Genomic DNA, 144,179 nt, shown 5'->3' with positions numbered 1-144,179 from the left:
AATTTACAGAGAACAGGATATTACAGGGCATTTGTATGACAGACAAGAGCAATGCTGAATGCTTCCCACGTTAATGGGACATTAAAAGATTAGTTTGTCTCTATCAGATAAATCCACATGTAAAAAAATTAACTTTATTCAGACTCCACGAAGTTTTCCCTTACAAAGCTTACCCGCTTTCTTTTCAAACAAGTTCACTGCCTGGGCAGGGGAGACAATCTCAGCCTGCTGATCAGGTGCCCTCTGAATCTGCGTTGTCTGCCGTGGCTTGGGCGCAGGAAGTTGTTCCACAGGGGGGTTTGCCAGGGCTGTTGGGTCCTCCTTAAGGGAAGTCTTGATACCTGAAATGGTGCCAAAAATACAACTAACTTGTTGGGGTATGAAGGTGTGATCATCAATTTGTGTGAAAGGGGTTAATAAGGTTACATTACACTATATTGCAGGGTTATAACTTGGTATACCGCAACAGGCATAATTGTATAATTTAACAAGTGTACTCCACACTGGAGGCAACATATTATGATATTAACCAATTCTAATAAAGTATACGCAAAAATAGACAATGCAAACAACAACATGGCAATATAATTGACATGTAAGCTCATTCAATATTTTGCTTTGCATGTTCAAATAATTTTTAAATCAGTTGGAATGTTAAAACCAACCATCAATTTTAGTGAACTATATAGGTAATATACTTAATTATGAAATTTGTGCTAGTACATCATGCATATTGGTAAGCAGTATATTGTGTTATTGGTTAGCTGGATATTTTGTGTGAAGGAATTATTTGAGCATCTTTTTTTAAATGAATGACAAAACTCTCTTTATTCATTGAAACTTATGTCACATTAAATGGGTATATTATTATAAAATCTTCTGAAAAGAATAATTAAAAAAACAAGAGATGTGTTTGTCATAAACACAATGCCCCCTACTGCGCCGCTTTGAAAAAAATGACCTTTGACCTTAAAGGATGACCTTGACCTTTTTACCACTCAAAATATGCAGCTTCATGAGATACACAGACGGACACAGAGACGGATTGACTGGCGGACAGACAGACGGTAAAAACTTTGATCGTTTGGAAAGGCCTTGTCCATATACACATGCATACCAAATATGAAGGTTATATCTCAAGGGACATAGAAGTTATGAGCATTTTTGGAAACCTAAACGCAGAGTTTGAAACCTAAACGCAGACCCAAACTTCAAGGTAAAGGTCACAGGGGTCAAAAATTGTGTGCGTATGGAAAGGCCTTGTCCATATACACATGCATACCAAATATGAAGGTTATATCTCAAGGGACATAGAAGTTATGAGCATTTTTCGAAACCTAAACGCAGATTTTGAAACCTAAAAGCAGACCCATACTTCAAGGTCAAGGTCACAGGGGTCATACAAATTTGCGTATGGAAAGGCCTTGTCTATATACACATGCATACCAAATATGAAGGTTATATCTCAAGGGACATAGAAGTTATGAGCATTTTTCGAAACCTAAACGCATATTTTGAAACCTAAACGCAGACCCTTACTTCAAGGTCCAGGTCACAGGGGTCAGAGGTTTTGTGCGTATGGAAAGGCCTTGTCCATATACACATTGCATACCAAATATGGAGGTTATATCTCAAGGGACATAGAAGTTATGAGCATTTTTCGAAACCTTACGCAGATTTTGAAACCTAAAAACAGACCCTTACTTCAAGGGGAAGGTCACAGGGGTCAACATTTTTGCACGTATGGAAAGGCATTGTCCATATACACATGCATACAAAATATGAAGGTGATATCTGAAGGGACATAGAAGTGAGAAGCATTTTTCGAAACCTAAACGCAGATTTTTAAACCTAAACGCAGACCCTTACTTCAATGTCAAGGTCACAGGGGTCAAAATTTGTGTGCGTATGGAAAGGTCTTGTCCATATACACATGCATACTAAATATGAAGGTTATATCTCAAGGGACATAGAAGTTATGAGCATTTTTCTAAACCTAAGCGCAAAGTGTGACGGAATTTCAGACAGACAGACGGACAGACAGTGCGATCACTATATGCCACCCTACCGGGGGCATAACAAGGCTTGTCACCATAGGTGGACAAATGCCCACTTTTTCCACATTTTTCTAAACCTAAACACAAAGTGTTTTTCCAAATTTTTCGAAACCAAAACGCAATGTGATGGAATTTCAGATGGACAGACAGACGGACAGTGCGATCACTATATGCTCAGCTTTGGGGGCATAACAATATAGATGCTAGTGCGGTCAAACTTGAATGACATATTAAACCGCATGTGAACATGTGCTCCAGGTTATGTTGACAAATTATTTTTGACTTTGTTGTAAAATTGTCATAATTGTCTCTATCATTCAGCCATCATAGAGATAACCCCAATGAAATAAAAAGTAACAAATGTATTTACATGCATTGAAAGGACTCAGAATATACAAATAAGGAATTGGAGCTTTTTTAATAATCGTAAATTTGGTAAAAAGTGTAATTATTATTTAGAGACATATTATCGTGTAAATATGCCATGAATTTTTATTGTTTTGACATGGCAAAAAGATGGGAAAACGGTGGAGTATTTGGACATACAATTCGGTGAAAAAGCAGTGGCAAACAATGAAAACAGAAGTGAGGGTGAAAGAATTTACATTATGAATTGAAATTTTTTGGCATTTGATTGAAAGCTGTTTCTTCCCTTGGATTTAGATTTTTGACCTTTGACCTTGAAGGATGACCTTGACCTTTCAGCACTCAAACTTCGCAGCTCCATGAGATACACATGCATGCCAAATATCAAGTTCCTAAAGTTCTTCAATATCGCAAGAGTTATGGCCAATGTTAAAGTTTTCGGACGGACGCACAGACTGACAGACAGACAGACGGACTGACAGTTCAACTGCTATATGCCACCCTACCGGGGGCATAAAAAGCTATATATATATATATATTAGTTTTCGGTCAAAATTGGATTCAGCCCATATTCCTCCCTTTTCAATCACCTAAAAAAACAGGTTCTTGTGTTAAATTAAAGGTTTGAGTACAATCTGCCAAGCAGTTGTGACGGGGTTGAGTCCAAAACAGTTTAAGAAAGTATATAATAATTTTATTCTATAGTTGAAAATATGACAAAGGACCATAATTCCCCACAAATTGGTCTCAGACAATAACCCTTCCATTACCATCACCTATCCTTCAATGTATGTTCTTTAGCTGTGAAAGTTGAGTGTCAGCATTTTAATAGGAGTTAAGCACCAAACAATTAGGTATAATAAAATCTAACATACAAAAACAAGAATCGTTGAAAACGATTGATGCTCCCCTTTATGTTGATAATAAAGTATAAAAGAGATCGGTCAAATATAGAAGGCGCTATGAGAAACTGCAACCAAAGTGTGACCTTGAGAAAATCTATTATTAGCCTCGGTTACCTTTATCCCAGTGACCTCAAACCTTAAATGAGGTTGTCAATGTTTGCTAAACATATCCCAATATTTATATGTGTTTTGTTCCCAATATATATATATATCCATTTTTGCCTTTTTGCAGACAGAAAATGACATACATGTGTAATATCCATTTTTAAGTCATGAACTTTAAATTTATGGAAGGGTTTCAAATTTCCCTGGTCATAAAATGTGTACAGATTTCCACGATGAAGTTCTTCCAAATGAAAAATTAAAATAAAAATGTCTCAAAATATGCAAAATGAGTAATGCATCAAATTGCCATATTATTTACTAAAACTTGAATTATTCGTTTTTGTCTTCAAATAGATCATCCAAACATTTTGCTTCAGTTAAAAAATAATAATGAACTTTAGCCACTACAGAAAAAGACACTTTTAAAGACCAAAAAAAAAAGGAATACACAGAGTGTAATGTTCTGTAGTGTTGCCCGGGCACGCCACACATTAATCAACCTTACTAAAGAAATGTAAGGTTAATTTATGTCGGGGAGGCAGGTCATGAATCAATCCAGTTTCCTCTTAATGAAAATGTTCTGCCAAAATAATATGACAAATTATGTTTTCCTAGTATGTGTCAGGAACCTTAAATGTGCTGACAACAAAGGAAACTGAGTTGTAATCGAAGATGACTGCTACCGGTTTTCATGATACTGCTACAAGTGTACATGATGCCAACAGTGAACTTTGATCATTGTACAAACCAGAAAAAAACGTGGTAGTAACATATACACATTATTGATTTATCCAGGCCGTTTAAGCGTGGCGCAGCGCCATGCCCCTTTTTTGTAGCGCCCCGCTGCCCCTTTCAAAGCCAATCATCGCCGCGCTGTCCTTTTCAAAGGCCGCCAAACTGCCCGTTCATGAGCACCCGCTGTTTTCCGCCGTGCACGACCTTATTGATAACATCGTAATTGCCTTTTAACCAAGCTTTTAAGCCGACTATTATCAGCGAAGATTCGCGCGGTTGTGAATTCGTCATGCGTGAATAACCATGTGTCAATATCAATCGGTAATTTCAGTGGCTTTGTTACACTTATCTGTCCGTAATGTGTATTCCTCCACGATACAATCGTGCACAGTTACTTTGGAGACTTCATGAAAACCTCGATGTTATTTACGTGGAAATTGTGCATTTCATGCATAATTCAGTTATATCAAAACATTTATTTGTACGCGTAATTAAATTTAAAAAACAACAACACCTGTTGTATCTGTATCGTTATCGTCTTTAAGATAATTAATTATTGAAAGAATTACTGTAACGTAAACTTATTAAACAAAATGCGAATCGCGTATTAGCGGACATACATTGTATACTACGATTTTAAATTGCTATGCGCACCTGTCGCTTACATCATTTTAACAAGATGGCGTACTATACATTAAAAATAAATTGTGACTCAGCAAAAATGGCAGATAACGATCGAAATAACGATGGAATTCATACATTTAGAAAGGGATTGATGAAAAGCCTCTGATAATCGACGATACATAACACGTTTTAGATACCAACAACATATTTATGAGTAATCTTATCAGTGGATGTATGTCACGTACACGAGTGTTTGTAAATTGTTCAGTTTACTCGCAAAGTTAAATCATCTGACAAGATAATCGTTGGAAAATAGGATAAGACAAACATGGTTTCATTTATATGTTAGAGAATCAGATTCATATGCATATATTGCTTAATTATGTTTTTCGTGCTGTACAGTTAACTGAAACAGCATGGAAGTTAGATGGACATTGCAAGGTAAATATATTAATATTTATTAAAGTAAGTTAAATGCATCAATAACCATTAAATGTGCTTGTTTATATATTTATGTTTTTCCCACAACTGCCTCTGATGCGATTACATGTTTCTCCCAAAACCAGGTATTCATGGAACGTTTTTGCCTTTTTTGCCTTAACTGTGCGTTAAAATGCCCTTTTTGAAAGTAATCCGCCATGCCCCTTTGTCCTCCTGGAAAAAAAACTACACATTTATGAGTAATAAATAATATACTAACCTGTACATGTGTAATGCTGTGAAGAAATGAAGTTGAGAAACCACAAACATTCTTGAAGTAAAATACAAATTGAAGGAGCCAATATATTATTAACCTCTGTGACCTTAACCCCAGTGACTGCAAACGGCATGAAAACGTAGAGGTCCATGCAAGGTACCTACATGCCAAATATGTAAGAGATCGGTAAAGTATTGAAGGCGCCATGAGAAACTGTAACAAAAGTGGGATGGAAAATCTATTATTAGCCTCGGTGACCTTGACCCCAGTGACCCCAAACGTCATAAAAAGGTAAAGGACCATGCAAGGTACCTACATGCCAAATATGTAAGAGATCGGTAAAGATTTGAAGGCGCCATGAGAAACTGTAACAAAAGTGGGACGGAAAATATATATTATTAGCCTCGGTTACCTTGACCCCAGTGACCGCAAACGTCATAAAAAGGTAGAGGTCCATGCAAGGTACCTACATGCCAAATATGTAAGAGATTGGTAAAGTATTGAAGGCGCCATGAGAAACTGTAACAAAAGTGGGACGGAAAATATATTATTAGCCTCGGTGACCTTGACCCCAGTGCCCACAAACGTCATGAAAAGGGAAAAGGTAGAGGTCAATTCAAGGTACCTACATGCCAAATATGTAAGAGATCCGTAAAGTATTTAAGGCGCCATGAGAAACTGTAACAAAAGTGGGATGCAAAATCTATTATAAGCCTCGGTGACCTTGACCCAAGTGACCGCAAACGTCATACAATGTAGAGGTCCATGCAAGGTACCTACATGCAAAATATGTTAGAGATCGGTAAAGTATTGAAGGCGCCATGAGAAACTGTAACAAAAGTGGGACGGAAATCTATTATTAGCCTTAGTGACCTTGACCCCAGTGACCGCAAACGTCATGAAAAGGTAGAGGTCCATGCAAGGTACCTACATGCCAAATATGTAAGAGATTGGTAAAGTATTGAAGGCGCCATGAGAAACTGTAACAAAAGTGGGATGGAAAATATATTATTAGCCTCGGTGACCTTGACCCCAGTGACCGCAAACGTCATGAAAAGGTAGAGGTCCATGCAAGGTACCTACATGCCAAATATGTAAGAGATTGGAAAGTATTGAAGGCGCCATGAGAAACTGTAACAAAAGTGGGACGGAAAATATATTATTAGCCTGGGTGACCTTGACCCCAGTTACCGCAAACGTCATGAAAAGGTAGAGGTCCATGCAAGGTACCTACATGCCAAATATGTAAGAGATCGGTAAAGTATTGAAGGCGCCATGAGAAACTATATATATGGGGAGCATAAAAAGGTTTTTAGACCATTATACTTCCAATACAGGCTGCAGTATAATGTCTTGCATACCTACATATTAAGGTTATAAAGTTATGAAAATATTGGCGAAATCCAGTGAGCAATTTTCAGAGAACAGGATTTTACAGGGCATTTGTATGACAGACAAGTGCAATGCTGAATGCCTCCCACATTAAGGGGAAATAAAAAGTTAGATTGTCTCCACAGGAAAAAATTACTTTATTCAGACTCCAGGAAGTTTTCCCTTACCCACTCTCTTTTCAAACAATATCACTGCCTGGGCAGGGGAGACAATCTCTGTGTGCTGGTCAGGTGGCATCTGGATCTGAGTTGTCTGCCCTGGCTTGGGGGCAGGAAGGGGTTCCACAGGGGGGTTTTCCAGGGCAGTTAGGGCCTCCTCATGGGAAGTCTTGATACCTGAAATGGTGCCAAAACATACAACTAACTTTTTGGGGTATGAAGGTGTGATCATCAATTTGTGTGAAAGGGGCTAATAAGGTTACGTTACATTTGATTGCAGGGGCATAACTTGGTATACTGCAACAGGCATTATCGTTGCATAGTCTAAGTTCGTGGATAGCGTAAGTTCGTGGATTGTCAGTTGGGAATAACTATACGCGCTAGATGTTGACATCCTGGAGACGGAAACCGGAATTGTGATTTGCAAACTATCTGTTTACAACTGAGAACAAAATATTTGAATGAAATGCGTTATAAACAGGCAAACAAATCAAATATTGGCCATAAGTGTATTTTACCTGCATTTTCATAATGTAAAAATTTCCTTTGCCAAAAAAATCCGTATCAAAATACATAAAACCTATTTTTGCTCACTTTGTTTATATACAGCGCTCTATTGACACTGTATGTACACAGCCTCGTACTCGATTTTTAAATGCTTTTTAGGCAACGTAAAATAAGAAGTGTTTTACGGTACCTGGTTCCTTATGCCTTTGTATTTAATGTACACATGTGGTTAGCGTGTGGCTATGATATTTATTAGAGAAAAAATATTTCACTATCATAGGTATTTAACTCAAAATGACCCAAAAGCGAGGTGCATCGCTTTGAACAGCCATACCATCATCAGTTGTGCACGAACTCAGTCTTATTCAACGCAGAAATGAATTTACTTTCTGGAAATGCACATATCTTGCCAGATTTCTGCAAATACAAGGAATGCAAGGAAATTTATTTCTGCGTTGCATTTATAAGACTTTGTAAGGATTTATAAGGTTTGTGAAAATCGCTGTACACTTGATGAAGTTATGCCTGTTTTCGGGTGATCTTGAGTTGGCTACCTTATCATATATATATATATATATATATATATATATATATATATATATATATATATATATATATATATATTTGATAGTAATTTTTTTTCAGAAAGTTGATTTTTCGTTATATTTTACTTATTTATCATTCAAAATGATGTCTTCACTAATATCATAGCCACACGCTAACTACCTGTGTTAATTTACAGGCCAATCCAACTCCACTGATACATTAAATATTTCATTAAATAATGTTCTTTATAAATGTTCAATGTTCAGTTACAGTGTGCGAAATTCAGATTTTAAAGTAATAGCCCTAATTCTAATACACATATATAAAAAGTAAAATTTCTTACTAGCCCGACTAAATCAATTTTTAAATTCCCACTAGCCCGAAGGGATTTTTTAGTAGCCAAAACCCTTCGGGCTAGTGCGAATTTCGCACACTGCAGTAACATGTAGTTCTTTATTGTTTTCTTTCATGTATTAAAAAAAGGTTTAGAAAGCACAAATTTCTACATTTGGCCTAATCAGCTGTTCTGGAGTAATGACGTCACATGTGTCATCCACGAACTTACATGATTTCAAAATGGCAGTTCATACTGATGGTTGGTGTTTGTTAACTTGAATTTGGAAGACAAGATCACAATTGAATTTTATTCTTTGTTATTATTCACACAAGTGAGGATTTAATTTATGCTTAATTATATAAATTTGATCAAAATAAAAATATGATTACTTATAAAACTGTTCTATTTATTATATCCACGAACTTACGATAGACCAGGATATTGTATAATTTAACAAGTGTACTCCACACTGGAGGCAACATATTATGATATTAACCAATTCTAATAAATTATACGCAAAAATAGACAATGCAAACAACAACGTGGCAATATAATTCAATAGTTTGCTTAGCATGTTCAAATAATCTTTAAATCAGTTGGATGTTAAAACCAACCATCACTTGTAGTGAACTATATAGGTAATAATTAACTTAGTTATGAAATTTGTGCTAGTACATCATGCATATTGGTAAGCAGTATATCGTGTTCTTGGTTAGCTGGATATTTTGTGTGAAGGAATTGAATGAGCATCTTTTTTTAAATGAATGACAAAACTCTCTTTAATCATTGAAACTTATGTCACATAAAATGGGTATATTATTATAAAATCTTCTGAAAAGAGTATCTCCACCACATAAAAACTAATAAACATTCTGTGTGTAGATCTACTGTACACTTTTGTAGCAAAGACCAAAAATACTAAATAAAATTGAGATGTGTCACAAAACAAACACTAATGCCAGCTTGGAACTACATGCCATTAAATAAAAGATCAGCATCTGCGTTGTTGATCATTTTTGTTAATCTGATCAGGATTCAAACTTAACTGTTCGCTTTGAAACAACAATTTTGACTGATATGAATGTGTGCACATTGCGCTCGATACAAAGTTTCAAACTGGTCGCAATTTCTTTAATTGATTTTATTTCGACAATGTTCATATTTAATAAACTTATTCACAAGTAATAATATGCGAAAGAGAACGTTAGTTTCTTGAATGTCTCTTTTTTTAGAAATGCCATATGCGCTGATTTCCACATTGTAAATAATAATACACAGCACCTAGGGCTCCATGGGTGCCAAGAACACTTAACAATGTTGTGGGGTGACTTAGAGCTGAAGCAAACCAACAGCGAGCGAAAATACCTGGACTTTACTGAGAGGGCAAGGAAGACCAGGAAATGTATAACATATGATTCTAGGAGCTTCAAGGCAAAGCTATTTGAGCAAAAAGGTGTGTAATTTAAAGCTTGAACATTTTTAACATAATCTGAAATTAAGTTATGATTATGATGTGATTATTATTATTTCCACTGACTTTATGTATGAAAATAATTTTCATGGTTGTTATTTTACAACAGAAAAGTTATATTTCATCAAGTTAAATGTGCTCATGACCAAATTAATTAAATATTAGACATAATTTAGTTCTTTTATCATTTTATTGACAATTAAAATCTTGTTTAATATATACATTTTTTCCCAAATAATTTCAAATGACCCGAACTGTCCAATACATATGTATCTACTCTACAAGCGGAAGCGCCCGACTCAATCATTCCCAACAGCAGGTTTTACCTGACCCCTAGCAGATACTGGGACAACACCGAAGATGCTTATTGGTTCCTGCCAACACCAATGGGAAAAAAACAAACTTGGTTTAATAGCCCAAGACGTAAATGAGAAGGCTGGATTTACTAACAAGTACACAAACCACTCAGGAAGGAAGATAACTTCTTTGTTAGATAAAGGTGTCCCACCAACAGAGGGCACATGTCTGGACATGAAAACCTAGCTAGTCTAAATCACTACCATACTCTTAGCTTCGCCAGGCAAGAGAAACTATAGAACATGGTACACAAACCCGTCAAATCATCTACAGTAACAAGCTACGGTACCCGAATGTCTGACGATGAACTTATCGCTGCATCACAGGAGATTGAAAAACGCTTAACAATCCATTAATAATTATGAACAAATTACTGACTAGTGTATCTCATAGTAACGTCCCCACGGAACCAGCAGGAGTACATACACTAGACCTGCCCGTCACGCACAGTCCAGGGGTACTTTGAGCTTGACAAATTTTAGTACCCAGCCAAAGTCCTTGTTTAGTGGGTGTACCTTTAACAGTGCCATGACAATTGTGCTGAAACAGTAGACTAGAGGTGTAGAGAACTTTGTTACATGATGTATTTTTATACAATATATGTAAACACTGAATAGTTAGTTACATCTCCCTTTAAAGCTTGTTTTTTTTTACCTTTGACCTTGAAGGATGACCTTGACCTTTCAGCACTCAAAATGTGCAGCTCCATGAGATACACATGCATGCCAAATATTAAGTTGCTATCTTCAATATTGCAAAAGTTATGGTCAATGTTAAAGTTTTGGACGGACGCACAGACAGACGGACTGACAGTTCAGCTGCTATATGGGGGGCATAAAAAGCTATATATATATTAGTATCCTGTCAAAATTGGGTTCAGTCTGAATTCCTCCCTTTTCAATCACCTACAAAAATCAGGTTCTTGTGTTTAATTATAGGTTTGAGCACTATCTGCCAAGCAGTTGTGACAGGGTTGAGTCCAAAGCTGTTTAAGAAAGTATATATTATATAGTTGAAAATATAACAAAGGACCATAATTCCGCACAAATTGTTCTTCAATCTTCAATATTGCAAAAGTTATGGCCAATGTTAAAGTTTTCCGACGGAATCACAGACTGACAGACGGACTGACAGTTCACCTGCTATATGCCACCCTAGCGGGGGCATAATATGCCAACCTACCGGGGTATCCTTTCATTATAAATTCCCGTCTTGAAACGTTCGGTTGCTTAAGATTCTTTTTTTTAATAGTGCAACATCAGAAACAACTTGACCGAGCCTTTTTAGACAGATATTTTTTTTCATTTAATTTTGTTATACCTTCTATTATGTTCTAAATAAATTATAAAGATCCCCACAAAATTTGAGTAAAAGAACCATTCTGTTTGGCATTTCCTCTTCCCAGCTTATTGTAGTCTGATTGAATTAATATTTCATAAGAATTTATTAAAATATTTGTATTTATTTTTTATTTTGAAGAAAAAAATCGAGATATTTTTTGCTGGCCGATATTCTTTTTTTTAAAGCAAAATAATGAACACATTTTCCTGTACGTCTTAGAAATCAGAATACTTTTTTTTAGTATTTTTCTAAATTGTATAGTTTCTAGGAGTTTTGACTTCCAATTTTACTTTCAATAAATATTAAAAGAAAAGTGACCCTGCTCAGTGACCTTGATACTGGATAACGGGTGTGTGGCAGTAATCAAGTCAAAGGCTAGAGTACAAAGAAAACGGTAGTCATCGGCTGATTGACAGATTATTTTTCAACATTAATTGTTATTATCTACATCATAAAATATGTATGGATTGTTTTTTTTTGTTTTTTTTTATTTATAATTAAATCAATAAAAACAACTAATACAGAAAGGTCGTTTGCTGACACGGTCTAATACTGATTTACATGTTAATAAAAACCATCATACATTTGGAAATTGGAAAACAATATTCAGAAAGCTAATCTTTCAATTTAGTTAAAAGATAATCTGTAAAAAAGCCATTGAGTACACATTACACTGTTAACTTCCTGGTCTAAAGAGATAAAACAATGGCCTGATGAAATAATATGAAGGTTGAAAAGACAAAAGCTCACCTCAATTCATTTTATGCATATTCCATGTCAACACGATGTCTATGGGTACACATGTCAGATGAACTTGCAGCAATCGGATATTCATGTACACATCAAACAAAGTACAAAGACTGACTTAATATACAGCCAAAGCAGTGAGCTTGACATAGTCAACAAGTATCCGTTTTAGAATAAATGAATTAATTACTATATTCCAAATAATCCGATTAATTTCAGTGGAAAATGGTCCAAAACATTACAAATGGCAACAGTAATCACATAATGCATTTCCTACATAACAGGGCGTCGATAACAACTGTCCTGTACGGTACAAATTTTTTTTTGTGTTTATGTTGGTTTGTATTGTGCTGTATTGTGCTGTTTTGTACTGTTTTGGCAATCGGTCACTCGCCTTAAATAAAGGACCAACTAATTGTTTTTAATGAGAATTCAATACTGCTCCAGCAGTTGGAGTTTCACTTCTTTATCTTGTGATATAGTTTCCTCCTATGTCAGAAGCAACATGTACTGTGATTAAATAGTATAGTAAACGGGGATTAAGTATTTAAGACGTTAACACCATCGTTGCTCGAGGGCAAGAAGTGATAATCAGCCCTGGAGTGAATAATCGCCCTCAGGCCTACGGCCTTCGAGGGATTATTCATTCCGGGGGCCGATTATCTCTTCTGGCCCTCGAGCAACGATGGTATTAAAGTCTAATTAACCTATAGGAAAACGTCATACAGATATTGGCTTCCTGCTGTCAACTCCAAAATGCAAGTTTATCGATGTAACGCATGTTTGTTTACAATTGTATTTTCCTTTTATTAAACACAAATATTTGTCTTAATTATTCACACGTTCATTGTACACATGTGGCAGTTTTAAGAAGTTTCTGTAGAATGAACACTCTAGATTCCACTAGAGATTCTGTTGCAGACAAATGAAAGTAAACACATTATATAAGAAATCGTTTACCTTCAAGTTTGGATTTTTCGAAGTTTTCTTGTTGGTCCATTGAGAGTCGATTATATTTATTTTTGTTTTTCAGAATTTACTCATTGCGGATAAAGAAGTCCAGAATAGTAAAACAACAGCCTAGTTTAGGCTGCAAATGAGGCTTCTTCGTTGCCTGTTACTGTGATTGACCTGCCCGAGCCTGTTTTCAGTAATAGTCAGAGTTGTCTGTCTATAGACCATGGCAACAAATTATTCTCTTCTCAATATTGCAAGAGCTCCATAAAAATATTATGAGTCTAAAGTAGCCTATTTGAGAAACTCGAGTTTGCACTGAATTATGACATGAATGTTCATAGGACGAATTTTATGATGACTATGAACAGTCATTTGATGCTCTTCACCAGGAAAATTTCTAACCCGGGTGTTTTTCGGAGCCTGCATGATGGAATGTTTTAATATTTTTGCCCCAATTGATAAGTTTGTGAACTATGAACAAGCAAAATTTGTTAATAGTTCCTTCAGAAATCGTTAGTCTGCTGATAAAATGAATGAGCTTTTGAAAGAAGTTCATCAGCCTGTGAACTGTGAGGCTCTAGTGAAAATCCTGTTTATCAGGGGAGATATGGAGTCTTCTCAGAGCTTCTCTTCAATTTCTGACACAAACCATTATAAAGCTGTAAGTTCTTGTAGCACAAAAAAGTCATGTCCTTAAGCCTTGAAGTCACATTTGAGCACAGAAAGTATGATGTAACATATCTCCGCAAAACAAACTAGACTTACCTGGAAGTTGGCCTTTGGATGGAATTTTAGGTAGTCATATATCAACTGGAGGTATCAAATACTCTTCCTTACCTGGTGAGAACATATAATCCCATTTGATAAGGACAAAACCTTTTTTGTATGACATGTTATCAATCAATCTCATTTGATCCCTCAAGTTCATTTCAGCTATGCATGTGCATTTACATCTCAGAAAATATTGAACCTACCAAACCAACTTGAATTTTGTTTGTAGAGTCTACCACATGCTAGGATAAGAGATATGTATTTAGAGATATTAAAACGCCATGTTATTATATTATAATTAAATTTGATTAATATGTTCAGTTTGACTGAATCAGTGTTTCACTTACTATTCTGCGAGAGAATATTACTGAAAAGTGAGTGCCACTTAGCCACTCAGCTTCTCGCAAAATTTGTCCCATTTTCTCTTATTATCTCCCCCCAAAGGCCGAAGGATATGGAATTGGTGTTGTAAGTCCGTCACAAAACATTATAGGGCTCAGAAACTTTTCAAGATATCAACATGAAACTTCATGGATATCAATAAGGAGAAGTGCCATACACAAGAATCATAACCCGTCACTTTCTTAAATAAGAGTTATTACCCTTTGGTTTTTTTTCTTTTCAGGGCTATATCTCAGATACCATACACGACTTAAACATGAAAATTCATGGGTGTATTGATATCAATGAGGATAAGTGCCATGCTTAAGAACCAATACCCTTTACTTTTTTTAATAAGAGTTATCGCCTTTTGTTGTTTTTGATATTACTTTTCAGGGCTATATCTCAGATGCGCTCCAAGATTTCAACATAAAACTTCGTGGGTGTGTAGAAATCAATGGGAAGAAGTGCCATGCACGAGAACCATAACCTTACACTTTCTTAAATAATAAATATTGCCCTTTGTTGTTTTATTTTCTTAAATAAGAGTTATTGCCCTTTGTGTTTTTTGTATGATGTAACTGTTCAGGGCTATATCACAGATATGATACAAGATTTCAACATGGGTGTTCAGAAATCAATGGGAAGAAGTGCCATGCGCAAGAACCATAACCGTACAATATCTTAAATAAGAGCTATCCCCCTTTGTTGTTTTTGGTATTATGCAATTTTTCAGGGCTAAATCTCAGATATGCCACAAGATTACAAAATGAAACTTCATGGGTGTATAGATATCAATGAGAAGAATTTCAATGCATAAAAACAATGACGCTACACATGATTATTTTTTTAGGATTATACCATATATTTAGGGATTTGTACCCATCCATAAACACAATTTTAAGCTGGGGATATCAATTCAACAAATTTGCTTGTAATTATTTAAAAAAAGGGTGGTTTATTGTTTTTGGCTTGTCTGTCTGTCATTCTATCATTCTGTCTCAACACTTTAACCTTGCTCATAAAATGAAAAGTCTTTGGTCTTAATAAACTTTAATCTCCACATGTGCATGCATCTTATTGACATCTACCATCAAACATGGTTTGAGGTCACTTGGTCAAAGGTCAAGGTCACTGTGACCTTTACTCTCAAAATATAACATTGTTTCTAAAAAGCTGCCATGCGGCTTTAAAGCGCAGTTGTGTTTCACAAACCAGCTCTTGTTTAACATATACATTTTCAACAACAACAAATAAATCCAGTTTTTACAGAATTCTACAAAATGTCCACTGTTTTACGTTGAATACATGTACCACCATTGCCCTTCTTTTTCCAAAAAGGTAAACAATTAACAAAATGGTTATAAAAGTAGACAGGTAATGTTCTACAATTCCAAGGATACAATGAAGTATCTATTCCATCAAGCCATTAGCACTTTCTTACATAAACATAATTAAATGAATTTCTTTAAGACATATAAGTTTTCAGTGAAATTAACATGCATGCATTCAAATATTTAAGTTAGACAGGGGCTTTAACTGGATTACAAGTCATGTCACATTTTTCTACATTCTTACACTTACTTTCTCGAATGACAGATGTACCACACTTCCCGCAAAAGTTGACAGTCTCCCCAACAGTTTCACCACATTTTGTACACTCCATTCTGAAATACCATCACTAAATTTTATATACATTTGTAATACTTACGCGAAGTACAGTTAATCAATTTTTGGTCTGACCAACTCAAGATGATCAGATTTAAAAATAAGAAGTCTAAACATACAGTTTCAAAGTCACAATTCAAGGTCAAAGATCAAATCTAGGAACACTCAACACTTTGTCTAGAATGGATGGATTTTTAAATAACTTGCAAAAGTGAGGAGCTTGATGAGATGGAGTGTTTGTTCATACATATGTTCTGGGGGATATCTCTGTACCGATTGGATGTCAAATCGAGGCATATCCCCAAACCCCACAATTCAGTTCATTTTAATTTAGTTTGTGTACTTCCGGAGAATGGAGAACGCTGTGTTCACGAATTTCTGAAACACATATATCGTCAAAATTGGGCAGAAAAGTAGAGTTTTTGTAAGTTATAAACTGACTGCTGACTGAAGTAAAGGTGGAATGATTGATCGTTTTAGGTGTCCTGCTTTTTGGTCAAATTTCCCGACAATTATTTATGGAATGTCCCGATTTGCTCCTGAAAAATTCTGGCATGTATGCATTGAGAGGGAGCTGCTTTTCTATTTAAATTAACAATTACCCTGACCTCACAAGCCAAAATGCATTTCAAGACACATCATGATGCATGCTTATTATAGACAAAGATTGGTCAATATAAATTTATAAACATATGTCATTATATTTACAAATTTACAAATTAATAATCTTAGTAAATTTACACTGAACTCTAACTGTGATTATCTGAGGTGTTGTAAATTTAAGGAATGGATGCCCTAATAAGTGCTATGGACAAATATGTGTTAGCCTTTAGGGTGAATCTGTTGGTTTCATACAATAATTCAGAAGGTGTTAATAATCCACTAGTTTTCCATGAAAAGAAGCTGAGAAAGAAACAGTTGTTTGGCAAATAGATTTATTAGATATGGTTCAACAAGTCTGCAACAAGTCTGCACCAACTGAGTCCCGGCTTTGAACCAAGAGTTTGTTATTACAAAAGTGTATTGTTACCATGTTCACCTCAAGGAAGAGTTATTCAGTGATCTTGTTTTACCTTTTATTCAAATCAGACATTATAAACAATGGCAAGCCATTCAGCTCTGTATTGCTCTGTAACTCACACAAAGGTTAATGTGATGTGCTACTCTGCTATGTAGTAAAGAGCCATTCAGGGAAGTTATTTTGTCTTAAAAGCCAAATACAAATACAGCGAAGTTATTTATCGTTATCATGATTTAACAAATACCAAAAAAACAGGAAGTTTTCGATGTGTCTATTGCAACGCTTCACAGGATAGAGATCTTGTCACGCATCTGAATAATTCAATCTGAACTAGCATTACACACATAACAAAACGCGCATTCCCTTCACGACCACATGAGATTTTTGCGCAATTTAATTTGAAAAACAGGAAGTTAATATACATTCCTTCAGTGGATTTGTTTTGGAACGAACTCACTTAAATGTTCAGAAAAAAGGTAACAAAGTAGTCAAGAATTACATCCCCTACCAGTGAACCTTGATCAAATGAATATACAGTGCACTATAAAGATATTGTCCTTCACTAAACAAAGACAGTGCTTACAGTGCTCTCGATCAGGAATGAGGAAACATCTGTACTCTTCAAAAAAGCGGGCTAAAAAAATGTTAATTGAGGAGACATGTTTATTTTGGTTGATTATCAATTTTAATTCACAAGAAATCATGTAATAATAATAAATGTATAATTTCACAACTGGCACAACCATGAGTTAAAAATATATATGTGACATTAAGTAAAGGTGGAATGATTGATCGTTTTAAGTGTACTGCTTTTTGGTCAAATTTCCCGACAATTTTGTATGGAATGTCCCGATTCGGACCTGAACAATTCTGGCGTGTATGGTTTGTTGCATGAAACTAGGCTTAAAATAGCCAAATGTACAGCATTGATTGATTTTCAAATAATGCACATGTGAGGGAAATAAGCCAATGTGCTGTGGCTGCATACTGCACCAAGATGTTAACCAACAACTAATGAACTAGTGATCAGGGAAAAAATGTGAAGCGCCTCTGAACACACATACTGTATGAAAATGGCGCTTATAAATGTGGTAAAAAAATAAGGAAAAGTGAATACGGAAAAGTTCCTTTTTCAATCATAAAGGTCACAATTCAAAGTCCAAGTCAAATATAATGAATCAATTATGAACCCATCTCTAATAGAGCTATCACTTTTAATGGAAAAAAAATGAAAATTCAATGTAATAAAAATGTTTTTGTGTTGCCCTCTGACGCAACATGCATATAACAATAATCTTATAGGAAGTCTTCTGCTTAGTGCACACAAAATACAATCTCATATAATTTTACATCTGTGCTTGGTTGTTTCTAAATTATTGAATGCATTTGGAAAATTTATTTATTTACGCCATATTTGTGTATTTATTTCACCTTGCTGTCAAAGATAATGAATCAATTATGAAACCTTCCCTATAGTAGAGGCTGTGGATGGGTATACCCGGACAAAATTGGAACAGATTTGAAACTTATGTTTTCTGAAAGGTTATAGCTTGTAGATTCTGAAATCACAAAGTTCCCGAAAATGTCCATCCGGGAAACCTCAGAATCCAAGATGGCGTCTATTTTGATACTTTGAGCGCTTATAAGATTATTTCATTAAAAGTATAACTCTTTTTGTGCCTCAATCTTTTCGAATAAGGATATAATAGCAAAGTTTTACAATTCTCTTGTGTTCATACTTAAATAACCAATATGGCGTCCAAAATTGCGTCCATTTACCTAAAAAACCTTTTTTTCTAAATTATTTAAACAATTCAAAGTATTTTATTGTGGAAATTGTTGCCTAAATTCACGTTATGTCACAAGAATAACATGTTGGCACTTATCGTTTGTTTTATCAACTTGAAAATCCAATATGGCGTCCAAAATGGCGTCCAACATGTCTACAGTGTGCCTTCAAATGACCTTTTCTTATATTATATACTGTGAAACCATTATTATTCGTCAGACATTAATTTTCGTCTTTTTCGTCCTTCGACCGATGGACGAATTCAAGATCCTAACGAACAATTATGTCCCATATTTGAAACAAATAAGACTGAATTACCGTACACATGAGGCATTTAAATCCAACGTAATCCACGCATATACACAGGGCTCGAGATTAACACTCGCACACTCGCAAAATGCGAGTAAAAACAGATTGCAACGTAAGTTAAAAGCCACTAGTATTTTTTGCAAGTAAAGAAATAGTTAAAAAAAACGAGTTTTATTGCTAAATGCGTTCGACGGCATGAACGCTAAACCGTAGGACAATTTTTTGAACGTCCGAATACCCATATGCGGAAGCGCGCACCTTGTTTGTAGACTGGTATACTTCTAGTACAGATACCCGGATGGTATTGATACAGGAACATAAAACAGTCGACTATTCACACTCAAGTTAAATCCGGTTTTGACACAAAGGGGTGTACATTATACAGTGTACTGACAACTGACATTTCCTGTAAAACGCGAATGCAATACGGTTTGTATCGAATGCGTCGGCTTCGTTTATGTATAATTGTGTTGATTAGCGCTAATTGTTAACAACTTTATTACCCATTGTGTGTATTGTGTTTTTCAGGGGTGTTGCAGATTATACAACCAACACGCTGCGAATCCGGAAGAAAGACAATACTATTAAACGCAATTAAAATATGACGATGTGTGATCAACATCTGACTGAAATATATTCTGCGCTTTTATTACAAATTAATAAAGAACATATTGTTTTGTGTCTGGTTGTTTGGTTTTAACTGCATCTACTTTTTTTGTTCATATACATAAAAACCCGTACCTCTGGTTTTTTTTATAACAAAAACATTTTTTTTTAGATTTAATACTGTTGTTTATCAATAAATGCAGCGTTCCATTCCAGAAAAAAATAATTTGCTTACGCTAATTATAACCCATTATGTTCGCACCTCCTCTAATTGGCGCCGATAAAGGTAAGATTGTTATCAGTTTGACCGTGATTGTAAATGAAAAAGACTAATTGGCAATTGGCTTCGTTGTTCAAAACACTCGTTAACGGTTATTCAGTCGCACATATCAGCTAATCATAACAAAGAACGTGTCAATGACATAACATAATAAGGGACAGTTACTATCACCTGAAATAACAGACTTGTTAATTGGCATATGCCAAACAAGGCCCACCTCCTGCAAGTGACTACCAAGTGTCACCCCTTTTTCCCCAGCACGATTTTTTCGCAACCGCGTATTACATGTATTACAAACATTACAAACAAATCGGGCGCTTTTTTTCAAAACCAGAAATGGACGAATTTAAGTGCTGACGAAATAGTCATTTTTTTGAAAAAGGACGAAATTTCGTGCTGACGAAAATAAATGGTTTCACAGTAATAATTTTCACTCCATTTTGAAGTGGAAATTATCATTACAATATACATAATGTCAAAATTAAAGTTTAAACTTTATTTTGTTAGACTGAATTCAGGTATGTACAACGTTTCAGGTATGTTATTATAGACGTGGGTGGGGTACCGTTATTTTTTACGACATACAATTAAACAATCGTTTATTGCTTGAAATTTATCGTTTTATATATATTTCAAGTACATTTTTATTGAAAATAAACTTACTTATACATGAATCATAAAGAGTCAAGATATAAACAACATTAGTCTATCAGAGATCATTACCCTTTAAAACATATCATAGAATAAAGTATACTTTCTACTCACACACTCCTTTAGTGTTTCAAAAGCAATGAGGTTCAATTTCACCATTTGAATTAGTCTATACATATTTGAAAAAAGAAGAAAAATTTATATTACATATTTATTAAAGTAATTCATTCTAAATGAAGATGATTACAAAATGTGCAAACCATAAAACCCTTATCGTATTCGAAATTGTGGCATAAAGTCATGAATCCAAGTTTCAGTTCCAACACATGGTCCAATTAACCTTTCTTTGAATTAACGACTCTGTCTGAATCCAAGTATAATGTACTTATATAGACACCGTTTAGTCCACTGATATCTCAGAATGATTTGCACATGATCAATCTCAATGTTTGTATACAATACTGCATTTGAGTCAACTTTTTCTGCAGGTGCATATTGGATTGGCAGTCCAGGTTCATCATTTGTTGGCTCAATGCATTTGGTTGAAACTTTGAATAATCTATGGTTCTGTAGCTCTTATCAGGAGGTTCTTAAATTTGAATCAAGTGCAACTGTCATGCAAGGAACAACATTACGAGCACAAATTAATAAATTCGCCCAATACATAGCTGACCATGTAGAACATAATATTTGTACGCTGGATGGGTCAAACGCTTTGCATGGAATGGGAATAATTGCAACCATAACACCAAAAGTTGAAACAAGTAAAATCGTTCCGCGCATCAAGGTAACACGTGAAGATGTTATTGACGTTGGAAAAATAGAAATTCATTTCTACATGGGAAGAGATGATATTCAGAGAGCTGTCAGATTTAAATGACACCTGATGCAGAGTTTTAATTTCTCTTTAAAAGCACTCGGCCACTGAAACTGCAGTTCCCAAGATTGCCTTGAATAATGCAAATGGTACAGAATGGAACACACCGAGGAGAGTCATCTATCATATTTATGTCTATGATTGTTATGAGTGCAAGTGACATGTCTTGTATCTACTCAACGTTGCACTTTGTAGCACTGCAATAAAAATCATTGGATACAACACCAGTCCTTTCAGTCAAAACTCAGGTCTAAAAGAACTTCGAGAGACTATATATGCAGAGAATACAGTAGGTTATATGCTTAATTAAAAAGCTTGTAGACGATGCACTGCAATCTGTGTTGTTTGCAAACATGAAAGGACCACATACCGATCCCCAAGACTAAAACAATAACCCTTCGATTGAGACTGATCTCGGTAATGAAAGAGGGATAAACCCGTTGAAGATGACATATACAAGGTGAAAGACATTATGCAAACAGTTCTGAATGAAATACAAATTCCTGACGCACTAAGTAATAACAGTACAATACACGGCTTTATATGGAAAGATATGAAAATGTTAAGACAAACCACACCAAATTTAAAACTGCTAGACTTTGGTTGCAGTATATGGAGATGGTAGATATACTGAAATTGTTCCTTAAGGTAGAACAAATGGTAAACTGGAGTCTACACCTGAAAGCTATCCAGAAAATTTTGCCCTTTTTCGCGTTGGTTGGTCACAATCTATATTTAAAGTCAGCATATGTAATCTTCAGCAGATGTTAGCTTTACCAGAAACAATCCCATCGTCCATGAAGCATTTTGTGATGGATTTCATGTGCTTCGAAGATGCAATCGCTATTGGAGAGGTCTTTCGACAGATCTAGTGATTGAACAGGTGTTAATGCGAAGCATTAAATCAGTGGCGGGGTCTGACGCGAGGACGCGGTATGACGGAAGCTCAGAGAGCACATTGGTTCATATCTGTTCCTGCAACAGCAGAAATCAATCGTGCAATGCAAGACTTTACAGATCAGAAAGTGGAGACTTGTGTGTTCTTCTGCTTGTGGAGACTGTAAAGGCACGGGCTGCTCTAATAGTGTACTGGTTGAAACTGAAGAACTTGAAGAAGCATATTATATTGTGTGACATATATATGTGATGTTATTTGATTTGGTACTTGTTATTAGAACATTGATTCAGAACAACAGAAGTGTGATATTGAAAAGAAATTATATATTTTCCTTGGAAATGCATGTGTTTTGAAAATTTTGATATTTGTATAATGTAACGTATGTTAGGTGTAATTATGTAACGTATAGTATGTATGAAATTGATTATATAGATTTGAAACTTAACATTCATATTCACTGTATATAAGATATTAACTTAACTATAACTGCATGATCTCCACTAAACGTTATATGGGTTAAAAGCTGAAAGCACGACAGATTGTATTTTGACTTTATCCAGATATCTTGTCTTTTGAAATGCAACCAATGATTTTGACAAGATATAAAGATATGTTTTTGTATATTTAAGTTTTTTCTAATATAGATGAGATCAAGATTTAAATGTTATAAACATGAAGTCTTTAACTGATCATTTATCACACAGTTTTGAGAGAAATTATCAGAAAAAAGTCTTGATTTTTATGTAAGTGGGTGGGGTATTATTATATTTAACGGCAGATTTTTGGAAAAAAAAACAAAAGTACCTGTTGTAGTTTAGGGTAGTTTTTAATGCAGATAAATTGTTATCTGAATATATCACATGTGTCAAAATAAAGGAGACATACTTTAGTCCATGTGTAGTCATTTTATACTAGTTTATATTCTGATAAAATTATTCCCAATATATTTTCTGTTGAAAACCGGTGCCCTTCAACATGACCCGTTTTCATAAAGTTCGGAGCGGCTGCTGTCTTTGATAACCAGAGATTGACCCATCAGAAAAAAACAAGTTTTACTTGTTCTCTACTACAATATTAATATGATATGTTCATCAGATTGCACACCATACTCTTTAAAACGCAACTTCTTTGTGTTAAAACAGGCAATTGCCTTCCAAAATTGATATTGTGACCTTCAATTTGATTTTGACCTTGACCTTGACCTCAAGTATGACACTTAAAAATGATAAATGTGTTGATCTAATGTCAATTAGTTACAGGAGTAGTTATGTTTCCATTCTCAATCATAGTTTTCGAGGTATCAAATTTAAGATTTTCCTCTATTTCTACATAGTTTATGGCGGCCATCTTGGAAGCCATTCTGGCTGTTACCTTGGTAAACAGATATTGCTTTACTTCCAGCAGTGAAACAAGTTTTACTTGTACTCTACTACCGTAAAGGTTATTATATCAGAATGCACCATTTACTCTTGCAAACGTAACTTATTTGTGGTAAAATGGGTAATTTTCTTCAAAATTTGACCTTTGACCTTTAATATGACCTTGACCTTGACCTCAAGTATGTTAAAGACAGGTGATAAAATTTGCAAATCTAATGACATTAAGTTACGAGAGTATTTATATTACTATTACTAATCATACCTTTCAAAAAGTGATATTTCTGATTTTACCCCTGATCTTAACTTATGGCGGTCATCTTGGACGCCATCTTGGATTCTGAGATTTCCCGGATGGGAATTTTCGGGAACTTTGTGAATTCAGAATCTAAAAGCTATAACCTTTCAGAAAATCTAAGTTTCAAATCTGTTATAATTTTTCCGGGTTAAGACTGATTTTGGGTTCTGCATCCTCTACTACTAATAGAGCTATCACTTAAATAGAAAAAAATGGAAATTCAATGTAATAAAAATGTTTTTGTTTTGCCCTCTGACGCTACATGTTTTTACAATAATCTTATAGGTTATAGTCTTCTGCTTAGTGCACACAAAACACCCTCTCATATAATTTTATATCTGCGCTTAGTTGTTTTGTTATAATTGAATGCATTTGGAAAATATATTAATTTAAGACATATTTGTGTATTTATTTCACCTTGCTGTCAAAGATAACACCTGAAAGTGCACACTTAAATAAAATGCTTTTGCTGAAGTGATAGCAGGTTGAAGAGAGGTTGGTAAGGCTTCAAATTTCAATGGTAATGGCTCTTCAAATTTCCATGGTAATGGCGCTTCAAATTTCAATGGTTATGGCGCTTCAAATTTCCATGGTTATGGCGCTTCAAATTTCCATGGTAATGGCGCTTCAAATTTCAATGGTTATGGCACTTCAAATTTCCATGGTTATGGCGCTTCAAATTTCAATGGTTATGGCGATTCAAATTTTAATGGTTATGGTGCTTCAAATTTCAATGCTTATGGCGCTTCAAATTTCCATGGTTATTGCACTTCAAATTTCCATGGTTATGTATCTTAAAATTTTCATGGTTATGACCCTTCAAATGTCCATGGTTATGTATCTTCAAATTTCAATGGTTATGGCGCTTCAAATTTCAATGGTTATGGCGCTTCGAATTTCCATGGTTATGTATCTTCAAATTTCAATGGTTACGGCGCTTCATTTTTCAATGGTTATGGCGCTTCAAATTTCCATGGTTATGTATCTTCAAATTTCCATGGTTATGGCCCTTCAAATTTCTATGGTTATGACTTGGGATAGAACGAATACCAAAATGATATTCGAATATTCATTATTTTTCATTTGAATATATTCAAATATATTGAATATTGGATTTTTAAACCTTCAATTAAAATGTCTGAACTAATGACCGTCCGGAGCAACGTACAATTCCTGATGTCCACAAATACTACTATAAATCATATCTTATATGCAGCTTTGAGAAACTGGATAGAGTAATAATTTGTGAAAAGAGGTCATTATTTATTATGTTCTTCTTTTAAAACAAATACTGTTAATTTTCATAAGATATAAGATTTTTTTTTAAACCCATTCCGGCAATTCTAATTTATTTCAATATTTTCTACTTGATTTGGATTACTTACCATCGATAACATTTATGTTATTTTTTCGTTTTTCTGGAATACAGAACCATGGGGATTTAAGTGGGTAATATTTAAGTACCTGATTTCTGATTAGATAATAATTGATTTAATATATAAATAAAGCAATATAAATTTGGGATGGCTGGACTGATCCGCTTTTTAAGTCTTTGGCCCGGCGTCCCGATATGAGACAATGTTTCCCCACATTCGTAAAAACAACACCAACAAAATGTATTAGCTCTTAAGCATACAATTGCTTTTAGCCAAATGCATTATACATAATTCACAAGTGTTACGACATGGATGATAATTATTATGAAATTGGGTAATAACTATAACAAGAGGCCCATGAGGGCCTGAATCGCTCTACTGCCTGGAATGTTTAACAACATTGGGAAACAGTTTTAACAATTATTGTATATGTCATTTTCATCAATTCAAAATATCAGTTCAATTACGATGATTTATGAAATATTAATTAAAATTATCTGATTTCAGTGCTTGATCACTGTTTGTGTTGCTTAGTATGAGCATATGATTGTTTGGAGTCAAAGGTTGGCCATTATCATGGCATAGTATACTAAAACCATAGATATATTTCTAATTTTTATGACATGCATCAGAGAAGAGAGTGAACCAATTCTGGACCGATTCATATAAAGTTTACAATTTACTTTTCCGAAGGAAATCAAATTGGAAAATATTGCTGCGATAAGGGTTAAGAACATGGTGCTTATAACGAATTACCACACATAAATATGTATTTATAGCATTTTGAAAGGACTTCATTGTTAACTTAGTATACACATTTTGATTGATTGATTGAATTTGTTAATGTGTAAGGACTTCATTATTATTTTGAATGGGCTTTTCTTATTGAATGATAAGGTAGTTGGTTTATCAATGTGTAAGGAACTATTTGTATTTACGAGGACTTTTTTATCGAGGCCTTCATTAATAATTGTTCATTAGAATGGGAATACTTTTATGAGTGACTGAATGGCTTGTTGATTGATTGGATTGCAGTCAACATGCAAGGGAATACTGAAAACACAAACCCTTTCATCCTTGCTAAATGAATATATCTGGTGGTTATAAGGTAGAAATCCGAATTATCAGATGACTTATATTTTATTTAATTTTAAATTAATAATTGCAACCAATTAAACAACCTACTAAAATGCCTCAGACCAATACAAATTCAAGGGGCGATAATTCTGTACTTTTTACTCTGATGTAACCCATTTTCAATAGGGTTCGAGTCCTCATTTATATAAAGACACTGAACAAGTTTGAAAAGAATCGGACGAAAACTGTGGAGTTTATCGCGTAAACAAGAACAAGTGTAACGCACGCACGGACGCACGGACGCACTGACTGACGGACGGTCTGATGTAACCCATTTTATTTAGTGTTTGAGTCCTCATTAATATAAAGACACTGAACAAGTTTGAAAAGAATCGGATGAAAACTGTGGAGTTTATCGCGTAAACAAGAAAAAGTGTAACGCATGAACGGACGGACGGTCTGATGTAAGCCATTTTAAAAAGTGTTCGAGTCCTCATTAATATAAAGACACTGAACAAGTTTGAAAAGAATCAGATGAAACCTGTGGAGTTTATCGCGTAAACAAGAAAAAGTCTAACGCACGCACGGACGCACACACAGACGGACGTTTCGGTCTGATGTAATCTATTTTTAATAGGGTTAGAGTCCTCATTAATATAAAGACACTGAACAAGTTTGAAAAGAATCGGATAAAATTTTTTTTGGAGTTTATCGCGTAAACAAGAAAAAGTGTAGGGACGCACAGACGGATGGACGGTGTGATGTAACCTATTTTCAATAGGGTTTGAGTTCTCATTAATATAACGACACTGAATTAGTTTAAAAAGAATCGGATAAAAACTGTGGAGTTTATCGTATAAACAAGAAAAAGTAAAGGGACGCACGGACGGACGGTCTGATGTAATCCATTTTTAATAGGGTTTGAGTTGTCATAAATATTAAGACACTGAACAAGTTTGAAAAGAATCGGATGAAAACTGTTGAGTTTATCGCGTAAACAAGAAAAAGTGTAGGGACGCACGGACGGACGGACGGACAGTCTGATGTAACCCATTTTAAATAGGGTTTGAGTCCTCATAAATATTAAGACACTGAACAAGTTTGAAAAGAATCGAATGAAAACTATGGAGTTTATCGCGTAAACAAGAAAAAGTGTAGGGACGCACGCACGGACGGAGAGACAGTCTGATGTAACCCATTAACAATAGGGTTTGAGTCCTCATTAACATAAAGACACTGAACAAGTTTGAAAGTATCGGATGAAAACTGTGGAGTTTACCACGTAAACAAGAAAAATTGTAGGGACGCAGGCACGGACGGACGGACGATCAGATGTAACCCATTTTAAATAGGGTTCGAGTCCTCATTAATACAAAGACACTGAACAAGTTTGAAAAGAATCGGATGACAACTGTGGAGTTTATCGCGTAAACAAGAAAAAGTGTAACGCATGAACGGACGTACGGACGGACGGCCAGTAGAGCTAAAAATTATGTTATGGAAGAAGTCAACAAATATTTGACTGATTCATAACATAAGATATGTCCTTCTTACATCAATAATGACAGTTGTTAATAAAATAATGAGACAACAAGTTCCTTGTTCTACATAATTTGTTTCATTTTAACATTGATAGTAACGACATACATTCTGTAAGTTCTATAAATTCACAATAAAATTCGCTATTCAAGCTGGCTAAAACCTCCCTAGTCCCTTGATTGCACCCCATCAACCAACTCCTACTTCTCAAGTGCACCAGTGGTTTTTTGACACTATATCAGCGACTTATCTGCAAATTATTGATTGTACAAAGCATACACACCTTGGAGTATTTATGATAGGGGTCGTTAATTGTTATCGATAGATGTGTACAAGTCAACTACGGCCCAATCAAGACCAACGATATTGTGTATTCTACCAGAAAAAAATCTTCCAAAACACAGAGTTTGTATATCAAACAAATTGAATGCTTATCAATACCATTTGATGAATCACATAAATTTACTTTCATTTTTAGAAAATAGTTTGTACATATTGCATGAATCTAAATTAAGAGTAAATTGACGATTGGTCCCTCTCCTTATACCCTCCCGGTTGCCAATTATCTCGCTCATTGATGGAAACTGTTATCCAAACAAGTACTTATACAGGAAAGCTGTCTGCACATAACCAATATTGCGACTTTGTACATGTACTTATAACTTTTTTTTTTTTGGGGGGGGGGGTATCTTTGCATAAAATAGAATGTTCGAATATGAATTTTGGATTCGAATATTCGGCCGATTTTCAAATATTAGGATATTTGGTCCCATCCCTAGTTATGACCCTTTAAATTTCCTTGGTTATCTGGCTTCAAATTTCCATGGTTATGACGTTTCAAATTTCCATGGTTATGACGATTGCATGAACAAAACTTTCAGGGCTTCAAGAAAGGGTAACCCCAAACATTTTGAAGGTCAGCTTTGTGTCAAAACTGCTGATAAAACCTTTTACTTTGCCAAAATGCATTCATTTTAAGCCTCTTCAATAACCTGTTTGTTCCATGTATAAAATGTACACGATTTATAACAAGGGTAAATAAAAAAATGTAGAGCAAAACAATTAAGTGAGATCTAAAAGATAAAAACACTAACCTTTCACACATTGAGACAGAAAAGTCAGAATTACTGACGTCCTCCATGATTATGACCACTTTTTCCTGCTTAAACCAGTTAAGCTAGTATGATCTACCCCCTGAATTGTTTTCAAGCTCCCTTCCAGTTGTATCGCATTCACACAATTAAAAAAGTTTGTATTTATAATATTGATATAAAAATCTCCCAAAGCAAACTTTGTGTTTTAGATTATGTACGCAGACACATCATTGGTTACTAAGTTCAATTGGTTTATTTGCTGTTAGCTTGCGTTTAATATGTTTAAAATTAGGCCAATATTTTGAGGGTTTTTGTTTGCTTTCAGGTATTACCATTAAATAATTTTCTCAGTGAAGTGATACAATTAGTATTTTCAGAAACGCTTGTGCATGCTCCAAACACAAACAAACTGTCTTTATAATCGATGAATTAAATTATTCTTTTCATTTTAGTTAGTTTTACTTGAACTTGTAAAAATAATAAAATTTAATGTTATTAAATGTATTCCTAGATATCAATAGAGTTATAATTTTCATGTTTTAGCATTAATGGAAGTACAAACATTATTATACGATCATACATCCTGCAGCGTGTGAAAACTTTAACTTGAAGGGCTTTAAAACGCAACACAATATGTGCGACACAAACTGTTGATAAAAAAACACAACTTCTAGCTGAAAATCCAAGTGAAGACTTCAAAAAAAAACATATGTCTTTTATATAACATAATTGCATAATTATTATTAGGTCAGCTGTTTTTGAAGAATACCCGAGGTATTGTTATAGCTCTCTTGTCTTGAGCCATTCGCGTCGTGGTAGTAGTCGTCCGAAAACTTAAACATTGACCATAACTTTTGCAAGGTTGAAGATAGCAACTTGATATTTGGCATGCATGTGTATCTCATAGAGCTGCACATTTTGAGTGGTGAACGGTCAAGGTCATCCTTCAAGGTGAAAGGTCAAACAAACTTTTTTCTATTTTTAGGGGGGGGGGTTCATGTGTATCTCATCAACCTGCACATTATGAGTGGTGAAAAGGTCAAGGTCAATGATGGCCTTCAAGGTCAAAGGTCAAAAAAACTAAATCCAAGCACCCAGAGCCGAGCGTTGGCACCCGCTATACGGTGCTCTTGTAATTAAGTCAGAAATCACTGTCCACTTTGAAACACTTCAAAAAAAGTAAGTTGTACATAACAGATAGTTCAGCAACTTCAGCTGTATTTTTTGCAACAGTGAAAAAAACGTTTAAATATATTTATGAAAATCTTTAATTAAAATGATCTAATTCAAAAATGTAATTTAAAAAATAGGAAACTAATGTGTTTGGCCTGCACAAGTCTGATCGCAATAGTCTGCTATCAGTTTGTTTTCTTGTTTCTAAGTTACTTATGATCGATCTCTTCAAGCCTGTTCAATATTATCAATATCCTACTTTATCAGTTTCAAAATCAATATAAAACATTGATTTTAAATATGTACGTGCATTGTTTGCATGAGTTATGGAATGCATAGATATCTAGGCTTGGTTTAAAGCCATACACCTTAAAATGAAGTACATGTTAAAGCCACACACCTTGAAATGAAGTACATGTTAATCAATACATATAGAGGCAATTTGAAAGTGTGCAAAAAATTTATTTAATCTATAGCCTAGTTAGCAAGTAATTTATTATTTTTTGGTCGGAAATTACCGCTTTTAAAACCGAAAGTAGGATTTCTATATTATACGCCTATTTCGACAAACGTGATTATTTTTAAGTTTTAAAGCGCAAAATAGACGGATTTCTACCTTATAACCACCAGATATATTCTAATTGGCATAGATAAAATTATTTTTATAGCCTAGTTAGCAAGTTATTTATTATTTTTCAAACGGCACCGCTTTTAAAACCGAAAATAGGATTTCTAGATGTATACGTCTATTTCGTCAAACGCGATTATTTTTAAGCTTTAAAGCGCAAAAAAAGATGGATTTCTACTTTGTAACCACCAGATATATTCTAATTGGCATAGATAAAATTACATTTATAGCCTTAGTTAGCAAGTAATTTATTATTTTTCAAACGGTACCGCTTTAAAAACCGAAAGTAGGATTTCTAGACGTATACGTCCATTTCGACAAACGCGATTATTTTTAAGTTTTAAAGCACAAAAACAGGATGTCTACTTTGTAACCACCAGATATATTCTAATTGGCATTGGTAAAATATGTTTCTTTTTATGCCCCCCTTCGAAGAAGAGGGGGTATATTGTTTTGCACATGTCGGTCGGTCTGTCGTTCCGTCCACCAGATGATTTCCAGATGATGACTCAAGAACGCTAAGACCTAGGATTATAAAACTTCATAGGTACATTGATCATGACTTGCAGATGACCCCTATTGTTTTTCAGGTCACTAGGTCAAAGGTCAAGGTCACAGTGACTCAAAATAGAAAAATGGTTTCCAGATGATAACTCAAGAACGCTTATGCCTAGGATCATGAAACTCCATAGGTACATTGATCATGACTCGAAGATGACCCCTATTGATTTTCAGGTCACTAGGTCAAAGGTCAACGTCACAGTGACTCAAAACAGTAAAATGGTTTCCGGATGATAACTCAAGAATATTACGCCTAGGATCATGAAACTTCATAGGTACATTGATCATCACTGACAAATCACCCCTATTGATTTTCAGGTCACTAGGTCAAAGGGTAAGGTCACAGTGACTTGAAACAGTAAAATGGTTTCTGGGTGAAAACTCAAGAACGCTTACGACTAGGATCATCAAACTTCATAGGTACATTGATCATGACTGGCAGATGACCTCTATTGATGTTTAGGTCACTTGGTCAAAGGTCAAGGGCACGGTGACTCGACACAGTAACATGGTTTCCGGATACTACTACTACTACCACCACCACGTCACAGTGACTCGAAATAGAAAAATGGTTTCCGGATGATTACTCAAGAACGCTCACGCCTAGGATCATGAAACTTCATAGGAACATTGATCATGACTCGCAGATGACCCCTATTGATTTTCTGGTGACTCAAAACAGTAAAATGGTTTCCGGATGATAACTCAAGAATATTACGCCTAGGATCATGAAACTTCATATGTACATTGATCATGACTGACAAATGACCCCTATCGATTTTCAGGTCACTAGGTCAAAGTCAAGGTTACAGTGACTTGATACAGTAAAATGGTTTCTGGATGAAAACTCAAGAACGCTTACGACTAGGATCATCAAACTTCATAGGTACATTGATCATGACTGGCAGATGACCTCTATTGATGTTTAGGTCACTAGGTCAAAGGTCAAGGTTCATTGGTTCAAGGTCAAGGTTAATTGATCATGACTGGTAAATGACCCCTATTGATTTTCAGATCAAAGGTCAAGGTCACAGTGACTCGAAACAGTAAAATGGTTTCCGGATGATAACTCAAGAACGCTCACGCCTAGGATCATCAAACTTCATAGGTACATTTATCATGACTGGCAGATGACCCCTATTGATGTTCAGATCAATAGGTCAAAGGTCAAGGTCACGGTGACTCGACACAGTAAAATGGTTTCCGGACACCACCACCACCACCACCACCACCACCACCACCACCCCCACCACCACCACCGCCACCGCCACCGCAGTGCACAGCTTATATCCCACACAGAATTAAGTAATCGCACTTTAAATGATATTCAGAAGTACATCTAACATTCCACACAAATGTACATTCGACATCTCAGCCTAAATTACATGTGGGGTCCCATTGACTGTCCAATGCACAAGTTGATAGGAAGCTTCACTGAATCCTTAGTCAATTCGTAGTACTAGAACTAATAAATCGATCCATACCAGTTACACATTTATATGTGAATGGATATAGCTATATTGCTAGACAAATAAAACAAGAACATGGATTGTTTTTCAGCAGAAATATTCAATATGTCAAGCAGTTTGTATAGGTCCCTACATCAACATACAACTGACAATCTGCGCGACACACGAAGCGACACACGGCATTTTATTATTCAAATGTCGCCCTTTTGTAGGTAGCCCAAAAGGCGATATATCGTGGTAAATGTCGCGTGTCGATTCGTGTGTCGCCAAAAATATAGTGTGTCGCTTCGTGTGTCGTTATTGTCAAAGGACGACACACGAAGCCGAAGCGACACACGATAGTGTGGGCTACACACGATGCGACACGCGACATTTTATTATTCAAATGTCGCCCATTTATTTCGAATGTCGTGTGTCGCGGTCTAATTTCAAACCGCGACACACGGCACACGAAGCGAAACACGAAATTTTGGGCGACACAAGAAGCGACTGTGTTGAAATGTCGCTATAATAATATCGCCTTTAAAGCTAAACGTGATATAGACCTGAAACTTATGATAGGTGAATGGCATAAAGATTCATCCCTGTGTGTCCGTCCGTCCGTCTCCCGTTCGTTCGTTCGTGGTCAAAGCTAATAGTGATATTGAATTGAAACTTGATATCTGAAAGATATCATTGAGAGGTGCCGTGCAAAAGGACCATTAATCTTTTCTAGTTAGTGCCCTTTTTAATTGTATACTTGGTTTGTTCATGATTAATTGAAAACTGTTCGTGATATAGACTTGAAAATTAGAATGGGTGAAGGGCAATAAGAGTCACATCTGTCCGTCCGCGGTGAAGGCTATAAGTGATATTGAATATAAGCTTCATTGGCTTAAATTTTATCATTGAGGAGGATGGCTGCAAAATAACCATTGTCATTTCTTGCATATTTTTTAGTAATTGCCCTTTGTAAATGATATTTGTGTGATAAGTGATATAGACTTTAAACTTCATATGCAAAAAATATCCTTGAGAAGAAGTGCAATGCAAAGGAACCAAGTTTTAATGTTTTGCTTGCCTTTTGTCTGGGGCATAACTTGAAGTTTTAAGTGATATTAACTTGTTAATCCATAGGCTGAAGGAAATCATTGAGAAAAAGTGCTGTATAAAAGAACAATAACACTACCTTGCACACTGTGTAATTGTCCTTTGTAAGTTTTAATACTTGGGTTCTGTCTGTAGCGTTACTTGGAAAGTATTACCCAATTTTGTGATAAGTGTTCATCAGCGCGGCATCCGTGTCCTATGGACACATCTAGTTTAATTTTGAAACTGTCTGAGACAACTTGGTTGAAAAAGTTATATATATGCATACTGGATTGCGTTAAATGTGTTCAGTCACTGGTAATGCTCTAGACGACCTATTTCTAGTCACATATCATCGGAAACTGTTGCTGTCCAATGGAAGTCTGTTTGCTGTTGCGTAACGAGTTGCATCTGAACTTTATATGATACCTATATGATAAAAAACGATAGTGAAATTAATATAGGACTGTAGAAGCGAAGCCGTTTTTGGTCATCAATAACTGATAACAACCACAAAATATTCAATGAAATCACGAACAATTAAGTTTTTAAAACAAATAAAAAACAAACATGTGTAAGGAACAATCTATAACGCTTCACAAAATCTATTTTACCCCTGCATAAGATGCACTTAAATGGTTTTAAATTGTTTGAGAATCAAACCAATTGCCTTTACTTCACAAATACCGGTATTAAATTATTGTTTTTATGCTATTGTGTTCTTAAATGTATAAAAACAGACATGATATGGTCGTTTTATAGTTTGTGGTTTTTAGATTTACGGCTATCGATGACAAAATATCCGTCCACTTGAAAAATCTCTGCAGTGTCATCTCCAAAACAACAGTGAGTACAGAGATAAGTTAAGCACCTATGGATTCGTACTATTGTTGCTTAGAATATGTGCTGCAAGAAACATTCGATTTATTTAATGTTTTTGAAAAGCAAAAACAAAAAACACATACTCGTTCTGTCGTTATAGACACATTTTATTCCGTTGAAGTACCACAACAATGTATCATGTGATCACAGACCCCTGACACTTGTCGTAAATATGCTCTACTTATTATTGAAGTTAATGCACGTTTCTTATCATTAATGCTTTTTTATTCAAAAAATGATTTTACATTTGTAGTAATTAATACTTTACTCTCTTAGCGTCTTCAAATTAAATATGGTTAACACATATCTTTTACCTTATAGTTAATTTCTGTTGATTGGTAAGACATTAGTATAGCATTATTCAGTTATTTTTGTTTTATATTTATATATTTATATTATTTTTGAATTTTTTTCTTTCTATATGCATACACAACCAATCGGTTCAAGTTGATTCTTAACAACCACAATATCGTCTCTCTTCTTCCTGATCTTGCACAAAGATGCTTTAACCTAAACAAGTAGTAACTAATATTTGTTCATTCTTACATTGCGGTGTGTCTCAGAAAGTTGTAACATTGAAATTGTTGCTCTGGTTATTTCTGAACATTAATTAATTGAATCGTAATTCGATTGAACATATGCGTTCTCTATTGTTTCCGTTTATTTTTATTTACGACCATATGAGGTAAATTTCTATTTACACTAATATGCTGTTTGAATATCGCTGTGCAAAGTGTGAGTTTCCAGTACCCACACACTTGTTTACCTTTCATAGGCATTGATCCCAGCTTTATTCAATGACGTTTGCATTTTTTGTGTGTTCTTTTGTAGTGTGCCGTGCTGTTTTGGCAATTGGTCACTTGCCATGTATACAGGACTAAGCATGTTAATTGTTGAGAGTGCGACACATCTTGGGCAGCTGGAGTATTACTTCTTTATATTTAAAGAACAGTTTCTATTTGTATGCATTTCTAGCATTAGGGCGCAGATGTCTCAAGAGCATTTTTATTGTTCGTACTTTTTTTACTAGTATGGTGCATTTGTACAAGGGTATAAACCTTGTGACCATCTGAAGTCTTTTACATTTAATTTTAGTACTTTCAATAAAACTCGTACTGCGCTTTATATTTCATTATTTGTCCACCCTGTTAGCAGTTTAATTGTGGTCAAATTCTTAATTTGAAGTTCTATTTGAAAACCAGTGTACGGTCGACGTATGAACATATTTTCCTTTGCCTATGCTCGTCTAAATAATATATACGTATAATGATTACAATAATAATATTAACTACAGCTCAACAAACGTAGCAGCATCTCAACGCAAAATCTATCCGATGATCTTGTTACTAATTGTAATCGCACAGAATTGTGATGATTGTTTTTGAATCAAATGAAATTCCCCTCAGCATATTCAGTTATGATATTTATTTAACATTTTTTTCTAGCTCTGATTATATTTTGGAGCTCCTATTCAATTATTCAATTACATGTACTCACAATACATGTGCTAAAACGTTTCCAAAAAGTAACTGTGGTCTGTAGTCTTGCGTAAAGCATTTTGTCGCTTTAAATAAATAACTTACAGTTTTTGGAAATGTGCGAAGCTATCAAAATGGCGCTAATAATATTATTTTAGAGTAACAGTACAACAATAACAAGCCTTGTGTAATTATTTTTTAACAGCATCGAACGGATTTTGAGGAAAGAAAGTACAATTCGCTCAGTATTGAGAACAATGAATTGGACTTCTTAAGTGGTGAAACATTTTTCTTAAAAAGCTTCATGAGTAGCTGTTAATGTCACTTTGGTTTTTTCTCGGTTTCCCTTAAAGCCAATGGGACCTTGAGCAAATTTCCTCGAAAGGATGTACATGAATAATACGATAATTATATTGACTCACTAGAACACATGCCATTCAACATTGACGACATAACCGTCGCACTCTTCTGTCTTACAAATTGTTGTTTATTTTCAGTTATGTAAACTGAAATCGGCACATTTTGTTTGTGTTTCTTTGGACGATGTGGGCATTTAAAATCATACTTTCGAGTAACTTCCACTTTATTGCTATAAATTATCACCAATCGAGAACGAAATTATGACACGCATGTTTTGTTTTTATGCTTAATTTTAATTTAAGTAACAGTGCATCATTATTTTATTTCCTGTCAAACAGCGATGTGGAGATTTGCGTAAAAAGCGAAAAGAAGTCTACATTTTCAGTAACTGCATTTGAATTTTAATTATAAACCAATCGATATATCAATCAACTAACCATTAAATGAAACATTAACAAGTATGACACTCACTTGTGTCAAACATAAAAGAAATTCGTCGGACGTTATCGCATTCTTCGTGGAAAACCGGAACATGCCATGGGGTAAAATGTATAAATCTTTATTGTTAAATGGTTTTATCGGAACGCTCGTATGCACACTCGCTAATCACTTAGGCGACCCGGATTTGATTCCTGCTCCTGTCGCATGTTAGCTTTGTTTGTGGGCATCATACCTTACATGTGGATTTTTCTCCGGGTACCCCGCAACGCCCCCACAACACAAGACGACATCAAAATATCTTTCATTTAAAGTTGCTGAAAATCTTTTAAACGTTAGCCCAACTTTCATGAGTCTACACTGAATAGATAGGAGAGCTGGGACTTGCGCTCGGTCCTCACAAAAGCTTAAACAAGTTGTTTGTTTCCACTAACCCTATCCGTCTCTTATTTTTGCAACCGACCCTTTACAATTGTTTTGACGTTTCAAAAAAGCTTGTGTATAGTATAAAACAATTGTCAAATAAAAACGTTAAGCCGACGTACATATCCTTTTTGGCAATATTAGTTGAAACAAACAACTTTTTTACGCGGGGGGGGGGGGGCAAACAAACTTAAAAATACACAAGTACAGACACATCGGAACGTTCATTTTGTAAATTAATTTTTTAGTAGGAATGACATCGAATACCAAAATTGCAAATCGAATAATTACATTTTCATTTAATCGAATATTTTATACTTTAAAACCAGGTGACCTACGTAGCCTATCATCACATTGTTATCTGATACCTAGAAAGTTGTGTTTGGGCATAATTATTAATCATTTGCAATTTTCAATTTATCAAACAAAATGCATATGTAGCTAAATGTAATTCCTAACATTTTTAACAAACGTAACTTCATCCAAAAATCAATGAAAATAAATATTCTGTATTGAATGCTGAAAATTTTAATTACAACTTTCTTATATATAAAGCTGTACTTCAAATCAGTCTTCTCTTAATGCCAGTTATAATAACTTATTATCAGTAATTATGACAACACACGACCCAATCAACGTTTTGTGTATTTCTATGAACTTTAGATTATCAAGCATTTAGCAGTATTTGTGTGTGAATTGTGCATTATTAATTAGAGTGTACATTAGTGGGACACATCTGCATTGAAGTAAATATACACTATCTGTATGTAATGTATGTTCTTGAGTACTATATGCATTCACATAAAAATACGGCGGTACCATACCAATTATTTTGATCACAGTAGAGCATTCAGGCGGCGTGTTTATCTATCAGAATGCATTCGTTTGGAATTCATATTTTTAACTTGAACTTTTCTATTTGTTAATATGTTAATGCGTTTTTGTTGTTGTCCATTTTAATGAAAGAATAGGCATTCAATATTATATATTGTTGTCTGATACACCAATAGATCCCTTTCACGTACAAATTGGATGGAAAATGGAACATTTGTAGAGTTGTTTTTTTATGCCACAACAATAAAGTTACCTGAATTAATGTAGAAAAGAAAAATGAAATGATGAAAAAAATACAAAATATTTCGCAAACATTGAAAAACGTAGAAGTGAACAAAACACTGTACACAAATTAGTAGTCAATGGCAAAGATATAACAAACAGAACTCAAATACTAGAAGAACAACGTGTATTTTTCGAAACCCTCTATAAACGAAAAAATGTTGAAAATAACACCCTTTTAAAAAAAATACACATCACGCTTTAAACCATGAGGAAAAACAACTGTGCGACGGATTGCTTAATGAATATGAATGTGGATTAGCCCTAAAAGAAATGCAAAATAACAAAAGCCCAGGATCTGATGGCATCACAATCGAATTTTATAAAATATTCTGGAATTATATAAAAACACATCTAATTAATTCACTTAACTATTCATTTAACAACGAAAACTTAACTACGCTACAAAAACAAGGTATTATATCACTTATTCCAAAACCTGGAAAAAACTTAGAATCCTTACCAAACTGGCGCCCGATTAGTTTACTAAACAATAATAATAAAATTGCAACTAAAAGTATAGCAAATAGAATTAAAAAGATATTACCATCAATCATTTCAAAATCTCAATCTGGTTTCATAAAAGGACGTTACATTGGTGAAAACGTTCGTCTTATCCAAGAATGCATAAACTATTTCAACAATTCAAATAATCCTGGTCTAATATTCTTTGCAGACTTTGAAAGGGCATTCGATTCGCTTGATCATTCATTTATGTTCTCTTGCTTAGAAAATATGAACTTTGGTGAAAGTCTCATTCAATGGGTCAAACTATTCTATACCGATATTGACAGTATAATCATTAACAATGGCTTCTTTTCAAACAGTTTTAACATCGAACAAGGTTCGACAAGGATGTCCACTCTCATCATCGCTATTTATTATTTGCATCGAGTATTTATCACATCACATCCAATCAAATAAACACATAAAAGGCATAGCACTAGAACCTGACGAAGAAATCAAACAATCCCTTTTTGCTGACGATGCAACTTATTTTTTAAACGACAATTGCGATTCTTTCCATAATCTAATAGAGTCGCTTACCCTTTACGGAATGACATCGGGTCTTAAACTTAACAAAAGTAAATGTACTGTGCTACGAGTAGGTAAATTAAAACAAAGTAATGTTCAATATAAAAAGAAATGAAAATTAATTGGACATCTGATGAAGCCACAACGTTAGGAATTACTTTCACAAATAATGAAAAGGATACAGTTCTTAAAAACATACTACCTAAATTACAGAATTTTAAAAACTGCTTACAATCATGGCATCATCGTAAACTTACACTAATCGGGAAAAAAACACAGTATTGAAAACGTTTGCACTTCCTTAATTAATATATATATTAACAACTCTCCCAAATCCACCAAATGATGTTATTAACGATATAAAATCAGCAATATTTAATTTCATATGGGACGGTAAGCCTGATAAAATAAAAAGAACTCAGTTAATTCAATCTGTAGAAAATGGAGGTATCCAATAAACAAACATTGACTCATTCTTGAATGCAATCAAATGCAGCTGGGTTAAAAGATACCTAGATAATACCAATACGAGTAAATGGAAATTATTCTACCAGAAAATCCTAAAAAAATATGGTGACTCCTTACTCTTAGAATGTTACATCAGCAATACTATCTTACATGAAATTGCAAACGAAAACATATTTCTGTCTGATGTTCTATCAGCGTGGAGTGATGTCACTCATAACTTAGAAACCCAAACCAGCAGTAAAACAATTTTATGGAAAAATAAAGACATAACTTCAAACAATAAGACGTTTTTATATAAAGATTGGTTTGAACGAAGCATTAAATATGTCGACCAATTATATGACTACAGAATTAAGGATTTCTACCCTTTTGATAATATATGCTTCATATACGGAATACCTTCAAATAATTTTCTGAAGTACTACACACTAATCAAAAGCATACCCATACATATTAAATCTGAAATCAATACAAATAATACACCATGTACTCAAACAACATTTGTAGAAAACATACTTGGAAGAAAAAATAAAACAAATAAAATATTTTACACACTACAAATTAAAAACCCTACAGAAAACTCAAAAATCCAAAATGAATGGCAAGTCCTTTTTGGAGAAAATGAACTTAATTGGAAACACATATTTACCATGCCATATAAAGCAACTATTGAAAGCACACTGAGAAATGTTCAATATAAATACATCCATAGAATTATAGCTACAAATAAATATCTCTTTAAATGCAAATTATCTAACTCAAATCTGTGTGACTTCTGCAGTAAAAACATTGAAACTATAGAACATCTTTTTTGTGAGTGCAAACACATCCAGCCTATTTGGAATCAATTAATATCTTTTCTTGAACAACAGCAACTAAACGTTAAACTATCTTTCTTAAATGTAAGTTTCGGAATTAACTCATTGAAATCAATAGAATGTAATAATATTGTGAATTTTATGGTTATATTGATGAAATATTTTATCTTAAACAAAAGTACAAAAAACAAGTACCAAATTTTAATTGTTTTGTCCATATTCTTAAACTGAAAATACAGATTGAGAAAGAAATAGCCCTCAGTAATGACACATTACAAATCTTTGAACAAAAATGGAATCGGATTAAATTCTCATAATGTTTTGTCCACTTATATACATTTCACTCTAATGTTAGTTTATCTTTCTAAAATAGTTTTTTTTTTCAATCTGACAAGAACATTGTGAATATACAACAAAACACACAAGTCCAGTATGCTTTCTTCCGACTTTATACAACTCATCATTTTTCATAACTATTCCTCTGTTGTTCTTTTCTGTTCTCTCTAAAAAATATATATTAGCATATCTTGTATAACATGTCTGAACTTTATTGCTTAGTACAATCACTATGTTGTATGATCATATACATGTTTACATCGTATGTATGATATTGATTAAAAAAAACTATTTATGTAAAATGTAGAAATCTGTAAAGAGCAATTATTCAAACATAAATCATTTACACGGGGCCACATGTATAAATGCGCATCATATATTGTACTTAAGGCTGTTTATAGTTCCATAAAAACCGTTAAGTTGTTTCTCAGAACTGGCGAAGAATGTATATGTATATGTATTTTGCAGAATTATTAAAAGTACAATAAGTCACATGGATATCATTGAACCGGGCCGATAATACTTAATCCGCATCTCCTCTTGGTAGTTAAGGATGGTTTATAGTTGAATAAAACGGTTTCAATAGTTTCTGGAATTGATTCGGGACGGACGAACAGGCGAAATGACGAGGGAACGGATGGTCAAACCAGTGACTTGCAGTGACTTGATGCGTCTTCTTGAGGAGCATAAACTCACACATTTGAAATTATATTTTAAGAATGTATTCGCATTACGAAACTATTATTATTATTAACATATTATTTCAACATATGTTTTAAAGGACATTGTGTAAACAATTCCAGCATAAGGGAGCATTTCATACACCGTTTTGGTTAGCAACATACCTTTTGGCTTATATACCATATTTTTTTCTTCTTTGTTCGGATGAAGTTGTTGTTGCATCAATGTCACTATGGTATTAACTTCAAACTATCCGGACGCATTTTTTTTTGATCATCAGACGCATGTTATTTTTCTCGTAAAATACAATGTATAATATGTGGTCTATGAAATAAGCATGAACTACATAATGAGTCTTTAAAACAAAGATAACACTAAAATAGCTCGTGAACATTTCGCACATGTAAAACGAATTCAAAAGCTTAAATATATCTATGTTTTATCGAAACAGTGACCTTTTAATTTTATTGTGTATACATTTTTGGCGTTGTGTTTGTTAGTCATTTGTACGCATTGCGGTGAGTTTGGGAAATAACGTCCGTCGTTTTCTGAAGAAAATGTTGACGAATTAGCCACATATCCCAGTATAATATTTGTTGCTACGTTTAAATAAAAATGCCGAACAGTCGAAGTGCTGATAATTTACATGCAGTAAATACAATGATTTTATTTAAATACCTTTGTGATTGTAGATCTTTCATTTGGAGAACATTGATTGAAATAAGAAGAAAGGAATAGAGTTTAGACATTTAGACATAATACTGGTTTTATTAGCGTAGAAGTTACAACCTTACAAATAAGGATAAAACAGACACTTAATATTATGAACAATAAATCATATTATCAATATCCTATTTATATAAAATAATTTACAATAAAAATCTAGAAATACCACCTATACAAGGTAAACTGGTTACCTCAATGCTTTATTCGAGACAATTCTACCTAATGCTGGAATTGAACACATGAGCAAACTAAAATGGAACTAATTTCGTGAATTGAACTTATGCCTAGCATGTGTGTTTAAAATCCTTTACAGATTAATAAAACGTTAGAAATTATTGCTAACTTAAGCATGTTTAAGTATTTTTGTCTCAAATTGTGCATTGTCTAACATTGTACATTTTTGGAAAACATGATGATTGAAAGTAATAGTTTGTATTACCTGCTTAGATTTTTGCTTAATTTTAATGCATATTTATGAATATTATATGCATTTTTCACAACAATACGGCGATACCATACACATTATTCTGGACACAGTTGAACATTTAGACGTTCTAATCTTTGAAAATTCATACGTTTAAAATAATTACAGTACAACCTGTGTTAGTAGCCACTTCTGTTTTCAAACACCTGTCATATGCAAGCACAATTTTGATATCCAACATGACCTCATATAGTGCAAATGCACCTCTATTAAGCAGCCACCTGCATTAATTGGTCAGATCTGCTGCTTCCCATAGATGGCTGCTTAATGCAGGTTCAACTGTTTTTATAATTTTACTTCATTATTTGTTGATATGTCGATATTTTTGTTGTCTTCTATTAATGAAATGTAAGGGGGTGAAACTCAAGCTGCCTGACAGTATAGCACTCTTATAATAAAAAACGCATAAGAATGAATATTAAATCGATTGAATATGGTTTATAAAGAGATTCTATTTCGACGGCAAAACAAAGATGCGTTCACATATTTCGACATAATGCTATTTATTTAACGAATAAAAACATCAAACGTAGGAGAAGAAGCTTAAACTGTCATAATATTGCCCTTCATATAATTAAGTGACAGTGCAGAATATTCGTTTTAATGAATCTAGAACACAATAATTATGAAATTGCATAAAATAATCAAAGGAGAAACATTCATCATCACTAGAAAGTATTAAATAGTACCAGTTATATCATTTTCTGAAAATGGATCAACAATAAGACTAAACCGACCAAATAATTTATTCACATCAAACTATTGTGGTCATTTTATTATGGCGTTGTCGTATTTATATTGTTTAAATTTAAATAAAATAACTTTACCATTGAGAACAGTAATGCATGAATTTTTACTGAAAAGCAACATTAAGGTGCTTTGATTGCTAACATTCACTGCGTGGCGGTTTCCGGTTTTGAAAAGAAAACTATGTGATTGTGGACAAGTCAAAATTTGAAATGTATTTCTTAAGCCTTAATCAACTAAACAACGTTATATAAACTGCACTATCAATATAAAGAAGTGAAACTCCAGCTGCTGGAGCAGTATTGAATTTTCATTAAAAACAAAAAATAATAAAAACACAATACCGCCACCAGCCTCTGAAGGCTGAAAATATAACAACATCGAAGATATGTACGGGGATACACGCTACTGCATCCACGCAGCACACATCAAACTGTTGTGCAATGCAATATAAAGAAGTGAAACTCCAGCTGCTGGAGCAGTATTGAATTTTCATTAAAAACAAAAAATAATAAAAACACAATACCGCCACCAGCCTCTGAAGGCTGAAAATATAACAACATCGAAGATATGTACGGGGATACACGCTACTGCATCCACGCAGCACACATCAAACTGTTGTGCAATGCAATATAAAGAAGTGAAACTCCAGCTGCTGGAGCAGTATTGAATTTTCATTAAAAACAAAAAATAATAAAACACAATACCGCCACCAGCCTCTGAAGGCTGAAAATATAACAACATCGAAGATATGTACGGGGATACACGCTACTGCATCCACGCAGCACACATCAAACTAGTGTGCAATGCAATATAAAGAAGTGAAACTCCAGCTGCTGGAGCAGTATTGAATTTTCATTAAAAACAAAAAATAATAAAAACACAATACCGCCACCAGCCTCTGAAGGCTGAAAATATAACAATATCGAAGATATGTACGGGGATACACGCTACTGCATCCACGCAGCACACATCAAACTGTTGTGCAATGCAATATAAAGAAGTGAAACTCCAGCTGCTGGATCAAGACCGGCGTTCGAAAAACAATCTTTACAGGGTCAAACCCACAACATATATTATTAGTTTTGGAGAATGAATTCCACATATGTACCCGTAAAGCGTATTTAGTGGACAATGTCAGAATTTTCTGACAGCCTTTCACGTAACATTTAATAAATCCCATAAATGTTTCGAACAATGTTATTACAAATGACTTACAACAATTTGTCTCAATGTTTAATGATAAAAAATACAAACATTTTCTTTGTTATCTTTTAACAAATATAAATATACAAAAGAAATAAATCCAAAAGTTTGTTACGGCCTCTACGACTTGCCATCCACAACACTTTACGAATGATAACGAAAAATACACGGATGTGGTTAAAGCGTGTCAGCAATTTCCAATTGCCAGTTAAACGAAGTCATGTGAACAACTGTCCAATCGTCACATAAATTTGTCCTCAGTCTGTATCATGTCAACGACTGAGTGCGCGCGTAGGTGATCTTTTCGTTGAAAAGTCTTTCCACACACGTCACAAGTAAACGGTCTCTCTCCAGTGTGGGACTTCATGTGTCGTTCTCTCCGAGATTTCGATGGGAAGCACTTGGTGCAGAAGTAACACACTGAAATAAACAAGAATAACGACGTTTTGTAAGACAACAGGAAACGTACACAAACGGCAATAAAGTTGTTAATAAATTACTGATAAGAGGTTAGTGCTTGGGGCAGACACGAACAAACTAAAGCATTTTTTGTACAGTTTTCGGCATGGTGCGAACGATAATTATTGTTTTTCAATAAATGAAAACTAGAAATTGTATGTTTAAAATCTGTAATATAAGAAAGAAAAGGAAAACATAGATATTACAAATTCAATAGGATTTATTACGTTTTTATTTAATGTAAACAACAACAAAATGACAGCAAAAACGTAAAAACTGAAGGAAAAAATATGTGCATTTGTATACATTTAAAAATCAACAAATGTAACTTACACACTTAATAAACTAACCGAAAGGTACGATCAAAAATTGGCTTAGAAAGCGAACAAACTTATCCATGGTTTCACAGCTTTTTTTGTATCTCGAATGATTTATTTATTTTTGTAAATCAATGAAATCTAGTAAACTGTATTTTTTAACCCATGTGCATATAAAACACAGTAAAATATGCACACAACAAATCCAATGAGTTGTATTTGTGTTTTTTTTTTTAATTTAATTTAAACAACAGGAAGGCAACATAAAAGTAACAACTGAAGGTCATGCCTACTCTATACACTAGAAACGCAACAAAGGTAAATCCTAAAGCAATACAAACAATGTTTAAAAAGGCTTACAAAACGAAAATCTAAATGAGCTGAACGCACTCTTAAAACATGTGTTCTTTGAGCATTGCCTTTTAAGTGTCAGACTAAAATAGGCAGTATCATGAGTTTGTCATCACGTCGGCAAGCCTGACGCCGGTCTGCATTGTAAATACACGTGTCTTGTCATCAGGCCCCTCCGACTGAATCCTTTGTGGCAGACTGGGCACTCGTAGGATAACTCTCCCGTGTGCAACAGGACGTGACGGCGTAGATTGGAACTGTTGTGGAACCCTTTGTTGCACACATGACAGAAGTGACGTTTATCTGAAAATATAGGAACATATTGTCAAATCAATAGGTTGGTTAATATTTATGTCTGATAAATGCATGAAACAAATGAGCAAGTTACGTACGATAATTATCTTTATGTAACCGTAAATATGTATACATATGTAAACGAAAACCGTATGCATTCACACACACATTATTTTAGTTTAAAAAGTACCAGAATAAATTTACACATTAGTGAAATCAATAACGTGAATCAGTATTTCAAGTTAAAACATATTTATCAACCATTTGCACACATATAAACGCGAAAGGATTGTAATTTTTTAACATCGTTAAAATAAAGAGTGATAGTATACACTTACTCTCGATTAAGTAGAAACTGTTTGAAAATAACACATTTTACAAAGGACAGTACACATACGCACATTAAAAGCGACAAAGTGACATTCGTCAGATATTTCTCTTTCAACAAAACCTCATTAGACAGTAGTGTAGCATAAATGTCGAATCATGTCCTTTCGTAAACGTTTTTTTACATATAAACAGTATTAACACCATACATATTTTCAATGTGTAAAGTAAAATTAATGTCAATGAAATATTTATATTGAAAAACACAATGATTTCTAGAATTCCGCAGACAGTTTACTAATAACATTTCAATTTTAAAATTTTTCAATTCGGATTCCCTTTAAAAATTGTCAGACAAAAGCAGCACAGCGGGTTCCTCATTTATTTATTTCATGCCAGACGCAGGTTTAAATGGTAGATATACGTGCTGTTTTAGGAGGACCCTTCGCCGAAACCCTTGGTGACAGATAGGGCACACGTATGGCGATACACCGGTGTTCAATCGAACATCACGGCGTTGATGCGAACTAATGTGAAGCCAGCTGCGACGACGTTTGTCTGAAATTATAAGAATAAGAATATACCATTATAGCGGTAAGTTTGTTTACAAGTATGAAAAATTTAGTAACAATGAACTGACGAAATAGTTGGATTTGTATTCAAAGTAAACATGAACTGACGAAATAGTTGGATTTGTATTCGAAGATAATGTTTGGCTACACCAAAATACCTTACATGAAATAAGTTAACAAATTGCGTAAGGGTAACTATCCAGCTAACAAGATGTAAGATATTTATTAACAATGTTTATATAAAAACAAAAGCGCAAAAGATTATTATTCGATAACATCGTTCCAGTAAAGAGTGTTAATAAGCAATTTCTATGGACGAAGTATGTATTGTACCTATGAAGTTTCATGATCCTAGGCGTAAGCGTTCTTGAGTTATCATCCGGAAACCATTTTACTGTTTCGGGTAACCATGACCTTGACCTTTGACCTTGTGACCTGAAAATCAATAGGGGTCATCTGCGAGTCATGATCAATGTACTTATGAAGTTTCAAATATTATCTTTATTAAAGTTTTTTGTTAATTTCTTCTATTAAACATTAATGCAACTCGCTTTGTGGCTTTGCCTTATTTCATATTAAGGACATATCACTTCAATGTGCAAAATCTTAATAATAATGAAAATTGAAATGTAATAAATTTCCATCTAAAATACTTAAGTTAAAGTACTTAAAAACGCGGTTGACGAAAAATAAGGATAGTCATGTGCAACGTCATCATGCAACGTCATCGTGCAAACGAAAAGGGTGTTCAAACCCGACCAATCTCCACGCACCTGTTGTCGTTCCTTGCTCTCACATACAATCTCTGCCATCACAAGAAAATCCTACCAAATCTGGTAGGATTTTGTTTTATTGGTTTTAGTATTATTTTATGAAATGAAGTATCATTTTCTTTTACATTTTGAAAATAGTGTATAAGTTAAGTTTAAAATAAAAAATAATAATTACCTGAATTAAATAAAGCAAAAATAACAACGGTAAAATTATTGATCCACGTGGCTAGGCTATCATCAAGTGGTTGGTTATGAAGGCACGGATTTGATCCGGTTCTCGTCAAATCTCTCTCTGTCGTTCCATTATCTCACATACAATCTCTGCAATCATAAGAAAATCCTACCATATTTGATAGGGTTTTGTTTAAGTATTATATTATGAAAAGTAGTATAATTTTCTTTTATATTTTGAAAATAGTGTTAAAGTTTAGGTTCTTAATAAAAAAAAAATACCTTAATTAAAAAAGTATAAAAAATAATTTAACGGGAATTTTTTGTCCACGTGTCTAGGCTATCATCACGTGGTATGTATGAAAGCAGGTATTTGATCCAGCTATGTTCACAGAGACGGGGTGTCTTTACCAGTAGCGAGCACAAGGCGCGGTGTGCAATCGAAAGTAGTATAAATAGCTGTGATTTTCTCACACCAAAAATGCCATCTTTGAGTAACATCATCCATACAACTTTTATTTAGACTTTTGAGTAAGTAATAATAATAAACAAACTTTGTTAATAAAATAAAGACTTGAAACATAGAGCAAAAGTAGTGAATACACATATATACATTTCTATTAAGACATTTAAATTGCGTTAAGTAGCATTTCTTTCTGGAGAAAAAACAATACGTTGAAAAGTTTGTTTTTAATGAAAACCCGTTTATTTAGTAATTCGTTTGAACACGCGGACTGGGTCCTAACATGTGGTGGTTGCGGTGGCATCAGCTTATTTCCAATGCTGATCCTGTGGAAAGAACACTTCGCATGAACTTAAATATCGGGAAAAGGAAAAGAAAAGATGAACATTACGCTACCGAAATTATAATTAATCGAGTGTTAATAATAACGCTACTTAGAACATAGTAAAACAAATATAAACAGCTTAACTTTGAATCTGCCAATTGATTTATTGCACATCGTAAAACACAATAAGTAGGTATACAATTTTGCACTCGAACAGGCGCTTACATTAAAAAGATCGTGCATCAATAAGAAGTATATTCTTACATTGTATGTTTTAATAAAACAGACATAATTATTGAAAAGTTAAACGATGCGTTCGCCGTATCTAGCGTATAATGATGGTGATGTGTTGTAACCGCTTTTTCGTTTCATTAGTTTCTTTAGGTTCAGTATTCGAATTAAAAGTTTACGTACTCGAAGCGGAGATTTTTTCCCGCATTTACAAAAATTACAGTCGGTCGGGTATATCCGGATCTCGGGAATTTCCGAATCAACTTTATGATTTAATTAAAATATTAGTCTAAGAGATATTTACATATAAATATAACGGTAATTTTTGGAAATTGTGTTCAATTTCAAGCAATAACAAAGTTTTGCTTCTTAATTTCAACGGTGTTTTCATTGAAAATCACGCTGTGGTAACTATTAAAGTCGTGTCAGTTTATCGTGGCATCGTCTATCTTCAACACACGTCCACAATTGAAAGACTATTTTGAAGCAGATTTCCTTGGTAAATGCTTGTAAGTTTGGTATGAATTTGTTTATTTATTATTATTTTTTAAATTCCTGCGAGTGATTTTAGTATATGTTAATGATTTATGGAAATAAATGCATGGAAATTGCATCTCGTGTACATGTCAGTTGCGGATCAGCTGATTGGGGAAAATCTCAAAACAGTTGTTTATTGTTTAAATACTGTGTATGTAATATTTTAAAGCTCCAGCTACCACTAAATTTTTTTCATATATGAAATGAAAAGTGCCGTGTTTCTCTTAAATTTGATTTATTGTTTCATTGGAATTATTTAATTATAATACTATTTTGTGACTTAAATGAGGAATACAGAGAATAAGATTGAATTTTGTTTATTCTGTCTGTCTGTCCCAAAAATTAAACCTTGCTCGTAAAATGTAACTTTTTGGACCTGGTTCTCCAAACTGTACATGTTCATGCATCTGATTGAGACCTATTATGCAAACCAGTTATGAGGCATTTGGTCTAAGTCACAAGGTCAAGGCTAACACATACAGTAAGCATTTGTTGCCTGCATCTTTGTTTGTTTTTTAAGTATGTTTATGTGTGTAGTAATTAGTTATAATATTTAAAGGTATACCAGCAGAGAAATAATAAGGAATGTTGCAATGAAGACTTAATCATAGACAATGACGATTCACCATTCTTTTGTCCCGGTAGTGAGTAATGATAGTGATTGAAAGCCAAATACGACAGGAAATTCCTTAGTAAACCATCTGTACAAGCAAAATTTTTCAGAAATAGTGTGTGTTTTTACTTTGCGAATCCAATAGCTTTTGTATTAACATGTAACAATTGACCTCTATTTTCATTGTACATTTTGCTCCCTAAAAGGTCAACTTAATTTGTGTGTTACCTCAATAATGCAGTCAAACCATATCCAGTCAATATTTATTTTTCAAGATAAAAAGTATAGTGCAGTTTATAAGAAACAAATTAAAAATATTGTTAAAGGAATTTTGCATGAAATTTGATTAGTGGAATGTAGTTAATATATAGCCGTGAAAGTTTAAAGTTTGTCATATATTATCAGCTGTTATTCTGAAATTCTTGTTTACCCGGTAATATTTCAGGTTCCAAAGACTGATGCAGTACAGAGTATTCCGAACCAGTCATCAGGGCCGTCAACTTTGCCAGGCACTTTGTCCGATATATCTGTATAAAAACTGTGTAATTAAAGGCTATTACCACTATAAAATTCACTCCCCTATCACAGATCCACCTCCTAAGTTACAAGTGGCTAAAGAATATTCGAACATTCATTATGAGAACTCCAAAATTTGAAATAGGGAGAGTGATGGGCATTGAATTTTAAATGCTGCAATTTTATTGTTATCATAGGGACCCGGCACAGTGTTGGGATTGCATTAAAAAAAATATATGCAATCCCAACACTGTGCCGGGTCCCTATGATAAATTAGATCAATAAACATTGCAGTTACTTTGATGTTTGACTGGATATCTAGTATTGTTTTCCATTTATTTAGCAAATTTATTCCAGAGGTACTGGTTTATGTTATAATTTTTATGTATACGATGTTGTCCGGTAATCTTGCGCAGTTAAGGGTCAATTGGTTTAAAAACATGTTCTTTTATAAATTGGCAACATAAATATCTAAATTTATTTTGAAAAGAAGTTCATGTACTTATTAACACAAAAATACCTGATTAAATCAGTAAAGAACTCTCCGATTTGATTTCAAAACAACATGAGTCACCTCATTTTCAAACTATCGGTGTCCAGTAATCTTGCGTACTTGGTGTAATGACCTCATTTAGGCACCATTGAAGACATATGGTGTCAAATTAGTGACACAAACATTCCAGAAAATTATTTGAAAAACAGTTTGTAAAACATTTCAAATGTAATGTCGATGTCTAGTGCAGTTTTGATGATGATGGTGATGGCATTCTGTTGACTGTAGCAAATGAAACAATAAAAATATAAAATAATTGTTTTCTAGCGTGAAAAAAATGTTAATGCATGTTTTATTTAACCTTGATCATGCTTCCATAGTTTACAGAAAATATCAAAACTAGGCCATTGCGCATGCGGAGATCATACCAAATGTGGTTTGACAGAATGGCGGGAAATTATGACAATGTCGTCTGATGCGCTATATTTTCAAGGGCCAAAAAATACCATAACTGATCGGATATTGTGCAATGGAATGCTTAATAACACGTTGGATTTATGAATTCTTAAAGTATGAAAACTAAAGACAGCAGGGAATTTGTGAATAATTTCGAATTGATCGTAAGTAGGTCAGTGTTTACAATACTTGTACAATGTATAGGGATGACGCAACCGGTGTTAAAATGTAATGATCAAATTTTATTTTGCATGGAATACGTACCTTATTAATCCGTTAATTCTTAAAAAATGTAAAATTCCATCTTTCATCACTAAAAATAAAATTGTCGTCGAAACTGCGGAGTGCGCAAGATTACCGGACGCGCAAGATTACCGGACTTAACTGTACGTGCATTGAATTTAAACCAGAATCTCATCTACTATAAATAATCTAGTACTAGAAATGACAAATGAGACCATCGTAATAGCTTTTCTCGGGGATAGTTATGTAGTTAATTTGGAAAGGGGGAGCGGCATTCCTGATGTATGTATTTTTGAAGTGTTATTTTAAGATAAAGTGGATGGTCTTTAGTATCGATCAGTCCGGTTATGTTGATTTTCCCTTTTTCAAAGTGTGTATTTATGTCGTTATATAGGATAAAATCAATTTACAAAAACATGTAAATGCATAAACTTAATTTACAATATGTCTTATGTTTTAACTATGTAATTACTATCAACACACAAACAATAATTTATTCGTATAGGCCTACCTTAAGACATTGGTACAAACTGCAAGAAAATATGTATTTTATGCACTTAAGATTTTTGCAAACTTATTTCAATAGGGCCTAACTGGAATTATTTGCAAAAAAAAAATAAAGTTCTTTACGATGTGATTACATTCTGCTCAGCCCGTGTGGAAAGTTTGGAAACCCCTGAAAACCCCTTTGATTGTGCACCCTGTCAATGTCAAGTTTTAACTACACACGGTCTAAAACGAGGTGGTAAAGGCTCGTATTCTAATACCGCAGTTTTGTAGCCACCTGTTGTTAAGATTATTTGTTGTGTTATTAATTGCGTGATGTATTTACTATTATATACAAAAAGTAGCATATATATATATATTTATCACATGCCATACCCTGTTTCCCATGTTCTATAACCATAACATTTTTTTTTATATTACACATGTGTAATACAACATTTTAAGCGTTTTCATTGGGTTAGTTTTCGTTTATTGACCAACCGCATTTTGTTATTTTGTTGAAATGACGTTGCAATGTCAAATGACGTCACGAAATGTAAACAACATTCGGGATTTATCATTATGTTTGCGTAAATATTTATTTGATTTGCTGCTTTGAAAGCATGTGATAAAAAAGATCTGATACTCGTTGTCATATCATACCATATTTTATAAAACTCGTCCAGGAAATTCGTTGGTAAACTCGCTAACGGCTCGCTTACTAACAAAATTCCTGAACTCGTTTAATAAAATATTGTATGATATGACAACTCATGCCAGATCCTATATATATATATATATATATATATATATATATATATATATATATATATATTACGTTAGCTTTTCGAAAGAGTGAACTTTGAAACACAGTACACTCTTTTATAAGTTGATGAGCGTGTGCAAAATTATAATTCTAAATTGTTTTCATTGCAACCAACGCTATAATACTGTTTAAATATGTGGTTGATCAATGATCGCGAAAATCATGTTATACCCTGATGCTTTTTGTCACTTCAAATTGTGTCATAATAAAAAGTATTTATATTTTGATTATTATTATTATTATTGTTGTTATTTTTATTATTATTATTCTTACTGTTATAACAAACATTTGTGTAAACCTATGCTAACTTCATCTTAACCGTAATGCGAATTAAAAACTAAAAAAACAAAATGCAACTATTACAGCTGTTAAGTGATTCACATTGATTATATGACTTCCCCACAGCAAAAATGTATCACTTGACTTGACTTGTGTATTAAACTGGTGTAACTGCTGTTTCAATATGATTGCAAGGTAATTGTAATGTTTTGTTAAGAAAAGAAATTGAATAATAAATATTAAAAAATAAGAAGATAAAAGACTGTAATTGTGCGTGTTGGGTGGGGTGTGTATGTTATTATCTTAAGCACTTTTATGAACACTTCAATGCTATAAGTCAGTTTTTTGTTGTTGTGTTTGGTATCGGGTTATGAATACAGTAAAGTTTATATACATGTTTTAGGAAATGACACCATGACAACACAATAAGATCCTTGAACTTACTTTAAATATAGTTCGTTTATAACGCGGACTTTTGGTTTTGACCCTGCTATTAGTGTTTTATCGGTGTTAAAATGTACATTTCTTCAATTGAATCATGACCACAGATAAAAACTGGACACTCAAGTAAGGGATAGTCTGATATGGGTTTTTAATTATGAAACGAACAATAATATTATGTATTATTTTATATTCATTCTCAATTAAATGTGTTTGCTGAGAATTTGAAGACCTGTGCAATATCAATGGAACTCCTACTGTTTCATTTTTGACTCTCACTTTTTTCAAGTAAGGAGTTCTCGGAATCCTGTTTTAAACTCCAAGTGAGATCACTAGCCCACTTTCTTTTACTAATATCTGATTGTATGTGCCCGGGTGTAATCGTTTTTTTCGGGAAGTGAGGGATGCAGGTTTAGCGTCTCAGAGAAGAAATACTGCAAGAAATGCTTCAGTGGGCACCTGACATTTTGGTTGTGTGTTTGGGGGAGGGGTGTAATGATATCTCAACAACGGAGAGACCGTAGAGGATCGGCTGGAACATTGTCAAGTTATGTAGGAGGATTCGAGATCGGGGCGTGCCTCACGCTTAGGTGGCAGGGTGTTACAGGCGGTGGGAATTTCGAGTGGCTACTCTGGACGCTGTCCATTTTGCAAACATGGCAGCGCCCATAAACAATCATGTTGCCAAGAAATGTCCGCTGGGAGACATGTTTAATGTGAAAGAGGAGGTCCATTGGGTTCGTGACGGAGTAAACATGAGCGAGGAGAGGGAAAGGTATTCCTGGATAATTTGAGGCGGAAGTTGATATTTTTGTGCATTGTTGTTCTCATAGTATGATGGCCTTAAGCGTTTACACGTTGAGAATGGTTGAGGTGTGAATATACCAAATGATTGTTAACAATGGGATTCCTAAAATGATGAGCACACAGTTATTGTTTAACACTGTTGTTACTTACTTACACAAACTAACTTGTCTTCGGCGAGGGACATTAAATGGGGGTCCAGTGTATATTGCTAAATAGAGATTGCACTGAGGATGCCCTTAATACTGTTGAATGAATAATTGACGGATTGAGAGAACTGCAACTGTTACTGACCTTAAGAGTAATAAATCTTGCAATTATGGTGCATTTTACTTGTACTTTTCTTTGGAAATTGACGCAGCATTTATATGGTCATTTGTTTGATATTGATCAAATAATGTTTATCCACAAAGAATTGCCTGCTTACACCAACTGTTTAAATATGCAAAAGGAAGCTCGCGATGAAAGCAAACAAAACTAAAGGAAAATAAACATGATGATTTTAATTTATAAAACAACTTTGATGAGTAGAACAGAAGCCAGTACATGGTTGACTTTTATCATTAAAATGCCATTGAGTAAAAACTGTGTTGATGGAAGAGTAGTTTATCGACAAAAATAAACAATATTTGCGAAAATAAATGCTTCATATTGACTGACATATGGGTACATATTTTTTAACTTGAAAATAATTTTGATATTACAACCCAAGGTTAGATTCAATTAATTTTACCTGTATTTTGGGTATTGTTTTTAACAATACAAAGTTTTCGTCTGTCTCGTTTCAGAAAGGCTAACACAGCGAGGGTTGCTTAAGAAATTATGTAAACAAAATAGTCAATTATTATTGAATTCTATATATATATATATATATATATATATATATATATATATATATATATATATATATATGCCCTCTGTGTGTTGCCTATTAAATAATTTGAATGAATTTTATTGACAATACTATTTCCATTCCTATGCATTGAATTATGTGTTCCTATATGGATTTAATGGTTTTTATAGTTTAAGTGACATAATAAACTAAAATGGATGTCGATTATAAGTTTACTGTCTTTTTCTACCATCAGCAAATACATATTTCTTGCATTATTGAATTTAAAAGTACATGTATTATTATATTTACAGAAACTTCATTATTTCAAAGAAAGAGTTATTTGGGTAAGTTAGGGTCAAATTAGAGCAAATATACTCATGTGGTTGAAAATAATTCATACTCAGAAGCCCAAACTAGATTTCAAACCCAGACCTATTTCCTATGGGACGGAGAGTATTATATTTTGAAATAAAAGGGCGTGTAAGATCATAAATAGCAATTTAAAGCCTATCAACATACAAAGCATATTTATGTACTGTGTTATAGTTTGAAAACATCTCTTAAGGTAAATCGCATATGATCATTGAAACCAAACAGACATTTGTGAATCTGTAAAATTACAGTTAAAGTTTAGGCCTTTAAAAGTGTGCGTTTAGCATACATTTTCAAGTATTGTATTTTTACTTGTTACCTGTACACCGAACTGCCTAAAGACGTGAAAACTACCTGTTTTCAAATCTGAAAATATGTCATGTTTTTGTTTTACTCTGTTAGTATCCCAACAAGAGGGCCATGGGCGCTCACCTCAGACCTAAGGAAATAAACTAAGATCACAACGTAGAGGTCCAAATAATGAAACTACTTTATGAAACATAAATGTTTAATTTATAGGCCCAATGTAAGTATTGAACTTAAATTTTCTTACAGATGTTCATTAAGATCAGATAAAAAGTGACTTCAATTGTATAAACATGCCTTTTTTATTTAATATATTGACATATTTTTCTTAGCTTAAATGACACAGTTTTAAACTTGGCCAAGATTTGATTTGCACAAATGTTCTGACCAAATTTCATGAAGATTGGCCAATATATGTGTTAATACGTGTTAAATAATAAGGTTTCACAATAGCCGTATACGAAAACTGCCTCCTCCCCTCCCCCCTGGCAGTTTTGTTTTTCAAAGAACCGAAACAGTTTTTGAAAATTAGCCGAGTTATCATTATAACGACCATGGTTTTAAACAGACCGGAACCATTTCTTAAATCGACTCGGTATCATTCATACAAATATTCTAACAAAATTAAGATTGGACTTTAAATAATACTTCTAGAGAGTAAACAAGGTTTTACTTAAGCCATATAAGGAAAACTGCCATGCCCCCCTTGCAACAATGTTTTCCAACGGACAAGAACCATTGTCTAACTCACCTGAGATATAATTGGGAACAGTGTTCTGACCAAAATTCATTAGGATTGGACAATCATGAAGCTAAATTAAATTAAAACGATGACATTAATCGATTATAATTACCACGCTATTTATTTTGGTACTGACATTCAATTGCGGTGTGGTCAACCGGAATCACCTGTGTGATAATCAGGTTAGCAAACCACTGCAGCTTGCTACTTTTTCAAACCAAGCTGACATGCATACACAATTCTGAAAGATAGTAATTTTTAGCAAGTTATTAATTTAATCAATAAAATTTATAAGGGCATATCCTTGAATAACCTCAGGTATCGTTATCGTGAAACAACCGTGAACGTTTAATGTCATGTTCTTATGTTCTGTCTAAATTGGTACAATTGTTCGAGGTCGTTTCAGACTAACATACGGTTTGTGATTAATTGACATGACGCCTTATCAGTGATCGCTCCGCCCATATAATCACGTGGCTCAGCGGGAAGAAAACCTAGACAAGCTAACACCAAAATGGCTTCTTTGCCTATAGACTGCATATAGATTTACGCGATATTCCGGATGATTTTATGGACTTGTTTAACACCATATTACACTTGTAAAGGGGTTGATGCCATTTAGTTATTCTGCAAATGCAAAAAATATACCATTAAAGAGAACATCAGCTATTTATAACGGGTAAATCGGTACATTAAACACGCTCTCAAACGCTTGCGCGCTTACCGAAATCGAACCCGTTATTACGTGTAATGGTGGTATTTGCAATAAATTAACACTTCACCGGTATTTACCCGTGTTGTTAACAAAATTATTACCGAAACATTCCCCCCTACCCGTGTATTTGACACGAAATAGCGCTTTATAACTGGGAATTCGGTTTTACGCGCTTTCTGACGCCGGGCGGGTACCTCAATCCCACATGTTATTGCGTATAAAAATGATATTAATCATATTAAACATTGCTTATGGGACATTTATCAACCACTATAATTTAAAGCGCAAAAACAACACAGTAAGTTTGGACATTGTCTGATATAAAATTAGCGTTGTACGAAATGGAATACGGTCAGGCTATTATAAATCAATAAGGCTACCAATATCAGACGCTCGCGCAGGTACCGACTTCCCCGAAGTTACCGCATTTATTGGTTTACTAAAATCAGTAATAATAACTCTTTTACAATAGCATTTATCGATACGTCTTTATTAAAATAATAACAAAATGGTTTTCACTTGTTTCTGACACACACAGAAACGCGATTTTTAACAGGGATTTCGTAAAGTTACACGAATTGGGTACCAAAGTTCTCAATTATTTTACATGCACACGTTACATAATACATACTTAATAATGCTTAGTTATTGTTTATATAACATTTCAAGTTTGTGAAATTAATTAATGTTCTATAAAGGGGATCTCGGTAATTCTTGAAGCTTCCACTCGCTCTTGTCAATCTTTTTTCGGCTTTGGAAACGAAATAAATTCAATGTCGCCAACTAATCTGTAAGGATATCGATTGTCCGAGTTACATAATCCCCATTGACACCGTTTAACCATTTTTAATCGTTTTTTAAGAGGAAAACAAAAGAAACTCGTTGGAATAAAAGTGAACCTAAACATGTAGCTTGTCTAGAAAATGGCGGACAGGTCGTTGCTAACGAGTGCGCCCGATTAATCGATCGCCGATTGGTGGATAAATTCTAGTGGGCGGAGCGATCATAGATAAGGCGTCATGTCAATTCTGGGTAGTTGTGATGTTTGGCTAGCCCTCAAGCCGGTTTCATCACCTATTATATGGTTTAAATTGACCGTTCAAATGCGGTAATCTCATTTTGTTGTCAGTTTATGTTTACAAGCTGTGGTCCGCTTTAACAATAGTAAATAATAACAGTTATCTCCACATAGAAAGTTTCTGGAGTTCCGGTGTTTGCTGCAATAAGAAACTAAAACTTTTTCGAATTGTTTTACGCGCTACAAAGGAGATGATTGTGTGACTGAATTCAGGTTAAAAGGATCAATATTGCAGATGATTTGAATCAGTACAATATGCCACTACTTCAAGCGTGTAACTTGATGGCTTGACATGAATTTATCTAAAACACATGATTATTATCGTCATTGGTGAGAAATAATCAATACGTCTGCTAGTAAAGTGAAGGAAATAGTTAAAACAAGACTATTGTAAAGCAATATGGTCCCCTACCAGTGAAACTCCACCATTTTCAACAATATTTCTAGTCTATGTGTTGCCATTGCAACCGAAATTCTTGACGAATGAACAAAATGAAATGACGTGCATTCTCTCCATATTGCCATCTATCCATGTTTAAAGTTTCATGAAAAAATATTTAGAACTTTTAAAGTTATCGCAGGATCCACCATTTTCAGCAATATTTCTAGTCTATTTGTTGCCATAGCCACCAGAATTCTTGACGTAGGAACAAAATGAAAAGACATGCATAATCCTCATATTGCCATCTGTCCATGTTTCAAGTTTCATGAATAATGAAGAACTTTAAAAATTATCTCAGGATCCAGAAAAGTGTGACCGGCAGACTCACAGACAGACACACAGAGCATAAACCATAAGTCCCCTCCGGTTTCACCGGTAGGGGACAATAATTACTCCATTGGATTGGCGAACGGCGTTTCCATTTTTCACAACGCATGGGGTAACGAACTCAAACAGTGAATGTTTGACCCTTGTATGTTCCACGGCCGTCCATGACCATATATTGTCATAATCTAAAATGTGTGTCGGGAAATGATCACATGATTGCTTCGAATACTCTATGTGTACAAAATATATAGAAATCGATGATTGTTATCTTCCGTTTTGATTATTGTGGGAAGAAACGAACAACCTGACGCTAAGTTAACTATTATATTATTAATATGACATAATGCAGATATGTACAAGTTTAAACGATGCGTGTACTTATTTGAACCCCATGGGTATAATTTGAACTATCTCGGTAGAGTACAAGCATACGATGATAAACGCCTTATACCAAACTTCAGATGAGCTTATAGAATCAGATAAGGTGAAGCACTGTGTGCTCAGATGAGCTAATAGAATCAGATGTGTAGCACTATGTGCTCAGATAAGCTCATAGAATCAAATAATGTGTAGCACTATGTGCTCAGATAAGCTCATAGAATCAGATAAGGTGTAGCACTGTATGCCCAGATAAGCTAATAGAATCAGATAAGGTGTAGCACTATGTGCTCAGATAAGCTCATAGATTCAGATAATGTGTAGCACTATGTGCTCAGATAAGCTCATAGAATCAGATAATGTGTAGCACTTTGTGCTCAGATAAGCTCATAGAATCAGATAAGGTGTAGCACTGTGTGCTCAGATAAGCTAATAGAATCAGATAAGGTGTAGCACTATGTGCTCAGATAAGCTCATAGAATCAGATTATGTATAGCACTATATGCTCAGATAAGCTCATAGAATCAGATAAGGTGTAATACTATATGCTCATATTATCTAATATAATCAGATAAGGTGTAGCACTATGTGCTCAGATAAGCTCATAGAATCAGATAAGGTGTAGCACTATGTGCTCAGATAAGCTCATAGAATCAGATAAGGTGTAGCAATATGTGCTTAGATGAGCTCATAGAATCAGATAAGGTGTAGCAATATGTGCTTAGATGAGCTAATAGAATCAGATAAGGTGTAAGAACCATAGTCAGTCAGCAGTAAAATTATATCGACAGAACAGGAAACAGACTGAGTTTAATTTCCTATATTAATCTGATAAAAGAGGTAAAACATATACACATGTACATTTTTCAATAAGAAATAAAAGTAAAGATGTTTTAAACAGTTCTTTATTAATTATGTTTTGTAAAAACGAAGCAATTGACAACCCTACTTATATTAAAAACAAGCAATCATATACAATAGTAATTTTTCTAACATATATGTTATAAAACAAAGTACGTACATACAATAGCTAACACACTGCATATCACTCTTCTCTAATTTGTTGGCGTAAAGGTACATTAAATGAGATTGTAGTACATGCTTTTAAAACTATTTACAATACTTTTCTGATAATTTCATCTGCTGACTTATAGAAACATCTGAAAAACAAGATATGTGTTTGTTAGAAACACTATGTCCCCTTTTGCGCCGCTTTGAAGCTATATATTTGACCTTTGACCTTGAAGGATGACCTTGACCTTTCACCACTCAAAATGTGCAGCTCCATGAGATACATATGCATGCCAAATATCAAGTTGCTATCTTCAATATTGAAAAAGTTATTGCAAATGTTGAAGTTGGTGCAAACAAACAAACGTACAAACAAACAAACAAAGCAACAAACCAACAGACAGGGCAAAAACAATATGTCCCCCACTATAGTGGTGGGGGACCTAAAAACACAATTCCAATTAAATGTTAAACATGCCCTTTAGATGGCTAGTAGTATTTCATTTTTTCGAAATCCATTCAGCAATGGCAACATTTCGCAGTATACTTTTATGTTTGTACTCGAGTGAATACTCAACACATTCTTTAAGGTATCAAAGTTTCAAACCAAATATGGAAAGTCCTTTTTTGAGATTTCTGGAAGACTGTTTTCTTACGTTGACTTAAACAAGTCTTATCTTGTGATACATAAAACTTTATCACATTTGTAACACTTATGTTATATCTGTTTTAATTTAAAGTTCTGTTTTCATTTATGCTGCCTTTTATTATTACATTTTGCCCCTTAATTGCTTAATTTGTGTTGCATTTTTATTAATTTGTCAGATAATTAATTTGTGCACTCCTTTTCATCATCTTTGTTGCCAGTTTCATCGAATGTTTTGTCAGTTTCATCAACGTCTTCACTCAAGTTATCCTTTTCGTCATCAGGGCTCTCATTGTGTTCATCAGGATTTTCAGCAGTCAGCTCATAGTCAGTCTTAGCAGTTTCACAGGTTTCCTTAACATCATCTTCTTCATCATGTTCTGCCGAATCATCTGTATTGCATTCTTCCTCCACTTTTTGTTTCCCATTTTTGTCAAGAGCGTCTTTATCAGCATCATCTGATTTGACTTTGGCATCAGCTACTCCACTCTCAGTACCCTTTTCTTTCTTTGTATCTCCAACGTTTTCCTTAACTGGACTTTGAAGGCCATCAATTTCCTGAGAAAACAACAATGCTTGTTATTGCAACCACCTTATGACTACTGAAATCAGCAGAGTGCATTATTTTTTTTATCTATATATATATTTTATTACAAATGATTGAAATTCTGCAGTAAATGCATGTAATCATTGTACCAAGACAACAATAAACATTGTCAAAAGTAATCACTAAACAAGATAACAAACACTGAATATGATTTTTTAAGGAGACACTTTTAAATTCTTGCCTTATTTAAAAAGTAATACTGAAGATTCATTTATTTTCGTTGACATGAAATTTCAATGATTAAAAAAATCTGGTATTTTCACTTGATCGATTTAATGGAATTTTTTTTATCATGTCTGATATAAGACTTCAGACTTGAGCATTAGTTGGACATTTTGTTTCGTGGTTTATAAGACCCACGAAAATCCACAAAATTTGTGTCCGACAAATAATATTGGTTTCACATAATAACAGTATTTAGTTAACCTTCCCCTCACCATTAAAAAGGGTCACATAATTAAGCCAGTTATTGTTCCATTTAGTGATAACAAAACCCTTTCCTACAATACAATTTATAAACCTAACAAAACCTTATAAAAACTAAATGACAAAATTGTCCTCTTTTAAAGGCATTCATAGCTACTGGATTCACATTGCATTGTTCACTCCAGTAACTCCAGCATGGAACAGATGTTATATAAGCATCATAGATGCATGTCCTCTAATCATGAAAGGTTATATCATGTTTTATATGCACATGATTGTTATTAATTACATTGTGAACCAATAAAATATGTTTAAACTAAGCCAGTCACCAAAAAACTGCTATACTTGAAGCAGAGGTTGGGGGAGAATGAACGAAATAATCTCTGTATAGAGTCCCTACACAAATTATTGGGCGAATGTGGAGAATCAATTCAATAACCCAGTACAGGCCGTCTTGAGGCCAGAGCCCTACCAACTGATCCTAAAAAATAGGTTCAAACGATACATGTTTAAAAATATTGCCTGTGAAATGGTCCAAGATGGGGCTGCTTGATCCGGGCATCTCTTCAGGGCAAACTTCCACACCATGTATCCCGACAGGCCGGGCGTGTACCAGGCTTTCTCAACTGTGTACAGACCTACAAATAATGGATATCAAAATCATGTGCATCAAATGCAGTTGTCCTTCATTATAAACAGTTTGTCAAATTGAAATTAACTTATTAATTCACGTAATTTACACGATACAAACACAAAATCCCAGAATTTTGAGGGAACACATTTAAATAAATGTGTACTAGTAATGCAAAATCAGAAATTGGAAATCAGTAACTATGAGCACTATTATAAGCTCAAAATAACTCTTTACTTCATGAAAGATGATGATGCATGCTGTTCTGGTATCCTAAACACTTATTTAGAACACATTAACAATAATACTTTATTTTCTACATTACTCAGTACAAGAACCATCATAATAGCCATATTTTGAGAAAGCTGGGTTTAATGTGTGTGCATTAAGTGTCATCCCAGATTAGCCTGTGCAATCTGCAATGGCTTATGAAGGACGACACTTTCCACCTTAACTTGATTTTTGTTTAGAAGAAATTTTGCAAACAACAAAATATTCCATAGCTAACAACAAAATATTCCATAGCTAACAACAAAATATTCCATAGCTAACAACATAATATTATATAGCTAACAACAAAATATTCCATAGCTAACAACAAAATATTCCATAGCTAACAACAAAATATTCTATAGCTAACAACAAAATATTCCATAGCTAACAACAAAATATTCCATAGCTAACAACAAAATATTCTATAGCTAACAACAAAATATTCCATAACAGCAGAAAGTGTCATCCCTGATAAGCCTGTGCAAACTGCACAGGCTCATCTGAGATGACACTTAAATCACATGCATTGAGCCAAGTTTTCCCATAGCGAGGCCCTTTTGATTATCAGTACCATCATATCTGTATCCCTCATCTGGTGCAAACGGGCTGGTGAGTTTGTATCCACGTATCACACGCACTGGGTTACGGGTCTCAACACTTCGACTCAGAGCCAGGTTTCCACGAGTCAAATTCTGGTCCTTGGACTGGGGTGCCGTGCGCAAGTTCTGAAAATGAAATTAGTCAGAGGTGTTCTGGGAAAACTTGGCTTTATGCGTGCATAAGAAGCATTTTCGCAATTAAGAATGTGCAGTCAGCACAGGCTAATCAGAAACGATACTTTCTGTTTTCTAAACAAAAATCCAGTCTAGGCCAACAGTGTCGTCCCTGATTAGCTTGTGTGGATTGGCCCGGCTAATTTGGGATGACACTTTATGCACACGCATTAAGCTCATTATTCCCCCTAACACTGCTCATCAATATATATAAATCTACTAGAAGTTGTTACAATGTTAACCACTAATAACCCCATCCACTCCGCATGAAGTATGTTGGTATAGAAAGTCTTAAGTTCAAAAAAGGGCATAAATTTTGTAAATTCCAACGTATCATGATACAAACACAAGTTCATACCATACAGAATAATCCCTAAAAGTTTAAATGCTATACATTGAAAGATGTAAGAGAATGTCTACAGACAAGTTTGTGTCTATGGACAGATAGACAGATGTCCATGGCGATTCCAGTATATCCCCTTTACTTAGTAATGGCGGGGGGGTATAATGAATACATTTTCTTTCTGATTTTACTACAAATGCATCCAAAACTATCACATACAGAAATATCATTTAAACATTTGTCAAAGTCGGTTTTCCAATTGCAATGGTTATCTGTAATTTTTTATAAAAAGTCCCAATAAGTTGAAAGTGGTAAAATTTAAAATAAACCACTACATAATACATTTAAATGTCTTAAACAAATTGTATTATGGTGAATTGAAATTTTTTTATCACCTAGAAAAAGAACAATCTGGATGTTTTGGACATTTATATCAACAAACTGTCTGCCAAGTTGAACCGTTTGTAAACACTAGTTTATTTATATCAGATTGGGTTGATTATCACAAGTTTTATGTTTTTTGTTAACATGTGTGACACTAAGCGTCATAAGCAGTACAAGTCACTGTGAGGGCTGACCATGAAGTGATATCTACAGCATGAGACTGTTGAAAACAAGAGATGTGTTTGTCAGAAACACAATGCCCCCTATTGCGCCGCTTTGAAGCCATAAATTTGACCTTTGACCTTGAAGGATGACCTTGACCTTTCACCACTCAAAATGTGCAGCTCCATGAGATACACATGCATGCCAAATATCAAGTTGCTATCTTCAACATTGCAAAAGTTATTGCAAAACTTTAACCAAGGTTAAAGTTTTGGGACACACAATGAATGACAGACAGACAGAAAGGCCAAAAACAATATACCCCCGATCTTTCGATCCGGGGACATAAAAAGAATTTAATCAACAATTTAAAAACTAACATATCATGATCTGAACATAGCCATAAATTAGTTAATTTTCATATAACAACATGTATCAGAATGATCTTTTTTAATTTTATTTTTGCAACCAGTGGTACAATGTGAGATCTTTTTTTCAGATTTGTGTTTCGTTGGCTTACCCTCAAAATATTCATTACAAAAACAGAATTTTTCCTAACAAGCAACATGTTAATAATTAACTTCATTGTAACAGAAAACAAGGCCATCCTATGTAAACAGTATTTAAAAAAAATAAAATACTCCCCAAATACTTTAATTTAAAAAAAGGTAAACTATGATTTGGCATAATGCTTTATTTTATGTTTTTGTTAAAATGTTTAGAATGTTAATGGTTCCTTTTCTTTGCAGCACTTGTATGAGCCTATAGAAAGATTAAATTAGGATTTTTTTTCGTGATTTGTTAATTTTTTACACTTCTTTTATGTGTTGAGTTACTTTGAAATCAGACTTTGAATATTGCTACCGGTAAATCCATATACCGGTACATATAACCAATTTGAGTGACTCCAGTAAAAATATAGATTTGCCGTACCTTTGGATTAGTTTTGGTCCCCTTCAAGTCCCTACCACCTTTGAAAAAGATAAAAAATAACATTGCTATAGCGACCATATAGCAGCATATTATGCAAATGCTAAATAATGAAAGGAAAACAAGACCTTAAAATAAACATCACAATGAAATCAAAGAAATAAATTATCAAAATTAACAATCTTTTTAACGTCTATATGCATCTTTTTTGTTCTTTTGTGATTCTTAATTTTGTGACAGTGAACATTTGATAATGGCTGTTCTTCAATGATGGGATAGTGCTATGACATTTACCAATTAATCCAAATGACCCTTGTTCTGTGCATAAAGCGTTTTCCCAGTTCAGCCAGTGCAGCTCGCACAGGGTTATTGAGGATGTCACTTTCCGCTTGTATGGTATTTTTCGTTTAAAGGAAGTCTCTTTTTAGCAAAAGTCCTGTTTAAGGGGAACGTGTTTTCCTTGATTAGCCTGTGCAGACTTAACAGGTTAATCTGTGAAGACAATTTACACACATGTAATAAACTCAGTTTTCCAAGAAAACTGGGCTCAAATAATTCCCCACCTTCTCCAGTGTAGGTGAAACACTCCCCCAAGTCAATGTTGTCGTCATAGCCTCCAGACAAGGCAATGGAGTAGGCACCATCAGGTCCAGCGTGAATGCCAGCTACTGTGGGCCTGAGATAACACAAGAGGTGTCATGTATTAGTGGTTTCATGAAGTCTTAAAGCCAGCCACTATGCCAGTCGGCCTGGGATAGCACAAGAGGTGTCATGTATTAGTGGTTTCATGAAGTCTGAAAGCCAGCCACTATGCCAGTGGGCCTGGGATAACACAAGAGGTGTCATGTATTAGTGGTTTCATGAAGTCTTAAAGCCAGCCACTATGCCAGTGGGCCTGGGCTAACACAAGAGGTGTCATGTATAAGTGGTTTCATGAGGTCTTAAAGCCAGCCACTATGCCAGTGGGCCTGGGATAACACAAGAGGTGTCATGTATAAGTGGTTTCATGAAGTCTTAAAGCCAGCCATTATGCCAGTGGGTCTGAGATAACACAAGAGCTGTCATGTATTAGTTGTTTCATGAAGTCTTAAAGCCAGCCACTATGCCAGTGGGCCTGGGATAACACAAGAGCTGTCATGTATTAGTTGTTTCATGAAGTCTTAAAGCCAGCCACTATGCCAGTGGGCCTGGGATAACACAAGAGGTGTCATGTATTAGTGGTTTCATGAAGTCTTAAAGCCAGCCACTATGCCAGTGGGCCTGGGATAACACAAGAGGTGTCATGTATTAGTGGTTTCATGAAGTCTTAAAGCCAGCCACTATGCCAGTGGGCCTGGGCTAACACAAGAGGTGTCATGTATAAGTGGTTTCATGAGGTCTTAAAGCCAGCCACTATGCCAGTGGGCCTGGGATAACACAAGAGGTGTCATGTATAAGTGGTTTCATGAAGTCTTAAAGCCAGCCACTATGCCAGTGGGTCTGAGATAACACAAGAGCTTTCATGTATTAGTTGTTTCATGAAGTCTTAAAGCCAGCCACTATGCCAGTGGGCCTGAGATAACACAAGAGCTGTCATGTATTAGTTGTTTCATGAAGTCTTAAAGCCAGCCACTATGCCAGTGGGCCTGGGATAACACAAGAGCTGTCATGTATTAGTGGTTTCATTAAGTCTTAAAGCCAGCCACTGTGTGCCTGGGATAACACAAGAGGTGTCATGTGTAAGTTTGTGCATGCTATACATACATAGGGAGAGGAATTATCAATTTATTTATTAACTAAAGCTTGAAAATGTAGCCAGTCTTTCAAAATTTGTTTTAGTCAAACAAGCTAAGTGATTTAACAGCCTCCCATGTATGGGTTAATTCTCTTTGTCTTATCCTAAGAAACAATATTGTTATGTACAAAGGAAAATATTTAGGACTGAAAACTGTTCATGGTACTACATGTACTTAAGAGGAGCAAGGAGAAAATATAAAAAGTTTGTAATTTTATAAAAAATTCACAAAAATCAAGGTTTTATGAAGGCATATGATAATAATAAAGCTATTACTGAAATAATAAATATACAATTTGTTCGTGTGTCGTACAATAATTAATTAAACCGAGTCAGTAATGTTTTACCGGTGTATTCCATCTCGGCAGCATTCCATGCGGGTGTACCAACTAGCACCAACTTCAACACCTACAATCAGAGCTCAAGATAAGAGGTGTATCTGCGTATATACGCATTGAAAAAAAAAAAAACATTAAAAATCGCCCCACTGCGTACCAAAACGCAATACAAATCTTGGTACGTATTTTTAATCAATTAAAGTGCGTAACCGGTTTAACCAATAATCAAGTTGACTGTTTAGTGTAAGATAACCGTTGAATCAAAAGTTAGTCAATCAAAATAATCTTGTAATAAAAATGGCCGCCCATCATGTTTGCAGATCAAAAAATGGACGTTTTAAGCGACCAGTGGCTCATGCGGGAATATTTTTAAAGAAAGTCTGTTCATATCGTCATTTAAAATCATTCTGTTTGCATTTAATAATATAAATAACAAATAATAATATTTCTAGATTAAACACGTCATTTACTTAGTCAGTTTTCTATGGGAAATATCCCTAAATATTCCTAAATACTTTTTATGGCTGAAACAAAGGAGTAAAATACGCTTTAACCATAATATCAGGGGGTGAAATACCCTTTGACCAAATCCTTATCTGGAGCTCTGCCTACAATAGTGGCAGTTCATATGTTAATTATCACCACACATCTGACTGAATTATTGTTAAATCCATACTGGTCGTGTACGTAATTCCGGCCACTTTTGGGACTATTTTAACAAAATCTTTTGTTTTAGGCAACTGGTTGAAACTAAACTTAACATATATAATCCTGGGTTCAAAACTCATCTAGCATGAAAATTTCAATAGAATTAGATCAGTGTATGTTACTTTTATGAACAGAAATTAATGACATATAAACTATCAATTTTCATAGGGCAATTGTACCTAAAAAATCGGCCACCTTTTAGTTTAATCTGCAGGTAAAATTACAAAGCAATATCTTTAGACAAATGTCCTCATTTTAGGAGTATTAATAAAGGTTTACACAAACTAAAAATTTTCACTTGAAATTTAAAATATATGCGACATTATATACCAGTTACTCCCCCTACCTATCTTAATAAATATAGTAAACAAGCACTGTCAATTGGCAACTGCAAATTCCTAAAATCTATTTGTTTTTAATGTTTTATCAAAAAAAATTAATACAGCTAAGAAATTAAACACATTTTGTATAAAAAGTTGACTTCATTGTCGATTTTTAGTAAACGCTTGTATTTAATTTTACAACAAATAACCTATTATTATTCTAATCAAGGGAGGTAATTCATATATTAAAAAAGTATATATTAGGTCTTAATTTTTATGTTTTGAATATGTTTTTATACAATTAATTGAAAATACCTTAGTTAAAGTTTATTAGATAAAAAATAACAATTTTAACAAATATATTTGTTTCTTATATAAATATAAGTTATACAAATATTGATGATGTCACTTTTCCCACATGACAAAAACATCGTCCTACAATTGTGACATTTTGATATAAAAGTTCACAGTGATATGCTTCTTTAATTTGCAAAATATTGAGAAAAGGGTTGGTTTTCAAGTTGATTTTAATAAAAATCAGCAAAATGTGTATGCTTAGATCATGAAAATGATTGAACACAGGTGGCCGATTTTTTACGTACAGGCCGGAATTACGTACACGACCAGTAGTTATAAGCAATTTTGAAAAACGAACATGATTGTGTCCAAAAAATTTTGGGGAAATAAAGTGCAAAACACCAATATTTAAAATCCCTATTGCTGGCTAATACCAAGAAGTCTGAGGAAAAGATCGCTTGTACAAGTGATTGTTGCTGATCAGTGAATTTTTCTTATGATCTATTCCTTTCTTTCCATCTATTCTTTATGTCCGACAAGCACAAACAAGAAATTTGTCCACAGGACACGGATGCCCCCAACTGTAACTTTGTCACTACATAAAAGTATAACTGTGTAAACGCTTGGTAGAAGTTATTAGCTTTTTTCAAATCCTAAACGCATATTTTAAACCTAAATGCGGACCCTAAGTTCAACGTCAATGTCACAGGGGTCAAAATTTGTGTGCATATGGAAAGGCCTTGTCCATATACACATGCATGCCAAATATGAAATTGCTATCTGAAGCGACATAGAAGTTATGAGCATTTTTCGAAATCTAAACGCAAAGTGTGACGGACAGACAGATGAACGGACAGTCTGATCACTATATGCCCTCCTTCGGGGGCATAAAAATGTCTTAGAATATCAAAATAAATCAGAAAGCCACATAAACTAGAGAGCGGACAACATGCTTAATCCTTGAAATGCACTAAGTGACCCCGTGACCTAGTTTTTGACCCGGCACGACCCATATTCAAACTTGACCTAGATATTGTCTTGATACAACTTCTTACCAAGTTTAGTAAAGATCAGATGAAAACTACTTAATTAGAGAGCGGACACCATGCTAAATCCTTGAAATGCACTAAGTGACCCCGTGACCTAGTTTTTGAACCGGCATGACCCATATTCGAACTTGACCTTGACATTGTCTGGATACAACTTCTGACCAAGTTTGGTAAAGATCGGATGAAAACTATGTGAATTAGAGAGCGGACGTGAAGTGTGACCGACTGACCGACTGACAGTGCGAAACCTATATACCCCCTTTTCTTCGAAAGGGGGGCATAAAAAATGATATCAAAAATATTTCCACTCCCACATTCTTAGTGAGGAAAATTTATAACAATACCTTCCACAGCCCCGTAGAAGTTTGGTCTGTTCGGTGCCACCCTTTGAACCCTGTTCTCCGTGTCTTCTTCGTCTTCATCTTCAAAATCATCGTCTGGCAGAGAATCTGTGCACTCAGAGGCAGGCTTAAATGGTGCATAGGTAATATATGCTCAATCAAGAAAAAAGGTTATACCCAGTAATATAACTTGTTCATTTGCTTTGTGTAAATGAATAAGAAATGCAACACAGTTTAAAAATTGAACCAATTTTTTTACCAAACAAATTCTTCTGAGTTTGTATCCTTTTGTAGATACCATGAGAATTCAAAATTAGTATGTCTATTTGTACAGTTTGTAAATCAGTTTCGGTAAATGATTATTATTATTATTGTGAATATTTACATTAAAAGACAAAACTGTGAAATTGTTTTTCTTTGAGAAGCATTATATCTAACCTAAAAGACGCTACAGTACAATATTGGCTACAGTACAATGTTTTATTTTCCATGCATCTGTATACCTTGGCATATTTTACATTTATTGTCTGAGTGTATTAAACCACTTCCGGTTGACAATATCTGTTCTGAATACAAACATTAGACTCATTAGAGACCATCTCAAAATGTTTTTAACTGTCAGATTTGACAGGTATGCATTACACGTTATGTTTGCAACAGAAAATCAAGAGTTAAGAACTTTTAAACGTTTTAATTCCTTCATATTACAAGTTTAAAGAAAATTGAAGAGCATCTTATTAATGATTCCTTGTACAGTAACTTCTTACTATTATGTTATTATGATAGTTCTAGCACATCAAAAGTTCCATAGCAGACCCTTCTGGAATATGATTCAATGTGTCTGTTATAATCTTATGGTCATCTTTACAAGGGGTTGAAATAACATAATCACAGGGTAACACAAGTCCGCCTCCGGGTTCATTTTGAAGTGGCCAGGGTGGGTAACTCGGTACAGGGTCACCAGTGACAATTGCAGATACCTTGCCCCCTTTGTCCATGATTTCCCTAAAGTTGGGTGCCAATGACCTAGGGACATAACCTATTGGCAAATCAGCCACATCGCATAGTTGAAGTTGTCTTTTTTCATCAGTTAGCATAGAATGTTGGTCATTCGGAAATGCATTTAATGGTGGAATCCAAACCAAACAAGCACACTTATCATGTATATTAGTATACTTCGGCTGAACAATAAGGAGCCAAGGTGGTTGTGTTTCTGGCGGCCTTATTTGAAAAGCATCATAGTCTTTGATGACAGAATTTTTCAAAGTCACGCTGTTTTGATCCACCACTCACATCTCGTGTCTACAAAGGAAAAATAAATGTCTCAGATAAATAAAACAACAACAAACTTCAGTTTTCGATACCTTTTAACAAATCAAATAATACTGACAACAAATCTTTGGTGTACACATAATAAGGATTGTTCTAGTACTCAATAATTCTTAGTTGCTTATCAAGATATCATAATTTGTCACTGAAGTCTGACACAATATTGAAATTATAATACAACAAAAAGTATAACATTATGTTACATACAGTAAATTGCAACCAATAGTTGAATGAGATCACCCAAGAGAAGTCTTTACAGGGGGTAATCACGTGATAGTCAAGATAGCGACATTCATTCCAAGGCAGATATTTTTCGCTGTTTTCTACCCTTTGTAACTTGTATTAATTGTTTAAATGCCTCTCACTTTCCAGCCATATCAGTAAGAAAGTTACTTGCGTTTATTTCGTGTTTATATTCGCTCTTTATCTCAACTTGACTCACAGCAAAATTTCTTAGCGAGCTGACCTAATTAAAGCTACACTAAGAAAATTCGGGGGAGAAAAGTCGAGATAAAAAGCTAATTTTAATACGAAATAAACGCTAATCACATGTTAACTGATATGGCTGGAAAGTTAGCATCATTTAAAAATTAAACAAAAGTAATAAAGGGTATAAAACGGTGAAAAATAACTGTTTCGGTATGAACATCGCCATCTTGACTATCACGTGATTACTCCCTCTGTTACTGTCTTGGTAAAAAAGATAAATCTCAAGACAAATAAGAGTGTTAGTACTCAAATTTCAATGAAATGATTTTCTTTCAGTATCTGTCAGACATTTGCAAGTGTATATGTTTTTCAGTGGCCCTTCATATTTTACACAAGTGGCACTCAAACTTGTCACTTGATTCATCAAAGACAAAACTCCTGAGGAAGACCGTCAACATGAAGCCATCCAGAACAGGCATCACATTGTAACCATTTGTGTCTTGTTCTGATAAAACTGGGCATAATGCATGTGCGTAAAGTGTCGTCCCAGATTAGCCTGTGCAGTCTGCACAGGCTCATCAGGGACAAAACTTTCCGCTTTTACTAGATTTTCGGTAAAAAGGGGCTTCCTGTAAACGAAAAATACCATTAAAGCGGAAAGTATCGTTCCTGATTAGCCTGTGCGGACTGCACATGCTTATCTGGGACGACACTTTACGCACATGCATTTTACCCAATTTTCACAGAACAAGACACATTAATTGCCAAGCATTCGAGTTTGATTTCCAAGTCATTTCACAAGCCATGCAAGTAGCCTCATCACTTGTACCAAAGTCACATTCTAAGCTGGTTTCAATTTTCTACCTGATGACTCTTTTCGATGTTCTCACTGTTGCTTTACCTTTGGAAGCATTTGTTAAGGACTTACCCTTTACCATGTCATTTACCAAAGATATTTTTGCTGAAGATTTTTTCTTGTGTGTAACTTTACAGGATGATTTAGCTTTCATGTACGCTTGTTTTGCTCGTTTTTTCTTATCAGCAAACTTATCTTAAATTTTCTTATACATTCTGGGGAAGTTAGATGGTCAGGCAGTTTGTCTAAAGCACATTTGCATTTGATTTTCTTTTTGGTGACTTCTGGTAATTTTTATGTCTCTTTCATTACAGATGACACATGGCTTTTTGGTGATTCTGGAATCTCTGGACCATTATCTTTGTTTTTCAACAAGCCAGTAGCGACTTTTGCAAGGATTTGAAGGGCACTGCCTTCTTTTGGACCTGCTTGTTTAGTTGAACTTGAGGTGCTTGGCTCAACATCATCTGCAGTCTCGATCCCTTGGTTTCACCTTTGATTTAAGTCGTTTATATGTGTCATATCCTGGGGAAAATCCAGTGACATCGTATTTTTCGTTTATACGCCGTTCATACTTTCGCTTCACAAGTGTGGATAAAACGCTCTCAAATGCATGGAATACTTTCTCATTAACATCCACTGCACCTTTTTCCTGCTCTAGATCCTCAATTTTCTTGTCAGATGACTTCTATTGGGTCACAAAATGTTAAGTTTGTTTTGCTCTGTTTACAGAATATATTCCAGAAGATCGGAAGCTGTTGACAACAGTTACCTTGGAAGGTTTATAGAAGTCATTGTAACAGTCTTTCAGTTTTTAAGCAAAATTAATTTTGTTGATAGTCACACCTGGCTGTTCGCCATTGAGTTTCCTCACTGTCTTGTATCACTGCTGTTTAAGAGGACCAAACACCCCCTTATCAAGGAGTTGCATAAGATGGGTCGCTTAAGGTACAATTCTATATAATTCAATTCCATGAGAAAGAGCTTTGGAAAATATCTTCCTATTAATGTGGGATCCCACTGAGTCTTTGAGCAGCACCACTGGCTTCTCTGTAATAATGTGTGATTCAAAATTATCAAGAAACTTTTCAAATGTTTCAGAGTTTATCCAGCCCTTTTTGTGTACGCCACTCTACCGCCAGACAAAGAGTAACTTTTGGCCCTTTTAGGTGGTGGATCAGGGTATACATACAAAGGGGGCATCATAGCCCCGCTAGCGCTTGCACAAAACATGACAGTTAAACGAGGCTTTGTTGAAGACCCAGACATATGGGGCACTTGATTTGGAAACTTGTCTCTGCACGGACCTATAGCATAGCCTGCTTTGCTTCCCATCTGGAAACCTGTCTCATCTGCATTCCAGATCTGTTCTGGTTTGTCTATCAAGTTTTTTGAGACAACAAAAAAAATTAAACTTTGAATACCAACTATCAAGCTTCTCACTTGTAAGTCTGCTCCTGCCTGCCTGTTAACAAAACTTCACACCTCATTCCTATGATATATTTATTTCAATCCATAAACTTTTTATACCACACATATGACGATCTGTCTTGGCTGAATGGAGTAACCCTTTTTTCCTTCTGAGCAATCTCCTGTACCAGGTCCAAAATGGCCTCAAACAAATTCCCTTTTTGCCGTCTCACTAAGATAATTTGCCAGTTCTGCCTCTTCCGTAGGGGAGAAGACTGGAGCTGGAACATTCCTGACATCTACTCAAGTCTCTCCTGTTAACCTTCTATAAAATTAGCTGTAATTTAAGTTGTGCAAAATAGATGCCTTGTTTTTATGTAAGTTTCTTTACCTTCACATCATATAGTGCACGTCTTGTCCTATTAAACTTGTCTGGTGTTTTGGGCTTGTTATACTTTTTTTTTACTTTTTCAGCTGATCTTATAATTGGACTGGTTCCATGCTTTACCTTAAATACAAAAATCATTTTTGACGATGCTGCTTCAGCAAAGCAGCTCTTCTAAGTAATCATACCATGAAACAATTATTCACAAAAGCGACCTATGTAAAAGACCAAGTCAGTCCGATTGAGTAAGCTGAATTTTCTCAATCAGCATACCTCGCTGATTATCATTGATAAAGGTAAAGGCAGCTTGGTTCCTGTCCTTTTTCAAATTTATCGAGGGGTTCGGGACAGGTACCAGACACGAAACTGCCAGGTGGCACTTCGAACGGCTTGACGCTGGGAAAACCACAATTGTAGTTATTTGTAGAATAGATTTGATCGAGAATGTAACCCGCCTCCCTCACTGAATGGGTCAAGTTCCCCACAGGTACAACATTCCCGTACCCCCAAATTTTGTTCGTACCCAACAATTTTCGTACCCAATTTTTTTCGTACTCATTTTTTTCCATACCCAAATTTTTTTCGTACCCTAATTTTTTTACATACCCCAATTTTTTTTTGGACCCAATTATTTTTTTGGCATAATTTGTTTGTACCCAAAATTTCTGTACCCAATTTTTTTTTCGTACCCACATACACAATTTTGAATTGTGGTGATGTAGATAAACTTAAATTGATGCTTTTATATCCATCCTTTTTTTTGAAAAGCATCATCACACCAGTACTGTCAGTATTTTGATTAAATAAGTCCAAAGAGGAGGTAAGAACTTAAAGCTAATAAGGTCAAAATACATCATGGCACAATTCTGTCACAGGAATTTAAAGGATGATGATCTGAGTATACAATTTATGCACCACATTTCTTTAAAAGTCATTAAAATAAAAGCAGCTCTTTATGCTGTATGTAGGTAAATTCTATATAATTACGATTTTGACATAATAAATTAAATGAAATTTAACAATAAAATAAAGATTTTGGAAGATACATTTAATTATCAAACTTTTTATCTTATAGTTCAATTCCATTTAATTAATTACTAGTATGTTACAATCTTAGTATTGAAAAGGGCCATTTACCCACAAGGTCAAGCCCATTGACCTTGTTACTCTGCCTAAAATAACAGTTTCAGTCTATATATTCCAACAGTTTTACAATACTGGAAAATAAAAATAATCATGTCCCATTCTTTCATTTGTAATGAAAATATTTAAGTGATATTATGGGCATTTTTCACTGTTGAATTGAGCTGAAAAGAATTAACAGGTCAAAAGAGCTAGTTTAAATGTGGTAACTGACCAATTATTTGCAACTCATCTTGCTACCAGTTTTTTATAACAAGAGGGCCAAGATGGCCCTAGTTCCCTTACCTCAGAGGATTCGGTTTATTCAATCTTTATCAAACTTGACCTAGATATTGTCCAGACAAACATCCTGGTCAAGTTTCATCATTATTTCATCTGCGAGTTATGATCTATATACCTATGAAGTTTCATGATCCTAGGCGTAAGCATTCTTGAGTTATCATCCAGAAACCATTTTTCCAAGTTGAGTCACCATGACCTTGACAGCCTTTGTGTGAATACGTTATTTGGCACTGTGACCTTGACGTTTGACATAGTGACCAGATCATCAATAGGGGTCATCTGTGAGTCATGATCAATATACCTATGAAGTTTCATGAACCTAGGCATAAGCCTTCTTGAGTTATCATCCAGAAACCATTTTACTGTTTCAGGTCACCGTGACCTTGACCTTTGACCTATTGACCTGAAAATCAATAGGGGTCATCTTCGAGTCATGATCAATGTGCCTATGAAGTTTCATGATCCTAGGCATAAGCGTTCTTGAGTTATCATCTGGAAACCATTTTACTATTTTGGGTTACCGTGACCTTGACCTTTGACCTAGTGACCTGAAAATCAATAGGAGTCATCTACAAGTCATTATCAATGTACCCATGAAGTTTTATGATCCTAGGCCTAAGCGTTCTTGAGTTATCATCCGGAAACCATTTTACTATTTCGGGTCATCATGACCTTGACCTTTGACCTAGTGGCCTGAAAATCAATAGTGGTTATCTGCGAGTCATGATCAATGTAGCTATGAAATTTCATGATCCTAGGCATAAGCGTTCTTGAGTTATCATCCGGAAACCATTTTACTATTTCGGGTCATGGTGACCGTGACCTTTGACCTAGTGACTTAAAAATCAATAGGAGTCATCTGCCAGTCATGATCAATGTACCTATGAACTTTCATGATCCTTGGCATAAGTGCTCTTGAGTTATCATCCGGAAACCATCTGGTGGACGGACGGACCAACATGAGCAAAACAATATACTCCATCTTCTTCGAAAGGGGGGGGAGGGCATAATGAGAAAACTGCCCCCCTCCCAGCTGCCATGTTATTCAACTGACCAGAACCATTTTTGAACTCAACTCTCGTATCAAGGAAACAAACGTTCTGAGCAAATTTCATGAAAATTGGGCGAAAAATGTGACTTCTACTGTGTTCACATGTTTTCACTATATACATATAGAGAAAAATGCCCCGCCCACTGGAGGCCATGTTTTTTCACCAATCCCAACCATTTTCAAACTCGTCCGAGATATCAATAAAACCAATGTTTTGACCAACTTTCATGATGATTGGGCAAAAATTGTGACTTCTAGAGTGTTTACAAGGTTTGTCTATAGCCAAATATGGAAAACAGCCACTATATACATATAGAGAAAAATGCCCCGCCCACTGGCGGCCATGTTTTTTCACCGATCTTGGCCATTTTCGAACTCGTCCAAGACATCAATTGAACCAATGTTTTGACCAACTTTCATGATGATTGGGCAAAAATTGTGACTTCTAGAGTGTTTACAAGGTTTCTCTATAGCCAAATAAGGAAAACTGCCCCGTCCACTGGCGGCCATGTTTTTCAACTGACCGGAACCACTTTTGAACTCAACCAAGATATCATTTAGACAAACATTTTGACAAAGTTATATGAAGATTGGGCATGAAATGTGACTTCTACAGTGTTTACAAGGTTTTTCTTTTTTTGACCTAGTGACCTAGTTTTTGACCCGGCACAACCCAGTTTCGAACTCGGCAGAGATTTCATTGGGACAAAGCTTCTGACCAAGTTTCATGAAGATAGGACAAGAAATGTGGCCTCTAGAGTGTTTACGAGGAAATGTTTACGGACAGACGGACATACGACGGACAAAGTTCGGTCACAAAAGCTCACCTTAGCAATCAGGTTAGCTAAAAATATATATTATATTCGATATTTTACATGACTCACCCAGTCCTCTAAGCCGAGCGGAACTGTCTTTTTATTAGGATTGGAGTTAGTGTTCATGTGCCATATGAACGAATCTGCACTTAAACTAAATTTAGATTTGCATAGTACATCGAATCATTTCTGTCATCAGTTGTCAAAACGAAAATACGGTTGATATTCAAATGCATTACTATTCTCTTTCCAGGATATTGTTTTAGTATGTTGATGCTGCATTAACAAATATAAGTATATATATAAAGTGAAAACACCAAAAATAAACAACGGTTGCGATAAACACCTATAAACATAGCATACACTGTTAGATGCCCATAGTATCACTTTAAAATAACACTGAGATGACCCCCAATTTCACAATGTTTATGTGACCTTCACCGCAATTGGTTTCAAGCCTTACCTCTGAAACACCTCTCACACAGACTTTATGCATATAGCTTAGCAAATGATTTTTGCCTGCTTATAGTGATGTTAAAAAAACATGTTTGCAAATTACCTTTTTTCTTTATGGAGCCATTGAAGTAAATTATTTGAGAAATGTTACGAAAGCTGTTCGTTTTGCTGCTGAAAATTGCAGCAGACACACGGGCACCTGTCTTGGTTAATAAACACATGACCGGATGTAAACAAGGTTAACAAAGTCAAAGTTTGTAATTTTACGGTAAATAGGTTCTTATCAAGAAATCAATAGAAAGTTTTATTCAATAAATCAAAATATTTTAATAATGAATTTTTGAAGATAAAACTTCACTGGAATCGCTTTATTTTCGGAACTGATTGATAAATTGTATTTACATTCTTCACTGACTTCAGTCACTGTCACATTCACTTAACTATCTGTAATGCTTGTTTTCTTAAGGTGGTGAAAGGCCTGGCCTTCAATTTTAGGGGGGAAATATTAACACAACTAAAAAACGGGGAAAACATTTCCAAGATAAACTTAAAAAAATTGCAATTTGCTTGATTTTAAAGAAATTAAGTGTGGGCAAGGGGCCTTTCTCTTGGGGGAAGGGGCCTATATAAGGGCCCTGCTAAAGAAGTAAAAACCCTCAGCAGTATCTGAAAACTTTTTGTTTAAACAGCAAGTTAAATACCTGTATACAATAATTTTATTTTCAATTGAGAAATTGCTAAGTTTTTAACTATTTTTTGGTTAACATATTTTGTTTAGAATACTGTGTGTTGTGATTTATTATTGTTTAGTGTTGTGTTGCTTATTTTGCCTTACATTTTTCCAAATATCATTATGTAAATAAATGTGAGTCGGTGACACGATGTTTTGGTCCTATGAATCGCAGTCCGGTCCTGCAAGTTTTTTTAAGTCCACAGGACCGAATGTCCTGTGGACTGAAAATACTTTTGGGAATGTCTGGTATTGGCCGTCTTAATGAATACATATGAATTTTAGAAGTGAACAATTACAAAAACAGGATTGTGTTATATGTCAATCCAGGGCCCTCAATCTATCAAATCTGCCGCCGAATTTCGGCGGCAGTCCCCCACCTGAAAAGTATACTTTTTTCCCCTTTTGTAGGGGTAAAATTCCCCCCACAAAAAAAAAAAAAAAAAAAAAATTTTTTTTTTTTTTTTTTTTTTTAATAGAAAGATGTGTCTCATGATTATTATATCTCAATTCTATTTCAATTTTATTATTTCAAACATACTAAATTATTAAAAATGCAATGAATATAGTGCAAACATGTACAAATGAAATAATGAGAGAGTAAGTAAAAAAATCCCCCAAAAAGGGAAACGCCGCGAAATTTTCCCCTCCTAAGGGCTGCGGACCCCTTCCCCCAAAGTAGTGTGAGGGCCCTGCAATCTATAGTTAAATGTGTATTCTTGGACATAACAACAAAAACTGCATTTAAATCGGCATTGTCATGACAAAATACTGGCTTAACTTAGCTCCCTGAAGTACTCTGTTTCATGTACAATTGACAAGATATGTTTATAACATGAACTACTGGAAAGCTTGTCAGAACTCTAAAAGGAGTTGAACTTTTGAAAAATTTACCAACTGCAGGGTGTTCTTTGTCACTGCCATAGGACGTAACTCTTTAACCTCATAAGGAAGGGGGAAGGAAGAATTAAATATTCTGGGTTAAGATCAGTTTTAGAGAAAAGATCATAAAGGCCTCAATTATGGAAAAGTTGTACCTTTCCGCGTATTCTTGCAGACCGACGTCGTGATGTCCTAATTGACCCGAGATTACTCTGATCCAGGTCCTCTGCAAGCACCTGCTTTTTCACTTTACGGGGGATCTCATCCTCTGCTTTCCGCTTTAAACCACTCTTCTTCAGCTGAACTTTGGGAAAGCTTTTGAACTACAAAATATTAACTTGATCTATTACCACGTAAATGAATATTTATTTAAGAACAATGAAAATAGCTTCATCCCAGCAAACACCCGACGTTGAATAGACGTCGAATATTGGTTGAATTTCTGTCGAGACGTCGGCAACCAAAATACAACGTTGATTTAACGTTAGAGTGGCCATGTTAAAACAACGTCAGGAAAACATGTCTAAAGAACATAGTTTTTTTATCATAAAATAACTGTGTTAAAGATATGTACTACCAACTGGCACGTAACAGTCAAATAACGTTACGCTTAAGTTCTTTTTATGTTATGATCACACAGAACATTCCCAAAACGTTTTCAGAACTTTGTAACAAAAATAAAAATATCAGTATTCGTAACTTGTGTTGTGAACGTTATCGGGTAACCAAATTTTAACGTTACATTCCTAACGTTCGCAGAATATTATAAGAACGTGTAAAAATCACACAATATAAACATGTACATTAAATATGTTTTCATAAAGAATTTGACGTTTTTTGTTGTTTTTTACAAAATACGCTTATAAGTATATTTGCATTTTGACCCGTCTGTGTATCTTCCAATGTTTGCAAGCGCTATTCTCTTGTTATCTAAAAATAAACCAGCAGATATCCCGCGTGCGCGCCACTAGATTCGTTTGTTCATTGATCTACTGGCTAATTGGATTTTGAAACTGTGCTGTTATTGAATGTAAACGTTTTTGTTCAATATTAGAGATGTTGAAACCTACAATCGACGATAAACAAAAGTTTGCGAGGTAGGTTTTTATTATTTCAGTTTGTAATATTAAAATTGATATCATTATGCACTTGCTTTAAATTCACATTCGGAATTTTGGGGAAACTCCAACCATGGAGACTTCGTACCACTTTGAATATACTACGCTTACTTAGTAACTTTTTGGTAGCAAATTGTTGTTGAAAACATTCTTGAAAACACATGTTATTTCGTGAAAAATTAATATGTACACTTAAACACCGTTATTTTGAACTACGATTATCCGAGTTCACCGTTAATTTTAAAAGAAATAAAATTCAAAATTTTATCTTAATCTCAATTATTAATTTTATTAAATTTTAAAATTGAAATATATAATTATGTTAAATGTAGTTCATAAAAAGTGTTTGTTGGGCATGACATGATTAAAATATTGATCTTGTAGGTTAATTTCAAATTTAGTTATGAATTGATACAGTCATAAAATACATTATTAAATTTAAAGATGTTGCAACGCTTGATTATTTTCGGCCACAATAAAAATATTGTTGGTTTTCCCTTTACCGACCCTAGATTTTACAGGCGGGTAGGTAGGTAGAGAAATTATTTTATTTTATTATCTTTTTAATACACTAATATTCTATGAACATTTAAAACACTGTTATTAAAGCACTGCTGCAGTGTACGAAGCCCTATGTAGCTAAACCATATCTTGTTTGCTGTTTTCTTGCATATATTAATATCAAATGCATGCTTGTGTGTTATTACATCAAGTATGTGTTCAATAAATGATGTTACCCCCAGTTTTTTTTCAACTTTTTGGGAAGATAGCCCATGGCTTTGGAATTAGGAATTTTATCAGCATTTTCATGAAATTGGGAAAATAAGTTCATTAGCCTTTTTTTCCACATGAAAAGTCCACTGATTAGGGAAATACTAAATTTGATATAACTCTTTATAATCATTCAAATTAAAAGAAAAAAATCATATAATACTTTGTTAGATGTAATTGAATTGAAATTGAGAAAAAAATACGCATTAGACTTCCTTCAAAAACAATTTTTGGAAATTGGGAATTTTTTGCCACCTTTTTGGGAAAAAAGTATACTTTTTGGGATTGGGAACATAGCCGAATTTCGGCTATAAAATCGGGCCAAAAAAAAACCTGACCCCGGTAATTGCTCAAATGCATTTGTCATTATTTAACTGCCAGACTGCTTTTATTTTTAACTTAAACCAATATTAAGTAGCACATTTAATGTATAGCACAATTATGACAAATTTATATACTGTTTATATGAACTTAAATAAAAACGTTAAAAATATTTAGGGTTAAAAAAAGGATAAATTGATCATATTCAAAAAAGTTTTAAAAGATGACACGCTTTTTTTCTTTCCAAGTTGCTAACATGTTTGTTTCAAGAAGAGAAATTAATTTGGATGAGGGAAACGCTCACACAAAGCTTTCTCCCTTAAGGCCTTTCCAAAGTTGTTTTCTCATAAGGGTATGTGAATATTAATTTGAAAAGAAAGAGATAAAGCTTTTAGCAAGCATATCTTTTTTTTCAGAACATTTTCTAATTATTTTTTTTAATCGAGGTAGATCGATCCACGCGTCGTAGCGGTCATGATTGTTGTCTTGAAAGCTCGTTGTTTTACATTGCAAATTGTCTTATTTTATCTAACACAAATTAAATTAAGCACATTGTTTTAACTTCACGTTTGCTTTATTTTGATAATGTCATCCCAAGTTTAATGTTAGCAAGTTTTGTTTTTTGCATGAATTGTAAACAAAGAGTTAGTAAAAGTCTTCCGAAAATGTGCACTCCGTGTGAATTGACAGTTTGACGTCATCAAAGGAAAGCCGCTTCCTGTCTGAAGCCATAAAGCGGCGCATTTCTCGCCGACAAAATTGGCTTCCTTTGTCTAACAATCAACATGCTGAACCAATCGTGTGTTTGTTCCTCCATGGCAATTGTCCAATTAAATTATAGTACATGCAAAGCTCCGCCTTTCAAATCTTTTGCAGAGAACGGAGGTGGTGTTTAACGGTTGATTGATCAAGTGTTTTACGCAAGTTGAGTTCCGATTTGCCATAATTACTGGGCCTAAGCATTTAGACGACGAATGCATTTATCAATGATTTTCTGAGAAATACCAATTTAACCGATTTACAAACTACTTTAATCAACACCATTTCTTTAATAAACACCTTTTTCAATGACAAATTAAAAGTCAAATTAAACAATGGTTGTAAAGATCACCGATAATGTTCTACTAATTTACTGCGCTTATATAGGGGCATATGAAATTTCAACCATCAGAGCGACCTAGATCGGTCAGGGGCGATAAGAATGGACAGGGATAATACGCCCACATATAAATATTGCAGTCCGCTCTTTTATTATCGGCGAAAAAAACGCGAATAAAAATATTATGTTTTCAGAAACCACACAGCGATTTTCCTCCTTCTTTATAAAGTACCGGTAAACGGTACTTTCCCAATCGAACGAAAATTCCCAAATTCCCAAAACGGTACTTTCCCAATCGAGCGAAAATTCCCAAATTCCCAATCGGCATCTGGAAAAATCCCAATCAGCGTCCGAATTTTTTCTCAAAACGATAGAAAGTTTCGTAAAAAAACCAACTTTCGGCGAGCGAACAAAGAAAATCGTATAGTTGTGTGTAACCACGCGCTCGATTAATTTCGGGTTTTATTATTCAGCGCATTCAATCAATAGAGTTGTTACTGTTTCCGGTTCTTTTGCCAGGCAGCCAGCGTACTGTTTTACGTCGGTTTGTAACCTTATCGTAGTTTGAAATGAGTCATAATAGCAAATATTATGCCAAAAAACCAATCGGAACCATCAATCACAGGACACATTGACAGCAATAATGATGCTGTGCAGGGAGGGATGCAAGCAACTGAGTGATGATTAAACATCAAAGATTGTTGAAATTTCACAAAAATGAAAGAGAGAGACATTGCTTTAAAAGAGATTAAAACAACTAGTAATTGATTTGGTGTGTTCTTTATAATATTTTGTTATTTATATAAACTTTATAACTTAATGGTCATTAAGGCATGCCTGCAAATGATTATTTAAATGGGTATGTTCAATTAAGTATGAACTGTATGATGTATTCAATAAGACCCAAACTTCACGACGCGATTTTCCCAATTTCAGGATTTCACGACTCGATTTTTCCCAATTTTGAGGTTTTCACGACTCAATTTTTCCCAATCGGACCGGTACGGGTACTTTTCCCAATTAGACAAGGAAAATCGCTGCCACAATAAACATTTTTGGGTTGGGGTAAAAAGTGGGTCCGTCGGTAAAGGACAAACAAACTTAATTTTAATTTAGGCCTTACCGTGTATGATCGAAAATTTGCTTTCATATATGTGTATGTTTAAGATGATGCTTATGTGTGTTTTCTCGGTGTTATTCATGCGGTACATGTTTGTCTTGTCATTTTTTCTCCGTTTTTTTTTTTTTTTTTTAAAGAACAGTCGGTCATTCTAATGTTTTTTGTACTTCCAGGATAACTGGGAAGACACCCACACAGATACGGATTCAAGACAAAAAAGAACAACACAGGGCTTTTTTTCCTGACTTTGTGAAGCGGCCCTGGCCCCTGACTTTGTGAAAAAATGAGTTGCGAACTTGTCAAAATTGTGAAAAATTGAGTCGCGAACTTTTCAAAATTGTGAAAAATTGAGTCACGAACTTCTTAGAATTGTGAAAAGCGAGTCGCGAACTTCTTAAAATTGTGAAATTCAAAGTTCAATGCATTAGTATAGTTAAAGCATGTTAAACACTTGAATATCATCAAAATCTCCTTAAATAATGCAATAAAGGCATATTTTCCTTCTATGAATACTGTATTTGATACAATAACAACACATATACATATATCTGCTTTGCATAACATTCATGTACCAAATGCAACTGAAATACCTGGTCCCAACACTTCTTTACCACAGGAATAACATTTATAAACATAGAACATTTCAAGGGCACATAACTCGGACATGTTCTGGACTTTACAGCTTTAAAACTCTGTTCTTTTTACTCTTAAAAATGTCAATAATTCTCTCAATATCTAAAGAGGAAAATTCCTTCTTCATGATAATTTTCATGTTTTGTGCGCCCGACCCTCGCCAGTGCAGGATGCTCTCCCTGGGAGGTTGTGATTTGATCTGAAACATTAGGTATTCATTGAACAACAGTACTTTTGTAAGAAATGTAAACGAGTTATTTTATTTTTCACATTTGTTCACAAAGCATAAATAGACTACATACAAATTTTGAATCATGAATATGCGTCATGAATATGCATTTAAATTTAAAAAAAATATATATGAAGGGACCACATTATTACTTTAACCAAGATTTACAATCGTATACAGGTACGAATAAGTAGTCTCGGTCATCAATACTAGGGGACGTTTTGACTAGGGACCGTTTTGACTAGCTTCCATCAATACATAAGCCGCGGCAGATGCTTTCACTTTTATCAAATAACTTTCGTTATAATGTTATCAATGTGCATGTTTCAAAACTTACCCTTCTATAGAAAGCTTTTGTTTCTTCACTGTTATCCTAATATCAATAAATCGGGATAATTTTGCGTTTTTTTTAATTTTCTTAGTGTAGTAACGAGCGTTTTGCGTCGCCATTTTTTTTTATAGTGGCGTTGCTAGGCAGAGCTTTTACTATTTACGCCGGGGCCACCGGTTACACAACACTTTAAAATCTATTAAAACAAGCAAACATCGGTAACGCGAGTCGACAATTATTGCGAATTCGGAAGTAAAAACGAGGTTATGAAACTTATATTTCTGTTCCGAAATGGCCGTTTTTGACAGTTTTTCACGATTTAAAACGGCCGTTTTTGTAAATATTTACGGCCATGTCAGGTTTGTGAATTGGCCGTGTCAAAATTGTAAAATGTCCGTCCACGGCCAATCGCAAAGAAGGAAAAAAAGCCCTGCAACAATGCGATGATGTATTTGTATAAATAATATTCATGTAATAAACTTGTGTAGAATTGAAGATGTGTTGGTTTTCAACCTCAATATGAAAATTAGATTTAGGTTCGTTTTAGGTTAGGTCATACGAACATAATACGCATGAGTACAATAACAAATAAGAGTTTATCAACTTACAACACAGATTTGTCCTTTTGTTTTCGTTGTAACGTCGAAATTGTTGTAAATTGGGAATTGTTTATCGGCAATTTCGAGTCATGCTCCTTATTGATTTGACGCTCGAAGTCAAATACGTTTCTCGGTTTCAGGTATTCAGTTACTCTGAGGCGCGGAACCAAAAGTTCGATAAATAGCTTAAGGTGAAGGACGGATCATCGTATATAAACATTCAAACAGAACGATTATATATTAGTGTTTGGTGTGGACAAAAATACAAAACTGTGTTGTAAGTTGATAAACTCTTATTTGTTTATTGTACTAATGTGTATTATGTTTGGTAGCTGTTTTATTTCGATAGTTTTACTCTTGTAAAATCGGCACTGAACTATCGGTCAGATGGAAGCCGACCTACAATTTCTACGAGTTTGAGAAGTATTTTCTTATAGTTTTTGTTGGCAAGTAGCCGTTTGTGGTCATTTTTCGTCATGAGGCAACCTTTCCCAACAAAATGGTACATAGTTTACAAAAATCGACCGCCAATTAGGCATTTAATCGCTGAAAATGTTGATGAAAGTGATTTTTCTGTGTAAAGAGATATCTACCTTGTTTATATATATTAGATCAGGAAAAAGAAATCAGAATTTTTTTTCCTTGTTAATATGATAAAAAATGTTGTTTTATGACAAATTGATAGTGCTAAAGTGACTTGGCCACGCGCCCAACACCTGTGGTCTGATCAATGTTAACTGGGTCACGCGAGTTGTGTATCGTGTTATTTCTTAAAAGTTGAACCAGTATTTGTAAAAATATTGCAAGACGTACATTTCCAGAAAGGAAATTCATTTCTGCGTTGAATAAGACCAAGATCGTGAAAATCGCTGCAAAATTGATGAAGGAGTGACTGTTCAAAACGATGCACCCCGTATTCGGGTGATTTCGAGTTGGATACCTTGTTATACATATATTTGATAGTAAAATATTTTTTTCAGAAAAGTTCATTTTTTGTTATAATTTAATAATTTATCATTCAAAATGATGTTTTCACTAATATATACCATAGCCACACGCTAAACACCTGTGTCACAGGTACTTGAAACAAAATTTTTGGTCCTTATATATATAATAAGAGAAAAGGTATCCAACGATGATTTCACAGGTGTATCAAATAACACAATGCAACAGCATAAAAGATCAAACAATGCACACATATGTCATTACGGTTGCCAGCAGGAAGCGTCCATCTATGATAAAACACCTTTTATTTGATGAAAATTGTCCAAGTATGTCCAAAACAGCCAAAAGTTTCACAAATAGCACCCCAAAATCAAAGTGTGTAATTCCTGACGTCCAGCTGTCAGTAATGAATGAAGGCGATTGTTCACACTTAAACAAGAACTTTGCTATAAACTCCATGTACGTTTGTCATTAATCAGTTTGCCATCGAACTACGTCGTTCTTTGGTAATGGCACAACGAAAATACTCAGAAAAAGTAGAAAATACACCAAATATTATATTTTATGTTCAAACTGAATCCATTTTATTGATGGAACGCGGTAAATTTTTATCTTGTTATCGATTGGTTGAATAAGTTGTAAATTATAGAACAAGTTTACCAATTTTATTTTCAAGCAATGGAATCTTCTCCTGTCCGATTTCTGCCTCAAAATGATGGTCATGAAAGTGAAAGTACACTAAATGTGTTCAACTGGGACTTAAGAACGCTGTAGTTTGAAGGCAAACTTAGTAAATGAAAAACGTTTGTGGACTTTATAGCAATGTTCTTATTTTATTGTGAAAAATCGACCGAAAATCGCCTTCATTCATTACTGACAGCTGGACGTCCGGAATTACACACGTTGATTTTGGGGTCATATTTGTGAAACTTTTAGCTGTTTTGGACATACTTGGTTGATTTTCATCAAATAAAAAGTGTTTTATCATAGATGGACCCTTTCTGCTGGCAACCACAACGACATATGTGTACATTGTTTGATCATTTATGCTGTTGCATTGTGTTATTCAATACACATGTGAAATCATCGTTGGATACCTTTACTCTTATTATATATATATAAGGACCAAATTTTTTTTCAAGTACCTGTGACCTGTGTCAAAGACCTATAGATAACACAGATTGGAAACTCTCGTCTTCGCGATAGCGGTTATGCAATAATATCTAACGGCGGACGCGGGTCACGTGACATCCATTTTGGAGATGCAGGTGTACGTGTAGATTCTTCCCTGTTCCAGCTATTGTCGGCCATTTTGTTTTAAAGCAATCAATTATGGGCAAAGTCGGTCGCCGCAAACAGACATATTGAATATTTTTTTGTGTAAATAAAAATAAGTTGTTATTTTCTGTGTTGATAATGCTTCAGGTTTTGGTAGTTATTATTCTTATGTAATATTAATTTATCGGAATTTGAAAGAGAGAAATGGATTTGTTCATTTTCGATAATTTTTGAAAAATTGAAAGGCCCAAACGAATTTTTTTTAAACTTCAGGGGTTTTTTTTAGAGAAAGGGGAAGACGCTGGACGCTGGGTGAAAGGGGAAAAAAAGAGTGCGAAAGAGAGATATTAAGGGAAAAAATAAAAACTGTTCATTTCAATGTCTATAACTCATCAAAAGAGACTTGTCTCTGTCCTTTTTGTTCTTAAACACATTTAACAGGTATTAAAGTCAAAGTCCTTAATAAAGTTGCAGGTGTAGATCTAATAATGGGAAATGTTTTCAACTATATTTTTGTACTGGGGCCGGGGGACGATGTCAATTTTGTGATTTCAATTTCATGATGAATGGGTTGACGATCTTGATTTGCTACAGTATTGGAAGGGAAAGGAGCGGCAGCTGCCGATTGTCTACTTTCACTTTCACAATGTTCGATGTTGATTACCTCAGAATCCTGCTGGGTTATAACGGTTTTCGATGATTCTTACTTAAAAAATGCCTCGATGCGTTCAGTATCTTTTGAGTTCGAATGTTTTATTGTGTTTGTGTAAGAACGCTAATTGTGAGACATTTTTTTCTGTTTTCACGTTTATACCTCGGCTTGCACATAGCCCGGATGAAAATTCGACTGGTTTCCGGTAATTAATTGACGAAACACCCTTCTCGCGCAAGACCGGTATCCAGTAAAATAGTCACATGATAATTACGATTAGTTGCCCAGTTTACATGACGTTATTTAAGAGCTATATTTAGAATAACTGGGATTCCCAGATGTTGTGTGTTCGTCTGGAGAGAGAGAGCGCGAATTCGTTGTACATGGTGCAAATTGGATAATTGTCGAATGCCCCAAGGAAAAATAAACATTTCTTTGAGAGAAAATATTATATTTTGGTGAAAAATGATATTTTTGGTGGGGAAATTGTATTTTAAGGGGAAAAATTCTGGTAGGGGAAGACGCCGAATATCGGTGTCACTTTCTTAGTAAAAAAAACCCCTGAACTTCTATTGTTCTCATCACAGATTGATTAAGTAAGATGGTTATGCTAGGTGAGATGTTAATCTAGGTATGATTTATAAAAAGTAGACGAAAATAAGGCATTTTAAAGGATTTTGCCTTTGTACAATTTTATACTGTTATTTCATTCAATCATTTTCACACCTGTCGCCAAAGTGGTTTGTTTCTTTTTTTAAAACTTTTCTATTTCTCATCCCAAATCGTTGAAGTATGATTTTTATGCTAGGAGAGATGATAATCTAAGTATAAATTACAAAAACGTAGAAGAAAATGTTCAATTTAAAGGATTTGGCCTAATACGATGTTGGTACAATTTTAAGCTCTTTTCCTCTGTTGTACACGATTGCTGTCAAACGTGCTTTTGTTCTTTTTGATAAACTTTTTCATTTTTCATCCCAAATAGATAAAGTCAGATTTTTATGCTTGGTGATTTTTTTATCTAGGTTTGAATTAAACAAACTGGAGGAAAATTTTCATTTTAAAGGATTTTGGCCTTGAACAAAGTTGGTACAATTTTTAGCTCTTATACCCTATTGTACACACCTATCGTCAAACGTGCTTTGGTTCATTGTGAAAACCTTTGTCATTTTTCATACAAACATAACATCTCCTTCAGTTCGCTAATTGATCCGACAATTAACACGCGCGTGAAATGTTGTTATTTTTTTCGTGAAATCCTAGTCCATGACACTTAGAGCTTTTATTAATTACCAATAGAAAAAAAACTTGGTTACAAACAAAATTTAATAACCTATAACTCATGAATAAGATCTAAATAAAAAATGGAGAATTAAAAATTGAAAAAATCCACAGAATCAATATTGAAATAAGACTAACTGAAACCGTTTTTGGATCGAACGATCATAGCATTTATTATACTGTAATGTTGTTTTTATCAGAGACCTAGATCTATGTGTCCACATATATCTATCCGCTTTGAAATAATATTATAAGGTTTTAAATGTTTGAATTAAAAATGTATACAAGAAAATTTTATCAGCAAAAGCCTTTCAAATAAATTATTCAACGGCATTCTCGCCGCGATTTGAAAATTCTTATAGCTCTATTACTTCAACGATCGCGGAATTATAAATTCTAATTTTAGGTTCATAGAATCGAGATTTTGTAAAAGCATAATTACTCATGTTCCTATGAAACTTTATTTTATAAAAATCGGATCATTATTGACCAAGTTACAGCCACCTTTCTATAGCGCAGTAACATTTTCGCATAACTTTGCTCGATAATCGTAGCCGTTGCTACATGACACGTCGCTATCTTATCGCAATCGTGATACATCGGCTATCTTCGGACTCCTCAGATTGATTTATGGAATATATCGTCTGTTGATCCAAAGTGTTCTTATCAGTTTCTCGACCACGTGACCACGCCGCGAGATAGCCTGATAAGGCGCGAAGTTTCCAATCTGTGTATTCTATAGGTCTTTGCCTGTGTGCAGCATGACCAAGTAGTTGAATTGCCACAAATCAAATAAAACGTCAGTGTGCACTTTATGGTGCAAACAAGCAGGAGTAATGTTGCTACTAACTGTGCTTATCAAACCGATTTCAGCAAGGATTCGCTTATTATCTGCGATGTTTTGCAATCTTCTTTGCTCTGCAGTCAGGTCCATGTTGCTCTATTAATCCCGCGTTTTCTAACGGTGCGTCAGAAGAATAATTTGTAATAACCGCTCAGGTTAAAAACTACAGTGAAACCTCGCTATAAAGACCATCTTTGGGACTTTAGATAAGTGGTTTTAATAGCGAGGTGGTCTTTATGCTAGGTTTTCATGAATTTTGATGGACAAATAATACCAAATGGTAAAATTTTCAATAAAATTTTATAATTGAGCATGCATTATAACAGTTACCAATCAATACATTGCATACAAATATAGTATTTCAAGCTTTTCAAACAAGAACTGAACTATAATTTTCATCATAATACTATATTTTTGGTAATCTTACACTAATTAAAGAGATGAATGTCAAACTATCTAATGACAAAACAAAGCCGAGCCAATAGTCTTTTGAATGATCGGAAAAATTCAAATATTAACACGCCTGCGTTTTTCCAACGCCTAATCGACCAACTGCCGTTGAGATTTCCAATTACTCGCGTTGATTAAATCAATCTTTTTGTAAATGCAGTTATTTCCGTGTTCATGAATCCATTTTGAATAACTATATGGCATACAGGTCGGGTTTTAGTTGTCGGCTTGCGAACAACTAAGGCTTATACCACGTTTTGCAAGCCTGTTATGTTAGGTACTATAAACTTGATAACCGCCGCATCCGCGCCGAAAGAGTTGTATCATTTATGCAAGAGGTTTCAGTTCTTCCACTACATTCATTCACACATAGACACATAATGTGAATATCGTGTTAAATGGTGATTTCAATTTGTATTGTATATTAACCGGTTCTCATTATACCATTTCATAATATCGTCTATGCTTTTAGAACGTCACAAAGGGACATGCTGTTGTTTGGAGGGTTTCAATGTAGAGAAATGTTTTTCATTGGTTAAGATTCAAGTGTTCATAATAGCCGTTAGCGGGTACCGGGGGTAGGTCGGATCAGTGAGTGTAACGACCATTGAAATATAGACGGAAAAATGGTGGTCGTCGTATCGAGTTGGTCGTTATGACGGGGTGGTCGTTTAGAAAGTTTTTCCCGTTTTAAGCTCAACGTTTTTGTAGCAACGCGCTTGCAAATAAGGCCAAATAATGCGTTTACAATGACAAACATATACTATCGCATAATCAAATATCTATTATATAAAATTGGTTAGCAATAAAAATGATAATTTTATGCATGCATCTTTGAATCCGCCACTCAAGAAGTTCCATTATTTTACTACAAGACGGACTTTGAGGTGGACAAGTTGCATCAAATTATTCGAGCAGATTTACATTCCAAGTCCCGTTAATTTGACATGAGTACTGTTCTTCGAAAAGTCTTCAGTTGCCGGTCAAAATGATCTTTTGTCATTTCTGTAAGAAAATACAAAGTAAATTCAGTCTCCAGAGAATTTCTTGAACTAGTTGCCACAATAAAACACATTTATTACGTTGATATAATTCAATGACGTTTAACAATAAAGTACACAAAAATAACTGTAAAAGATCTTTTTAAAATGCCCCCGAAGCTTTGTCCCAATTAATTTGGAATTGATTTTGATCAGGTACCGTAAATTTGCGGCCATAAGTCGACCTAAAAATGCTCCCAAAATTGACTTTAAAAGTCAACTCGACTTATGGATGAGGTACTTAATAAAAATTAAAAATAAACATTCCTGTGCCGTTTTTTAAAGTAATAAATCTCCGAAGCGGAGGAATGATGACTGTTTACGGTAAGGCCGACTCGTCTTTTACTTAAATGTCCGCCGATAACAAAATAATCATGTTTACATTGGTTTTTAATTTATTAATCTTCGTAATAAGTCCAAATAAGTCCAAATAAAAACATGTAAAAATAACTTCGAAAATATTAAACATTTGTGACATACGGTACAGTGGCGAAAATCATAAATAGCAATTTGTCTATCGATACATTGACCGTTGTCTGCTAAGAACAATAGAAAATCGACTGCTGACACTTGTACCCATATAAAGTTTAAACCCGATGTATGAAAACATGCTAACAAGAATTATCTTTACAAAAAGATATACGGGCCAAGGCGTTGATGAAAGATAAAAAGTTATATCAATTAGATAAAAAAAATCAAATTCCTTTTTTTCTGTGCAGTTCTTAGCTGCATCACACGCAAATCAATGACGGTGTGTTGAATGAAAATGAATAAAAACATGTAAGTCAACTGGCTAGACACGAATCATCCGTACATATTTGTAATATTTATACGCGCGTTCTTTGAACAGCACTTTTTAAGATTTTTATTTTTTTGTATACATTACAAGTGATTTTAAACAGTAATATAAAACACTGGTATTCTCATAGTGACGATCAAGATGGCGACGTCCGTGCCGAAACAGGTATGTTTTGCCGTTGAATACTCTGTTTCTTTTGTTTAATTTTTATATTCTGTTCAATCTTCAGCCATATCAGATAGAACGTGATAAGCGTTTATTTCCTATTAATATTCGTTTATATCTCAACTTAACTCGCTTCGAACTTTCTTAGCGCGAGCACTGATGTTATGAATCGAGTTTGTTAAATCACCAGCAAAAATAGCAATTTGAATCCGTTTTATCTTAAAGTAAACAAATCTATCGAACTAAAATAAACGGATAACATCATTTTTTTACATATTCATATGGTCGTGTTCATTTTTAACTAAAGTTTTACATATTGATTTTTTGGCGTACACAAGGTCCGACAGATTCGGAAATATTATCGGGCCGCAGTAAATTTTATCCGATATGTCAAAGGTCCCACGTCTTTCGCGTGTATTTTAATAAGCAGTTGTCTAAACCAGTTTGGTAAGCCAACATAATTAAGCAGGAATATTCACTACTATGCATGTATTTATGGAATTTTTCATTTATTACAAACCTTTACCTTTTGTCAGTAAATCGATATATTCAGGTTTCTTAATGCAGTGACCAAGAGTTGAAGGTGTCAATTGTCCAATAGGTAGTGCATTAACAAAGCTTCCTATGCCGTTGTATTCCACGAAGAAAGTTCAAACGTGCAAACTTATGACGAATTCGGTATCAATCCATGCAAAAAAGCATGAAGGTCCTGCACTCTGGATCAGCAGACGATTTATTTCATAAATCAATCTCTGGGTTAATGGCCGCCATCTTTCGAACTACTTTCAAAAGTACAACAACAACAATAGCAGTAGAAGACAAGTTTAATTGCGGAAAGTTGAAAAATTGAGTACATGTGTCACGGTTGTTGAGTGAAATAGTGTTATTTTCAACTGTGTATGAAGCATGTGAACTGGTAGTGGAATAACCGAATTGTTGGTGGAAATGGAATTTAGAAATACATCTAATAATTCATCATCGTGTAGAATTATCATCAGCATCATTTCTGTGGAACATTGCACTATTCAAAAAACAAGTGTTTCATAGATATGGTGCTTTTGACCAAAGACCTATAGATAACAAAGACCTATAGATAACACAGATTGGAATCTCTCGTCTCCGCTATAGCGATATGCGATAATATCTATCGGCGGACGCGGGTCACGTGACATTGATTTTGGAGATGCCGGTGTACCTGTAGATTATTCCCTGTTCCAGCTGCTGTCGGCCATTTTCTTATAAAGCAAACAATTATTCTTCGTAATAAGTCGTTAATATTTGATGTCGTAGGGTATTCTGAGCATGATCTGGTTAGTTTATATTATTTTGATATTGTTATTAACAATATTAATGTGTTAATTAGTGTTTTTAGCGCTCGGTTGTCAGTTTGCAGAGCAATGAATGCCTGAAAGCGCAACGTTACGAACTTTACGTAGTGAGCAAAGTCGGTCTCCGAAAAAAGACATATTGAATATTTTTTGTGTGATTAGAAATAAGTATTTATTTTCTGTCTTGATAATTCTTTAGGTTTTGGAAGTTATTATTCTAATTAATTATTAATTTATCGGAATTTGAAAGAGAACACTGGATTCGTTCATTTTCGATAATTTTTGAAAAATTGAAAGGCCCGAAGCATTTTTCTATAAACTTCTTCATTAAGCATCACATATTGATAACGTAAGATTTTTATGCTAGGTGAGATGTTAATCTATGTATGATTTATAAAAAGTAGACGAAAATGAGGTATTTTAAAGGATTTTGCCTTTGTACAATTTGTACTATTTATACTGTTATTTCATTCAATCAAGTGGTTTGTATTTTGTTGAAAAATTTTTCTATTTTATTTCTCATCCCATATATTTGAAGTAAGATTTTTATGCTAGGCAAGATGTAAATCTAAGTATAGATTTAAACAAACTACAGGAAAATATTCAATTTAAAGGATTTGGCCTTATACAATGTTGGTACAATTTTAAGCTCTTTTCTTCTGTTGTACAAGATTGCTGTCAAACGTGTTTGTGTTCTTATTGATAAACTTTTTCATTTTTCATCCCAAATCGATTAAGTCAGATTGTTATGCTTGGTGATATGTAATTCTAGGTATGACTAATAAAAAGTAGACGAAAATAAGTCATTTTAAAGGATTTTGCCTTTGTACATTTTGTACAATTTTATACTGTTATTTCATTCAATAATTTTTCACACCTGTCGCCAAAGTGGTTTGTTTCTTTGTGAAAACTTTTCCATTTTTCATCCCATATCGTTGAAGTAAGATTTTTATGCTAGGCAATATGTTAATCTAAGTATAGATTTAAACAAACTAGAAGAAAATATTCAATTTAAAGGATTTGGCCTTATACAATGTTGGTACAATTTTAAGCTCTTTTCTTCTGTTGTACAAGATAGCTGTCAAACGTGTTTTTGTTCTTTTTGATAAAACTTTTTCATTTTTCATCCCAAATAGATTAAGTCAGATTTTTATGCTTGGTGATATGTTAATCTTGGTATGAATTAATTAAACTGGAGGATAATGTTCATTTTAAAGGATTTTGGCCTTGTACGAAGATGGTACAATTTTAAGCTCTTTTACCCTATTATACACACATGTTGTAAAACGTGCTTTGGTTCATTGTGAAAAACTTTGTCATTATTCACCTCAAATTGAAGAAATAAGATTTTTATTCTGGGTAATATGTTTATCTTGGTATGAATAAAAGAACTAGATGAAAGTACAATGTATGGGTTTAAATTCTCATTTAATATCTTATTTTATTAGTATTACCAGTTTTCCTGTCAATGTTACACATGCAAGTTAATATACAAACATATTTTAACAGATAGCTGTGAGCTTACTATTAAAACACAAACAAAAGCTGTGAGATGACTATAAAAACCACAAATTGTCATTGTTAAAAGCGTAAGCAATAGCAGTGCACACGTTATTAGTTTCAATATTCCCATACTGATAGTCCTGATGTTAAACTTCTGGTACAGACCTATAGTCCCAGTTTATTTCAAATTACCGGTATTCAGTGACTTTAAAACATCTCTCAAATTATACAGAATTTAAAAATGTAAAATCCAAAATATGTACTAGTATGTCCAACTTATAAGATACACAATCGAGAATAGCCTTTTTTTAAACAGTTTTATACAGCATTTCATTGTGTTTATAACGTACTATTATAAACAAGTATATTAAAATCTAACACATTCACAATAAAGACTTACCTTAATTGGACATCACAATGACATATAAAGAATGAATTCGCCGGCCGCGGCCACTGATCACACAATTAAAATCAATCAACAACGCAAACTGATAATTGAAGTAAGAATCCCTTCTTTTAATAAATTCTCAAGAGTAAAGAAAAAACACACAAAGCATCTTCAGTTCGCTAATTGATCCGACGATTAACACGCGCGTGAAATGTTTTTGTTTTTTTCTTTTTCGCGAAATCCTAGCCCACGATACTGAAAGCTTAATTTAATTACCAAAAGAAAAAAAACTGGATTACAAACAAAACTTTAATAACCTATAACTCATGAATAAGATCTAAATAAAAAGAGAATAAAACAATTGAAAAAAATCTACACAATTAATATTGAAATAAGTCGAACTAAAACCGTTTTTGGATCGAACGATCATAGCATTTATTATACTGTTATGTTGTTTTAATCAGAGACCTAGATCTATGTGTCCACATATATCTATCCGTTTTGAAATAATAATATTTTATAAGGTTTTGACTGTCTGAAATACCAAATTATACACGAATATTTTATCAGCAAAAGCCTTTCAAATAAACTATTCAACAGCATTCTCGCCGCGATTTGGAAGTTCTTAGCGCAATTGCTTCAATGATCGCGGCATTATGAATTCTTATTGTAGGTAAATAAAATCGAGAATTTATAAAAACATAATTACTCATGTTTCTATGAAACTTAATTTTATGAAAATCGGATCATTATTGACCAAGTTACAGCCGCCTTTCTACAGCGCCGTAACATTTTCGCATAACTTTTCTCGATAATCGTAGCCGTTGCTACTGACGCGTCGCTATCTTATCGCAATCGTGATACACCGGCTATCTCCGGACTACTCCGATTGATTCATGGAATAAATCGTCTGCTGATCCCAAGTGTTCTTATCAGTTTCTCGACCACGTGACCCCGCCGAGAGATAGCCCGATAAGGCGCGAAGTTTCCAATCTGTGTTATCTATAGGTCTTTGTTTTGACATAGTTCACTAACCATCAAGACTGAAATGATTCATGCACACAGGTAAAGTAAATAATTGAATTTGTGCAGAATGTTTATTTTTTACAAATTATTCTTTAATTTGACCAATTTATTTTAGATTGATTGCACTGAAACTCAAAGTCTAAAGCTTAGTAAGACACTTAAGCCAGTTTTCTGAGAAGAAACAATACTTGTTCAGAGTATAGCAGGCTCATGCAGCCTCTGGTTTATTTATTTGGCCTCGGCCTTTAACCTGGGTCGCTTTGATTTCAGGTGTTAAGCCCCCCATATCAACAAGGCTCTCGACCCTATATGTAGTTATTCATATTGTTTAAGGATTTTGAGAACCCTCACTCGGTGCCAGTGGGGATAAAACAGGGACCTTCTTATAGCTAGATGAATGCATCAAATATGCCAGCAACACTTTATAATCAATAACTTTATAATTGATGATTCAGTTCTTTAAACTACATTACTAATTTACCAAAACAATATGAAACACATTTTTATGCCCCCAAAGGAGGGCATATAGTGATCACACTGTCCATCTGTCTATCCGTCACACTTTGCATTTAGGTTTCGAAAAAATGCTCATAACTTCTATGTCGCTTCAGATGTAACATTCATATTTGGTATGCATGTGTATATGGACAAGGCCTTCCCATACACACAAAAATTTTGACCCCTTTGACCTTGAACTTGGGGTCGGCGTTTAGGTTTTGAAAAATGCTCATAACTTTTATTAAAGCGTTTATTGGGGGCGTATGTCATCCTACGGAGACAGCTCTTGTTTTTGCTACTGTCCTCTGCACAAACCATGATATATCTGCATATATGCATCCAACCAAATCGGTAAAACTATTTGTCACTTAATTACAGTAAACTTATTGCATGTTAACTTTTCAACAATATATATATATATATACATGTATATATAATTATATATAAAAGATCTTGAAAAAAACACACATCAAACTTCAAATTGTTTTAGTAAATTATAGGCTTTAATTGGTATTGTGACATTGACACCACTCATGCATGCGACTATACAATTATACAACTATGGAACACATTATTTATGAGAAATTCCAATACATCAACATATCGTCTCAGATTTAAGGCAGATAATCTAGTGCTTTTTTTGCTGCCATTTTTACTATTACACATTTTTTCATTTTATGTTATGATGCATTGATCTTGTTTCTAAATTAACCAAGCAATCATGTTAAACTTTTGAAGAAAGATGTTGTCTGATAAATATAGAAAATATAATCACTACAAAGTGAACAAAATTCAGTTGAATACTGTGACCAACAAAGATTTGCCAAAGAGCAATTCAGATCATGATTTAAATTAAATACAAGTAATATGAAAGTCTGCCTATTGGATTCCAGATAAGACTTATTTGTCCAATCTGCACATTAATTTTCCCTTAGCCATGTAGAATTGGGGACTAAATACCATCAAGTCATGTAAAAAGGAGCAGGGTATAGCACGCTGCTATTGATCTCTTGAGCTTTCACATGAATTTTACGGGTAATTTTCATACAACAAATGATATTATATAGTGTAATGATAAAGCATTATGAGCACAAATTATATCTCTTACTAGTGGTGCAAAAATCATTTAAGTGTCACATTTCAAAAGAAAATTTATATAAAAAGGTATTATTAATTGTTAAAACGTTATAAAAGGTTATTTCAATTCACTAAAGCATTTAATTACAAGAACAAGTGCATTTTATGTCCATTACAATACATGTAACAGTATTGGCATTGTATTTATCTGCATTTGATGTGCATTTAATACACTTAAAAATGCAGACAAGACACACTTCTAACAGAAACAAATGTATTTTTTTTCTGCATTTTTCCAGCATTAATACTCTTCAAGTGTATTTTTTATCATCCCAAATACACTTTACCAGGAAAAAGGTATGTTAAAATGCATTTTTAGTTTGTTTTAAGTATATTTTCAAATGCATTAAGACACTCTTTTCTTTTGCAAAAAAAGTTGAACAAAAACTTGAAAATATTTAATATACTAAAGTGTAGTAATAATTAAAGTTTTGTATGAGCATCAAAAACAGTGTCAAATTCATACCAGTGCCTATTTAGTAGCAGTAGGCCTTATATGGTCTACTTGTGGTAGAAACAACGCATTTTGTATAATACAACATACATAAATTAAAAAATATAGCTGCCCATACAGTTCAATACAATGTTCAATTAACTACACTATATGCACAGTTGAAATATGACATCAAGCTTGGAATAATCTTTTAGATATACTGTTTTAATTTATAAGTGAAATAGACACTTGCATATAAAAACTGATTTTACATCAAAACTAAATGTTTAATTTGATTTTTAGCTCCACTGGCCAAATGTCCTGTGTCCATCGTGTATCCATGCATAAACTTTTCCTTTAAACATCTCCTAAACTGCTGGTCCAATTCTGATGAAATTTCTTAGGAATGTTCCTTGGGTGAACCTCTTTCAAATTTGTTCAAATTATGCCCCTGGGGTCAAATTTGACTCTGCCCTGGGGGTCACAAAATTGAAAATTTGCTTAAATAAGGCCTATTTTGTGAAAACTTTCAAAATCTCCTGTCCATAACCATTGGGCCTAGGGCTATCAACTTTGGTATGTAGAGACATCTAATAGTCCTCTACCAAATTTGTTCAAATTATTCCCCTGGGGTCAAATTTGACCCTGCCCTAGGGGTCACAAAATTGAACATATGCTTATATAGGGTATATTTTGTGAAAACTTTACAAATCTTCTCGTCGTTAAACATTGGGCCTAGGGCTACCAAATTTGGTATGTAGTGGCATCTTATAGTCCTCTACCAAGTTTGTTCAAATTATGCCCCTGGGGTCAAGTTTGACCCTGCCCTGAGGGTCACAAAATTGAACATATGCTAATATAAGGCCTATTTTGTTAAAACTTCAAAAAAGTTCTTGTCCATAACAATCGGGCCTAGGGCTATCAAATTTGGTATATAGTGACATCTAATAGTCCTCTACTAAATTTGTTCAAATTTAATCTCTAGGGTCAAATTTGACTCTGCCCTGGGGGTCACAAAATTGAACATATGCTTATATAATGCCTATTTTGTGATAACTGAAAAAAATCTTGTCCATAACCATTAGGCCTAGGGCTACACAATTTGGTATGTAGTGACATTGTATAGTCCTCTACTTAGTTTGTTCAAATTATGCCCCAGGGGTCAAATTTGACCCTGCCCCGGGGGCCACAAAATCAATTATATGCTTATATAGTGCCTATTTTGTGAAAATTTTAAAACTCTTCTTGTCCTTAACCATAAGGCATAGGGCTACCAAATTTGGTATGTAGTGACATGTTATAGTTCTCTACCAAGTTTGTTCAAATTATGCCCCTTGGGTCAAATTTGACCCTGTCCGGGGTCACAAAACTGAACACTTATATGGGGCCTATTTTGTGAACACTTTAAAAATCTTGTTGTCCATAACCATTGGGCCTAGGGCTACCAAATTTGTTATGTAGTGACATCTAATAAACCTCTACCAAATTTGTTCAAATAATGCCTCTGGGGTCAACTTTGACCCTGCCCCGGGGGGTCACAAAATTGAATAAACGCTTTTAAAGCGCCTATTTTGTGAAATCTTTAAAAATCTTCTTGTCGAAAACCATTTGGACTATGGCTACCAAATTTGGTATGCAGTAACATCTTATAGTATTCTACCAAGTTTGTTCAAATTATGCCCTTTGGGTCAAATTTGATCCTGACCCGCATGTCACAAAATTGAACATTATATACGCTTATATCTTGCTTATTTTGTGAAAACTTTAAAAATATTCTTGTCCTTAACTCTAGGACCTAGGGCTACCACATTTTGTATGTAGTGAGATATAGTAGTCCTCTACAAAGTTTGCTCAAATTATGCCCCTGGGGTTTAATTTGACCCAGCCCAGAAGGTCACAAAAGTGTACATGTGCTTAAATAGGGCCTATATTTAAGTATTTGCACATGCAGAGAAATTTGTTTCAGCCTTTTTTCAGCAGTGGAGCGATACAGGGCCATCATGGCCCTCTTGTTTAAATACTCAAAAAATGAAACTGTGTTCATGCTTGCATGAACACAGTTTATAAATGCTGTCAGAATTATAAAATATGCAATTACTATAAATACAAATGCCAGGGAAAAGTGCTTTTTATACTAAAAAATTCGAATGAATATTACAATAATACATTCTGAATACTTTAGTATGTAATAAACAGTTTTGTCTGAGAAAATCACTAAATTTTATATATTTATTCAAATTCACATAAATTATATTTCAAAAACACATAATTACTTCAAATCCTTTCACACAATACTGAAAAAAATACACAGTTTCTGATTGTTATTGATTCTTTATTAATTTATACATGTACCATTTTTTAAATCTTGATGCATCCTCAATTGTATAATGCACATCTTAATCTGTTTTAACAATTATAATATAAAGATTAAGGCTGACTCAGTAAAATAATAATCCATGATTTCTGCAGTACTTGCAGACAAACTAGGAATACTGCTGTGATATTATCTATCTATCTAATGGGATATTAATTTGGCTTCAATAGAAAAAAATCAAAGCATACACATGTATTAAATGTGTATGTATATATTAGTTAAACTTAAATTGATTGACCATCGATAAAAAGATATTATAATATATGTATATATATATATATATATCCTTGTAAAACTAAAAATTAAATATGTATGTTTCTATTACATCATTAAGGACTTTTATTTTCAGACAAAGTAGAGTGAAGCTTAAAACAGTATCCAATTGTAACAGTCAATTTTGGGAAAATCAACCTTATAATTATTTTCTGTGTTGGCCATATGCAATGTCATAATTAGTATAAAATGTATATTGAACTGGAAGTTTTCTTTATTTTAAATGATAACATTTGATTGGTCAGCCATAATTGTCACAATCAAGTGGTCTTTTTACACTGTAGTTTTCTCACTGACTATGGGTTTGTTCTGAGAATGAGCCACACAAAGTACCATTGGGGAGATGAGTTGTCAATTTTATGTTTATCAGTCTTTCATAATCCAGTATACCTGTAAAAAGGGAATTTGTAACTAATAATCACACAATATACACAATTAAAATTGTATGCATTTAGATTTATTTAGTACTGCACATTAATCATTTTCCAAAAATATGTTACATATTGTAGCAACATTACATTATATAATGCTGCAATACTAAAGTAATTTACTAATTAAAGGTCGCTGATGTGTAATGGATGTGGTGTCCACCTAATGATCTGGAGGTCACTGGTTTGATCCCCAATGTGGGAGCATTCTTAAGAAATCTCCAAGAGACACCCAAGTACTGGTTCTAGGCCCAGGAAACGAACTCAAGAGCATTTCACATACATGTACGTAGTTAGTACTTTAAATTTAATCGAACTAAAAATGGGTTAAAACTAACAACTGAAACCCTTCTTAATACATTTTATTTTGAATCAAGCAAATGTGCAAATTCATTAAAAATAATGAGTAAAATTTAAAAATTCTACTTAAAAGTAATCATGATAATTTAGATCATTTTCAGAATATTTAATGATGATAATGATACGATTATATATTCCCTAAATGATTAAAATAAAACATGTAATGTTAATTTATGAAAAAAAACGTTTTAATTTTATCAATATCATACCCTTCTCGAAAAAGTGCACTAAATGCGCATTTAATGCGCATTAAATGCACATTAAATGCGCATTTAATGCGCATGTTATTGGCACCGTATTTTTTGCTTAACAAGTGCATTTTAATCTGTTAAAAAAAACACTTTTTACTAGTGTGTTTATACATTTAAGTGTATTTTTTTTCCACGAAATAATACACTTAAGTGCGTTTATTATGATAATAAGTGCGCTTAAGTTTATTTTTAAGTGCATTTATACACTTGAGTGTATTTTAAGACATACAAATAATACACTTCATGGTCAAAGTAAATTTTTTAAAGCGCATTAATACACTTGAGTGCATTTCCAGTCATTCAAATAATACACATTACAGAATTAAAAGCAAATTATTTAAGCGCATTAATGCACTTGAGTGCATTTCCAGTCATTCAAATAATACACTTCATTGAGTATTCAAAGTGAATTTTTGTAAGCGCATTAATACACTTGAGTGCATTTCCACTGATACAAATAATACACCTTACAAAATTGAAAGTGAATTTTTTTAAGCGCATTAATACACTTGAGTGCATTCCCGGTCATACAAATAATACACCTTACAATATTAAAAGTGAATTTTTAAGCGCATTTATACACTTGAGTGCATTTTCAGTCATACAAATGATACACTTTTTGAAGTGTTGGAAGTGAATTTTTTAAGCGCATTATACGCTCAAGTGTACTTTTCATCACTTCAAATTAATATGCTTAAAAATTAACCAAATTTAAAAAAAATCCCAGCATTTTGAAGTCAGCATTCATTCTTTAAATGAAAGGTTAGTGTAAACACATACATAAAAAACAAAAAGTACAATTCAATAGATAAATACACACTTTTATTAGAATGTTAAACCTTAAAAAACAAAAACAAATGTTACATATCTACATAAAAGAGAGGATTCAAACGGGCTATTGCCTATCTGGAATTAACAATTGAAAATATCAAGCTCATACCAGTGATTTTTCTCCCCCCTGATTATCGGTAACTGATTAACAGCCAAATACAGGTGGTTTCCACTTCAAAAATATTAAAGATTTCCCCTCCTTAAGCTGAAATGTTTTCCCTATCATTTACTAGATTTTTATATATTACATTAATTCCTTTTTAATATGGACAAAAGCAGTACATTTAATTCAATCATATTCTGGATCCTAATATATGATAAATGAACAGTATTCATGAAATTTATATAAATCTATACCTTATTTTTAAGATCTTCCTTTTTTTGTTCATTATTGCGCTAAAACATGCCCTTCTGAGAGCCAGTACGTACAGGTTGTTTTGAATTTCCAAAGAAAATCACTGCATACATGCTGACAATATTTAGCAGCTTAGCCTCTGTCACTATATTTGTTGTTATACACTGTTCCTTACAAAGAATGCATTCATAAACAACCCTTTATAGAGCACTTCACCAGCTGATCAGGTCTGAATACTACTGTCATGGTCTGCGAGGCGCTTCTCCTGCATGATCTCATTTGAGATCAGGTTCAGGTCCTGAAAGATATTTTATAATGTAAGTGTTAAATATTGCTGTTATGGTAATCTTGTTCAACAGTTGCTATAAATATCATAAATTTAAATCAAAACAAGTTTGTTGGCTTGTTGTTTTTGTTTGTTTATTTTTGCAATTTTAATCTCGTGATCACATGTGACTTAACGCTTTTCATAAATAATTTAAAGAAATTACGTTTGATAGAAAATACTGTTAATAAATGTACTAATATATGTGGTCTCCTTTGGCTGTGTGGACTGGTCGGAAGTGTGACTTCTTTGAATTGCAATAACCTTTATTATATAGTTTTACCTCTCAACAAATCCATCTTTTCTTGGTCAAGGACAAGCTACAGGGCACGGTTTCCCACTCCTGTTCCCCTCAAGTTGGCCTGGTATACATGTCCATACATCAGGTAGTCCCCTTTTTGCTCCCTTTTTTGGCAGGCGATGATGCACATTCTGTCCAATGGATCTTCCGATCAATGTAAATTTCACCTTGGGGTTTAACCTTCAAATATAAAATATTAAAGTTCTGATTAAATATGGGGGAAAGAAATCTGTTCATTAATGACAAGAAATAGGTATAAATAAATTTTAAGATGACAATAACCATAAAATACAGCCATAATAATTCAAATGGTGTTTTTTTCCTTAAAATTGCATTACATTTACTCATCCAGTTACATTTCCCAGTGACAATACATAAATATGATAATGATCATAATTAATTTAATTAAAAAGAGATGCAGAAATGAAAATACAAACCTGTTACAGCTGTTCTTCAGCATTCCAAAAAAACAAAAACGGCAGTTGTTGATCACTTTAACCACCCACTTTGAATCTTCTTTGCAACAAACTTATTGTTGATTTACACATTGTAGTAAATACACATTGTTTTCATCACACAATAGTTCATGTGCTGAAAGAATTTCAAGACATTTGACACTAGAATTAATGTTGCTGAATTATACCTAAATATTTAGCTTAATTTAAGTTGCTGAAACCAAATTGTTTACAAAAATAACTTCCTGTGCTCCAAATAACTTGCTGTGCTCCAACCAATCAAAAGTGGTTTGTTTTCAAATAGATGGTCCCAGAACCAATCAAAATTCTATAAACACCCCTTTGTTTTGGCTAGATGGAGCACTGATAGGGATTAGTGTTTATGATGCTAATTGATCTCTTATCTGATCCTGATCTTATCTGATATTTATTGAATAATACACAGCACACTTAGCATATTATATTTAATTGTGAATATTTCAATATAACATACTGAATGGTGTTAGGAAATAAATATAATATTATAAATATTATTTAAATTGTCTTTTAAAATGTATGTTAATAGTCAATGTGGTAGACATTAATTGAATTGGGGTTAAATATCAGTGTAAGAAAGTTCAAATACTTGTTTTTTATGTTGTGAAGATATAATTGATTCTGGCAAGACCACATAATTTTTTTGACACTTTCAATATTTTTAATTATTTACCCACAGCCTGATTTAGTTGTACTTTTCCCTTTAAAAGCTGCTCTACTGAATCACATATTTTATGAGCAGACAAATTGTAATAATAAGACCATAAACATTATGTGAAGATAAAAAAGAATTCAGTACAATCCTCCTATTAAACACTATATCTCTGTCCTTTAACTTCAGTTATTTGCTATAGTGTTGCTCTTTTTTATGAAGATGCACTAAAACTACACTTGTACAGAAAGAATATTTTTTTTTGCAAATCAGAAGATACACTAATATGCACAAAAAATGCACTTCATTGAAAAAATGCACTTATTGCATAAAAAGATGCACTTTGTCTACAGAAGATACACTTAAAGTACAGTAAAATACACTTAAAGATAATGAAAATACAGAAAAAATGCACTTTAGTGCACTTAATTATGAAAAAAATGCAGAAAAAATACACTTTTCGGTAAAAATGCAGAAAAATACACTTTTTAAAGCGTATTTTGTTAAAAAGTGTATTTTATTTTGAGAAGGGTAGTAATTACAACTAGATACAGGCAATTAGATCAGAAACGTGCATTAATTATATTAATGAACAACCCAGACATTTGTAGTGATTTATGGTCACTCTTTGATTAACGTTCTATACATGACCTGTCATAAAAGGTATTTTTTAGCCAGTACTACAATCGGCAATGATAGTCTGTATTGCATACATATTCCAACGTCTATTATCGATTCGCTTCCTCAAACTGAACAAATATTAAATGTTTACATCGCGAAACGTAATGCATCCAGTTTCACTTTCGGTTTGGTTGGTTTTGTAAACACCGTAATTTCATCTTAAAAATTGGATGATAGGGTGATTAAATAATAATGGAAAAGTAAATCACTTGGATAATAGGTCAAAATACAACACAAATGAACGTTAATAGTGCTATTAATATCAAAGTTTCGGTAAAAAGTTTGGCGCTAGATCAACGCGCATCGTATACAGCCTCATAACAATAGACTGACAACCTTTTGGGTAGTAAAGTAGTAATACAAGGCAATATGGCGACCGTTAGCCACGAGGCCTATCTTACGGAGGAAGCCGAGATAGCCGATGTATCACGATTGGAAGGTCCTGTTATGTTTGGAGCAAGTATAGGACGAATCATTTAATTAAATAGTAATTAAACCGGAAAATATGAAACTGTATAAAATATGGGGCACGTACTGTGTTTCTACATTCCTTAAAGGCTATTTTAAAAGATCGATGGATTTTTGTTGGATTATTATTATACGCAAAATAAGATGCAAGTACATGAAAATATAGTGGAAAATACATGTATCACTACATAATTTGCAATACAACCGACATTTCGTAGACAAAACATATCCTGCTTGCTTAACACTATAGTGTATACTTAAAAATTCTTTCTTAACACGTTATTTTAAACCTCCATGTAATTTTGTTTTTAGCTTTTGTGGCGGAAGCTGATTCAATTAAATAGATCTTAAAGTACTTGGAAAATATTCAAATAAGTATACATATTTATTTGTGTGTTGTGTAAACCTTGTAATACAAAACTTATAAACTTTGATGTCCTAAATATCTAATGCTAAATAGCCTATACTTTGTATTTAAATGCAAATGAAAAAAATATCAAAAGAGTACATAGAACATTTGAAAAAATTTTGAGCAATTTTTTCAACTTACAGTTTATAATTATTATTACTTAAAACGATATCACAAACTTAATAATGAATCATTTTTGTTTCCAAAAAAGACACATTTTTATATATAAATATTTCATCTTTACTGTAACTTGAAATCAATTCACTATTCCCTTATTAAAATCCCTTTGCATATTGAAATGATGACAAACAACAGTTAACTAGAAAACATCACTTTTTAATAGCAATTCAAACACTTTAACAGTATGTAACATAGCTATTATACTGCAAACCCTGGTCAGACAATGCCCACAATGATCTTTTATAAACATACCACACAATAATTATCAATAATTATGCTCGAAATGTACACATTTAATGTGTCTGTCATTCACGTTTCATACCAAACTTTAACAAGAGCATATTCACTTTACTGAATCTGTTAGAAATGCTTTTTAACAATACCACTTCTATATATTTATTTAACCACATTTCACACCTATTTATTTATAAAGTCAGTTGCAAAAGGCAATTTTATAACTATTGGTACACAGAAATTGTATCAGGGATTTAAACAAATAAGCACTTTGTAATATGGCGTCTATTACTGTTTCCTTTGAAACGGATGTACTCCCTATATAAATACCAGTATAATTTTGAAAACTTAGAACAGAAAACATTCATCAGCACTTATCGATGCCCAGTGTCACTGAGTAAGTAATTTAATCCGAGTCACCATCCAATTTGTCTAATTTCTTGACCTGTTCCTTGTGTCTAGCCAGAGAAGCCTGCAAAGATACAAAAGAAACACGCATTTCAAACACATTTACAAGTTCACACAATGAAAGCGGGGCTGGAACTGATTATTAAGCAGTTCAAACCAGAAATGGTCACAGTACAAACACCGCCCCCGCCCCCTCCTCAATGCCAGACATACCATAGTAACATGTAGCAGGTTGTAAGAATAAAAAATTGGCATGGCCAGTTTAGAGCCAAAGTACATTATTTGAACAGAGTTTGTAGAGAACCACAATTGTCAATATAATATTACATGCCAAATATCAAAACAGCGGGCTTTTTTATTTCTGATGAAACAAGTTTTTTTAATTAATTTGCAATACAAGTTTATAATATAAACTAGTTCCCTAAGGTGTGGCTAGTCTTGAAACAAGGGCCAAGGACGTTGTTATTTCAAAGATGTATATTTGCGCTAATAAAAGTTTTAAGCAACAATTATGTTTCAGAAATTCAAGTTTAAAAGGTGGCAGAACTTTTGTAATTTTTAATTTCAGACCATACAGTGTCTGAGAATTAAGTCTAAGGAAAGACAGACTGACGGGCAGACAGACGTCTATTGTCATTCCAGTATAACCCCCTTATTCTTAATGGGGGACATGATAAAAGTAAATACTCATAATAATGGCCAATTTAAGTTTGACAGATTATACATTGTCTAAGGAAGGAGAAGCGGCGTAACATTTTCATATATCATCACTTGAATTTGCTGCAAAATTTGTTACCAGCACATCATAGAGATTGAAAATATATGTGAATGATAAATGATAGAACTTAAGACCACATAAACAAGAGCTGTAAGAGGACAGCGCCTTCAACTATTCGAGTGCTTGACAGTATAACGTAAGCCATCATGGAGATGGGGGGGAGTATAATGTGGGTGTGTGGTCATTTTAAAAAAAAGTTTTTTTTGGGGGGGGGGGGGCATTCTGGGATGGGGCATGGGGGATGGTTTGGGTGGAGTGCATTGTGGTATGTCAGGTAAGTGTTGTTTTGTCAAAGTTTGAATCAAATGTGATCATAAATAAAGAAGTTATGGCAATTTAAGCAAAATGTTCAATTATCTAAGTATAAAAGGGGCCATAATTCTGTCAAAATGCTTGATGCAGTTGTCTGCTCTTGTTTATAGACTCGGATCATGTTGGTAAAGAAGTATGCAAAATATGAAAGCAATATGTCAAAGGACATAGAAAATATTTGAGGTGGAACGCAAACTTTAACATAGATTTATCAATAACATGCATATTCTAAGTATAAAAGGGGCAATAATTCTGTCAAAATGCTTAATACAGTTGTCTGCTCTTGTTTATAGCTTGGGGGTCATGTTGGTCAAGAAGTATGCAAAATATAAAAGCAATATGTCAAAGGACATAGGAAATATTTGGGGTAGTACGCAAACTTTTGCACACTAACAGGAACCCTAACGCCGACTTCGGGGTGAGTAGGATAGCTCCACTATATATATTTCATATATAATAGTCGAGCTAAAAATATTAGGACAGAAGTTTAAATGTATACATGTACAAGTTTAAATGTATACATGTACAAGTTTAAATGTATACATGTACAAGTTTAAATGTATACATGTACCTCTAGTCGCTTGATTTCCTCTTCATGGAATTTCTTCTGTTCATTCATATTCTTTTGAAACTCCTTCAGCTGTTTGTCTCCCTGCAAAAATAGGTAGTTTCTTTAGTTTTATACAATTGGTTGATACTTTTAAATAGAAGTTTTTTGCAACATCGCTAGTTTTATAGGAAATCATTTCTTTTCAGTTTCACCAGGACCTTGCTATTTCAAATAGCAAAATCAAATCCCTTGATTAGCATAATGTTCCCTCAACTGTGAATGTGTATGTTTTGAATGAAATGAACTGTAATTGTTCAATTTTTTTATTTTTTTATAGATATTATATTATATCCGATATTTGTCAGGCAGATTAGTCGAAGTGTACTATTCATGAATTTTAATTAACAACAAGTTTATTTATATTCTGAGCTTGTATTGGCATATGCATCATTTAATTTGGTGTTTACATAAGAAAATAAGAGCCATGCACATAATTAATAAATTATACAATAGGGTTACATAAGAGGTTCAGCAACCAATTGGTGATTTACATGTATGTAAATGTATTATAAAGATCTGCGAGTGTACAAAACAGTATCTTTAGTGACAATGATGATTGTCTCGGCAACTTATTGGTGACTTACCAGTTTATGAAAGTATTCCTCCTCTCTCCCCGCCTCAATCTTCCCAAATGCACCACCAGCATCTCTAATTGAGCCGCCAGAACCACCACCCTACAATCACAAACATTAATGGGCCGACAAGACATTAAGTGAGCATTATCAAAAATATGTACGTGTATTTAATCTGCGAATCATAATATGCAATGTATCACTAGAAACATTTGAGTGAATCATAATATGTCAAGGCATTCTGACATCAATTACTTTTTGTATACATGTACCAACTTGTTTTTAATAAAATAACTTTGATTACACACTATATACATTTTTTTCAATTTTGTCCCAGTCTCAAAAAGTGTATATTTTTCCCAAACGATTACCTTAAATAAACATTTAAAGGTTTCCTTTAAATTTCATTTAAAAATTGCACAATTTATTCCTGTCAAGCTGTCAGAGTAAAAGCTTAGCAAATATAATGTAAAACAAGAAATGTGTTTGTCAGAAACACTATGTCCCCTTCTGCGCCGCTTTGAATTTTATTTTTTTTACCTTTGACCTTGAAGGATGACCTTGACCTTTCACCACTCAAAATGTGCGGCTCCATGAGATACACAGGCATGCCAAATATCAAGTTGCTATCTTCAATATTGCAAAAATGAGCAATTTTGGCTACATATATTTGACCTCTGACCTTGAGGGATGACCTTGACCTTTTACCACTCAAAATGTGCAGCTCCGTGAGATATTCATGCATACCAAATATCAAGTTGCTATCTTGAATATTGAAAAAGTTATTGCAAATGTTAAAGTTGGAGCAAACAGACCAACAAACCAACAGACAGACAGGGCAAAAACAATATGTCCCCCACTATAGTGGGTGGGGGACATAAAAAGCCTTTTATTCAAAATTTTATAGTTTTTTCCAGCACAGAAACACACACAACACATGTAACAAATTTTTGGAAAAACAACACAATTTTCCCCAATCCAAAGGCCCAGGCCTATCAATTTTTCACTACACGCATTACTTATTGAATAATTCACTGTTTAAACCATAAAGTAATTTTTTTTTTAATTTGTGATAGAGACAGAGAAAAAATGTTAAAGACTTGAAATGTGTGGCATTTGCATACTTGTGATTATCCTTACCTTGCCAGCTCCACTTCCCAAGTCTCCTGACATAGCTCTGACACTGTTGAAAAGAATATAAAATTACTTTAATATTATATGACATTCATGTGAAGCAAGTGATGAGTCCCAGGCTTGGCGAAATTGGAAAAAATCTGCCGGTCATCCGGACAGGCATTTCAGAAAATGTGCCGGTCCGGAGAAAATTTAGCCGGACAGAAAACAACAACAACAAAACTATGTACATTAACATTAACCCTTTATTTAGCTCAACAAGCCACTGCTGGCACAGTGCTTTATCCTAATAAGAGTTCGGTGTTCATCAATTTGACATGATAGCCTGGACAATCTTCTTCAATTTCCATATCTTCTTCAGTGTCACACATTTGATCAATCTCGAATATTTCTGTGTGCATGTGGTAGGGAAAACATTATTACATACTACAGATTCACTGTTTTAACAGATATCGACACATCAGGCCTTTGCATGGCCATTTTAGCACCAAAAAAATCATAGTAATATACATGTACATTGTTAGATGCTTATGAAATAAAAAATAAAAAATAAAAAAAAAATTAATTGGAATTTTTTACGATCTTGGTTTGGGATCGGGACTGATTGCTTTGGAATTTTTACATACACGTTTATTAGAAAAAACCCTTGATGAAGTAAACATGCATAAACATTCCTTCAAATGGAATAGATTTACCTCATTTGTGATAGTTACATTTTTACAATTCAAGATGCACCAGGTGTTGTTAGGCCTCAGTTACTAAAACAACAAGACAACATAACCTATAAGCGGTGAACAATTCCACACACCAAGTTGCCAACTCATATTTGAGACATGTTAAAACACTGTATTATGTGAATTGGGAATAAAACATCAAACTGGGAATGGACATCATTTTGGTGATTTTCTCAAAACTATTCATTTCATGATCTACATATATTTTTGTAATATATTATCTATAATTTAAGCTTAATAAGAAATTTTCCATGACTTTTTCATTAACAGTGATTGAATTTTCATCATTTAAAGTGTATTTTTAAACCGTGTCCATGCGCGGCATGGACACAGTTTCATTTCATGAGGATTTTTTTTTTAAATTAATAAAAATCCATTTTTGAAGTAAAATCAATTTAAATGATGCTATTATATATGCAAGTATATGTATTAATTATAATTTGTAAAACAAGATAAATACAACATATAAAACTGCATTTTTAGCACTTTTATAAAACACAATTTATTCCTAAATTGATGTCTTATTACCAATTTACATAATACAGTGTTTTAAAATGTAATGCTTGATCATACTGTGAGGGAAATATCAACTGCCACACCCTTTATTTTTGCAGAATGTCTAAACAAATTGAAACAAGAGATGTGTTTGTCAGAAACACAATGCCCCCTAATGCGCTGCTTTGAATATTTTTTTTAACTTTAACGATTATCTTGACCTTTCACCACTCAAAATGTGCAGCTCCATGAGATACACATGCATGCAAAACATCAAGTTGCTATCATTAAATATTGCAAAAGTTATGAACAAGGTTAAAGTTTTGGGACAGGCCAAAAACAATATACCCGCGATCTTTCGATCCGGGGGAATAAAAAGTTGAAACAAGAGACCGTCGGAGACGGGTGATGCTCCCAAAAGTTTTTTTTGTCACAATATTGCACTATATATTCAGATAAAAGGAAACCTCTTGAGGGCACAGCAGTTGGGGGGACAAGAATATTTTTATAAAATTTTACAGGGGCCATAACTCTGTGAAAAATCATCTGACCAGAACCCGCTGATAATATGCACATCTCCTCTTGGTAGTGAAGCTTCCCATAAAGTTTCATTGAATTCCGGTCATTAGTTGATGAGAAATAGCCCGGACAAAAATTGTGCACGGGCGGACACACGGACGGACGGACGGACGAAGCGGCGACTGTATGCTCTCCCCAAAATTTTGCGGGGGAGCATAATTTTTATTTTTTTAATACAATGATAGTTGACCTTTGACCTTGAAGGATGACCTTGACCTTGACTTTTTACCACGCAAAACGTGCAGCTCCATGAGATACACAAGCATGCCAAATATCAAGTTGCTATGTTCAATATAGAAAAAGGTAAAAAAAATACAATAATTGTTTAACTTTGACCTTGAAGGATGACCTTGACCTTGACTTTTTACCATGCAAAACGGGCAGCTCCATGAGATACACAAGCATGCCAATTATCAAGTTGCTATGTTCAATATTAAAAAAGGTAAAAAAAATACAATAATAGTTGACCTTTGACCTTGATGGATGACCATGACCTCGACTTTTTACCACGCAAAACTTGCAGCCCCATGAGATACATAAGCATGCCAAATATCAAGTTGCTATGTACAATAATTAAAAAGTTAAAAAATACAATGATATTTGACCTTTGACCTTGAAGGATGACCTTGACCTCGACTTTTCACCACTCAAAACGTGCAGCTCCATGAGATACACAAGCATGCCAAATATCAAGTTATGTTCAAAATTTAAAAAGGTAAAAAAAATACAATAGTTGACCTTTGACCTTGAAGGATGACCTTGACCTCGACGTTTCACCACTCAAAACGTGCAGCTCCATGAGATACACAAGCATGCCAAATATCAAGTTGCTATGTTCAATATTAAAAAAGTTATGACCAAACTTTAAAGAAGGGTAAAGTTTTAGGAAAGAAAAATACAATATTATACAATCTTCAATATTGCAAAAGTTATAAAAGTTTAACCAAGGTTAAAGTTTTGTGACACACACATACAATGACTGACTGACAGACAGACAGACCAAAAACAATATACCCCCGATCTTTCGATCTGGGGGCGTAAAAACAAGCAACCTGTATGGCTTCTAAATATTTATTTAGCCAAATTGCCTTGGTAAGGCAAAATTCTGCTCATTTTGGGAGCTTCATGGGTGTTATCATAAAACAAATTTTAATTTGGCAAATGACAGAGTAAAGACTTTTAACTGCAACTAAAATTTAGGGTAAACAAATGACAATGATAGTTAGGTCGACTTGATATCTGCAACTGGTAGCCTTACAGGGAGCATGGGTTTTAGCAAAATTTCACAAACACTTGCTGGTCCCCAAATAATTGAAACTCCTTTGATTGTAAATTATAGTGATTTAATAACAAGTGACTCTTTTGCATCCTCATTGTTGATTTTTGGAAAGCAAAGTGCTGACTGATATTCAACATGTTGAAAGCAGTAGTTCTTCAGAAGAAGATGACGCGCCTCCTAATCAAATGGTGCCTGATGCAAGATTGTTTTCCTTGCCAAAATATGAGGCCAGGTATACATGGCTGTACTATAGGTTTTCTGTGTACTTATTATGTGGAAAACTGTTGATCATGATGGTGCATGTGGTGTTTGTGATTAAAGGTGCTGAACTCTTTCATGTTGTTTTAAATCCCAATTTATTTTCCCAATTTCTTGAAATGTCATAAAACACGTTACTGATTTCTGTAAAACGATATTGTTTATCTTAAACAAACTTCTCTTTAAAACAAAAAAATTATCAACATACTCTTTTAGGGGTGCCTAGGACTCTAGTTAATAGTTAATAATTTTCTGGGGTCCTGTCAATAAAGATGGGGGTCCCATAAATATGCTTGCTGTGTCAAAGTCAATAAGTTAAAAGTATAGTATTAAACCCATTATTTAGGTAAACAATATATGAGATTTAACACACACTGATACAATTAATGATTATCCCCACGCTTTTTGAAAAAAAGGTGGGGATATTGTGGTTATCTCCGCAGTCCGTCCGTCTGTCTGTCCGTCCTGGCCACTATCTCCTCCTACACTAAAAGCACTAGAATCTTGAAACTTACACACATGGTAGCTATGAGCATATGTGCGACCCTGCACTATTTGGAATTTTGATCTGACCCCTGGGTCAAAAGTTATAGCGGTTGGGGTGGGGCCGCGTCAGAAATTATCACTCATTTTTTTAGGTTATTTTACATTTACTTCTTTATTTCTACACCGATTCACTTCAAATTGATACTGGACCTCTCTTTTGACAATACGGTCAATCTCAACCATGCATGGCCCCATTCCCAACCCTGGGGCGCCCCGCCCACATAGGCCACACCCACCAAAAATTTCCATTTACTATAATTTTTTCATTTCTACACGGATTCACTTCAAATTGAACTTTTGTTATGACATTAGGGTCAATCTCAACTATGCATGGCCCCAATCCCAACCCTGGGGCGCCCGCCCACATAGGCCACACCCACCAAAAAATTCCATTTAATATAATTTTTTCATTTCTACACGGATTCACTTCAAATTGATACTGAACTTCTCTTATGACATTAGGGTCAATCTCAACTATGCATGGCCCCATAACCAACCCTGGGGCCCCGCCCACATAGACCACACCCACCCAAAATTGCCTTTACTATAATTTCTTCATTTCTACACCGATTCACTTCAAATTGATATTGAACTTCTCTTATGACAATACAGTCAATCTCAACTATGCATGGCCCCATTACCAACCCTGGGGCGCCCCGCCCACATAGACCACACCCACCCAAAATTGCCTTTTACTATAATTTCTTTATTTCTACACCGATTCACTTCAAATTGATACTGAACCTCTCTTATGACAATACGGTCAATCTCAACTATGCATGGCCCCATTACCAACCCTGGGGCGCCCTGCCCACATAGACCACACCCGCCCAAAATTGCCTTTTACTATAATTTCTTCATTTCTACACCGATTTACTTCAAATTGGTACTGAACTTCTCTTATGACAATACGGTCAATCTCAACTATGCATGGCACAATTACCAACCCTGGGGCGCCCTGCCCACATATGTCACACCCACCCAAAATTGCCTTTTACTATAACTTCTTCATTTCTACACCAATTCACTTCTAATTGATGATGAACTTCTCTTATGACAATACGGTCAATCTCAGCTATGCATGGCCCCATTACCAACCCTGGGGCACACCTAGGTCAAACATTCGGCGTGGGGATACGCGTCGGCCTCTGCCGCGCCATTTCTAGTTGTATTTATTTTTATAGTTTAATCTTGCTTGCCAGATAATTAGCTATTGTAAGTTTTTTGTAACCTCAGTAAGCTTTTCTTTCATAGCGACATAAATAGCTCACATTTACGCAATGTAATCTCAAATCAGGACTTTGCAACTAGCAACAGCAGGCGCATGATTGGTCAATAAATCAACAAGCGAGACAAGTCGTACATCCTTCTAGAAAATTACGCACTGCAGTAACCAGGGTTGGAATATTGACCGGTCAATTGAGTATTGACCGGACCAGCGGTCAATACCCGGTTAAAACCGGTCAATACTGGTCTTTACTGGTCAATTGAAAATTGTAGCATTTAAACATTACAAAGGAGCCATTTTATATTTAATCAATAATTATTCTGTAATTGATAAACTTTTTTCTGAGTTATTTATTGTAAAAAAAATCTTTAAAGCTGTAAAAAGTTACTTCTTTATTATTTATGGAAACAGCCTCAAATACATAAGGACTAAGGCAATATCTTTATCTCAGTGTATCACATATGTTACTAAAGTATTATAACTATTGTAGGTACCATAGCATTTCACTTATCTATTGATATATCTATTTGATAAGCAGATGGACAAACAGAACTCTTGTGTATTCTAGGGTTATAAATCTGGCCTCTTACATGTAGTTGGTAATAAAATGCATGCAGTGTTATGTCTCTGATATTGACAATTAAGCAAATCTGCCCTTAGGCTATTTCATATCACTCACACAAGAAGATTACATTGTACTTGCTATTAATATAATAGTGACTTCTAACTTGTTTCCTTTCTGTATTAAGAGGTTTTTTTCCCTTTCATATTAAAAGTTCAATTGGTATTCAAATAAATAAACAATCAAAGTTCTTGATTTTGCCAACAAATAATATTTTCCAATTGTGGGTCTACTCTTCTTTTCATTTTTTTTCTTTTAATAATTATTTCTTATTATGTTTTTTATTCTTATATCAATAAAAATTATATAAAAAAGTTTTTTTCACTATTTTGTTTATAAGTATTTAAAGAAATCAATGCAAGAATACATGACAAGTAAGGATTGTGTCAAAAAGGTGCCATTTAAGGCCCTATTATCAGTTTTGGGTGCTCCAACCTGTATAGGTGAGAAGACTGTTAGAACTTAGAAGACTGTGGGAACAGTGTGGTATGAGGAACAACTCATACACAGTAATTGACAGGTTCTCGTTGAATCAAGCACATAATTATCTGAGCATCATAATTCATTAGAATTGAAAAAAAGTTCAATCAACCAGAAAAATCAAATTGACCAACTTTGACTTATTTGCAAAATTTTGAGAGATTGGCCTACAAATTGCATGAACAGGTATAAAATAGTGGGTATTAATAGCTTAAGACATTATTGGCAACATGTCTGTTTAATTTATATTATCAATATTGTTTAATTAGGCATGGAATATAAATTAAAATTGTGGGTAAAGTTCAATCGACCAGTATTGACCAGTAATGACTAGAGCTGTAACGATTCACCCATCATTCGATTCAATTCGATTTCGATACCAAATGGTCAGTTTTCGATTATTTTCGATTCGATTCAATTTTAACAATATGCTGCTTATCTTGCAATCTATTTCATGTTTGATTTTCCAGGGCATGAATTAATATGTTTCGTATTTGTTATTAACTTATTATGTTGAACATTTAAAGCGTTTAATTTTTTAAATAAAATTTAAAATTTAAAAACGCAACATTGTAACAAATTTATTGAACACAACTTCTTGCTGAGTTATTCTTAAATAACATAAAATGCACAATGTATCACATCTGAAATATCAACCGAGTGTTTTCTCTTCAAATGTTGCCTCAAATTTGTAGTGCTTCCAGATTTAGGGTAACTTACGTCAACAAAACACGATTTGACAGTTGCCATTGCATCAAAACCTTCGCGAAACCCGAAATGTTCCCAAACTTTTGCTTTTAATTTTGACGGTGCGTCTTTCAGCACGGTTGAAGAAGCCATTTTACCGGCTGATGTAATGCTCAGCATGTTATTAATTCATTCATTGGATGCCATATTGGCTATTGACCAATCACAAGACGTATTACAAATGACAAGAAAGTTTGGACGACGGATTTTTAAAGCAAGGTTTAAAATGCGGATCAATCAGGATTGCAGTGAATCGAATCGAAATTGACCGTATTGGTATCGAAATCGAATCGGCGACGTTGAACCGGTTTTTCGATGCATCGAACCAAATTGTTACAGCTCTAGTAATGACCACTTCGGGGATGACCGCGGCGGTTTTAACCGGTAAAAACCGCCGGTTAAAACCGGGGGTGGTCGATTGGTGCCAACCCTGGCAGTCACTGTTGTCTTTCAGAGTTTCTTGTTGATATTACGAAAACCAATACGTCAAAATGATTGTGCGCCATATGCAGGGCTCTCGGAAAAAGTATGAGTTCAAAAGGAAAAAGTAGTAGTCCAGTTGTATTTTGCACACATCTTCAAATTTTCAGCAAAATATACATAATTTTCTTATTGGTTTTATTAAAAAAAAAAAACAAACACATTACACTAATTCTTACTTGAATGTCTAGCTTTAATCAGTGGTCATGATACAATTATCATAACAAATTTTTTTTATCAAATGCCATTAACCCCATGCATTTACACATTAAAAACATAACAAGGCACATAGATTGGACACTTTATTAATTAATAGTAATATTAAGATCAGCACGCACTGTCTGTTCATTACAACAAATTGTCAAACATCAAACTTAAACATGCAAAAACTAAGTAAGAAACACAACACAAAAAATTTACTTTTCAGACCTATAATATTAAAATAATACAAAAATGTTATGAACCCTTCTGATGGTGTTCCATTTTAAACATGTATAAGATTAACATAAGATTTATGATTAACAGTTTCAAGCACCTTGAGGTAATCAGTCTTGTCAGCATTTTATTTTCTTCTCTTCCTCTTTTCACAAAACAACTGCAAACTTCTTGACGCTGCGAATTCCTACACATCTGGGCCATCTTTTTTTATTCGCATTGGCATCTTCACTGGTTTTTCTTGCCATCTCAGAGCAATATGATAGTAATAACGAACATGTAAGTTTGCCCCCATCAAATTAATGTGCAAACTATAAAGGTTGCATGTGCTTTCTAACTCCCGATATATATTGGGTCTAACTTGGATTATGAACTGTTAGATCCACCCATTCTAACATTTCACCCTGTTGTTTGTAATGTTAACAAATATCACCATTATGAGGTCTCCACTGGTTTGCTTTCTTTAATGTATTCAAGTTTTATTGTACAGTTCAAATTTTCCGCAAAACATTTATTCTTTTCACATTTAATAAATTGTAGTATTCATGGTAAAAAACCTACACACTGAATGCATGGCAGCCTTACAAGATTCTTGTTTTTAATGTAAACAAATAGGATTATGGAGGTTTCGGCGAAACACCAGTTCGGCGAATTGATTATAAATAGTAGGTGTTAAACCGGTTCGGCGAAATGATTTATTGTTGATTACGCCTTTACATAACTACTGAATAGGTGTGAATAGATCGATGTACGGCATTGCAAATTGTATATTTTAATTAGCGATATTGTTAACTACTGAATAGGTGTGAATAGATCGATGTACGGCATTACCAATTTGTATATTTTAATTAGCGATATTGTTTTCACACTCATTATAAAGAACGCTTGGCTCAAGTGAGGCTGTCAAATTTCATTACCCGAAAACAGCTCACAGTTTGGTATTTAGTGATGAATGTCATATTATAGAGTAGTTACGTAGAGGCGTAATCAACTATAAATCATTTCGCCGAACCGGTTTAACACCTACTATTTATAATCAATTCGCCGAACTGAGGTTTCGCCGAAACCTCCAGTAACCAACAAATATCACCAGAAATGGCCGAATGAATGAGGTCTCCGCTGGTTTGCTGTCTTTAATTAAATTCACGTTATATCATTTATGGTAGAGTTCAAATGTATATATTTATAAATTCTAAGAATTTATTTACAAACTGCAAAAAAATGCCAAAATTTGTGAACAAATCATTTTAAAATTTACCAGATTGGCCAGTAACCAACAGAACACAACATACCAAATGAAATAAAATTAACGGCACACCACGAGTTCACCATATAAATATTCAATCGCGTTGTTAACAATTTTGGGTATTCTTTTTCTTTGTCAATAAAACGTAAACATACGCAATAATGCGTTGTATTTCCTATCGAGTTGACCTTCACTTTCCCCACCCACACATATATTTCTAACGTAAACAACGCAGTTCCCCAAGAAAAAATGATGACATTTTTTACAGAAAGATCCGTTAATGTTTAAAATAAACGTTTGACATTTAAAGCATATACCCACCTTATCAATCTTACCGGTTGAATTATTTTCCTAGTCAAAGTTAATGCCATGTTTATTTCGAAACTTTTCTTGAAACGCTACCGGAAGTATAGAAAATACAGTGTTCACCGGAGAAATTCCAGCATCCGGTCAAAGTTGCAGGAATTTTTAGTAACTTTCGAAAGTTTTAGATTTACACATAAGGATATAGCCTCGAGCAGATCTTCAAAATAATTTTATATTTCACCCAAAACATATTCAGTGCCATTTAAAAGGCACCGTAAGACCAATAGAATAAAGTAAGTTTCATGGGTTACATTCTTTTAATTTATAGGCTAAATATCACTTAATCAAAACAGACATTCTTTAAAAAATTGAAAGGGCATTTCTAAAAAGATTTAAATTTAAGTATCACTAAGAAATCTAATATAATATGATACAAAAATTGTTCTTCTTCTGTCATTGAACACTGACACGAATGTGTTACCAGTTTCTCTAGTTTAAAAGGGCATTTTAAGTTAATGCAATGTACAAACTTTATAGACAAGCTTTCACACCAGTATTGCTGTTGTCTCTCTGCTGCAGTTTATCATAGCTGTTTTACTGATAAAATACCTATATACGGTGGTGATTTAAGCCTAACATTATTGCTTGGCTCCTAGTTCTTCTTGAATGCTCTGAGCTTTTATGAGTACAAACGTACAGCTCATACCCAGAGGGTCAATAGCTGGGAGTTGGATTATTGCAACTAGCTTGGCTCCCTGGGTTTAGATTCAAGCTAACTGGGGAAGACCCCGAGTTTATATAAGGTATAATCTTAGTTCTTCTTTTTACCATAACTTAAAATGTGGCTTTTTATATTGTTTTTCTTTGTGATATATTAAGTCTAGTCAGTACTATAATAGTTGCAATAATCCAACTCCCAGCTATTTCGACCCTCTGGGTCGCTGGGCTGTACATATATGTACCCATTATGCTCACAGCATTCAAGAAGAACAAGTACTATAAAACCTGTTTGCTGAAGTTCCTTTTGCTAGGAATATTTCAGTTTTTATGCCCCTGGTAGGGTGGCATATAGCAGTTGAACTGTCCATCAGTCATTCTGTCCGTCGGTCCGTCTGAAAACTTTAACATTTGCCATAACTTTTGCTATATTGAAGATAGCAACTTGATATTTGGCATGCATGTGTTTCTCATGAAGCTGCACATTTTGATTGGTAAAAGATCAAAGTCATCCTTTAAGGTCAAAATTCAAAAAATACAATCCAAGGGAAGTAATAAGCTTTAAAAGGGAGATAATTTCTAAACCTGCAAAATGATATATTGAAATTTTATGTCAAAGCGGCGCAATAGGGGGCATTGTGTTTCTGACAAACACTTCTGTTGTTGCTTCTTTTTTTCAAATCAGCAATCAAGGGTACTCTAGTAATTGCGATGTTTCAGTAGAACACTAATTTAGTTCTTATTTCTATCAGGGGCATAATTTGCAAGAGCATTCAAAAGCACTTGTCCCCGCATTGTAATGATGATTTTAAAAATTAAATGTAATTTTTAAAAAAGATATAAATCATAAGTTAAGAAATGTTAAAACATTGCATAGAAAGCTCACCTACAATTTGAAAGTGGATCTTTTTACCACAGTGATACAATGACATTTATTTTCCAAAGGTATTTTTACCCTTTTCATTTAAAACATCTGGTGCTGCAAGAAAACAAATTTGGGTGCCAACTTTAAGTACTGTTTGAATGGATACCATGCCTGTGTAAAAGTGTAAAAATGCTGTCTCTTTCATTTCCTATTTTATTGTATTACTTATTAATATCTATTTTGATAAATCTTTTTTTCCTAACAACTTTATAAATACTCTGCAATGATTTCTAATTTAAATAAACAATACAACTGTAAAATGAAGCCAAGTCTTTTGAAAATTACACCTATTACATTTACAATGGAGAAGAGTTAAAAGGTTATGCTATTCAATAACTCATCTAAACTTGGTAAGCTTTAGTAATGGTATTGGTCTTACTTCAAAGTCTTTTGATGTTAAAGCCAAGTTGGCGCCAATTTCTAGGGTGGGAGTGGCAATAAGCCTTTAACACTATCACAAATTGCCATTGATAAAGGAATACCACTGTACCTTAAAAATGCAATCACTGTCAATAATAATAAGCATTATAAAAGAACGGTTCTTTTGATGAACTTAATTTTAAATTGGAGTTTTATTTTCTAAAATCTAAATTGGAAAATACGGTTACAGTGAAAAAACTTTGATCATTTACATGGCTTGTCACATACAGTTTATAGTATTTTGAATTGTTTATCTATTCTATTAAGCATACATCTCCTACATGCCTTGAATTGCCCTCATTAAGTTGTTAACAATTGTTTTATTTGTAGGGATTCTGGATTTATTGGAATTTTTCTTCCATTCAAAGAACTGCGGATATATTGCTATTCACACCATCTTTCATCTGTTGCATGGTTGGTAAGTAGGCCATTTTATTAATGATATTAAGCGAATATGTTGACTTACGTTCATACAAATTGGTATGATAACAGGGATAATTTTAGGTCTGCGTCCTGTACGCATAGAAATCGCAGGGGACGCAAACATTTGCTTGATATGCGTCCCGCGGACGCACAATCCTGAAGTGTATAAATTATGATACTGAAAAATATTTCACCAACAGAAAAGAAAAATTAAGACCAAAACACTTGCAAATTGACCAAAAATGGCCGCCAGTTTACTATTGCGCAAACAATAATCCGGGTCATTGGAAAGCTTTATTTTGTATTCAACAATAGGAGGTGTCATTATTGTATAGACCATGGGTTGCATAGCACTATATTTTTCTGACAATGTTGTAATTTTCTAGCAACTAATTAACAGTCCGCATGCATTTCATGTAAAACATGCGAAAATAAGAAATCATGTAATTCTTCCTTGGGTAAGCATGGGCTTTTAATGTAATGATGAATAAAAACTCATAGTGCTTTGTTTTAAAGTGGACACTTTTTATGTTAATTACACTGCATCTTAATGGCTACAGTTGTTTAGATATGTCAGTATTGACGTAAAACTGCTCATCTATTATAATGGTCAAGTGGGGTTATTGTTTGTCGCACTACACATGCGTGAATGTGATGTGCAATGGCCTGTTTAAGTCTTGAAAATAATCTAGTCATAAAACTGTTGGGTTGCCTTTTAAAGTTTCCTGTTTAATTGCGACTAGATAGCCATGTGATGTGATTAAAATGTTGAAATACCCTGATCCACTGTTTGTCTTCTGCTCATACATGTAGATGGGACCCATACTTTTCCCTGGGACCCATAGATTTAAAACCTATGAGTCCCTGGGACTCAAATTTTTGATTTCTAAAATTATCACTGTGAAAATTAGTTTGGATTAAAGGAAGACACATATCAATTTTGAGGTTAACAGGTTAAAGGTTAAGGTCACGAGGCTTGTAATAGGATATGTTGACCATTTCACCTCTGCACAATACATGTATATGGAGAACACTTTGACCTACGATTATGCACATTGGTATTATGCCTATTGATTTTGATATCAACAGTTCAAATTTCAAGGTCACAACAATTGTAACATAAAATGTTGACCATTTTGTTTCCACATGATGTCAAGAGGACAAAATCAACCTACCATTATTCAAAATGGTATAATTATTTCTTGGGCTGAAAGGAAGCTGCCTACCGGTATTGATTTTCAGGTCAATATTATAATAAAAGGGCTGGCAACATGAAAACAGTGTCCACACAATATCTAGGGTGTATGCTTTAACATCGGATCACATCCTTTATTATGCTGCTTAGTCATGAAGGAAAACCCCTATTGATTCGCAGATTAACATGTCAAAGTTCAAGGTCACATACACATGCGCAATAAAAATTTATCTGAATAATTGCACATTGTGACAGTTCAACTGTTGGCTGCATGTAGAGGCATGCATATATTACAAGCATTTCTTGTTACTTATAGTTTATATCATTACAAGCAGAACATACTGCATGTAGAGGTCAATGCTGGTATGTTTCGAAGTAAAGTATTGTTATAACAATATAATGCATGTGATAATAGTATTATTTGATTCTTTTACACACACAAAAGCTAAGAACCTGATGATTGTTTAACTTCAGGCATTATTGCATCACATCAGTGGTTGGAATCCAAAGATGGGAAATTGAAGGCTGCTGTTACTCAAGCAAACTGAACATCAGCATAAGCCATGAGTATTATTCCGGTTCCACCGCCACCCCCCGCACCCCCCTCTGTGTATTACCTACCTGCAGAACTTCTAGAGGACGATGAATTTGCAGGTTTGTATAATCGGGTTGAACAATCTAATTATATCCTGTGTGGAATACAAGCTCTTTTCAGTTGGCTTAGATGGGCTTTGCCTTACAGTTGTATACATCAATACACTCATGTTCTAATGATTATGAATCAAACATAGAAAATGGATCACAAATAGAAGCAACTAAGCACATAGAGTTTTGCACACACCAATGCCTAATAAAAAACATGTGTTTTGTAAATGGTAATCATATGCTTTTCTACGGTACAATTAGTGGTTTTTATTCAAATTCAAAATCAAATGCATTTTTTAATTGGCCATGCTACAACACCAACACTGTTATTGTAACACGCGAAAAAACAAACATTTTGAGCACATGGCTTTATACACCAGCATTTCTTGACTGACAAGTCACAATCATTGCAATTAATGTTATTTCCATTGCAGAAAAACGTCAACAGAAGGAGCTTCAGTTTCACCTAGTATCTGCAATAGAGAGAGGGAATGTAGAACTGTTACAAGAGCTTATTGCAAAGGGAGTTAACACCAATTGCACTCTCGTTATAGATAAAACGCCACTGTCTCTTGCCTTAGATAACATTCCAGTCAACGAAAATATAGTGCAGCTGTTAGTTGATGCGGATGGAACAGATATTAATCTCGCAGAAAAAAGTCCCTTAAGGCTTAAACCCTTGCACATGGCAGCTGCAAGGGGTAGTTTAACATTGATTAAAATAATTTCTGATGGCTCAAAACGTGATGATTGCAACATCGATGTGAAGGACAGTGGTCTAGCAACGCCGTTACATCATGCTGCCTGGTTTGGTCATGCAGAAATAGTAAAGCACCTGCTTCTGCGAGGATGCGATGTTAATTCAAAGGACGACTGTGGAAAAACTGCTCTGCATAGAGCCTGTGAAAAGCAGTCATTGGAGGTGGCCAATGCTTTGCTGAACAACGGTGCTAATATAAATGCTACAGACAATTTTGGATGGTCTCCCTTGTTTGACAGTGTATTTTTCTTGAAAACTGATGTAGTGGAATACCTCTTGAAGCTTGGTGCATCTCCAGACTTGAAGGACATCTATGGGAAGAGCCTTCTTGATCTGGCCTGCTACAACAATGTGTCGTCTGTTCATTCTGACAAGCAGCCTGAGCGAGTTGTACTGGCCACTTCCTTTTATTCGTATGCAAGAAAGCGAGGCATTCCGTCTCAAGAACTGCAGATGCTGATATTTTTGCTGGACCATCGCGTTAATGATGACGATACTTTCAAATGTGTCAAGTTGTTGTTGAATGCTGGTTTGGACCCAAAACTGTTCCCTGTGGATGGTTTCAAAACGGAATCACTGACAGGTAAAGTTGGTAGAATCAATCGACATGTTATTCAATAATTGTTATCACTGATTGTCTGCAGTACCACCCTGTTACAAACCCCCTTAGGTTGTATAAGAACTTTGTGTTCATGTATCTATTATATACATGTACTAGTACATAAAATTATCTTGTACCTTAACCCTTTCCCACTCAGAAGCAAAGTGAAAATGGCTATGTGCAAATAGCATAAAACCAGAACAGCCTGTGAGTAACTCGCAGTCTGTTCAGGTTTTATGCTGTTTGCTGCTAATCAGTATCTTAGGGTTGGAAATGAAGCCTTTAAAACTTGAATTTAAAAGTAAGAAAGGTCTTGAATTAATTTAACTTTCTAATGGACTACAATTGCGTAAAAATATATCTAAGTGGTAAAGGGTTTATTGTATGTTGTTAAGCAGCATCATTGCTATATTTCGTATTTTTTTATTAATTGTAAAATATCTTGCTGTATTTCAAAAATTGTTTTGAAAATCTTGGGATTTGTTCTAATCATTTATCCAGCATACCTGATTGCTTATTTCTGTTACAGTCTCTTTTTATGTCTTCTTGTTTAAGCAGAAGCAAAAATCAGAGTTTATTCAATTGTGACTTTGCCTCTGAAGTTTTTGGGTCAGTTAAATTAATGCAAGAACATTCCGATTTTATAATGGCACTTCCAGTCTGGTCAAGATTGTATCTTTCATCCTTGGATTCCAAAATATTATAACAATAGAAAATATTATAATGTTTTACCTATATAAAGCATGATCTTTTTGTAGCTGCAGCAAAAGTCAGAGTGTATTTAACACTGGCTGGGGCTTTCCTTTCACCCTTGGATCCCTGGGTACACGAAGGTAGCTCTCAAATCACCTGGCGACACTGGTTTCAGATTGAGCTGCAACAACAGATGAGTTTGAAGCGTAGGTGCCGCTACCACATCCGCTCGTACCTGAGTTGCCATGGTGATGTGGATGACTCAATAAAACAGCTCCCGATTCCCGAGGTTTTGAAAAGGATTTTAAGGCTGGAGGGTGACTTTGAGGCTTTTTTAAGATTTGCTAAAAAATATCAGTAGCTTATTTTATGCAATAATGTAGATATAACGTTTACAATATTGTTATGCTCCGGGTAGGGTGGCATATAGAAGTTGAACTGTCTGTCTGTCTGTCTGTCCGTCCGTCCGTCCGAAAACTTTAACATTGGCCATAACTTTTGCAATATTGAAGATAGCAACTTGATATTTGGCATGCATGTGTATCTCATGAAGCTGCACATTTTGAGTGGTGAAAGGTCAAGGTCATTCTTCAAGGTCAAAGGTCAAAAAACAAAATCCAAGGGAAGTAATAAGCTTTAAAGGGAGATAATTTCTATTTTATATCATTTGGCAGGTACAGATCATTTTCACAAGGGAAGTGATATTTTTTAAAAGGATATAATCTGAAACAAATTTTAAGGTCAATGTCATCCTTCACGGTCAAAAGTCAAAATATACTATCCAAGGGAAGTAATAAGCTATAAAAGGGAGATAATTTCTAAACCTGCCAAATGATATATTGAAATTTTATTTTGAAGCGGCTCAATAGGGGGCATTTTGTTTCTGACAAACACATCACGTGTTTATTTTATTTTTTGTAATTCGAGGTTTAGTTTTTTGGTCTTTAAAAAAACTTTGTCACAGATTAGCAAATATTGCAATTTAAAAAGAACTTGTCAGAGTAAAAAAATTACATGTCATATTAAAACAAGCCAAATAGCACTATTGGTTTACATAAATGTTTCAACTTCAAACAAAATGGCTTTTTTAACACTTTTTAATCGATAATTTGTCAATGTTGTGAATTTTTAATACACTGTATAATAGTGTTTACATGTAGCTCTAAAGCATTAATGGGCAAGTGATGGCGTGTCTTACATTGTATTTTGAACCCAAAAACCCATGGAGTGTATATAGATTTGTATCCTAGTGAAGGCAAAACATGTTGTTCAATTTTTGTCCTTCTTTCAGCGATAATTGTTTTAGATGTTTTAGATATTTCCAAAAGTATAGTCAGTAAATTAAATACATTTTATGACAATTTTTAACATTTTGAAAGTCTATGGGCAAGTCTGGTTTACAATTACAAAATTTAATTTAATTGAAATTTTTTAATTTAAATTAACTTTCCAAAACATAGCTTCAGAATAAGTTTTTAACAGCTAGTCAGTTAATACCTGAGTGCTATCAAGCAATTGTATTCTTGTTTTTTGTGTGAAATAAATCCATTTTAGAACTTTTTAAAAGTTTATATTTGTGTTGAAATATTAATATAAAATAAATAAGGGGTCTTCAGCTCATTATTGTGAAATCTACCTGCAGACTTTAATGTTTGCATGCGCTGAAAGAAAAGTTCATACTTCATTCTAGTTTTATATGACTTGTTAGATGATTAATTAAACCTCACTTTTTATCAAATATAAAATACTTAAATAGAAAAATAAAGTTCAGCAAAAAAAGTTAGCCTTGTAAGGAAGTGTATAAAATTATGATTTCATTTCTCAGTTTTGAATCCAACTATTTGTTGTTGTTGTTATTGCTTTGTGACCAGTGCAATATTTTTCATTTCTAATGCATGTATAGGATTGTTTTGTATTTCAATAATCTTTTTGATGTTCTCTATTAGTTATGAGAAATAAAATCTTTAAAGTTTTCAATAATTTGTGATTTCACTTAACCAATCAATTGATAAATTGTTAAATTGTATTCAGTTGTCTTGTGGGGCCTACTTGCGAAAAGTACTATACAGGTGTCAAAATGTTTTCCCCATAAGCAAATAAAAATGGCTTTTGCAACCAGCATAAAACCAGAACAGCCTGCAAGTAACTCACAGTCTGTTCAGGTTTTATGCTGTTTGCTTCTCATCAGTAACTAAGGGTTGGAAATAGAGCCTCTAAAACTTGAATTTAGTAACAAAGGTACTTAATTAAATGTAACTTTCTAAGGGACTGCAAGTGCGTCAAAAACCATCTATGTGTGAAAGGGTTAAAGTATGTCCATGCATGAATTAGTTCCTCCGAGCTTGTCTGAACAGTTGCTTAATCATTCATAGAGCAAGTTTAAAATAATTGTAAATAATGAATAAATTATATAAATCAGCAGATATGTTCACCATATTAAGACAGTGTGTCACATGTAAGACGCATGTCCATAGTTCCAAGTCAAAGGTCACACTTAGAGGTCACAGGTGAATTCTGAGAATTTTAGAATGTGTCCAGTCTACAACTTCATTATCCATCTTACGATATAAAAATCACGACAAGTTGTCTCCCTACCACAAAGGTTAAGATCTCGCTTAGAAGTCAAAGGTTAGATCTGAATATTATAAAATGTGTTGAGATTGCAACTTTATTACTCATCTTACTATTTTAAAATATCAATGTTGTCTATCTACAAAAAAGGTCAAGGTCTCACTTTCAGTTTAAGGTCCGATTTGGCAATAACACAGCTGTCTAACGTCATTCATGTATGCAATTTTAAAATAGCTTACCATAATTTTCCATTATAAAGTGACAACATGTCGTCTACCCTACCACTATTGTCCAGGTAACACGGAAAGGTTTAAGGCCAATTGTTGTCCTTAATACAGCTTGTCCACTTAACCATTGTCATTCTTATGTACAATTATAAAAAGACTCACAAACATTCACCATCTGGAGATTTGGCTATAGTGCAGCTTTTCACGACGGTAACATTATCATTATTCATGAAAAATTTCAAATAATTTGCAATAAATGTTATCCATCGTGATATGGCATGTGAGACCCAAGGTCAAGGTCATAACATGCACTTCGAGAGCTGTCAATTATTAGGGCTGCCGATTATGTACATGAATGCAGACCTATTTTTCCACTGTTTAATAATTTCATTCTGACAATGTTGTACAATAACATCACAAATGAATGGGGAAATATGTTAATCTAATACAATACGAAAACAAATATAAAAACAAGAGGGCCTGAAAGGCCAAAAGTCGCTCACCTGAGATAATAAGATATAACTGGGACAAATCTTCTGATCAAGTTTCATGAAGATCGGAAAATTAATATGGCCCCTATAGTGTTAACAAGGTTTTACTAAAGCCCTATAAGGAAAAATGCCCCGCCCCCTGGCAGCCATGTTTTTCAACCAACCGGCATAATTCTTTAACTCGTTCAAGATATTATCGGAATGATTCTTCTGACCAAGTTTCATGAAGATCGGACAGTAAATGTGGCCTCTAGATTGTAAACAAGATTTTACTATAGCCATATTAGGAAAAATGCCCCGCCCCTTGGAAGCCATGTTTTTCAAGCAAACACAATTATTTTCGAACTCATCCAAGAAATCATTGAGAACAATCTTCGGACCAAATTTCATGAAGATTGGAAAATGAATGTGGCCTCGAGAGTGTTAACAAGGTTTTACTATAGCCATATATAGCCATATAAGGAAAAATTCCCCGCTCCTGATGGCCATGTTTTTAAAGCAACCAAAAGCATTTTCGAACTCATCCAAGATATCATTGGGACAATTCTTCTGATCAAGTTTCATGATGATCGTAAAATAAATGTGACCTCTAGAGTTTTAACAAGGTTTTACTATAGCCATATAAAGAACAATGCCCCGCCCCCGTGGTGGCCATGTTTTTCAACCAACCGTCATCATTTTTGAACTCGTCCAAGATATTATTGGGATGAATCTTTTGACCGAGTTTCATGAAGATCGGACTATAAATGTGGCCTCTAGAGTGTTAACAAGATTTTACTATAGCCATATATAGCCATTTAAGGAAAAATGCCCCGCCCTTTGGCAGCCATGTTTTTCACGCAAACGTAATCATTTTCGAACTCATCCAAGATATCAATAAGACAAATCGTCTGACCATATTTCATGAAGATTGGACAATAAATGTGGCCTCGAGAGTGTTAACAAGGTTTTACAAAAGCCATATATAGTCTTATTAGGAAAAATGCCCCGCCCCCTGGTGGCCATGTTTTTAAAGAAACCAAAACAATTTTCGAACCCATCCAAGATATCATTTGGACAAATCTTCTGACCAAGTTTCATGAAGATCGGAAAATAAATGTGGCCTCTAGAGTGTTAACAAGTTTTACTAAAGCCATATAAGGAAAAATGCCCCGACCCTTGTGTTGTATTATTAGAACATAACAATAACCACGTGATCAACCACGTGTTAAGGATTCCCGCTTTATCCCGCTCCGGTGATAAGCCCTGCGCATAGCTAGCAGCGCAACTGTATAGACGCTCATATGCTACTGTAAATATGTTACAATAAAATCGTAGAATAGAAGCTCGTGTATCTTGTGATATTGCCTTCACATTAGTGTTGACGCTCACATAATAAATACACAATATAGAATAGAAGCTCGTGTATCTTGTGATATTGCCTTCAAATTAGTGTTGACACTCACATAATAAATACACAATATACAACATGGTGTCAGAATAACGGACTTAACGTTCACATAAACTGATATCAACTGGATTTCGTTCACGACGCGCGGAATACTAAACAGTGACAATGAATATGTCAGGAATTACACCGCCCAGCATGGACTGGTAGAGTTCAAATCTACCTGAAGCATGGGAAAAGTTCAAGCGTCACACCGAACTTGTGTTCAAAGGGCCATTAAAGGACAAAAAAGAAGAAGAAAGAATCGCCTACGTTCTTCTATGGATTGGCGACAAAGGGCGAGACGTATATCAAACTTGGCAGCTCTCCGACGAGGAAAACAAACGACTAGAGGCACACTACAAGAGATTTCAAACGTACGTGCAGCCGAAACTAAACTCTGTCTTCGCCAGATTTCGTTTTTACAATGAAGTCCAAGGGGCAGACTCAATCGACAAGTTCATCACCCGACTCCGCCTTAGAGCGCAAGACTGTAAATTTAAAGACAATGGCATCCAAGACGAGATGATCCGGGACAGACTAGTGATCGGTACCAACAACACACGAATTCGTGAAAAACTGATCAACGAGGGTGACAAATTGACTCGCGATAAGGCAATTCAGATTGCTCAAAGTTTTGAATACTGCCAACATCAAATGGCATCAATGAACATTGTTTCCAATCAAACCGGCGCAACGTCAATGACGGCAACACCAGTGGACGCTATCGCCTCCAAGCGGAAATCAGGACCGAAACGACGCCAGGCAACGCATAAGCAGTACCCACAACAACAACAACAACAACAGCAACACCGTGGACAGCAACCCTGTGACAACTGCGGCAACAACCATGGGTCAAACAAACAATCCTGTCCAGCCTTCGGAAAGCATTGCAGAAAGTGCCACAAACTCAACCATTTTGCCTTTATGTGTAGACAACAACGGAGTGCGCACAAGTCAGTGCATGACATTGACAATAGTGCTATGGAAGGTGCCTGTGGACACAGTGACAGTGGTTCCGGCGACACCTTCGAGTACTTCGTTGACGTGGTAAGTGCACATTCTTCACAGTCTCAAGACCGTGCATTTGTACAAATTTCAATTGGGCCAAATATGACTCCGGTCAATTTCAAATTTGATACAGGAAGTGAGTGCAATATAATCCCTCACGATACATTTCGCAATCTTAAGCTGAGCAGCCCATTGGAAGCCCCCGACAGTAAACTCACCTCATACTCAGGTGACCTAATTAAGGTTATAGGTAAAGTACGTCTCCCTTGCTCCCATTTATCAGACAAAATAGACGCATTATTCTATGTAGTCGGAAACAAAGCCCCTCCACTACTTGGCCTCAAATCATCACTTGATCTAAAATTGATCAAATTGACATATTTAGTTGAAAACACCCCAAAAGAGCAGACGCCTCTTACCAAGGACACTGTGATGTCCGAATTCAAAACGCTTTTCAGCGGTGTAGGAGAAATCCCAGGTCATGCCAAATTGCATTTGAAAGAAAATGCAGTCCCCGTCGTGAACCCCCCGCGCAAAGTCCCAGAAGCCCTAAAATCTAGGTTTAAGGCTGAGCTTGATCGAATGGTTTTAGCATATGTAGCCTTCCACTGCAATAACGTATGGCAGAGTGTTAAATGGTCAAGTTGGGACATAATCATTGAAATTTAATGTATCCTAAATTCTAAATTGAAGTCTCATGAGCAGTTTTTGATACATTATAGTGGGTGGGAAAAGATCGCGATACATGCATTTACAATTACTTATATTCCATCTTATTATTTTCAACTTTATTTTCTATGTTATTAGCATTAATGTGGGATTCAAGTAATAATAGCAGGTCGACAAAAAGTTGAAGGGTGAAGTTTATAAATTGTTCAGTAAGTGATCGATCACAAGGGTATACCACATGTGAAGTAATGATATCCATGTACTGGGTAGAACATAATATTATTGGCATTAGTGCAAGTCGCAGGTTTAAGCGGCAATTACTTTATATTAATGTTCTTAAATAAAATTTGTAGATTTATTCTTCAGTAAATGGGCTGCGCTAAGAATTAATCAGGAGTGAGTCTGAAGATGAAATAAAAAGGAAATTTTCTATTACAAAATCATTAAATGTGTTCTTGCCTCGATGAAGTGATCAATGGAGCGATTTCTGGGTTTGTAAATAGATACATGTATATAATGAGCATTCTAAGAATAACACAAGAAAAATATGGCTGTACTTAAATAAATATAAAAAAACAATTAAAAAAACAACAACAACACAATATTATTATAAATACTACATGTATGACGTGAAATAACAAATGACAGTGGAAAACACAAAATGTGAAGATGCAGTCAGACTGTGTTTTGTAAGGATAGACATATATACAGAACAGGGAATTTCAATCACATCACGAACTGTTGCTTTACTGAGATTATGATTAATCATGATGTGAAATAAAATGTGACAATGCAAGGACTAAATGCAAAAATATTGGTAAAAATGGTATTGGTTTTGTTTTTGAAAACCCTCAAAATCGGAAAAAACAATTATTGGTTTCAATGTCCCTTATGATAAATTAAAGCCCAATCTATGTTTTCCCACATAAATTTTGTGCAATTAACAAATGTAAGCCTTTCACAGATAGCCTTACCGTTTTTCAAGGTTTCCAAAACAAAACAATAAATATGAAAAATATAATAAATATAATTGTCAACAGCGTCAGTGGCAAAGGTTCACCCACGACGGTAAGTACAACTTAAATCAGTTGGATAGTTGTTCAAAGTATGTTTAGTCCTTATAGTTAAGTCAAATTTCTTCCAATCAGTAGAGCCTTGGACCTTTTTTCAAAATGTTTTAAAATAACACTGCTTGCCTCCAATAAAAACATTTGAAAATAGTAAGAAGCACTTCAATCCTGTAATCATTCTTAGAAAGTATTATTTGCACCATGATACCGAAATAAATCTATCTATCTATACCTAATTTTTAACAATATTTACACAATTCTGCCCAAAATGGCCCCAGGCAGATGTGAGCCTTTGCAACAGTCTGTCTTCAAGGGGGCTGATTCCTTTCAGCTGCATCCTTGTGTGAAGTAATTTACTGAAAATATAGTTTTACTATTTATTACACTCATTGCCACAAGAAACTTAATTTTCACTCATGACTATGCTATTTATGAAGATTATTTACAAACAAAAGGGCCTAAAAGGCCCAAAGTCACTCACCTGAGATTCAAAGGAACTGACCTGTTCTGTGCAGCCCAAGATGTCATAAGAACAAATGTTCTAACCAACTTTCACGAATAAAGAACACCCTGGCGGCAAGGTTTTCAATAGACTGGAAACATTTTCGTACACATCCAAAATATCATTAAATCAAATATTCTGACCAAGTTTCATGAAGACTGGAAAAAATGTGACTTAAAGTGTGTTAACAAGTTTTTCCAACAGCCATATGGAAGCCATGTTTTTCAAGCAAACGTATCCATTTTCGAACTCATCCAAAATATCATTGAGACCAATGCTCTGACAAAATTTCATGAATAAAAGTGGCCTCTTGGGTGTTAAAAAGGCAAATGTTGACGCCGCACGACACACAAAAGAAGACGCACGACGGACAAAAGGCGATCACAAAAGCTCACCATGAGCACATTGCTATCAGGTGAGCTAAAAATAAAAACCACGTAAAAATATAATTCCCCTCAATCAACAAATATCCTCTTCAATTCCTTTATTTTAAAATAAATACACAATTAAGTTATTGTTGTCTGTGATGGCCTACTATCTTAAGGACGTACACACCACTTAAACAAATATTTCGAAAACCTGTATTTTATGTTAAAGATTGCAGGGTATGTTTTCAGCATCCTAATAAGCTACATAGTCTTTAAATCAGATCTGCATTAAATTTCTTAAAAAATGTGTAAGTCAGTTTTAAGAAAAACTGTTTTGCGTATTTTATAGAGTCGTTTTACTGAGTAAGAGTAAATGGTGTTGTTTATATTACTATTTATGTTCTTTTTTTCTCACTTGAAGGTTGTTATATCTTTACTATGAATAGTTTATACACTTAATTGCAATGTAAAAACAACTTATGATGTTATTTTGAATAAATGGCATGATAAACTTTAATTAACATTTTGATTTATCAATCTTTTTGCGACAAAAGAGATTTTTTTAAATTTTAAACCCTGACATAGAAATCACGTACCTTACAGGACGTTGGCATTCCAAATCATATTTAATAATTTTCTCTAGATTTTTAATTAAAAAAACTAGCAAAAGCTCACAAAGTCAGAATTTAACAAGAGATGTGTTTGTCAGAAACACAATGCCTACTTATGCGCCGCTTTGAATTATTTTACCTTTGACATTGACATATCTTTAAAAATATATTCGACGTGTACTAGTATTTTCTTTACCACTTATCTTAAAAAACGTTCTGTTACAGTAAAACGTTTGTGTGTTATAACATTACGTTACGTAGCAGATATATTCAAAACTTGACATGCTCTTTACTTACACCATGCTCTTTAATTTCACATGTATATCATACCAAACTTTATATTTCGTTGTTTCCTTTCATAAGTTAATGATGTTATGCGTACGGACGTGATTTCACATGCCCATGTGCATGAACATATAATTTTTCTCTTTTGATTATTGTTTTTCTCTAATTCAATAAGCTTATGCGTGTTTGTTCTTTAAGTACGGCAATAATTTCATGATGATTCCTGAAACGAAGTAGGTTTGAGCACATAGTCGAATACGACTTAAATACGTGAGTTCGCCCATGAACACATGGTAAGGTTAACGAAATCTCCGCGATTTGATCTAATATGTGTTTAACACCACAAACAATATCCAACAAACGAATGAATTATCAAACATAGTGTGTGCACTGATGTGGCTCTGCATATGCAAATGAGAGAGCATGCATAAGAGCGAATTTCATAGATATCGGACGGCTAGTATGCTGTTTATATACCATACTCGCTTTAACGTTTACACATGGCAGGTTCGAAATAATTCGTTTTTTACACTCATGATCGCGTTAAACGCTTATTATACACGTTTTCATTCGCAATTTATTTACAGAATCACGACAAATGTAAAATACAATACAGAAAATGCATAGTTGTTTCATTGATCTATAAACATATAATGGATTGAATATAACTGATTTAAAATTAACGTTTTCAAACTAGTATTAAATATTTTTCCCCAGAATATGCTGTTCTATTTAAAGCTGAGCTTCCTTTACCTTTATCAATGATAATCAGCGAGGTATGCCGATTAGAAAAATCGAGCTATCTCAATCGGACTGACTCAGTCTTTTACATAGGTCGCCATTGTGATTTTTTTCTTTTTCATGGTATGATAACATAGACGAGCTGCTTCGCAGCATCGTCATAAATGCCATTTATTTTGCCATTATTACATCATATAATGAGTGTAATGTTCCTTGACCTTACTTCAGTACACAGACATACCCTATTCATGCCCTATCATCAGGATGAGACATGCTATTCTAAAAATGCAGTCAGCAAAAGCTGTTTTGTCTTCATATTTTGAGCACTGACCTGTAGGCATGACCTTGACATTAATTTTGATTTTGCAATACAGAGCCATTGCATGCAACTCATCCATACTATATTGTTATCATAATGTGGCAGGATATTTTTAATTTAATTTTGAATAATCAATCAAAAGTCTAGACAGACTGTAACAGTATGATGACATACATGTGTTGACATTGACCTTCCAACTAGGGACACCAGGATTACATGTAACATGTACTCTTTACAAGGTTAGCACTAGTGATAAACTTTTTTACACCGCATAATGTATTATGTTACTTCTTAAGATCTGAGTCATGCCACAATCCTGAATGATAGTAGTTGTAACACATTACTTTGGTCAGATTCTTGCAATGATGATACAATACTACCCTCATTAATAAGGAAAACATGCTGTGCTGTGACAGATGCAAACAAAAGTCCAACATACAAACCTCTCATCAATTTACTTATGATGTTTCATAACATCATTTATTACCCATGATTGACTTGACATGTGAAAAACATATCATTTGTTTAAAAAGATCTGACCATGAAAGATGAAAAATATGTTTTCCTAACTTCATAACATATGTTTCGATGTTAAAGCCTGTATAGGTTTTAGTAAAATGCAGTCCATGGAAGTCCATTTAAATAAATGATGTTGGTACATTCTGCTGCAGTGGAAGCGGTTCCGCATACTGACAAAGGAGCACATGGTTGAAATGTCCATGTATAGCTATAGGTATTAATTGAAAATCTGAAAAAAATAAAAGTGGAATAAAATCAAGTCTTTATTCATGTACTTAAAGTAACATAAATACTTAAAATAAACCAATATTTTAAAACAGATTGTGTAAAGTTAACCCATAAACAATCAGTGTTCCTTATTGCAATTATAGCAAAATTTTCAACGCAAGATTGGTATGGTAACATTTAAGGAAATACAAGCAAATACGACACTGGCTTCAGGCAGCGTCGGAAGAATAACCTATTCATGAGATCTATGTCATGCTTTGAAAGCTGCCCACAGCCAATCTTGCATTTACACGTAAATGTTCGAATACCGTAGCCAGGAAATTCTAATGGAATATATTATGACCAAAAAATAAAAACAAGATTTTGTATCGTGTTATATTTATATTACCAGAGCACATCTAGCTTTGACATTTTGATTATTGCTATAACGAACATCGATTTTGTATATGTTCGCTTTATTTTCAAAATATTGTATGAAATATTTATTGATTTTGAGTGTTTATGGGTTTTTAAACAAAACATGTAAAAATAAAACAAAATGTGGTGTAATGTGTCAAAGAAAGGGGCAATAAGGAACTAAAGTATTCTGACAAAGTGGAGTTCAAAAAATGAAAGAAATGGAACATAAATATTTGATTGTTCAGCCTATTGTTGTTTTTGAAATCAGGTGATATATAATTAGAACAAATATACCTGACCTGACAACTGTGAATATTTGACAAAGAAAGAATCAGGGCTCAGCCGTGAGGGAGATGTGAGAGATAACTTCTTCCCGGACATACTTATTTCTCCCTCTAATTACATGAAGGAGAAGTGACTTCTCCTTCTGATGATTTACGTTGAGCCACATATTGATTTATAATATATTATTTAAATTAAGTAAAATACAATTATAAAAAACATTAACACTGTAAATATAGTGGGTTTGTTGCCGAATGAGAATTGTTTCTGATTAATCATGATAATGAGGTGAACGAAATAAGTGAAGTTGATTAAAGGCCGAACATAAACCACTTCTCCTTTACGTTGCCTCTCTTCTCCTTAATTTCATATGAGTGAGAATTCACTTCTCCCCTTTTGAATGTAGTCTGAGCCCTAAGAATAAAGATGCTTTTATTACAATTGGCATATTGACCTATTTTTGAAGCTCTCATGAACCAGTTTAAAGCGCAGCCAAGATTTCATTGGGACAAAATGTTCTGACCAAGTTTAATAAAGATTTGCCAATAAACATGACCATAAGAGCGTCAAGAATTAAGGATTCAAGATAACTGCCCTCCCCTAATGGGGCCATGTCTTTCAAGGAAACAAAACCATTTTCAAAGTTCAGCCAAGTTATCATTAGAACAAATGATATGACAAAATTTTCCTGCAGATTGAGGTGTAATACTAACGTCTAGAGTGTTAACAATGTTTTACTACAGCCATATAAGGAAAACTGCTCCATCCCCGGCATCCATGTTTTTCAACGTACCAGGCTAAAACCATCGATTTGCTTTCAAAAACTCCCCCATGACAAGTCTTACAAGGGTCCCCACATTTCCAAATGGATTCATTGTCATTGTATGTTTTTGTAAATTTGTGGATGAGTTTTCAAAAGCTTATTCAATGCAAAGTGTGTTTTTTTATAACATACATGCATGTTGTTCAATTGCAGCTAGAATTATTTAATGTCCTGTAATCTATAACATAAGAAGTGTGTTTCAGATTACAAATTTTACTCTGACACAAGTTCTAAAATAAACAAGCAAATTCGTTGAATTGATTTCCCCCGCCAAATAAACTTTGTTTATGGAACGGTGCAAATCCCATGACATACAGTAGAATCATTAAGTGTAGGGTAATAATTAATAGGTAGTAATTATTAATTTAAGAGTTATGATTTTTATAAATTGTAATTTGGCCCATTGATATCTACACACCGATAGTTTCATGTTGAAATATTGTAGCGTATCTGAAATATAGCCTTGAAAAGTTACATCATACAAAAACAACAAAGGCCACTAACTCTTAGTCAAGAAAGTTCAGGATTGTTTCTTGTGCATGGCACTTCTTCCCATCGATTTCTACACACCTATGAAGTTCCATGTTGAAATTCTGTATCATATCTGAGATATAGACCTGAAAAGTACCATCATACAAAAATAACAAAGAGCAATGACTCTTAAGAAAGAAAGTGAAGGGTTATGTTTCTTGACATGTCACTTCTCCTCATTAATATCAATACAGCCATGAAGTTTCATGTTGAAATCGTGCATGGTATCTGCGAAATAGCCCTAAAAAATCATCAAAAAACAAAGGGCAATAACTTCTTAAAGAAAGAGTAGGGTTATGGTTCTTCTGCATGGCAGTTCTCCTCAATGAAATCTATACACCTATGAAGTTTTATGTTGATATCCAGTGTTCAACACTTCTGAGTTCTTTGGGCTCCCCTTTTCTGAAATTTTTGTGTCATACCATACTTCAGGTAGTCCAACATTATGACATTTGTTATACCTTATGTTTGGCAAATCTTAACCATAAATTGTTAAATCCTCCTTCCTGTTTGGTTTCAGATCAATGTTCAAAATGACTGCAGTTAATTATCGTAAGTTTAAAACATATTATTTTCTATAATACATTTATATATGCTTGCTTGTTGAACTCCTTTAGTTGGTGTATCAGCCCATTGCTTTATACATTTCCCCCATAATATTTAACATAATATAACAAAGCCAATAAACTGCCACAAAGCCTCTGAAATTATTGATTGATAGTGACATGGGGTTATTTAGCACAAATGATTTACAGTCGTTCCCATCTTCCGTGCCTCTGGACCGTAAGACACGCATCGTGTAAACAATAACGGGTAGTGCGATGATTTTTATAGTGATAAGAGACTGTTCAGCGAATGCTTATATACAGATGACTCAGGTTTTGTCGTGTCTGGTAAGTGTAAAACTGATATTGAAAGGTTATTGAAAGAGGATTTACATCTGGTTACTCAGTGGTTGGTTGATTATAAGTTGTCTCTGCATTTAGGTAAGACGGAGTCTATTCTTTTTGGTTCAAGGCATAGCATCAGGTCAATCCCTTCTCTCGATATTTCTTGTAATGGTACCATTTTTGAATCTACATCTTCAGTCAAATACCTAAGGGCTACATTGGATCACACTTTGTTCTTTGAAACCATGGCTCGTTCAGTCATTCAGAAGACCAACTCCAGGTTAAAATATCTATATAGAAAGAAAGAATATCTCACCCAGCAAACCAAGAAACTTCTTGTCATGTCTTTGATCCAATGTCATTTTGATTATGCTTGCTCTATATGGTACTATAGTCTCACCAAATTGTTACAAAATAAGCTCCAAACCACCCAGAATAAGTTATTGCGGTTTGTCCTAGGTCTCGATGCAAGGGCAAATATTGGGCCAGAACACTTTCGATTGCTCAACTGGCTACCAGTCAATAAACGTGTAGACCAGATTGTTCTTGGCCATGTGTTTAAGATTAAAAATGGTTTCGCCCCTGACTATATGGGAGAACATTTTATTCCGCATGCCTCTA

General features: G+C 34.2%; 5 protein-coding genes across 13 annotated transcripts in view; 2 read left to right on the top strand and 3 right to left on the bottom strand.

Moving 5' to 3' along the window:
- The window catches only part of LOC127847792 (GTPase IMAP family member 6-like), a 48,253-nt gene extending 18,684 nt beyond the window's left edge, over positions 1 to 29,569 (bottom strand). For 3 of the 6 annotated variants that reach the window (XM_052379935.1, XM_052379941.1, XM_052379940.1), the window contains exons 1-4: positions 29,314 to 29,569; positions 16,039 to 16,121; positions 7,049 to 7,216; positions 174 to 341 (exon numbers count right to left, since the gene is read on the bottom strand). In XM_052379935.1, the coding sequence (XP_052235895.1) occupies positions 174 to 341; positions 7,049 to 7,216; positions 16,039 to 16,121; positions 29,314 to 29,360 (466 nt within the window). In that variant the 5' untranslated portion in view covers positions 29,361 to 29,569. Of the gene's footprint in view, positions 1 to 173; positions 342 to 7,048; positions 7,217 to 14,067; positions 14,140 to 16,038; positions 16,122 to 17,195; positions 17,252 to 29,313 lie in introns of those variants that run through there. The other 3 variants (XM_052379937.1, XM_052379936.1, XM_052379939.1) reach the window with 3 other exon arrangements.
- On the top strand, positions 4,861 to 10,895 carry LOC127847802 (uncharacterized). The gene is made up of 3 exons (XM_052379965.1): positions 4,861 to 5,233; positions 9,662 to 9,882; positions 10,186 to 10,895. Exons 1-3 carry the CDS (start codon positions 5,220 to 5,222, stop codon positions 10,329 to 10,331), a joined length of 381 nt encoding a protein of 126 aa, XP_052235925.1. The 5' UTR covers positions 4,861 to 5,219; the 3' UTR covers positions 10,332 to 10,895.
- Positions 29,570 to 61,470: 31,901 nt separating the features above from the next.
- Positions 61,471 to 92,710, bottom strand: LOC127847798 (uncharacterized). Its single transcript, XM_052379960.1, has 9 exons — positions 92,594 to 92,710; positions 81,522 to 81,689; positions 71,602 to 71,725; positions 68,890 to 68,950; positions 67,332 to 67,444; positions 66,772 to 66,809; positions 64,748 to 64,901; positions 63,795 to 63,910; positions 61,471 to 62,797 (listed from the first exon to the last, which is right to left on the bottom strand). The coding sequence occupies exons 1-9, from the start codon at positions 92,675 to 92,677 to the stop codon at positions 62,423 to 62,425; spliced, it is 1,233 nt and encodes a 410-aa protein (XP_052235920.1). The 5' UTR covers positions 92,678 to 92,710; the 3' UTR covers positions 61,471 to 62,422.
- Positions 92,711 to 98,962: 6,252 nt separating this feature from the next.
- Positions 98,963 to 131,567, top strand: LOC127847796 (serine/threonine-protein phosphatase 6 regulatory ankyrin repeat subunit C-like). Of its 3 annotated transcripts, none has more exons than XM_052379955.1 (5): positions 98,963 to 99,325; positions 125,609 to 125,696; positions 127,371 to 127,550; positions 127,976 to 128,884; positions 129,661 to 131,567. In XM_052379955.1, exons 3-5 carry the CDS (start codon positions 127,460 to 127,462, stop codon positions 129,954 to 129,956), a joined length of 1,296 nt encoding a protein of 431 aa, XP_052235915.1. In that variant the 5' UTR covers positions 98,963 to 99,325; positions 125,609 to 125,696; positions 127,371 to 127,459; the 3' UTR covers positions 129,957 to 131,567. The 3 variants fall into 3 exon arrangements, with proteins under 3 accessions (XP_052235915.1, XP_052235914.1, XP_052235916.1); XM_052379954.1 differs by lacking the exon at positions 98,963 to 99,325 and adding an exon at positions 123,363 to 123,509; XM_052379956.1 differs by lacking the exons at positions 98,963 to 99,325; positions 125,609 to 125,696 and adding an exon at positions 123,372 to 123,509.
- LOC127847803 (ATPase inhibitor mai-2, mitochondrial-like) lies at positions 109,869 to 123,337 on the bottom strand. 2 transcript variants are annotated; one of them, XM_052379967.1, is made up of 5 exons: positions 123,232 to 123,337; positions 113,788 to 113,830; positions 112,660 to 112,749; positions 112,037 to 112,117; positions 109,869 to 110,439 (listed from the first exon to the last, which is right to left on the bottom strand). In XM_052379967.1, exons 1-5 carry the CDS (start codon positions 123,279 to 123,281, stop codon positions 110,374 to 110,376), a joined length of 330 nt encoding a protein of 109 aa, XP_052235927.1. In that variant the 5' UTR covers positions 123,282 to 123,337; the 3' UTR covers positions 109,869 to 110,373. The 2 variants fall into 2 exon arrangements, with proteins under 2 accessions (XP_052235927.1, XP_052235928.1); XM_052379968.1 differs by lacking the exon at positions 123,232 to 123,337 and adding an exon at positions 114,477 to 114,530.
- Positions 131,568 to 144,179: the final 12,612 nt, after the last annotated feature.

The sequence above is a fragment of the Dreissena polymorpha genome, chromosome 10, assembly GCF_020536995.1.
Source record: "Dreissena polymorpha isolate Duluth1 chromosome 10, UMN_Dpol_1.0, whole genome shotgun sequence".
Lineage (NCBI taxonomy): Eukaryota > Metazoa > Mollusca > Bivalvia > Myida > Dreissenidae > Dreissena > Dreissena polymorpha.
The sequence above is the reverse complement of the archived record's forward strand: the minus strand, read 5'-3'. Positions and strand labels throughout refer to the sequence as shown.

What these genes read in the sequence shown, in the direction of transcription:
- LOC127847802 (XM_052379965.1), top strand. An exon ending in AAAGCTATTTGAGCAAAAAG is followed by an intron (nt 9,883 to 10,185) that starts GTGTGTAATTTA and finishes CTACTCTACAAG; the next exon opens with CGGAAGCGCCCGACTCAATC.
- LOC127847798 (XM_052379960.1), bottom strand. Translation starts at nt 92,677, where the DNA reads ATGGACCTGACTGCAGAGCAAAGAAGATTGCAAAACATCGCAGATAAT. An exon ending in GGACCAAAACTAATCCAAAG is followed by an intron (nt 64,902 to 66,771) that starts GTACGGCAAATC and finishes TTTCATTTTCAG; the next exon opens with AACTTGCGCACGGCACCCCA. An exon ending in CATCTTGGACCATTTCACAG is followed by an intron (nt 62,798 to 63,794) that starts GCAATATTTTTA and finishes TTGTTTTCTCAG; the next exon opens with GAAATTGATGGCCTTCAAAG.
- LOC127847803 (XM_052379967.1), bottom strand. Translation starts at nt 123,281, where the DNA reads ATGGCATTAACTTTGACTAGGAAAATAATTCAACCGGTAAGATTGATA. An exon ending in TGGGAAGTGGAGCTGGCAAG is followed by an intron (nt 112,750 to 113,787) that starts GTAAGGATAATC and finishes TTGTGATTGTAG; the next exon opens with GGTGGTGGTTCTGGCGGCTC. An exon ending in AGGAAATCAAGCGACTAGAG is followed by an intron (nt 110,440 to 112,036) that starts GTACATGTATAC and finishes GTATCTTTGCAG; the next exon opens with GCTTCTCTGGCTAGACACAA.
- LOC127847796 (XM_052379955.1), top strand. Translation starts at nt 127,460, where the DNA reads ATGAGTATTATTCCGGTTCCACCGCCACCCCCCGCACCCCCCTCTGTG. An exon ending in AGAGGACGATGAATTTGCAG is followed by an intron (nt 127,551 to 127,975) that starts GTTTGTATAATC and finishes TTTCCATTGCAG; the next exon opens with AAAAACGTCAACAGAAGGAG. An exon ending in CAAAACGGAATCACTGACAG is followed by an intron (nt 128,885 to 129,660) that starts GTAAAGTTGGTA and finishes ATCTTTTTGTAG; the next exon opens with CTGCAGCAAAAGTCAGAGTG.